Source organism: Lampris incognitus, chromosome 2 (assembly GCF_029633865.1).
Source record: "Lampris incognitus isolate fLamInc1 chromosome 2, fLamInc1.hap2, whole genome shotgun sequence".
NCBI lineage: Eukaryota > Metazoa > Chordata > Actinopteri > Lampriformes > Lampridae > Lampris > Lampris incognitus.
This window is the reverse complement of record NC_079212.1, coordinates 23,856,635-23,988,902: the sequence shown is the minus strand read 5'-3', so window position 1 is coordinate 23,988,902 and position 132,268 is coordinate 23,856,635. Positions and strand designations below refer to the sequence as shown.

Here is a 132,268-nt window from a genome sequence, read left to right as displayed (position 1 = left end):
TAATGTAATGAAATAGGAATTGCTGATTAATTTCGTGAATTCATTTGGTGATTCATTTTGATCATCATATTTCCATTGCCCAATTTGGTCCACTTGCATATTAAAAATGTGTGAGTATGACAATCCTTATATTGAATGAGAACTTTCAGTAAAGAATTCATATTACAATGCACTTGATGGTAAATATACTGTAATATAGTTAGTGAAACAACAGATCCTGACCAATCTTAACTGAGATAACATTGAAAAAAGAGAAAGAACATGATGCATATAGACTACACAGACTGCTTCTATCATATATATATATATATATATATATATATATTTATTTTTTTTAGTTTTTTTAACAAAAGTGTTACCCTACATGTCTGCAGTCTAATCTAAACAATGAATAATTTTGCTAAACAAAATGAGGAAAAAGAATAGCCCGTCTAAAAACCTTATAAAATCTGAGACCCCTACCTTCATCAGCGGCTCCTTCAGGACCAAAAAAAAGAAAAAAGAAAAAAGAAAAAAGAGTGAGAGCCAGAAAAGGAGTTGAGATCTGAGGAGATCCACACTTAAACACCAGCCTTTGCAAACAAGCCCGTTTGACATATGTGGCAGGAAATTTTAACTGGGGCAAGGCACTCTGAAGGTATCTGACACACAAACCCTCCTGTATTCTTCTCTCTACCACATGGATGTCTACTTAGGGCTCCGAAAATGCCCAGACACCACCCGAACTCTGCAAGTACAAGCATTTAGTGAACTCAGTCTCTTTCTCCACTGTACTTCATGACAGAAACAAGAGTGAACTAATGTTTCATCAGCCTTCCTTTTCCTTCTAAGTTCAACATCATATTTTAGCAAGTGTGGTAGGATTAGCAGCAATCTAACATTGACTTGTTTTATTAAAACAAAACCAAAAACGAAGAAACGCAGCCTGACAGATACCTCATTTTAAATCAATCGAAGACAATATCGAAAAACATGATCTCTCCTATTAGATTTCAAACACCTCAGTAGCACTGGAGTTTGATTTGAACGCTCGAGGCTGTCTTACAAGAAGCCCTTAGTTATGGGACACATATTTTTGCTGCCCCCCTAACCTCCCTGGGGTTGTTTTAATATAGTACAATAAAATGTTTAAATAAGCATGCCTTGGGGAAGAATTGAGCAGTGAGGTTGAAGAATGCCTATTAAAAAAGGGGAAGAGGTCTGGTTTTGAAGTGTTTTGCCGGGTCAGCGTTCATCTCCAGCTGTTGTTGGTTCCAGGAAGGACCCCAGATCCTTTGCCATTTTTAGTATACTATACCAAGAGACTCATGGCGCTGCCAAGGTATACCTCACCAACCGGCTTGACGGCCGCCAGGGTCAGTGGGATCACTGAGATGACGACACCACAGAGGAGCCCAGAAGCACCACGGCTATTTGAAAATCTCGGCTTGAATACAAGACTCTTGTTCAAGAAAATGCAGCTGGTTCTGAACCAACATTTCAAACGCTTGTATGGAAGACATTCATACATCAGTCTTCTTGCAGACAGCCGACTGCTTCCAGTCTTTCCTAAAACTGCTGAGGAGTATCAGGTTTCTATGGAAAAATCATTTTTCATGCGTAAGTATCCATTAGGTGATCTCCACTAATTGGAAATGGTTTTAATACCTTGTCAATACCACCGACCCTAAATTATAGGTTTATAACCATTCAACGGCCACCCAAGGTTTTGCATGAGTATGAGAGAACAAGAAATATCATGTAACATGCACTGTAACCCAATCAATCCCATGAGAAAAATCTTTGTAAAAGCTTTGTCGACTTTTGTCTCTGTAAGGAATGATGTGCACTCTTAAATAGGGTAATTCCAGCAGTTCTACATTTCCAGTTCATGGGACAAGAAACGGGAACTTGGTGAATATTTGTTTAGCCTAGTTTTGATTTTTGATTTTTTTTTGAGATACTATATTTCTCATGACCTGTTCCAGATCCTAGGTTGTGTTTTATGTTTTTCATATTTCCCAGTGTTTCCTGTTTTACTTTGGTATTAATATTTGTCTCTCGTTTCAGACGTCTCTTCCCGCCAAGTTTCCCTCCTGTGTGATTACCGGTCCCGCCCTAATGTGTTCCACCTGTGTGTCATTGTCTCCCCCATGTGTTGTATTTAAGCCATGTGCATTCCAACATTATTTTCTTGTCTTCCTAGTGACTTTTTTGACTATTGCCTGTTTTTTTGTGACTCTGCCTTTTGCCTGCCATTTTTTATACCTCTGCCTGATCTGACTGATTCCTGTGTACTGACCTTTTTGCCTGATTAAACCTTTTTTTGAACTTTTACTACCCATGTCAGTCTGCTTTGTGGGTCCTTCATCATTGTGAGCCTGATAGTACGAACTGGCCACAATATGGACTCGCAGACCCGGTTCGTACTGCTCTGCAAGCTCAAGGACAGCAGATTCATCACCAAGAGGAGCAGATAAGTATGCTACGACATGAAATGACAAGACCCACAGGAGTTTATTGTCTGCATTTGGTGCCCAGATGAACTTTCTAGTAGACCAGATGAAAAAGATGCACACACTTCCTGCTTCCAGTGATATAGCTGTTGGCTCAAGGGTTTGAGTGAGTCCAGATCCTGCGCTTCCTGTGCTGCCACCTGTTGCTGCACCACCCATGGCCCGTCCCATCCACTTGTCCAAACCGGAAGGATTCTCCGGAGACTCTGAGACTGCAGAGCCTTTTTGGCACAATGTGAGTTACATTTTGAATTCAAAGCCCCTCCATTCCACTCTGAAAGAGACAAAATTGCTTCCATCATCTCTCAGCTCACGGGCAGAGCAGGGGCCTGGGCCACAGCGGAGTGGAGGCGGGGTTCCGCAGTTTGTAACTCTCTAGCTCTGTTTAACATTTTTACCCAGATATTGCAGGCTACATCGCCAGGTCGGGAGGCTGCCAGGTCCCTCGTCGCCTTAAGGCAGGATAAGTGACTTGTTACAGACTATACCATAGAGTTTCGTGGCTGGAATCAATCTGCTTTCTCTGATGCTTTCCTTAATGGTCTTTCTGAAGTCTTGAAGGATCATCTGGCTTCCCTGGACCTGCCTGCTGAGCTCGTTGCCTTTGCTACTAAGATCGACAAAAGACTGTCTGAGCACGACAAGGTGAGGTATTGGGTCAACACCACTGTATCTCCTCCTCAGAGGCTTTCCCAGAGTCATTCACCATCCTCCTGGCGGCGTTCCTACGAGACTCAGGTTTCTCAGCCTCCCTCTTCGGTTAAGAGGAGCCGATGCAGATCGGGAGAACCAGACTGTCGGCTGGATGGCGGATGGATGAGGGAAGTTGCATAATATTGTGTTCAACTGGGACATTTTATAGTCAGCTGCCCAGTAAGGAGAGGAGGCACACAAGAGACAGAGCAACATGGTGAATCGAACCTCCCTATCTTCCAAGTTTCTTCGCTCATTCCCATCAGTGTCTCTGTCTCACTCTGTCAGCCAGTCCTGGTGGATTCTGGGGCTGACGCCAACGTTATCGACATCGAACTCGCCCAAAGATTGAATCTGTCTCTTCAGCCTCTATTTGATGCTACTGACGGCAGATTATTGTGCAGGATCACCCATGTAACACCTCCCACTCCCCATTCGTCTCACTTTTGATGATGCCCACACTGAACTGCTTAGTTTTCACCTCAATCAAGCTCCCCAACATCCCACGATTTTGGGGCACCCCTGGCTGGTCTTTCACAACCCTCGCATTAATCGGTCTACTGGTAAAAAAATATTGAATGAGAAGGTGATTTGTTCTCATCGCTGCTTCCTGAAGGAAGAGACTGCTCCTGTGGAAAATTCCTGAGAAAGACTTTGTTCTCCCCAACCACTTTTCAGCTTCACCTCCTGTTGGGAGTAAAGATCGAGATACTGGTTTCCCTGATCTTTCCGGCATTCTCTCATGCTACTACGATTTAAAGGAGGTCTTTAACAAGTCTAAGGCCAAGTCTCTACCGCCACATGGACCTAATGACTGCACCATGGAGCTTCTGCCTGGCACTGCCTGTAATGAATGAAAGGTCACGTGTTTAACTTGACCCACTCACGGATGTACGTGCAGTGCGTGTGACGTATACAGGAAGTTAGAAGCGCATGTTATGAAGGTTGTATGTCGGATGAACGCTAGTAAAAGCTACACAGTTAAGAACCTACGAAGTCGGCTCGTTCTTGAATTATTCTTATGTCAGTAAGACAAGGCGTCTACGGACATTACATGGTGTCAGAATAGTCTGTGTATCGGAACACGAGCGGTCATGCCGAAGTTTAATCCGCCGAGTGAATTCAAGTTTGACTGCCCCGTTGAATGGCCGGAGTGGAACCAACGGTTTTCGCGCTTCAGGCTCGCGACAAAGCTGGATAAAGACGACGGGGAGATTCAAGTGAGTTCGCTGATTTATGCAATGGGAAGCGAGGCTGAAAAAATATTCAGCTCGTTTGACTTCGCGGCGGAGGGTGATAAAGTGGACTATGATATCGTACTGAAAAAGTTCGACGGCTACTTTATTCCCCGCCGTAACATCATACATGCGAGGGCGTGCTTCTATCAACGTAGCCAGCAGCCAGGAGAGACAGCGGAGATGTACATCCGGACATTGTATGAGTTGTCTGAACACTGCGAGTTTGGGGACAAGAGGGATGAACATATCAGAGATCGTCTGGTAGTGGGCATAAAAGATAAGGTGCTCTCCCGTCAGTTCCAGCTCACAGCGGACCTTACTCTGGTGAAAGTCATTGAACAAGTGCGCCAGGCGGAGGCAATAACAAAGCAGCTCAGCCTCCAAGCTAACCAACCAGAGGCCCAGCTGGCTAACGTCAATGTTGTCCGATGGCGGGACGAACGCCAAAACAAAAAGGGCGGACAGCGTCATGGTGGCAGCAGACCTGCAACCAACAAAGTAGATAAATGCGGGAGGTGCGGCAAGACGCAGCACACCGATGAGCGGAAGTGTCCTGCAACGAACCGTAAGTGCAACAAGTGTCATAAAAAGGGACATTGGGAGCGTGTATGTCACTCTAAAGCGGTGAGAGAAGTCACTGAAGAGGTTAAACAGTTGTACTTTCTGGGAGAAGTTGGCAAAGAGAGCAGTCAGGAAGATTGGACTGTTAGTTTAACAATAAGTGATGTACCAATAACCTTTAAAATTGACACGGGGGCTGACGCTACTGTTATCAACCAAGGGACATTTAAAAAGCTGAAGCCAAACATAAAACTGGGACCTCCTGACACATGCTTCATAAGCCCAGGTGGAAACATCAGCTGCATAGGACAGTTTCAAGCCACAACCAACTACAAGGAGAAACAATACTCCTTTCCAGTGTATGTGATCAAGGGGAGAGGCAGCTGTCTGCTGAGTCGTCCAGAGGCAGTGGAGATGGGTCTAGTGAAGCGGATGAATGAGGTCAGTGGAGTTTTCGGTTCAAGTGGACTGCTGAAAACAGACCCAGTGAAAATAGCTCTGGTGGAGGGTGCCCAGCCATACGCGGTGCATACAGCCAGACGGATACCGCTGCCACTTGTACCACTGGTTAAGAAAGAACTGCAGCGCATGGAAAATGAGGGCATTATTGAAAAAGTGACTCAGCCCACAGAATGGTGCGCCGCTATGGTGCCGGTGCTGAAACCGAACAAGAAAGAGGTTCGCTGCTGCGCTGACCTCAGGAGGCTGAATCGAGCGGTGAAACGTGAGAAATATGTGCTGCCCACTATGGAGGAAATAATGCCAAGGCTCGCAGGGTCAAAGTTCTTCACAACGTTGGATGCAGCAAGTGGGTTTTACCAGATCCCCTTGCATGAAGACAGCAGGGGGCTCACCACTTTCATCACCCCATTTGGGAGGTATGCTTTCTGCCGCCTTCCATTTGGTATAACGAGTGCTCCAGAGATTTTCCAGAGAAAGATGGCGGAAACTCTGACCGGGCTAGAGGGCACAGAGGTGTACATGGATGACATCCTTATACATGGAGAGACTGAGGAAATCCATGACCGGCGCCTAGCAGAGGCGCTGGGGGTCATTGAAACAGCAGGTCTCAAACTGAACCAAGCGAAATGCAAGTTCAAACAGAAACAAGTCCGCTTCCTTGGTCATATCATCAACGAGGCAGGCATCAGACCTGACCCGGAGAAAGTGGCCGGAATAGAGAACTTTCCTCAGCCCCAGAACGTGACGGAACTCAAGAGGTTCCTCGGGATGGTGAACTATTTGGCAAAATACGTCCCAGAGCTGTCCACTGTAGGTCAGCCGCTTTATGGACTGCTTAAAGCAACGACAGAGTGGCTGTGGGGACCTGCACAGAACACAGCATTCCAAGACCTTAAAGCAGCACTCGCCACCGCCCCGGTACTCACCTTTTATGACGTCACTAAGGCTACGGTGGTGTCAGCAGATGCCAGCAGCTACGGGCTGGGAGGCGTTCTGCTCCAGCAGCACGGGGAACACTGGAAGCCCGTGGCCTACTGCTCCCGACGGCTGAGTGACGCAGAGACAAGGTACGCACAGATCGAGAAAGAGTGCTTAGCCAGCGTCTGGGCATGTGAAAGGTTCGAGAAGTACTTGTTTGGGCTTGACAATTTCAGACTTGTCACCGATCATAAACCACTAGTGCCTCTCATGAACAGCAAAGACTTGGATAATGTGCCCATTAGGTGCCAGAGACTGTTAATGAGGCTGATGCGTTTCAATGCAGTGGCTGAATACGCACCAGGCAAAACTTTAGCTGTGGCTGATGCACTCTCCAGAGGCCCAGAGCAGTGCTACGGAGATGGTGCTTCTCATGATGATGTTGCAGCGCACATTGATGCCATCGTGTGCCAGGTGCCTGCCACACCTCAAAGGATGCAGGAGATAAAACAGAGCACGGATGGGGATCTGCAGCTCCAGACAGTGTTGGGCTTCATCAGACACGGCTGGCCTGAGTATGTCGATAAAGTGCCGGAGACGGTCAGAGACTTTTATCAGGTGAGAGGGGAGTTATCTGAGGTAGATGGTTTAGTCATCAGAGGCAGTCGTATCGTCATTCCCACAGAGATGAGGGAGGTGATCTTAGACAGAATACACGACGGGCACCAGGGGATAGTTAAGTGCAGAGAGAGAGCTAGCCAGTCAGTGTGGTGGCCCAAAATGACAGAGCACATTACAACAAAGATACAGCAATGTCAATTCTGCAGAGAACACAAGAACACACAGAGAAAAGAGCCTTTAATGTCAAGTGAGCTCCCATCCAGACCATGGCAGAAAGTTGGCATAGACCTGTGTGAGTACAAAAAGCAAAACTACTTGATAGTGTCTGACTATTATTCCAGGTTTTTGGAGATCCTAAATCTACCAACAACTACTAGCAGTCAGGTTGTAGCTAGGCTGAAGGCTACATTTGCACGTTTTGGTATCCCTGAAATTGTAGTTAGTGATAATGGGCCACAGCTAGTTTCAGAAGAGATGAGGAGGTTCAGTGAGGATTATGATTTCATCCATGTGACTTCAAGCCCACACTACCCCCAGAGTAATGGACAGGCAGAGAGGGCTGTTCAGATAGCCAAAAGCATATTAAGGCAGGAAGACCCTCTCCTCGCCCTGTTGACATACAGAGCTACACCCTCTTCTTCCACTGGAGCCAGTCCAGCGGAATTGCTCATGGGTAGGAGACTCAGAACCACCTTACCCACATTGCAGCATAACCTGAAACCGGCCTGGCCTAAAGAGGAACTGATCAAAACCGCTGACGCCACAGCCAAATCGAGGCAGGCGTTCTACTACGACCGCAGGAACGGCGTGCGGACACTGCGCCCACTGAACTCGGGTGACGCAGTACTCACCAAACCTGATGGACAGAAAACATGGACAATGCCAGCAGTTGTTCACAGTCAGAGCTCCACTCCCAGATCCTACATAGTGGAGACAGCTCAAGGTGAACATTACAGAAGGAACAGGCGCCACCTGTTGGCCACACCCAAAACACTCACCTTTGTCAGCAGGGATCCTGACCATGTCACTCCAGGGGAGAGTGGAAACACGGATGAGTCCCGAGCAGCAGAAATGCCAACTTCCACACCATATGTTACTCGCTCTGGCAGGGTGAGCAAGCCTGCAATCTGGCTGGATTTGTGAGGCGTATGGACTTGTGTACTGTGGGGGATTTTTAATTTTTTTTGTGAAAAGGGGGGTGGTATACAGGTTAGAAAATCATCTTAGAGGGGGAGATGTAATGAATGAAAGGTCACGTGTTTAACTTGACCCACTCACGGATGTACGTGCAGTGCGTGTGACGTATACAGGAAGTTAGAAGCGCATGTTATGAAGGTTGTATGTCGGATGAACGCTAGTAAAAGCTACACAGTTAAGAACCTACGAAGTCGGCTCGTTCTTGAATTATTCTTATGTCAGTAAGACAAGGCGTCTACGGACATTACACTGCCCCTCCCAAGGGATGACTGTACACACACTCTCTCTCTCTGGTCCAGACACAGGCCATGAGAGAGTATACTGATTCGGCGCTGGGATTATCTGGCCGCCCTCCTCGCCAAAGGGGCTGGTTTTATTCTTCGCGGGAAAGAAAGACAAGACCCTGCATTAACTATACCGGGGTCTCAGCGACATCACCATGAAGAACAGGTACCCCCTCCCTCTCATTTCCTCTGGTTTTGAGCTCCTTAAAGGAGCTAAAGTACATATTTACAGAACTAGACTGGCATAATGCTTATCACTTGGCTAGAATCAGGGAGGGGGGGGACGAATGGAAGACTGCATTTAACACTCCTAGTGGTCACTGTGTATCTTGTAATGCCTTTTTGGTTTGACTAATGCTCTTGTTAAAGACGTTCTTAGAGACGTGTTAAACTTTTTTTTGTGTATCTGGACGATATCCTCATCTTCTCCCCTGATGAAGCCACCCATGTGCGACAGGTGCTCCAGCGCCTGCTGGACAATCAGCTTTACGTTAAAGCTGAGAAGTGTGAATTTCATGTTTATACTGTCTTTTGGGGGGGGCGGTAACTGTCTGAGGGGGAGGTGAAAATTGACTCAGAAAAGGTTCATGCGGTTCAGGAGTGGCCCACTCAAGAAAGGAGGTACAGAGGTTTTTGGATTTTACAGAAACTTCAGTACTGTTGCTATTCCATTGCATCCCCTAACTTCTGCCAAGTCTCCATTTGCCTGGAATCCACAGCCTGAGATGACGTTCACCACCGCCCCTGTTCTCGCCCTTCCTGATCGGGGTCTCTAGTTCGCGGTTGAGATTGTCGCCTCAGATCTGGGAGTCGGAGCCATCTCTTGAGGTCTGTTAAAGACAAAAGACTACATCTTTGTGCCTTTCTGTCTAAACTTTCCCCAGCAGGAAGAAATTATGATGTGGGAGACGGGGAGCTACTAGCCATCAAGATGGCATTGGAAGAGTGGAGACACTGGCTAGAGGGGGCGAAGCAACCGTTTCTTGTCAGGATTGATCTCAAGAACCTCGAGTACCTGAAGTCTGCCATGAGACTCAACGCCCCACAAGCTACGGTGGACTCTAGTCTTTAATGGGTTTAATTTCTCCCTGTCATATTGCCCTGGGTCTAAAAATATTAAGCCAGATGCTCTTTCCAGACTATTTTCTCCTGGGTCTGAACCCAAGGCCAATTCTCCTATCCTTCCTGCTACCTGCTTCTTGGGAGATAGAAATCAGGGTTAAAGAGGCCTTAAAAGACTGCACTGTGCCTGGGGGGTTCCCCCAAATCAGTTGTTTGTGCCTTCTGTGCTCCGTTCGCAGGTCATTCACTGGGCTCTTATCACTCTCCTCTGCTGTCATCCTGGGGTTAAACGCACCCTCTTCGTCATGTCAACGCTTCAGGTGGCAGGCACAAGGAGGTAGAGGAGTATGTGGCTGCCTGTTGCAGGAACAAGTCCTCCAAGCGTCCCTCTACCTGTGCCACACCACCCCTGGTCAGACATAAAAGGTGTTGGGGCAGGACCAGTAACCACACAGAAGGGAAACTTGACAGGAAGAGACAAACGATACCAAAATAAAAACGGGAAACATGGAAAAACAAAACATGACCTAGGATCTGGAGCGGGTCATGAAGCGTTTCCTTGGCGGGCGGAAGCTTAGGCAGGCGAATAAAGTGAACTAATTTGGAGAAGCGATCAACCAGTGAGGATGGTGGCACTACCTTCTGAGAGGCAGTCCAGTAACAAAAGTCCACCGACTTGTTTTAATGCGCATTTAGTACGTATCGCATTAAAAAAAAGTATATGGAAACTCCAAAATTCGACTTAACTTGGAGCGAATTGCTCTAATTCGCATCAAAGTTGGTACGCTCGCTCGAGGTGGTTTTAGCCTGATTCGAAACGGAGTTAACGCGCAAAATTGTAAATGGAAACGCCTTTGCCGAATTCTGACGTAGCCACTACTTACCTCAAGTGACCAGCTGCCCCCCCACCCCCGTTGGAACCGGAGGTCGCCGAGGGCTTGGCAAGGCCTCAACGAATGGACCGATCATATTGCACAACAGTTCAAAAGTGGGCTTTGACATTCTGAAATGTTGGAGCCAAGCTAGCTGTGAAATGTGTGCCCACGATGACCTCCCAGAATTGTTGTGTGCGCTGTGCCTCCCATGTGTATGGCGCCCGTCGTTGTCCTGTCGCCCTTGCTGCGTGCATTAAAATCAGCGCATTTCTTTGTCTTCGTCTCTGGATGGCATGATGCATGGCCAATACTAGCTGACACGAAAGAAGAATAACAACTTTCCCTATCGAAACTAACTCCTGAAGACCTCTATTTTTCCCACGACTAAGGTTTCCTCTGATAGAGCCATGCGTAACGTATACCGCCATCTTCTGACGAAACTACGCTGTGCGTACCCTAGTTAATAGCTTGTGTGTGTGTGTGTGTGTGTGTGTGTGTGTGTGTGTCTGTGTGTGTGTACACACAGGGTGTTGTTGTGATGCGTCTAGTGCAGCAGTGTGTAGTTGGAGGGAAGGTATGTGTTCTTCCAACCCGCTTGTGTCCTTCCTGCCCTTAGCTTGCTGCCGCTGGCTAGCCTTTGTGGCGAATAGGGAAGCATCCTAGCGTGTAAGCCTTCCCTTGCCAGGACATAGCCTCTCCTTCACCAAGACTCCTGCCAGGCCTCCCCGTGACCACACGTGGTAACTGGGGTCTTGCGGCCCCAGGCTAACTTGGCAGGAGATCTCGGAGCAGCAGTGGGCCCCAGAGATATGGTGTGCAGGCCCACCCTGGTGGACACGCCCTGGCACCTATCAACCACTGCCCCGCTGCCTTGTGGGTGAGTCTGGGAAGACCTAAGGCTAAGGGAGCTTACCACAACAGAAAAGCAAGCTGTGGCGGTACGCTTCGAGGCGGTTTCCGGCAGCCCCCTGCAGTTGTGTGGAGGTGCCGGTCGTCTAGGGATCCCCCTTGCCATCGGAACCATCTCCTCTACAATCAAGTCATGTGGCGTTGGGAGAAGCGCACCCCCCATGCCACTTTAAAAACCATCTCTGCGCAGGTATCTTCTGCTATCTGAGTCCTCAAAGGACCCACAAATAGAAGAAGATGGTCATCATCGGGCACTATGGACAACCAGCAAGCAAGCAAGCTTGTTTGCATATACGTCACTGCTGCGACGCGCCGTAATTCAGATGGAGGGCAGGAAGCCGAGGCTCTAAACGAGCTGAAGCTATGGCGGACGAAAGCGATTATTGCAAAGGTTTGAATGGACCTGCACGCATTAGATATCAGGGAAAAAATCAAAACACATGTTGGATATGATCCATATCGGCTAAAGAAAACCGACTTTTCCAACGATCTGACCGATTTACCCGGTGTGGAGGCGATCGATATAACGAATTACCACGTTCTCCAGACCTCCTATTACACAGCTAGTCGGATGAAGGCATATAAGAGTCTGGAGGCCTACAATTACTCGTTGTGCAGCTGGGTCCACGACCTCGGAACCAAAGTGGCACTGAATGACTGCTGTCTTGTTTTTGCCCGGGTGAACAATTACCCTTGAGAATTACTTTACTTTTTATACCTCTTTCAACTCCAATATGTAAACGCACCACTGGCGTCAGGCTACTAGCTAGCTAGCTAACTGTAGCTAACGTTACTATTTTTCTACTTACGAACGTTAGGTCAGCCATTCCCAGAGGTCGGGTGAAACGCCGTTAAAGACGTGGGTTGTGGCCAACAAAAACGGAGAAGTTGTCACGGCACATTGCAACTGTATGACTGGGTAAGTCATAAAACCAAAATTCTTCTCCCTTATAATGCATTTGATGAAATTAATACCAACTCAAGGCAGCTTTGTTTAACACAATGCTTTAGTTCAGTTGCTGGCTGGCTGTGCTTGTCAACATTGTCAGATTAACTAAGGTGAAAAAAAACAATATCTCTGTAAATGTATTTAATTTGTCCCCCCTTTTCAAGTAATACAGATTGTCAGAGTCCTGCTCCCATGTTGGAGCAGTTCTGTTTGCCACAGAAGCTGGTGTCAAACTCGGAGAGACTGCATCCTGCACTACAGAAAAGTGCAAGTGGGTAATCCCACTGCGTGTCAAAAAGGTATCCAAATGCATATGTAATTTACTTTTGTTTCAGTATGAGCTGTGTATAGGCCTACATTTAAAGCTCTGCTGTTCTTTGTCTCTTGCACTTTCAAATTCCTGCCGCTCCAATTACAATGATAGACTTTTCATCTTCAAAGTCTAAAAAGCAAATACTGGATGATGCCATTGCAGGGAGGACAGGTGAGAAACATGCACTTCAGCGTCCCACAGTCCAATGTCCAAGATTGAAGCGAGGCTCAGAGATGTATACACAGTTTTTCGAGGCTTTATACACAAACTCCCCAAGAAGTGCTGCACTGATGTCCAGGGTGCCATACTACAAAGAATGTGTCCCAAAGTCTGTGTGTAAGCTACCTAAACCACTACATGCGTATAGGACACCAGAAACACTGGAGCTACCTCCAACAGAGTTGCAGAAAGCATGCAAGGATTTCAGACAGGAAGAGCTAACACAGTCTCAGGTCCAGGCAGTAGAGGAGGAGATCAGAAACCAGAGATCAGAAACCAGAGCTCATCAAAGTTAGCAAAATGACTTTAGCCTTAATTTACCGTTCCCAAAGTGAATCACTGCATACGCGAACATTGTCGGACTCCACTCCACCTGACTTCAATCTTAAGTTTTGATCCATGCCTGCTGCCTTTTTCTGTGAGCTTTTGATGATTCGAAAGTAGCCCTTGTTTTTCTCGCGATTGGCTCAGTTGGAACAGCGCAAACCATCGACATTTTTTGTGGTGTTGTTGGTGGTCGTTGCTAAACTTGCCTCAAAACACTCCTTGCTCTCCGTCTGGAAAGTGCATCCATTCATGACATCATCCGCAAACAAGCTATTCGCTACAAACCAGTTAATGGGAATGCGCCTAATTCGCATTTTCTTTTTGTGAATTTTCAACAGTTCGCTTGACATTTTATGGAAACCCCCATGTGTTGTATTTAAGCCATGCTGCCAGTTTGTCTTTACACCTGTGTGAGTGTTTCAGCGTTTTCTTGGAACTTTTACTACCTGTGTCAGTCTGCTTTGTGGGTCCTTCGTCATTGTGAGCCTGGTAATATTAATCCCCGTAAGAAAATTCCACTCTGCATTTAACCCATCGTAGCTGTGTCGCTAGGAGCAGTGGGCAGCACCTGCGGACCAACTCCAGTTCTTCTGGCCATGCCTCAGTCAGGGGCACAGACAGGAGTATTAACCCTAACATGCATGTTTTTTTTGATGAGAGGAAACCAGACCACCCAGAGAAAACCCGCTGCAGACACGGGGAGAACATGCAAACGCCACTCGAGGACGACCTAGGATGACCCACCTCCCCCTAAGGTTGGACAACCTCGAGCTTCAAAACCAGGACCTTATTGCTGTGAGGCAACAGTGCTAACCACTGGACCACTGTGATGCCTAATGCTGAACAATTGTGTGTGTGTGGTGTAAAATCTGTACAAGATGTAGTGAGAAAATGTGTCTAATATGTGAGAAAATGGGGTGCTTTGTTTAACAGAAGCAAACTGTCACATGCAGCAAGGGAGTGTACAGAAACTGCTTATTTTACCCCACATAAAAAAACTGCCTTAATTCTGATACACCAAGGAGTGAACAACTATTGCCAAATGGACATCAATAGATTTCAGAGGAATTGGCCAAATTCATTCTCTGATCTTCTCACCTCAACTTCTTGCCATTGCTGCTGTGCTTCAGTATGTAAAATGAATCTCACATGAAAAACCTTTTAAGGGCTGGACCGAATACCAATCAACTGGTGATATTCTCCACTCTCATCTGGTGCTTTTCATTTTGACATGTTGCTGGTAGGGCAAACATTTCACAGACTCGTCCCAGAGTGTTTCTAAAGCAGATCATAAAGGTTTTACACAGATAAAAAAAGGACTTATCATATGAAGATAGCTTCATGAACTGCTGCAAGGTGTACGTATGCAACAAACCACTGCTCTACTGTTGCTTTGTTTTTTTCCTGCTGTATAATATGAAAGGCCCTAGGTGATCAGGATGCACACAACATACTATGGAAGCATTTATGCATTTAGCCTGATTGACTGTTGGCTATAATTTTATAACTACTTCAAAGGCCTGCACCATAAAAGGGTTTGGTTCAGGGTGTTGTCAAACTTGGTGACTAGGTGTGGAGAATGCAAACGGGGTGCCATCAAAGGGGACGTGTAGACCTATGGAATATAGAGGGTCAGCGGTGCTAAAGCTTCACTTCAAACCCTTGGTCCCATCTTGTCGTTGGCCCCTCTCCTTGACCGATTTGCTTTTCCACTAGTGTACAGAGGCCTTTCAATGTCCACAACTAACACTGAGCAACCTCTGATATTTAGCGCCCAAAATAGTCTTGCTCAGATGGCCAACCTCTTTGGATGAAGGTTGTGAAGTGAAACGTAGGAACTTTATTTGCATATGACTTACAAATATACCTACGAGTTGTCAAGAGACTTTGGTTCTTCTTTGGCGGTAGTATTTAGATATAGCTGCACACAAAAAAATCATGTAGTAGACTTCAAGATGCACTGGTCTGATATAATCAAACTGTTATCTTTGGAGTTGCATCAGTGGAATTTTTCAGTGTTATTTTGATGGATGAGTACGAGCAAAGCCATCCCCACTCACAACGAAGCCTTGTAAGCCACAGCATTCAAATTTAGCAATGGCCACGTCCATGTGAGTTCTGTCACATAGTTAATAATTCTATGGTAGCACGTCACAAGAGAGAAATGTCGGGCAGCAATATAAGATAGATCTGTCAGATCTAAAGGTGTGCACGTAGAGGTATGATGCGCTTGAAACCTATAATTAATGAATAATGTGTAGCCCCTCACAATACACACTTTGTTAAAACTGAAACACCCTTACCTTACAGCAAATTGGTGGGCAGCTCCTGTTTTCATTAAGGTCTAAACGACAGGAAAGGCTGGAGAGGTGCAAGATCTGGTCATCCTTCCCAATCGAGAAATTAATGGATTATCTACTAAATCTTGCTGTCACACAATGTCATTTTACATAAATCAAAGGGTCCAAGAATTCGGTATAGGACAGCTTCTCGTGAAAGCATAGCCCAAGCTTGGTGTTGGTGGCCCGGAAGCAAATTTATTCAGTGATGTCCCTTTCCAGTAATATAATTAACTGGTGGCAATGGGGCCATTCTGTGCAAAGTTGACAGCCTAAAGAATGAAAAGTGCTCTCTGGAAAATAATCATCGCTAGACAAAAATATTTCAGCCAAATCCAGGTTCACTATGATGAGTATATCTGTGGACCAATCTACAATTGTCACTACAGCATGCATATATCATGACAAGGCTCTTACTTAGACATTTGATTTAATTATACAAGAGCTGATGACTTGTCTTCATGCTGACATTTTTTAGATTCTTCTTCCCAAACACACACAATCAAAAAAAGCCTCAAAACAGACATCGTTTCAAGGCCTTTCTTACATATCACAGAAAGGTGAATCAGTTCATCTGGATGCAACATTTATTGACAGCTACGTGAGGAAACGTATCTGTCAATAAATGTTGTGTCCAGATGAACTGATTCAACCTTCTTTGCTTTTCTTAACTGGGTTATTCAGAGTGCATAAATACATATTGAGAGAGATGTTTCGTCACTCAACTAAGTGACCTCTTCATTCTCAACTGACTGCAGGTATCCCCACCCTTATAAACAATACAGTTGCATAATGACTGAAACAAACGATGGGTTTCGTATGCAAATTGCCATGACCAAGTTACAACGGCCATGTGTATTAGTCACGGAGGATTGGGGAATGTTTGCAATCACAGCATTGTAAGATGGAGACAGATGTACTCTTAGGCCCCCCCTCGGTTCAGGGATAGTCATTCCCTCTTCACATGGATGGCCTTTTTGATTCCCTATTCAAACCGGCGTTCCTCCCTATCAAGGATGATGGGTTTAGACAGCGGAGTCCTGGCCTAACGCATTAGCTCGTCTGTGTTGTCCCATCCTCCTGGCCAACGTCTGTTTGGTTTCCCCAATGTACAAATCATGGCAATCCTCCTGGCACTTAACAGCATACACTATATTGCTCTTTACATAAACAGGATGTGCCAATACAGCCTACTGTTTGTATGATTAACTCAGTGACCTATAACATCTCTAAGTTTCTGGCATCTATTCTTAACCTGTTGGTAGGCAGTAATGAACATCACATTCAGAACACTATGGATTTTGTGGATAAGGTGAGGGACATCATTGTGGAGGAGGATGAAACAATGGTCTCTGATGATGTTAAGTCTCTCTTATGATGTTAAGTCTCGCTTAACATGTGTTCCTGTTGATGAAGCAGTGGAGGTGGTCTGTCTGAAATAACAGGACGACCCCACTCTTAGCAAGAGGACCACCCTTACAACTGACCAAGTCTGTCGACTCCTAAATTGTTTCTGGATGATTTCCTTACCTGAATTATTGAGCATGCATCAAGACCTATCTTACATAGTTATTAGAAACATTTCAATTCATGGCCAGAATTGACTGGCAGATGCAAAATCCACTTAAAAAAAATCTTAATATTTTCTTACGTTAAAGAGCCAAGTGATCCTAATCATAAAGAATAACTCAAGGCAATAACAGTGATGATTTTGAAGTGGTGTCTCTGTTGGAGCATGGCTTAACCATCCAGTATGTCTGAATGGGAAAGATATCCTCTTGAGAACTCTGAAATGGGTCAGACCAGGGAGAAGTTGAACCACAGACCAGTCCTGAAAATCTCAGAGACCATCCCCATACACTCCTGCAGCATGACATCATCAGTCTGGTTTGAGACATTGGGCTGCCGTGTCCTTGCATGTAAAAGCACCGTGTGACCTTGTGGTGTCTGAAAGATGAGTGCTGAACACACACAAGCCTCTGAATACTCAATGGCCTCCCTTATTTACAGTCCCTGAGAGGATAAATTAAGTAAGCCTTGTACAAATCTTATTTGAGCTCCCTTGGCCATGGTTTTCAATTGTCTGCCATCACTTTCAGCTTTGGCTGATTAAATACAGTACACAACAGCCAGTGTCTTTTTGACAGAGATATTATGGGCTGCTGTAACACAAACTAATGCAAAACTCCCTTCCTTTTACAGCATGGAGTATGAAGTAGACCAACTATCATTGAATTTTAGCATAATATATCAAAATTGAAGGACTTTAAAAGTGCCTGGTGTTTAACAATCCAGCACAAATGGGTCAGTGGATTTGGCTGAAAAACCTGACAATTGTCCAACTCTAACAGGGGAGATGAGTGTAGATGAAATGTCACTTTTGCTCAGCCTTTCCCATAAAATCTGTAAGGGAATTTCCCCTTCATCCCCATCAAACCGTCGCCTGGAGAGGAACGAATAACTTTTATTATTACTGGGATTATAAAATGAGTATTGACTGATATTGCAGCCAACGTGTCTGTAGCAAAGCATTGAATATTTCATCTCCTCCCACAATATTTGTCTGAGCTTTTCGGATTGTTTTAACTTGCAGACAGTGCCATCTGATGGATTAGTTTGCTTTTGGAATGTACATAATACGTTTAGCATTCTTAACGCATGGCTTTCATTGATTTTTTTTCTTTTTGTGGCTTTATAGTTAAGTACACAGGATTTTAAGCTTTTGCAACATTTGTGTGTGCAATACAAGTTAACAGCTGGAAGCCCAAACAAAACTCATAATCAACTGCTTTTGAATTTTCTGTACTGCAATTTATGACCATACATTTCAGTACCTGTATTTCACCTCCCCCCAGACTGTATGCCTTGCATGGGACCTTGAGTGGTTGAGTTCAGAACCAGTCAGCCAAAAGCCAGACATATCTGGAAAATTTGATTTCTAGAAGAGCCTTTGCTTGCCAAGTCCAAGTGCATCAAGGGCAAACCCTCAGGACTGCATGGCTGTGCTTGAATTCAGATTATGATTTACTGTCACAGATGACTCATGAAAATTTAACTGTCTAAAAGTGGGATAAAACAGTAATCATAGTAACACAGAGCAACAGCAAAACGACATCACCGTGCCTATTGTCCTCGTTCCGGGCCTACGCTATATGCATCTTATACTGTATGTATGTGTATTTTATTTGCAAGCTAGCAATTTGGGCTGAAACCCGACACCTCGACTCCCTGACTTGCATCCAAATGCCGCATCGCAAAGCTGTGTCTGAGCAAACATGACCCAGAGCAAGAAAGGAATGGGCACACCTCGGGTCATAAAAAAGGGAGGCAAACCCAACACTATGTATTTGTGTGTTTCTGTCTGCCTGTCTGTCTGCCTGCCTGCCTGCCTTTCTGTCTGCCTGTTTGTATGTCATTTTGTCTACCATCCTCCCCATCTTTCCCTTTCCTCACATCTAGAGACAGCTATTTCTGCAAACAAAGGTTAAAGAGCAGTGGCATGGCATGGGGAAGCCAAGTGAGACAAGACCTCTAATCTATGTCCTTTTTTTTGGAGGGGGGCGGGGTAATTGGCATGAGTAAATCGCGGCTTTAACAGCCAACGTAATGAAACCCGATGAACTATTAAAGCTCCCGGTATCATTTTACACGAAATTGCATCATACAGATGCAAGATTTGCACGCGCGAGTTATCTTCCTTCTTGCTGTACAAAGTATAGGTTATACAATATTGCTCAGTTGCACAGTACAGATCCGATAATGAATACTGAATCATTTCAGTGACGTTGATAACGTGCTATGATTTGTCAAAGGAGGTTAAATCAGTTCATCTGGACAGAACACTATTGGCAGATACGCGTCATCACTCATCCGAGTGACCTCTTCAGATTCAGCCTTCTGTGATTTTCTTACCTGGATTTTTGAGCATGCGTAAAGACGTGCTATGATTTGATTGGTATGAGGCCAGAGGGCGTCTGATTTACCTTGGCATAGTCCTAACTAGTCGCAGTGTGGCGGCGGTATCACGGTAGCCTCATCTGATTGGTTAATTCTTTTTTTTAATTTTTTTTCATCAAGGGAAACCAACTCCGGCCTGGCTTCCCCGCGGATTTGACGTGACTACGTCTACAGTAGGAGTGCAATACACACTTTCACCACACACATTGACTGACGTTCAACGCATGTTAACATTTAGGGGGGGCGCTGTTTCACCCATTGTAAAATACTCTGAGAAATGGCGAAGAGACGGCAACAACAGCGCAGAAGGATTACCGAAACACTTAAACGAAGTGTGTCTGTGAATGTTCTCATTCATCCAGGTCATATATAGATATGGTATATCTATATATGTATATATATATAGTACTCCAGCTCTCTTTTAACTTATTTTTAGCTTTTGGTCTTCATGTGTGTGTATCTTATATTGTGTTTGCTGTGTTTGTCTGTGTCTGTCTTGCACTGTTTGGTGAAGCCACAGCCCTAATTTCATTTTTAACATGTGCCTGCACATTGTTTTTAATGACAATAAATTGAATTGAATTGAAGCGTTTTTATTAAAATGACAACTTCAGTCTGAAAAAAACTGGGGAAGCCTGTCTTCCCTTGACCTCCGGGAGAAAACCCCACTGTTAAAGAGTAATCTTTTAAAGCCACTTGTTATGTTGGTGAGTAACTCACTGGAGACGAACGAACTGTTACTTAATTTATTTAGCAACACCTAACTTTCATCCGATTTTCTGTCCTCGCCCCTGGTTGTTCTTCTTCTGCCCCCTTACAGCAGTCCTTCTCCGCCATCCAGCGTTTTACAGTGCCGCCCAGTGGCCATAGAATGTAGTGTCCACAAACGCAACACCACTGTAACTTAAGTTACCATTAAACAGCAAATTTGATTGAACAACTTCTGTGATGGATTGGCGGCCTGTCCAGGGTGTCTCCCCGCCTGCCCCCCAATGACTGCTGGGATGGGCTCCAGCATCCCGCGACCCCGGTTGAGATAAGCGGCTTGGATAATGGATGGATGGATGTATATTACCAATTTTAAATCACAGATCATCACCCTCCTCATTACTAATTTCTTCTAAAGTTTTTGATTGGCTGACATTTTATTAGTTTACAATCATCCTTAGTTCCATCAAATAAGCAAGCCGTAGTCTGTATATTTAATTTATTTTCATTTTTACACCTTCACAGACTTTCACTGAATTTATCTCAAACTTTCTGAGAGACGAAGTCACTTAGATGAGTGATGAAAAGTTTCTCCCACTAAACCTTGTGTCCAGATGAACTGATTCAATTTGTCTGGGTTATGTCAAGATTCATGTTCACAAAACAAACAACAACAACAAAAAATTAGACAATCTATATTTGACGTTGTATATCTTTTTGACAACAATGCCCTTCCTCGTTCTTCTAAAACTACAAAATAATCATTACACAATAAACAATACACAATAAAACATTCTTCTATACTGGTTATACAGAAGGTGTACTCCATCCATCCATCCATTATCCAAACCGCTTATCCTGCTGTCAGGGTCGCGAAGGTGCTGGAGCCTATGCCAGCAGTCATTGGGCGGCAGGAGGGGAGACACCCTGGACAGGCCGCCAGGCCATCACAGGGCCGACAGTAGCGTCCGGGTAGCGTAGCGGTCTATTCCGTTGCCTACCAATACGGGATCGCCGGGTCGAATCCCCGTGTTACCTCCGGCTTGGTTGGGCGTCCCTACAGACACAATTGACCGTGTCTGCGCGTGGGAAGTCGGATGTGGGTATTAGTGCTGGTCGTTGCACTAGCGCCTCCTCTGGTCGGTCGGGGCGCCACCCGGATCGACAGACGGGGTGGAGCAGCGACCGGGACGGCTCAAACGGGCAGGGTAATTGGCCAGATACAATTGGGGAGAAAAAGGGGGAAGTTGTTTTTTTTTTAAACCCACAGGGCCGACACACACACATACACACTGTGCTGTTAGTGTAAATTTGGTCCTCTTCACGCTTGAACCAGCCTGCTCCCTAGGGGTAGGATTGATTTTCTGTAGATAATGCCTGAAAGATGTGTTTTCTCGCAAACTTGTCTGCAGTTTAAATAAGATGACTAGCATAAACCAATACTTCAAGTAAAAACTGAAGGGAGACCACTTTTACAGACGAGCGTAAAATCAAATATTGCCAACTTCAGAGGCACATTAAAGATACGTTTGAAAGTTTAACAAGGGGGCCTTTAAATTATCTTATCTTAAAGTAGAAATCTGGAATAAAAACATCTTAAATCGTTGATGTACTCAAAATGGCCACGTAAATTGTGACTAACTAATCCACAGTCTGTTTTCGGGTTTCTATGACATTTTGCATTCCTCCATGACATGAACCAGTTTATGTGAGTAGCAAATTAACTTTTGCTAGTAACAAATTAATCAATTACGGCAAATTAATTGCATTCAAGTTAAGTCAAATTTATTTGTATGGCCCTGGCATATGACACCCCTTTCTTTAGACCTACAATTCGGATGAAGAAAAACTCGACAGAAGTTTTTTTCTATTCTATTCTATTCTGTTCTGTTGTTTTGACTGTGTTAGCAACAGCAAGGCATGGTTCAGCAGAGAGGTTAAAATGTTATGTAGGAAGAAAAACTGCATTCAAGAGGGGCAATAGAGAACTTTATAAATCCACAAAATATGAATTGAGCAGACAGTGAGGAAGGCAAAGGCCAATTACAAACGCAAGCTGGAGAACAAGCTCCAGGACACAGCATAGGTGTGTGGTAGGGACTGCGGCAGATTACCAACCACAAGGCCAAACCCTCTGCCTGTAATGAGGACCCCAAGCTCCATGATGAACTTAATGAATTCAACTGTTGTTTTAATAAAACATCAACCCACCAACAGAATCTGTTTACAGTGGAAGCCCCCCTGAGCCCACTTTTTGTGACTGGGGAGCACGAGGTCAGGTGTCTGCTGCAATCAGAACAGCAGGAAAGCTGCGGGCCCTGATCTTGTGTCCTCAGTCACTTTAAAACGGTGTGCTGCTGAACTTGTTTCTGTTCGGACTTGTATTCTTAATTGGTCTATCAACCAGTGTGTAAAGTACCAGCATGCTTTAAATCTGCAGTAATAATTCCTATGCTTAAGAAGCCCATTGTCAGCTGTTTAAATCAATGTTTCCCAACCCAGTCCTCAAGGAACAACTATCCTGCAGATTTTCCTTGCAACCCTGAATAGGTACCTGTTTGTAGTTATTCAACAAATCAGCAATGAATTATGTCAGCTGTTGCACACCTTGCATAATTAGGTGCTGTGAGATGATTGGTTGAGTAAGTACAAGCAGGGCTACCTATGCAGGGTTACAATGAAAATCTGCAGGATAGGTGTTCCTTGAGGACTGGGTTGGGAAATGCTGGTTTAAATGACTACAGGCCTGTTGCCTTAACATCTGTTGTAATGAAAGTGTTTGAGCATATAGTATGTAAACCTCTGTCCAGTGCTGTGCTAGATCCCAATCACTTTGCATACAGGGCCAATAGGTCAGTGGATGACGCTATATCGCTCTGTCTCCACTCCATCTTGCAGCATCTAGAGGTGCCTGCCACATATGTTCGGGTACCGCTCATTGACTATAGCTCAGCTTTTAATACAATAATACCCACAAGGTTATATAACAAACCTTTGCAGTTAGGTTTCTGCCAGTCTCTATGTCTCTGGGTCTTGGACTTCTTACTGGGCAGAACACAGGTTGTCAAATTCAACAATAGATTTTCAAACTCATTGATCATTAGCACATGTGCCCTTCAGGGCGTGTCCTCTCACCTCTGCTCTACTCATTATACACCAATGACTGTATTTCACACTCTGACACTGTAAAATGACTAAGTTTGTTGATGATACAACACTGGTGGGACTGATTTCCTGTAATGATGAGACATCTTATAGAAAGGGTGTAATGGAATGGTTTCCTTTATTTTTAGAGCCTCCCTGGCACTAGGGGCATAGTTCCATTATCTTGAGTCTTTTGCCTTCTAGTGGCATAGATAAGTACTGCAGTTTCAGCTACTTCCTTTTCCTGTGACAACAGCAATATTCATGCTCCATCATTTGCCGTCACCTAGTTTCTACCCCTTTGAGTGGCAATATCTGTAAGTAAAGCTATTATCCATCATTGCTACAATCTTTATTTTGAAGTATTTTTTACATATTTGCTATAGTTTGTATAATTTTGGTAACATGTGTGACAGCACATTTTAATGATGGCATTCAGGCTATACTTGTGATGCTAGCGTAAATACAGTGTTCAGTGCTATACCTGATTAGTTACAACTTACATTTTATTCCTGCAAAGAAAATGTTCGTTTTATACTTACCTTTGTTTCCTGAAAAATAGAGGATTAGTTATCCTAACTGTAACTCTAGATTGAGTAAGCTATTTTGTATTGTATACTGATGTATGCTTTTCTGTATGTTTATTTTCAGTTTCACACTTCCTTGTTATGAAATCCCGTCCATATACAACACTGGTCTGTTCCTTGGAGGATATGATGCAAGGGAGAGTTTAGCTGGCTGTAAAACCTAATATAGGACAAGAGTCACATTGGGCGTAGCAGTACAAAGGGGGTCTCCTGTCTTGTTGATTGGTGTAGCAATACCAATGTGGAACTGAACATCATCAAAACTAAAGAACTTGTGGTTGACTTCCGTAAAAATCAGGGAGAGTGACTACTGCTGGCCATTGATAACTAGGTGGTAGAGAGAGTGAATCTTCAGGGAACAAAGGAGTTGCTGAGAGGCTGAGATCAGGCCTGTCACTTGTTTGACATGCTTAACAAAAAATTCACTGAGAGCCGAAAAAAATACGTTTAACTTTTTATCAACGAAAAAGATGATCAACTCATGATAACGTGCACAAGCTCATAATCAAAGCAATCACAGTGATCAAATAAAATAGCGGTCAACAAAAAATACAGCAACCCAGCTCACCCTCTCTATCTCACTGACAACAGAAGGTGAACAGGTGTCTATATTAACTTAACATCCCCGCCCATATCCATTTGACCCACTATCTCCCTACTCAATATGACCACACAATAAATGATAGCATAAACAAAAACAAACAACACCAAAATATAAACCACCACACACCTTCACCTTAATATTACTACAAAATTAGACCTCTGTCAATTTATTCATGGCTCCTACAGGACCATTTCAAATTCCTTGGGACTACAATCTCCTCCTCCCTGAAATGGGAAGGCAACTTCCCCACCATCCAGAAGAAAATTCACCAAAAAGACAATTCTTTCTAATGCAGCTTAAGAAATGTGGAGTGTCTAGGGTTGCAATGTTACAATTCAGAGCTGTAATAGAAAGTGTGCTCGTTCTCTCAATAACTGTATGTTATGGCAATTCTACAGCCCACAAGAAAAAACTGTTGGACAGAGTCATGCACACTGCTCCAAAAATAATTGGCATTGAACTGCTCAATATTTCTGAATTATACCATATCCGCATTCACCGGAAAGGTTTTAAAGTTTTAAAGGACTCCTCACACCCGGCCAACCTCCTATTCAATCATCTCCCTTTCCTCCGCAGTATTAAGACCAGAATATCTAGTTTCCACAATAATACTTACCCTGAACCAATCCGCATCCTAAATGCTTCACTGGTTGTACAAGTATAGACTCCTTAAGCACATGCACTTTAAGGGCATGAGCCATATGGTTGCATTAACTGAATTATTGTAATATAATTGTAACAGTATGTTATGTGGACAATCCTTGTATGTGTTGTGATATCGTATGCTTACTGTTGTTATGTTGTGTTGCTGTTGAGCCCACTGAGGCAAATTTATAATTTGTGATATTGGGCTATACAAATAAAGTTGATTTGATTTGATTTGATTTGATCTTTGAGCACACCGAAACAAATTCCAAATCAACTGTAAAGTTGATATGGCAATATTGAATCTTGAATCTACCCCAGCAACCTGAAAATTATGGAAACCCAAAGAAGTCCCGCCTACAAACTGCGGTGAAAACGCTGTGATTGGTTAAAATGTGATTTCGTCAGCGCTGCTCGCACACGTCTCCGAATGTCCGCATTGTCAACATGGCAGGTGTGGATGTCATTGTCAACAAGTTTATAGCACTTTGGAGGAGATCGGCAGTCCGCAAAAACCTTCCCCTGCTCTTTTTGGTCGTTTCAGTGGTCGGATCCTTCCTCAAAGCTTTTGAGCTCGTTCCGGAGACGTATTTCAGTAACAGGAGAAATGTCCTAAATGTGTAAGTTGGAGTATGCTAACATGTTAGCCAAGGTTGGGCTGCTAACGCTGGTCTAATCTAAGTTAATGCTAACCTATCGCTAACTTGAAATGAATGACTAGTTATGATCATAAGATATGTTCAGGCATGATCATGACTACACCGGCTGGATGTAATGTGTGGGGTTTTTTAAATGTTAGTTAAAGTTAAGAGTCTTGGGTTTGTTGCCTAGATAAGATTAGTTAACTAACGATAGTTAAGTCAGTGTCAGCCAGTCGCAATCAAATTTGTCTCAGTAGACGAATGCGTGTTCCTAAATATGGACTTCAACCTACAGTTCATACCGGCTGATCGCTTTTGTGCAAACTCTAATCTTCTTTTAGGTACTTTGTGAAGGTGTCCTGGGGGTGGACCTTGTTGCTGTTGACCCCTTTTCTCCTCCTCTCCAACTCATCCATCAACAGGAATGTGTCCTTTCTCTTCCGGAGGTTGCTGTCGTTGGTGGTGGCCACAGCCATCTGGTATGTTTGCACTGAGACTTTCTTCTACATAGAGGACATCACCGGGTCATGTTTTGACTCTGACTCTATGGATGTTATCCATGAAGAGTTCACCTCAAAAGCCAGCTGCAGGAAAGCTGGTTTCTACTGGCAAGGCTATGACATTTCAGGACACTCCTTTATCCTGGCGTACTCGTCCCTCTTCATCGTGGAAGAAATGGGCCCAATGGCCTACCTTAAGTCAACCCGTCTTTCTACACTACCAAGATTTGTTCTTAATCTGTTATATGTTTCCCTGAATTTGATAGTAATCATCTGGATATGGATGTTCATGTGTACCTCTGTTTACTTCCATGACCTGTCTCATAAGTTGCTTGGAACCTTATTTGGAATACTTGGGTGGTATCTGACATATCGGGTGTGGTATTTAAAGCCATTATCACCAGGACTCCCTCCCCAATGCCACTGCAAAGAACAAAAACAACATGCCTAAGTTACAGACATACTCCTTCACACAACATTGTTGTAAATGTTATGGCCATCCTGAAACCAACAACACAGTAAAGATGGTTGTTTCGCTGTCTCTTTCTGGGTCCAATTAACCATGCTATTTAAAGTTTTTCCCTTCCAACAGAAAGGTCATTTTGCATAAGGGATTTGGTCCCTGCATGGTGGTTGGCAGCTGCTGTTCCCAAAATGACTCTGGGTAATCTGAGATAAAAGCAAGGCAATGCTCTTGACATCTAACTTTTACCTCACACCTTTGGCCTCCCTGATGCTCATCATTTGTTTCATTGTTTGCTGCCTAAAAATGTTTGATTTGTTAAAGTGTAAATGACTGAGTTTAGGTAATCTCTCCCCAGAAGTGGGGATGTTTGTGCATGTTTACAGTTATTAGAATAGCATAGCCCTGATTAACTTGTTTTGGCAGAGTGTTAGGTACTTTAATACATTTAAAAATTAAAGTTACCAAATGTAAGTTTAGATCAAATTAGCTTTACCGTAACCACAGTAGAGCTGCATTTTAATAAACTTTACAGTCTTACTATGTCATCAGCACTGTTAATGTATGTTCACAGGCTGATAAGCTTTGTAAAGTTTTAAGTAATATAACAAAGGCTGTTTTAATGAGTCATTCAGATGCCATACATTTGTACTTTAGAAGTAGGCAAGCACTTCATCTTTGCATTACAGTATGCATGTATTTACTTTTGGTGCAAAGGAAACATTCTTTTAGAATTATTTTAATGGGAAATGTTTGGGTTTTTTTTTTGGCTTTGTAATAATTCTTACACCAAAGGAATAAAATGCAGGGAAAAAAATTGTTATTAATAATGTCAAAAACATCTCAACAGAACTTCACTAAAGCTATCATGTAAACCCAGCACATTGTGGTTTCATGATTTCTTTAAAAGTACAAAGCCTTCATAAGAAAACCCCAAGCTCTGTATAATCCATTTTCATCTTTTATTTTTCATTGATGGCAACTAAATAAATTAAGGCTTATGAACAAACATCATAAAAAGCACCATAAATAAATGTATATTTAGAAATATAAAAAATAAAAAGTAAAAAATAAAAAAATACTATTGTGAAATATAATGGCCACAAATAACAACTAGGATTTCTCAACTTGAATTCTTTGTGTGATTAAGAATTAGAGCTCAAATCCTCAGGTTTGATTTTTGAGTCAGAAGAAGCAGTGGGGTCCATTGCAACGAGGGTGCTTTGCTATAATCGAAAAATATACAAGTGTTCACAATGATAGGCTGGTTATGGCGTGAAATTTTCATCCTTTTGTTTCTCGACATCTGGTCTCTGTGTCATCTGCTGTTTTACTAGTGTCGGAACTAAATGAGATCTTGCCTGCTTTAAGATCAACAGAAAGAAGGGGACCGAGTGGAACGTAGACACACACTGTGGTTGATGCTATGGCTAAATCATTATACAAAGCACTTTTCACATTAAATTGTGTCAGCTTGCTTGCTTTCAATGTCAGGGAATTCAGATCATTTTAAAACTTCTAATTTGTGCCGTTTACACCACTCAGTCATGCAAGACCAGTTTGGAATCAAATTGTACCTTCTTTACAGACTTACTATCTTAAGTATTGATCCCAAACAGTTAAACTTGCAAGGCTACACTGTGCTACCACAACCGCGTTACACAAACTTGATCTACTGCAGCTTACACATTTTTCAGACAAATTATCATTATTTTTCCAAATACGATTTGATGGGGTTGAATTATTAGATATTCTGCTGCTAACAGACACAGGAGCACTGACCATCATCTTTGGTAAAACATTGTCTGCCAAACCAGCAGCAGCAATTAGCCATGCAGCATGCTACTGACCACCTGCGAAGTTTCCTCTGTGGCGATAGAAAACATGGAGCATCTTGCCTCATGTTGATACACTCATTCTGTTGAAGTCTGCATAAACTAGTCATCTAATTCATCCACCAATACCTTGCTGCATTTGTACAAAAGCCTCCTCGAATCACACAGTGCACTGTAAATCCTGTTTGAATTCACTATGGAGGAATGTTACCCATCGGTATTAGTTTGGTGTAGCATGGACAGAAAGAAATGCCGTACCATGTGTCCTTCAAGCTGAACGACTCGAGTCAGAGTTCCCATAAGACGTTTAGCTCTCATACAGTAAACCGTTTGAATGTCTGTACAACCGGGTGTAAACGGAGACAAAAAGAAGCTTAGGCCTCCGAAGAACACTTCACATTATGAAATTCAAACATATTGAGTACAAGGCAGCTAGAACTAAAATATAATATATATCATATAGTTAAACACAGGAGGTATGTCCAAGAATAGGAGAACGGCTTCCAGATGACAAACAGACAATGTGGAGCAAGAAGAGTGTATTGAAACGGCTAGCAAGAAGAGCGAGCCCCTGAACCGGCAACTTCATGTGTGGGCAATGCTTCATCCTCCATTCAGCCTTCAGATGAATCAGTTCTTCTTCACTACCACTGACTGAACTTTTAATACATGAATAAGTCAGCATGACAAAATGAATTAAACAATGTGTTAAACATCTGTAAAACAATCTCGTACCTGTCAGGAGGGAGGGACACAGCATTTGAGATTGATTTTTTTTTTTTCCAGTATTGCTGAGGGATGAACCCCTGACCATATCCAATGTGCAGTGCAAGTGCCCTGTGGGTCACATTTACAAACTTAAAATTTAGAAGCCTGGGGTTTAATGTCTGGTAGTGAATCCATTATAAATTCTGCTTCTGAGTGACACAAAATCCGTCCATCCATGAACAAATTCAGACAAAATGGAAGACCCGATGCAATGAAACACAACGTGGAAAATGCTCATGTTGAGCGTTGATCGATTGCAACATCTGTGTGCCACAGATGCAGAATTTAGAATCATACTACCATCCGATATCCTGGTTCGCCACACATAAAGTCAATATCACATTGTAACAATGAATCCATACAGTGCTGCACGTATGCTGTGAATCTTACGGTGCTTTAAAATGAACTCTGAGCGCACGTGTGCATGTGCGCGTGTGTGTGTGTGCGCACACAATACGTGTCAGTGTGTGTGTAGGATGTACAATCGTTGAGTGTTTATTTCCACCCTTCATCTTATCTGGCAGGCTTTGGCAGCACATTATCGGCAAGTATTAGACATTTGAGTCTCCTGAGGTTTACCAAGGTAAACCCCCAGGCAAATGAAGGAGTGAAGAGCAAAAAGGTGAATGCCAACAGCCAACAGTATGAAGAGGGACCATGACTGAACTGTATAATGACATGCTGAGGTCAATTCACCCCTGTTGGTGTTTCGATGTGCATGGTAGGGACATTTCGTCTAGGTTCTCTACATCGATTGCAAAGACCGTCGGGTTGTAATTTTCGGTATAACTGGACATACAGTGTAACGGATGCCTCCACCAAAAGCAAAATGAGGATTCACAGGCCTTAGATGTGAAACCTGTATGTTGCCAGAAATGAAATTAGATGAAGGCATTTATTACCAGTAAAATGTGCTGTCAAGAATTCCTTGTTATGGAATGTTCTTAATATTCTTTGTTCACCCAGGTAAGTAATAGTGTTCTCTATATAGATTCATATGTTTCCTGCAGTCATAAAACATTACAGAAAAGTTGAAACATCACACAAGTACACAGACATTGAACGTAACAACAGGGCATTCACTACATGTATTTCTTTTTTAAAAACCAATAGGCAAAGTACCCCATCCCTCCGAGGGAGCCCATGAGAAAAGAGGCCCCGAAGAAGGAGGGTGGCTTCTTTTTTACCATCCGGAATGCATTGGGTAGAACCGCGGACAGCAGCGTAGTGTGGATGTCGCCCAACACCTTGCGGAAAGCGTAGCGTTTTTGCACACGCACGAAAAACGACTGGAGGTTGGGTCGACTGCCGTCCTCCCAATATTTCTTAGAAAGTCCCAAGAACTTGAGCCTGTGCAACAGGGCTCCGAGGCAGATATCAGCTAGCGTAAATTCAGGTCCACATAGCCACAACTCACACTTTTGGCCTGCAAGAGAAAACGAAAAAACGCCATACTGTCGTCATTCAATATGTCTCCATAGTAGCACGTTAGTAATAGGCTGCTAATGAAAAACAACACCAAGTGACACATTGAAAGAAAAGGAGCTGAAACATGCAATGAATATATATATATATATATATATATATATATATATATATATATATATATATATATATATATATATATATATACACTACCTTTCAAAAGTTTGGGATCACATTGAAATGTCCATATTTTTGAAGGAAAAGCACTGTACTTTTCAATGAAGATAACTTTAAACTAGTCTTAACTTTAAAGAAATACACTCTATACATTGCTAATGTGGTAAATGACTATTCTAGCTGCAAATGTCTGGTTTTTGGTGCAATATCTACATAGGTGTATAGAGGCCAATTTCAAGCAACTATCACTCCAGTGTTCTAATGGTACAATGTGTTTGCTCATTGGCTCAGAAGGCTAATTGATGATTAGAAAACCCTTGTGCAATCATGTTCACACATCTGAAAACAGTTTAGCTCGTTACAGAAGCTACAAAACTGACCTTCCTTTGAGCAGATTGAGTTTCTGGAGCATCACATTTGTGGGGTCAATTCAACGCTCAAAATGGCCAGAAAAAGAGAACTTTCATCTGAAACTCGACAGTCTATTCTTGTTCTTAGAAATGAAGGCTATTCCATGCGAGAAATTGCTAAGAAATTGAAGATTTCCTACACCGGTGTGTACTACTCCCTTCAGAGGACAGCACAAACAGGCTCTAACCAGAGTAGAAAAAGAAGTGGGAGGCCGCGTTGCACAACTGAGCAAGAAGATAAGTACATTAGAGTCTCTAGTTTGAGAAACAGACGCCTCACAGGTCCCCAACTGGCATCTTCATTAAATAGTACCCGCAAAACACCAGTGTCAACATCTACAGTGAAGAGGCGGCTGCGGGATTCTGGGCTTCAGGGCAGAGTGGCAAAGAAAAAGCCATATCTGAGACTGACCAATAAAAGAAAAAGATTAAGATGGGCAAAAGAACACAGACATTGGACAGAGGAAGACTGGAAAAAAGTGTTGTGGACGGATGAATCCAAGTTTGAGGTGTTTGGATCACAAAGAAGAACGTTTGTGAGACGCAGAACAAATGAAAAGATGCTGGAAGAATGCCTGACGCCATCTGTTAAGCATGGTGGAGGTAATGTGATGGTCTGGGGTTGCTTTGGTGCTGGTAAGGTGGGAGATTTGTACAGGGTAAAAGGGATTCTGAATAAGGAAGGCTATCACTCCATTTTGCAACGCCATGCCATACCCAGTGGACAGCGCTTGATTGGAGCCAATTTCATCCTACAACAGGACAATGACCCTAAACACACCTCCAAATTGTGCAAGAACTATTTAGAGCAGAAGCAGGCAGCTGGTATTCTATCGGTAATGGAGTGGCCAGCGCAGTCACCAGATCTGAACCCCATTGAGCTGTTGTGGGAGCAGCTTGACCGTATGGTACGCAAGAAGTGCCCATCCAACCAATCCAACTTGTGGGAGCTGCTTCTGGAAGCGTGGGGTGCAATTTCCCCAGATTACCTCAACAAATTAACAGCTAGAATGCCAAAGGTCTGCAATGCTGTAATTGCTGCAAATGGAGGATTCTTTGACGAAAGCAAAGTTTGATGTAAAAAAAATCTTATTTCAAATACAAATCATTATTTCTAACCTTGTCAATGTCTTGACTCTATTTTCTATTCATTTCACAACATATGGTGGTGAATAAGTGTGACTTTTCATGGAAAACACAAAATTGTTTGGGTGATCCCAAACTTTTGAACGGTAGTGTATATACATGCACACACACACACACACACACACACACATATATATATATATATATATATATATATATAACTTTGTTAACCCAGCCACTGAGGACGCACAAGCCTGTGCATTCTTAGTGCTGGTCCCAAGTCCGGACAAATGGGGAGGGTTGCATCAGGAAGGGTATCCGGTGTAAAATCTTTGCCAAATCAAATGTGCGGATCATAAATAAGATTTCCATACCGGATCGGTTGAGGCACGGGTTACCAACGACCGCCACCGGTACTGTTAACCAGCAGGGTGCCGGTGGAAACTATGCTACTGTTGGGCGAAGGAGAAGGAGAGGGGGAAGGCATGTCCAGAGGCAGCTAGATAGGAGGAAAGGTGGGAGTGTGGAGGTGAGAGTTGGAACTTCGAATGTTGGCACTATGGCTGGTAAGGGAGAGATCTGACTGATATGATGGAAAGAAGAAAGGTAGGCATACTGTGTGTGCAAGAGACCAGGTGGAAGGGGAGTAAGGCCAGGTGTATCGGAGGTGGGTTCAAACTCTTCTACCATGGTGCGAATGGGAGGAGAAATGGGGTAGGGGTAATTCTGAAGGAAGAGTATGTCACGAGTGTGCTGGAGGTGAAGAGAGTGTCAGACAGAGTGATGAGTATGAAGCTGGAAATCGAAGGTGTATTGCTGAATGTTATCAGTGCATATGCCCCACAAGTTGGGTGTGAGATGGATGAGAAAGAAGAAATCTGGAGTGAGTTGGATGAAGTGGTGGAGAGTGTACCCAAGGAGGAGAGAGTGGTGATTGGAGCGGACTTCAATGGACATGTTGGTGAAGGGAACAGAGGGGATGAGGAGGTGATGGGTAGGTATGGTGTCAAGGAGAGAAATGTGGAAGGACAGATGGTGGTGGATTTTGTGAAAAGGATGGAAATGGCTGTGGTGAATACATATTTCAAGAAGAGGGAGGAACACAGGGTGACGTACAAGAGTGGAGGAAAGTAGACACAGGTGGACTATATCTTATGTAGAAGACATGATCTAAAAGGGATTGGAGACTGCAAGGTGGTAACAGGGGAGAACATAGCTAAGCAGCATTGGATGGTGGTCTGTAGGATGACTTTGGAGACCAAGAAGAGGAAGCGAGTGAAGATACAGCCGAAGATCAAATGGTGGAAGTTGAAGGAGGACTGTTGTGTGGAGTTCAGGGAGGAGTTAAGACAGGCACTGGGTGGTAGTGAAGAGTTGCCAGATGGCTGGGCAACCACTGCAGAAATAGTGAGGGAGACAGCTAGGAAGGTACTTGGTGTGTCATCAGGACAGAGGAAGGAAGACAAGGAGACTTGGTGGTGAAATGAGGAAGTACAGCAAATTATACAGAGGAAGAGGTTGGCAACCAAGAAGTGTGATAGTCAGAGAGAGGAAGAAAGTAGACAGGAGTACAAGGAGACAAAGCAAAGAGAGAGGTGGCAAAGGCAAAGGAAATGGCGTATGGTGAGGTGTATGACAGGTTAGACACTAAGGAAGGAGAAAAGGACTTGTACCGATTGGCTAGACAGAGGGACCAAGCTGGGAAGGATGTGCAGCAGGTAAGGGCAATCAAGGATAGAAATTGAAATGTATGACAAGTGAGGAGACTGTGCTGAGAAGGTGGAAGGAGTACTTTGAGGGGCTGATGAATGAAGAAAATGAGATAAAGAGAAGGTTTGATGATGTAGGGATAGTGAATCAGGAAGTTCAGTGGATTAGCAAGGAGGAAGTGAGGGCAGCTATGAAGAGGATGAAGAGTGGAAAGGCAGTTGGTCATGATGACATACCTGTGGACGCATGGAGATGTTTAGGAGAAATGGCAGTGGGGTTTTTAACTAGATTGTTTAATGCAATCTTAGAGGTATAAAGTTGATCAGCCACAGCATGAGGATTTGGGAAAGAGTAATAAAAGCTAGGTTAAGAGGAGAGGTGATGATTAGCGAGCAGCAGTATGGTTTCATGCCACGAAAGAGCACCACAGATGTGATGTTTGCTCCGAGAATGTTGATTGAGAAGTATAGAGAAGGCCTGAAGGAGTTGCATTGTGTCTTTGTAGATTTAGAGAAAGCATATGACAGGATGCCGAGAGAGGAGGTGTGGTATTGTATGAGGAAGTCGGGAGTTGCAGAGAAGTATGTAGGAGTGGTGCAGGTTATGTATGGGGGAAGTGTGACAATGGTGAGGTGTGCGGTTGGAATGACAGATGGGTTCAAGATGGAGGTGGGATTACATCAAGGATCGGCTCTGAGCCCTTTCTTGTTTGCAATGGTGATGGACAGGTTGACGGACAAGATCAGGCAGGAGTCTCCATGGACGATGATGTTCGCGGATGACATTGTGATCTGTAGCGAGAGTAGGGTGCAGGTTGAGGAGAGCCTGGAGAGGTGGAGGTATGCACTGGCGAGAAGAGGAATGAAAATCAGTAGGAGCAAGACGGAATACCTATGCATGAATGAGAGGGAGGACAGTGGAATGGTGAGGATGCAAGGAGTGGAGGTGACGAAGGCATATGAGTCAACTGTCCAAAGTAACAGGGAGTGCAAGAGAGAGGTGAAGAAGAGAGTGTAGGCAGGGTGGAGTGGGTGGAGAAGAGTGTCAGGAGTGATTTGCGACAGAAGGGTACCAGCAAGAGTTAAAGGGAAGGTTTACAAGATGGTTGTGAGACCAGCTATGTTATATGGTTTGGAGACAGTGGCACTGACGAAAAGACAAGAGGTGGAGCTGGAGGTGGCAGAGTTGAAGATGCTAAGATTTTCACTGGGAGTAACGAAGAAGGACAGGATTAGGAACGATTATATTAGAGGGACTGCTCAAGTTGGACGGTTTAGAGACAAAGCAAGAGAGGCAAGGTTGAGATGCGGACATGTGTGGAGCAGAGATGCTGGGTATATTGGGAGAAGGATACTGCATATGGAGCTGCCAGGAAAGAGGAAGTCCAAAGAGGAGGTTTATGGATGTGGCGAGGGAAGACATGCAGATGGCTGATGTGACAGAGGAAGACGCAGAGGATAGGAAGAAATGGAAACGGATGATCCGCTGTGGTGACTCCTAACGTGAGCAGCTGAAAGTAGTAGTAGTAGTAGTAGTAATATATATAACTTTGTTAAAAGAAACACTCAATGGTAGGGAAAGTGCTCAACAAATAAGGGGCAAAATAATCCAGTGATTCAAGTAAATTCTTTATGAGACAGTACAAGCCTGTTTCATGCCGTAAGCTGATGACTGCTTATGGCATGAAACAAGCTTGTACTGTCTTATAAAGAATTTACTTGACTCACTGGATTATATATATATTTTTCCCCCGCTTTTTTTCCCCCCAGTTGTACTTGGCCAATTACCCCACTCTTCTGAGCCATGCCGGTCATTGCTCCACCCCCTCTGCCGATCCGGGGAGGGCTGCAGACTACCACAGGCCTCCTCCAATACATGTGGAGTCGCCAGCCGCTTCTTTTCACCTGGCAGTGAGGAGTTTCGCCAGGAGGACGTAGCGCATGGGAGGATCACGCTATTTCCCAGTTCCCCCTCCCCCGCCCCCCTGAACAGGCACCCCAACCGACCAGAGGAGGCGCTAGTGCAGTTACAAGGACACACACCCACATCCAGCTTCCCACTCACAAACATGGCCAATTGTGTCTGTAGGGACGTCCGGCCAAGCCGGAGGTAACATGGTAACATGGGGATTCGAACTGGCGATCCCTGTGTTGGTAGGCAATGAAATAGACCGCCACACCACCCAGACACCCTTACAATTAATATTTGTACTTGCCTTGATACTCGAGTTTTCTCTTCTCAAGTTCAGCCTCCACCTGATCTAGAACCATGGCTAACTCTCCTAGGATTTTCTTCAGGTAGTTCACATTATCATGGTCCAAGATTTTTGCCTGTCAGCACAAAAATCAAACAAAATAAGCACTTCAAGTGTAAAACCAACAGGCATGTGTAATTTCGGATGTTGTTTCATATACAGTGCATCCGGAAAGTATTCACACCCCTTCACTTTCCCCACATTTTGTTATGTTACAGCCTTATTCCAAAGTGGATTAAATTCCTTTTTTTCTCATCAATCTACACACAATACCCCATAATGACAAAGCGAAAAAGGTTTTGTAGAAATTTTTGCAAATTTATTAAAAATAAAAGATTGAAATATTGCATGTACATAAGTATTCACACCCTTTGCTATGACACTCAAAATTGAGCTCAGGTTCATCCTGTTTCCACTGATCATCCTTGAGATGTTTCTACATCTTGATTGGAGTCCACCCATAGTAAATTCAATTGATTGGACATGATTTGGAAAGGCACACACCTGTCTATATAAGGTCCCACTGTTGACAGTACATGTCAGAGCAGAAACCAAGCCATGACGTCAAAGGAATTGTCTGTGGACCTCTGAGACAGGTTGTATCGAGGCACAGATCTGGGGAGGGGTACAAAAAATGTCTACAGCTTTGAAGGTCCCGAAGAGCACAGTGGTCTCCATCATTCGTAAATGGAAGAAGTTTGGATCCACCAGGACTCTTCCTAGATCTGGCCGCCCAGCCAAACTGAGCAATCGGGGGAGAAGGGCCTTGCTCAGGGAGGTGACCAAGAACCCGATGGTCACTCTGACAGAGCTCCAGCATGCCTCTGTGGAGATGGGAGAACCTTCCAGAAGGACAACCACCTCTGCAGCACTCCACCAATCAGGCCTTTATGGTAGAGTGGCCAGACGGAAGCCTCTGCTCAGTAAAAGGCACATGACAACCTGCTTGGAGTTTGCCAGAAAGCACCTAAAGGACTCTCAGACCATGAGAAACAAAATTCTCTGGTCTGATGGAACCAAGATTGAACTCTTTGGCCTGAATGCCAAACGTCACGTCTGGAGGAAGCCAGGCACCTCTCATCACCTTGCTAATACCATCCCTACAGTGAAGCATGGTGGTGACAGCATCATGCTGTGGGGATGTTTTTCAGCGGCAGGAACTGGGAGACCAGTCAGGATCGAGGGAAAGATGAATGGAGCAAAGTACAGAGAGATCCTTGATGAAAACCTGCTCCACAGCGCTCAGGACCTCAGACTGGGGCGAAGGTTTACCTTTCAACACAACAACGACCCTAAGCACACAGCCAAGACAACGAAGGAGTGGCTTCGGGACAAGTCTGTGAATGTCCTTGAGTGGCCCACCCAGAGCCCAGACTTGAACCCCATTGAACATCTCTGGAAAGACCTGAAAATAGCTGTGCAGCGACGCTCCCCATCTAACCTTACAGAGCTCGAGAGGATCTGCAGAGAAGAATGGGAGAAATACCCCAAATATAGGTGTGCCAAGCTTGTAGCTTCATACCCAAGAAGACTTGAGGCTGTAATCACTGCCAAGGGTGCCTCAACCAAGTACTGAGTAAAGGGTGTGAATACTTATGTACATGCAATATTTCAGTTTTTTATTTTTAATAAATTTGAGAAAAATTTCTACAAAACCTTTTTCGCTTTGTCATTAAGGGGTATTGTATGTAGATTGATGAGAAAAAAAGGAATTTAATCCATTTTGGAATAAGGCTGTAACATAACAAAAGGTGGGGAAAGTGAAGGGGTGTGAATACTTTCCGGATGCACTGTAATTTGGCACCATAAAGCTAGTATGAAATGTGAATGCGTTCACTTCATAGAAAAAGACAGAAAAAGTTTCCCTAATCCACACTACATTGGAATAAAACAGTCTAAAAAAGGCATGGCTGACTTGCAAGCTAAGCTCATCTAACACAATAACAGCGTGCATATACAGAGTAGGCTCTTTTTCCTTCTCAACAAATGTGAGCTGCATTCATGTCAAATGCACAAAACAAGCAGTCAGCCATAGACACGGCATTGTTCATGATCTTTCTGAACTTGTTAGCAGTGATTTTACAGTCGCTTGACCTTTAAAAATGTCCGTCATTCCGAGAGCAAGGATCAGATTGCCTGTTGCAGTATTAAGTGTGACAATTTAGAATATAAAAACAACATCGGACTCCAACAACAGGTTTTACTTGAAGTAGTCCATCATAGTAGAAGTAGCATAAGTCCAGGAAAGTGGTCTCAGGAGCATAGATTGAGCCTTCAGTGTGAGTGGTCTTTCATTACACATCTCTGTTCCTAATACTAAATGTTGGGGGTTTTTTTTACCCTCTCTGACCTGCAGTCAACTCTGTCCTCACCATGAGTTTTTTCTGCTTGGAGAGGTATGGTTCTGTCAGCTGGGGCTCCTCATGGTCCAGCTTCATTAGCTCTGATGCAGCATTAGCCAAGTGTCCTGGAAACACACGCATACACGTATGTGAATATGCAGACACACGTGCACACAAATGTATGCACACAGTCACATGTGTGCACGCACACACACACACACACACACACACACACACACACACACACACACACACAAATGTCCATGTATACGTACACAAGCACACACCATGCATGCACACACAAATGTACACAGATACATGCACAAATACAAACACACTTATTTTAGTTGCTACTGCAGTCCTTCTGTCTTTTTCTATTTATCACTTAGGACACACAGGCAGTTTGACATCATGGATGCCTTGGAGATGAATATACTTGTAGTGCATGTCTGCAAAGACAGCAGCAACATTAGTTATAGGTGCAACATATTGTCACACATGCCATGCATTTTGAACACTTGATGGTAGCCTTTCCAGTAAAGTATCCCCCCTGACAAAAAGAAAAAGAGAGACCAATGTACACAAAACTCAAGAGGAGGGACTGACATCCAGCTCTTTAGAGTGGTTATTCTTATCTATGCCCCTTTCACACCCCCTTGAGGGCAAACGGAGAGTCAACCGAGGTAGGTGTTGGTTACCGTTTCCATCCCATATCTTTACTCTCCGGCAGTATTGCGATCGTTAAACCCAAAAGTTTATACTTTGATCAGAAGTGAGGCCAGGGTCTTCCAGTGCTCTAAGAATACTACTTTGTAAATTATTCAACAATTGAAATGTTAGTGGCTCTAATTACAAATAAACATCACTGGTGCACCGTTGCATCCAGTAACTTAACCTTCCAGTATCAACTGAGCTGCACCCCTATCTCGTCTTCGAAAAGTGCTCAGAAATAGGACATTTTGCAGAGGGCGGGGGTCTGTTCTATGCTATTAGTAGACAAGAAAGAATGAGGACTCTCTTTGTGTGTTGTGCTTTCTGTTGACAAAATATTGGCAATCGGGATTGCATGTCTACAGAGGCGTTCAGGTGGTAGAAGCGTAATGGTGGCAGATGTACGACAGGAAATGCAGATTTATCATATTTGTAAATTGACATCGTTCAAAGAAATTAAGTTGTACGTTTCAGCTCTCAGACAAAAAACTTATTAAAGTTTGCAGTTACTCTTTAAAAGAGAACGGCACATTGATTGAAAAGACATGACGTGGCCTGATCTGGGTAGCGCCAGATAATTTATTCTGCTGCAGAATTTTGGCTTGTCCACCCCTTATGTGACAATGCAGTTCAGACTGAAAGGCTTAATATCTACCACTGGGCCATGAAATTTACAAAATAGCATCACTGTTAGATACGCTGTGTTCCAGGATTTAGGTGACGAATAGGATCAGCTTACACAATATGGTGTATATAAAGAGAGGGCATCTGTTTGGTGTGGATGTGGGAAACGTTGTGAGAAATATGAACAGTTATGCAACCATGTTTTCATTTTTGCAGCAGGAGTCTAGCTGTTACCACAGGGAATCTGTTTTATTCAACCCCCTTAGGAATCTGGGTTGCACAGAGAAAATATTTAGGGTCAAACATGAACTTAAACACCACACTAAACAATGAAGACACACAGGGAGCTCGACTTTTTATATCTAGCTGTCTCCACTGTCGACATGAAATAAAGAAAAAGAGTTGACTGTAACCATCATGATGAGACCACTAAGAGTGCATGAGAGCAAAAATGCATGTGGTATATGGTACATGCATCTACATGTTTCTTGCAAATTAAATCACTTGGTTATTATCAGTGGCAGCCGCTGACCAAAAAGGAAGCAGCCACTTCTCCACTGCTCCCACCAACCCCATACACACAAGCTCTTGGGGGGATGTATATCTGTGCATGGAATATATCGCCCACGGTGTCTTCATATGTGCATCCACAACCAATATCCGCTAACATTTAGCATTTAAAACCAGCATGTGCTTTTCATTCAAAGGACGTGTGACTGACACGACATCTCTCTCTTTTGTCATAGGCATTTGTATTTGACACAATGGCAAAATCCGACATATCCAACTATACTGCTCAAAAAAATAAAGGGAACATCTAAAAACACAATATAGACCTCGACGAATGAAATATTTCAGCTGAAAATCTATATTTATTAGACAGAGGAATGTGTTTAGAGCAAAATAACCTAAGAATGATCAATGGAAATCAAAATCATTAGCCCATTAAGGTCTGGATTCAGAATCATACTCAAAATCAAAGTGGAAAATGAGAACATAGGCTGATCCAACTTCTGTGGAAATTCTTCAAGACGATTCAAAATGAGGCTCAGTAGTGTGTGTGGCCTCCACGTGCCTGTATGCACTCCCTACAACATCTGGGCATGCTCCTGATGAGACGACGGATGGTCTCCTGAGGGATCTCCTCCCAGACCTGGATCAGGGCATCGGTCAACTCCTGGACAGTCTGTGGTGCGACATCGCGTTGGCGGATGGTACGAGACATGATGTCCCAGAGGTGCTCGATTGGATTCAGGTCTGGGGAACGTGCAGGCCAGTCCATAGCATCAATGCCCTCGACATACAGGAACTGCTGACACACTCTGGCCACATGAGGACGAGCATTGTCATGCATGAGCAGGAACCCAGGGCCCACTGCACCAGCATATGGTCTGACAATGGGTCTGAGGATCTCCTCCCGGTACCTAATGGCAGTCATGGTACCTCTGGCTAGCACGTAGAGGTATGTGCGGCCCTCCAAGGATATGCCTCCCCAAACCATCACTGACCCACCGCCAAACCGGTCATGCTGGAGGATGTTGCAGGCAGCAGGACGTTCTCCACAGCGTCTCCAGACTCTCTCACGTCTGTCACATGTGTTCAGTGTGAACCTGCTCTCATCTGTGAAGAGCACAGGGCGCCAATGGCGAATCTGCCAACCAAGATGTTCTCTGGCAAAGGTCAATCAGGCTGCACGGTGTTGGGCTGTGAGCACAGGTCCCAGTTGTGGATGTCGGGCCCTCATACCATCCTCATGCATTCTGTTTCTCACTGTTTGAGCAGAAACCTGCACATTAGTGGCCTGTTGAAGGTCGTTTTGTAGGGCTCCGGCAGTGCTCCTCCTGTTCCTCCTTGCACAAAGGACCAGATAGCGGTCCTGCTGCAGGGTTGTTGTCCTCCTGCGGCCCCCTCCACGTCTCCTGGTGTACTGGCCTGTCTCCTGGTACCTCCTCCATGCTCTGGACACTGTGCTGGGAGACACATCAAATCTTCTTGCCACAGCACGCATTGATGTGCCATCTTGGATGAGCTGCACTACCTGAGCAACTTCTGTAGGTTGCAGATACCGCCTCATGCCACCTCTAGTGGTGAGGGCACTAGCAAAATGAAAAACTAACCAAAGATCGGCCAGAAAAGATGAGGGCAGGCAAATGGTCTGTGGCCACCACCTGCAAATCCATTCCTTTTATAGGGGTTGTCTTGCAAATTGTCTAATTTCCACCTGGTGGAAATTAGACAATTTACCAACAGGTGAAATTGATTCACAAATCAGTGTTGCTTCCTAACTGGACAGGTTGATATCTCAAAAGTGTGATTGACTTGGAGCTACATTGCATTGCTTATGTGTTCCCTTTATTTTTTTGAGCAGTGTACAATGCTTTATTGAAATAAATTTCTCTCACTCTGTCTCTTTCTGATGCCCCTCTACAAACCAATAAGGGAAAAATTGGTGGGACGAATGACAATATCATGCTGAAAGGCTGAACGCATGCGCTGAAAGGTTCAACGTGTCAGTCATCTTCAGGTGGAGAGAGTATCATCGGATAGACTAGGTGGAGCTTTGCTTCACAGGCAGTGTTAAAAATGCATCGTCGTTTTCGCATGTTGTTGGGTTTTGTTTTTTTTTAAACCACACCACTTTGGCTTAACAGTGGAAATAGTCATTGCAGTGATACTTTGACATTTAAAAAATGTTCTGTGATATGCATGTTAATTTTTATTTATCTATTCACCATTAGGGGAGCACTTCTTCTCTGGTCATTATTCTCCATCAATAATCCACCACAGTGAACCTAAGCATTTTTGCTGACCGGCAGCATCCTTTCATGGCCACTGTTTACCTTTTTTTTTTTTTTTTAATGGATACTTCCAACAGGATGATGCCCTTTGTCAAAGAGGACAAATCATCTCAACATAGTTCTGGGAACATGACTGGGACTTAAGTTTACTCCAGTGACCTGCAGAGCCGCCAGGTATGAACTCAATAGTGCACTTTTCAGATGAAGTGTAACTGGAGGTTTTCAGCATGAATAGAGGCAAAAGGGGTGTACTTAATAAGGTGGCCATTGAGTGTATACTGTGTGTGTGTGTGTGTGTGTGTGTGTGTGTGTGTGTGTGTGTGTGTGTGTGTGTGTGTGTGTGTGTGTGTGTGTGTGTGTGTGTGTGTATTTATATATATATATATAAAACTTAGCACAAAAAGTAAGAAAATGTGTGTTTGGTAGATTATTTCTTCGTTGTAACAGTGCTTCTTGGCAATAAATCTTATATCAGGCACCTGGTTGTCGGCACCTGGGGTACCAGAAGCTCAATAGCAACAGCAAAATAAGCTGCTTGGCATTGGCAGAGAAGATTTGGCAAATTTTTCATGGGCGCATCCCACATACTCAGCTCTGCTGCTCATCCCACAAATGCTTGTTCCTTACAAATGTGGCACCATTTAAAAGGGAAATAACAGGCTTTCCAACGCTATAAGATTTATTGCCAAGACGCAGTGTTACAACAAAGAAATAATCTACCAAACACAAATGTCCTTACTTTTTGTGCTAAGTTTATATATATATATATATATATATATATATATATATATATATATATATATATATATATATATATATATATATATATATATATATATAAATTATATTCTTGTAAGTCACCTTTGTAAGTCAAGAGTTTTGTTGGTTTCTTGGCTGCCGTTTTTTTCCAGTGAGTGGCCAAACAATCAAGCTGGTAATCGTTCCATTTGATTCATCCTTTTAAAAACAACGGGCTGGTTAAACCTCATGGGGAACGAAGCAGGACACTGTTCGATGGCCAAGAGTCTTTGATTTGTTGGAAAAGATCCAGTTCCAGTTAAATTCGATTTGGGAAAAAAAAACAGCTTTGTGGCTCTGGCACCACTTAGTAGCACTCCCGCAATGGAAATCTCAGACTAGATAACAAGGCCTTCAAGATGAATGTCGAGCATAAATCAACACTATTCCTCATGCAAACAATGTCGCGTTATTAGCAATCATGACCTCGCAATTCAGCGGACTGGCTTGACTTACTACGTATTTCTGCGGTGGCGTACTTTGGGATCATGGAGTCAGTGGTGAGCTCTGGGTGGAGGATACAACCGTGTGTGTATGCGTCCATGGGGAGGCCATCCAGCAGCTCACGGTACTGCTGCACACGTGCATGGAGAGGCGACTCTACATCAGGGATAAGCTGAGCCACCGTTTCTGAGGGCAGAAGATATAATTGTGAACATAATATTGTGTCACACAAGATGCAGACACAGATTTAATTTTACATTGGTTGGACATAAAGATATGAGCTATGCATTGTAGTTGTGAAAGAATACCCGGCGTTGCACACTGGTGTTCCTGCGATACCTTCTTAGATACTTTATAATGGCATTAAACACCTGAAGTTTCCCTGCGATCTCATCAAGCTTCTTCTCTGTGCAAACCCGAAAATAACACAATGATGCTACTGCTGCCATGTACAGGGCACACTACAGTAACTCAGTGACAGTAACAACTCATGCTGCTTCTCTTTGTGGTACCCCGCTGGTCACACATCACAAAGCCTGGCATCTTAGCAACAACTCCGGGGATCTTAAAGGGAACTCCTCAACCAGAGCCTGCCTGGGAGAATTTGAACGAAGTGGTAAAATGTTGGGATAGGCCAGAATCAGAAAAGTCAAAGCTAAAATACAGGAATTTCCCCCACTATTTTTATCCATCTGGACCATGAAGTCAGGATTCCTAATAATTACTTGGGATCTTTAGCATGATTGGAGACACTCCCCATATACCACAGGTGGAATTTCTGCCTGGTTGAGATGAACACTAGTGCACCGGCAAAAACATTCCTACTCAAGGAGGAAAAAAGATTGAAAGGTGATGACGATGCGGCGATGCTTCTGACAAGTAATCTACCAATTCTACCAATTCTTTGTAATACATTAGTTTGTCTATGTTAGCTCTGGTCTGATGATTGCCTTTTTCTTTTTTTTTTTACAAGGATGGGAACTGTTTACAGCTGAGCTGACAACACACAAGCAACATTGGCTGCTACACCTTGTTTGTAGTTTCTGCTGTCAGAGGGATGGACAGCTGGGAAATCCCAGATTTCAGTTTTTATCCTTGGTATGTCAGCTGGCAATGATAAAAGCATGGCTTAGACCCACTGAGAGAGAAAAACGCTGTTTGGCATAATGACCTGGTCCTGGGAATTAGTATTCAGCAAAGCGAGTGGAGCACAACAACAACAAAAAAGAGCTTTTATTGTTGTACAAGAACCAGTAGGGCAGGTCACAACCGGCCAATTACAGGGACAGTACTGCTGAAAAGAGGGAGACAGTCAGTCGACTGGCTGGTAATATCCCAATTGGGGCCATTGTTTAGGTTTGCAGTCAGTGGAGCCACACCTGGCAAGACACCAGGAGGCTGAATAATCTGTCCCACAGCCAGCAGGCCAACCTAGGAAGTGGTCCTCTAGGAGGTCTGATGCAGCACTTGACTATAAATATGATATCAATACATCAGCACCACTAGACGCGTCCACCAGCACCGCTAGACGTGTCCCAAACAGTACTGTCCCTCCAGACAAAAGAGCATTTCCCCAGCCTCACTGTTTTGGGAGCAGCAGTGCATCGTCAGGGTGGATGTCACACTAGCACAATATATGGACTACAGAGCCGTTTATTGTTTGGCTATTCTTGGACAACTTTGATGTAAAGCCACCCACAGTTCCAGGAATTTGATGCTGTTATAAAAAAAAGGACCAAACAAATCAAACAAGGTTGAAATTCTCAGCAGCCCACTCTGCAAATATCCATTAAAACTGAGGATGTTACTAAGCCCTCAAATGCATCTTAACAGTAGGGGGAAAAGAAGCTGGAGATGGTACCAATATCCTCCGCTTTGGTTTGAGATGATCTATACTAAGGGTTCTGCACTTTTCAAGGTGACTGCAGCACACAATGTCAGGATACATTAATGATTGAAACACAGAGAAAAAGCATATCTCTATAGCTTATCCCTTACATAAACAGCACAACATCCATCCAGTGGTGTATGGTAGATTCACATAACATCTGAATGAAAACATGAAAAGTGAAACCTTAATGACAACTAAATTAATTGTGAGGATACTTGATAGCTGATTGATTATATCATTATGTACGTTGTCCAGATTTGAGTGATCCATGCTAATTCAGTTTCAAACAAATGATGCAATTACTTAGCATATAATACCACTAAAATGAATGGTTTGGGGTGAGAAATAGATATCAAACACCTGTTTTCTGTCTCATATGCATTGGCATCATTGAGTAAGCAGTGGTGTAGATCTTTCACTGATAGCGTCAGTGGTTAGCCAATGCGTCGAGCATGACCGCTGAGGATGAGTGAGCACAAGCTAAACTAAGAAGAGTAAGTTCTTCATATACTGGCAAGTCTCTATGTTCACCCCGGGCCTTTCTTGGATCCAGGCTCCCCATGCACTGCCTAACAGCAGACCCGCTGACACAGCAACTGATTGTATGGGACACACTGCCCACATATAGAGGACTATACATACACATACATATTCGGGAGCGCGGGATTGGAATCCAATTACGAGGCATGAGCACAGTATCTTGTAGTATAGGCGTCTCAAATGGCTTGCTTATAGCTGGTACTACAAAAGCATTGTGTTTCTGGTTGCCGAATTAAAATTAGAATCAATGTAGGTTTTTCTGAGACACATTTCTGTGTACATGGTCTTCCATCTGTATACCCAATGATGTCAACATGCAGTTAGCAGCTTGCACCTGTGCATCATTTCCATCCTGTGTGCAGGCAAAAATACACTGCATCTTTATTCCTACTTGATGCATAACTACTATCACGTTTAAATAGTGTTTTCCACAACCCTCTCGCACCCCCCCCCCCCATTCTTTTCTAGGTCCTTGTGTATGCTGCTGCAGTGACCCAATTTCCCCTCTGGGATCCATCATTAACGTTTCATCTCAGCTAATCTATTCCAATCTAATTATCAAATTTGACCAACTTTTCAAGAATCGAACTGCCTGGAAAAAAATTAAATTGTTGCAGCACCTCCCACAAAGTTCTTCTCCAGATATTCGATGATCTGGTTGTAGTCACTGACGATGGTGTCTCCGTGGATAAAAACGGGCACCTCCTCGCCCAGGTTTAGCCTCATGAACCAGGGCTCCTTGTGCTCCTGGAGTGGCAAGCTGACATCCCTCTCCTCGCAGATCAGACCCTTCTCGTTAATGACTAGACGCACCTGGAATAATATTGTAAATATAGACATAATTAGCCTCGTTTCTGTTGACAGTACTCTCTGGATTACAGATTTTCTACCAAACCAACAAAAGACTTGTAAACGGTGAACAGGGTTCGATGTGACAGATGCCTTTGTTGCAGGGAATCGAGGCCTCGAAGTCAAATTCAGACATGGGGAGAAAATAAGTTTGTGTATGTACTTTTAACAGCCACTTTTTCTGTATGGTTTTTTCTTATCGTTGTATAAATTTGGGATAGTAGTAGTGGTAAAACCCTTATACACACTCACAATAAGAGATTACAGTGCACTAAAAGAGTGAAGGGATAGGTGTCTGGGTATGGATGAAGTTTTATAGCGTGCTAAAGTTTGAGCAAAAACTGCGTGGGACAGTCAGGATCTATTGCAAGCAGTTAAAACGACAAGCCGGGCTCCATGGAGCGCTATTAGTGCGAATAAGATTAATGAATGGAGATGACACTTGGGGGTGAAAAGTACTGTGTGGTCACTGAGGAGAGAAGGGGGGAAAAATTGAGATTTTACATGGCTAGACGTGGTGTTATGAAATTAGGCAAATGGGAGAACGCGGCATGACTTAGCTGTAAGCATTAGAGCACCACCACAGCACACAGCGGCCTGTTAAGGTGAACCAAAGCACTCAATGTCAAGGTCAACAGCGAGTGAGCTTCGTAATTAAGCATTACATAATGGCTAGAATAAACTAAATCAGTATCTTGTTTAAAAGAAGAGTTGGGGTGTCCGGGTAGTGCAGCGGTCTATTCTGTTGCCTACCAACACGGGGATCACCGGTTCAAATCCTCGTGTTACCTCCGGCTTGGTCGGGCGTCCCTACAGACACAATTGGCCGTGTCTGCTGGTGGGAAGCCAGATGTGGGTATGTGTCCTAGTCGCTGCACTAGCGCCTCCTCTGGTCGGTCAGAGTGCCTGTTCAGGGGGCGAGGGGGAAGTGGGGGGGGAATAGCGTGGTCCTCCACGTGCCACATCCCCCTGGTGACACTCCTCACTATCAAGTGAAAAGAAGCGGCTGGCGACTCAACATGTATCGGAGGAGGCATGTGGTAGTCTGCAGCCCTCCCCGGATCGGCAGAGGGGGTGGAGCAGAGATCGGGAGAGCTCGGAAGAGTGGGGTAATTGGCCGGATACAATTGGGGAGAAAAAAGGGGGTAGATTTGAAAAAGAAAAAAAAGTATAATCTGCATCACGTGGTTAAGAATGTCCGATATATTACAAGTGAGCGCTATGCTAGTTTAGCCGAGATAACGACATTCCTCTTCAACAGTGGCGAGTTTCAGGTTGCTCATTTTCTCATCTTAGTACGAAAACGTATCTTGTGCGTTGCCAAATCCAATACGTCCGCGTAAACGAGAGACGGAGCAGTCCAACTTTACTGATCAGGTTATCACTGGCATACTGACATACTGTACTTTACAAGTGACAAGCTATGTGAAGGAGTGTTGAAGGGGCAAATCTCTCACCAGCAGCTCTTGAGAAAGGAAAACCAACACTGTATTGATCTGCCAAGCCGCCCTCCAATCACACTGTTGTTGAAGGGTGCAAAGCGCCATCTGTCTCTATCTATATCATCTATATTGTACTCACGATGCATCATTCATGTCATGCTGGACGCATGGAAGATGGATGCATGCTCCCCTCAGGGGATGGGAGCACAGATTGCAATTAGGAGTGAAGTATTGCGAAAACAGTATGTTATTTATAAAGAAAAAAAATGGGTGGGGAGGTTTTGCAGGGTAAATTCAATGGCAGGGGTTATTATGTTCAGACACTCGCTGATGGGCCATATGCTGTACAGACTCGTATGGGCATCTGATAAAAGTGGACACTTGAAAATACATAAAGGTTGTTGTTCACTTGAGAAACCCATACCTCTCAATACGTTTCTTGGACGACTCAAAATAAAAAGTGTTTCCTTTAGTATTTACTCATGAGAAGGAATTGCTTTGTAAAACACAAAAGATTCAGTCCTTAGGTAACACGTAAACACGTTTTTGCTGTTGTGTCAGCTATTGGGATTATTTTTACGCTTCACAACTGAAGGTATTGTATTTTATCAAGGTACGCACATTTGGCTCGTTGTTGGTGGAGCAGACGTTCAAAGCAATCTCTGCAATAGCAATTAAACCATGCAACTAGCTATAACACATTCTCCGCTTCTACCACTCCAGGTCCAGTACTGAGGTGATCAGGACAAAGATCTTTGCATTAAACCCTGCTGCTGAGTGACAACAGGCCGAAAGAGCATTTCAGTTTGAGTGAGTGGCTCTGTGCCAATAGCCTTGTGGTTGACAGACAGCACTTCACCACATGGGGAGTACAGATTGAGCATTAACATGAGCTTGTTGATCTACAGTGAAAATGAATATCAGCCTTTTAATCATATATTAAGGACCCACATTCAGTGCAAAATGCTATAGCCAACCTCTGGAGTGTGTGTATACATATATACATATACATACATATATATATATATATATATATATATATACACACATATATATACATACATACATACATACATACATACATACATACATACACACACACACACACATATATATATATGTGTGTGTGTGTGTGTGTGTGTGTGTGTGTGTGTGTGTGTGTGGTGTCTGTCTGTCTGTCTATCTGTCTGTACCAAGGCTTGTTTTTTGCCTATTGCAGACCAAGCAGGGGTATGTACAGACCTCTGGTCTATTTCAAAGGCTTCAAATGTCTTGCTAGCCTATCACAAGACAACATTTTGTAAGGTCTGTTCTCTGTCAAGAGAAAGAGAGACATACTAGATGGAAAATCTATTAAGAGTTAAAAAAATAAATAAACAATACTGTCCAGCAACAGACAGCAGAAATATACCCCTCGGATTTGTTTTTCTGAGCTATACCTCAAGTCAATTAATTATTTAGGTTGTCATGTGTCAGACCACATAAGGTGTAACCTCGTTTACCAGCTCAAAGGGGGACAAACAAAAGGGTCCAGCATGTCAATAGAAGGTGATATGGGAGGTAATTCATCAACTGGTACGTAAAAGATACTAACAACCAAACACTGATCACCAATCTGGCAGTATGTCGAGGGAATGTGACCTATGCTGCAGCGGGTTATTAAACGTATCGAATGGGAGATCTGCCCGGCTGCAAGACCAAATTCAAATTTGCAGAGGCCTGTGCCATCCATAATAACCGTGCACAAAACGCGCTTTGACCACAACAAACACGGACAGCTGCTCCATGCTGTAGCGTGACATGTAGGAGACGTGCAACACCTCCATTTTCATGCTGTTTTTTTTTCTTTCTTTCTTTTTTTTCTTTTTTTTTTTTCTTTACCTTTTGCGAGCTGAAAGACTGCGTCCAGTGGTACAAAACGAGCCTGTCCTTTGAGAAGGGTTTGGGCTCTGCTGTCGGGTCTTCGCTTTCCTCCCCGTCTGTGATTTTGCCGTCTTCCTCCATGGCTGAGATGGGCCACCAGCTACAGTTGGTGGGGGTAACATTGTTGGAAGACGCCATGACAGAGCGTTTTGTGCGTGTGAGAGCACCAGGGAGGGAGAGAGAGGGAGAGCGAGCGAGCGAGCGAGAGAGAGAGGGGGTGCAGAAGGAGGGACAGATAGGCGGGGGGATGAGAGAGAGAAGAGAGAGAAGAGAGAGAGAGAGCGAGCGAGCGAGCGAGCGAAGGATGTCAGGACCACGAACTCGGCATCATCGATTCAGCGCAGAAGCGGCATCCGTTTTGGACAGCTCCGGTGCTGAAACCGGTTTCGATTCGAACAAGCCTGCGTTGGCAAAAAAATAAATAAAAATAAAAAATGAAAATAAAGAATTAAGAAAAAAACGCCCAACGTGATACATATACAAAAAGCATTCTGGGACACTCAGTCAAAGCAACGTGTAGCCTATTACATCACAACCACACGCCGTGCAAACGCGAATTGGATGGAAGGCGTATTTCAGCGGGAGGTCGACGTGTCCCGAGGCCTTGTTTCAGAATCAGAACCAGAGTCAGGTTCAATATATTTATTGTTGAAATGTGTTTTCCGAAAGCATCGCAATTACAAGGCTACAGAAGGCCTACATAGTATGTTGCACTAACGAGGAAAGTTTAATGGCAAGAAGCGCCGAGAGCTTTTCTTTCTGAATTGCTCTAATAGTTCGTGTATAGTTTCGGGTCTGAGGGAAGTTTGTGACATTTTGTAACCGGTAAAACCCATCGGACCGGTTTTAATGTGCCAACTATTAGACACGTCATGCTAATATTAATTATATCAATAATGTAATGGTCTAATTTTAAAAGAATTGCATAGTGTATAATAATAGGGAAGATTGTATAGCAAATTGTTGTTTTTACAAATCAATGCCTCTATTTACCCGGGGATGTGTTGCAATTATCAACGCTTCCCACTAGAGGGCGCAAAACGAGTCTTATTACTCATGATCCGGTTTACGCGTTATATTTTAGTTTAACAGTTAGACGATAACTCAAGCGTAAATGGTAAATAAAAACAGCGAGACGAGAGGACGAATAAACCGCGAAAACGTGAAACAACCACTGTTCAATTCTAACTTGGTTCACCTGGACAGTTTGGAGACGTGACCTTTTGGCGGTTGTTGTGCCCATCGAATTAACTCGATGATGATGAGGAGGAGGACGACGAAGAAAAAAAATCAACTAACTAAACGCTGTAGGGAAGTTAGCTGCCCGGTCCTAAATGGCGAGCACGCCCAGCCCCGATGTGGCAAGACTCCGGCATTGCTCCTTGCAGACAGCGGGGTAAGGATTGGGTTGTATTTTTGGAAGGGTGTGTGTGTGTGGATTGGTCGCCTTGTTAGGTCTGCTAAAATATTTTCCAACAGCACCAACTGTCAGGAGATAGCTCGCTGCGCCTGTGACTGAGGGGTGGCAGGGACAGGGGAAAGGGGCTTCTCTCTCTCTGGCCACCTTGAAAGCCATGTAAGATCCCAGGCTTATCAAGACAAACTATATAGAATCAACTATTCAATTTAATTACGGGGAATTGGTTTCTTTTCTTTTTCTTTTTTTTAAAGTTCACCTTATTCACTAAGAGAATTCCTGACTGTCGAGTCCATGGGGAGTAACTGAAATAGAAGAGCGAGAGAGAAGAGTTGACACACCGGAGCTTTCAAGTTTTCTGCAAAGTGATTTGTGCACCCTGACCTGCATGGAAATGCGGAGAAGTTCCCAAACCGACCCGAGAAGAAGAAATTATCCCAAGCGCATCACCGAGGATATCCCAAGGCGGTTTTGATGTCAGGTGAAAGTGAACTCGGGCTGACAGAGATTTCTTGCGCGATAAATAACCTGTTTTACTCTCTTAATTGTGCGATATTGGCTGCAGCAGTAGGGGGTTTGGAGGCATGAGCGGGGGTCGCTTTGAATTTGACGACGGGGGAGCTTATTGTGGTGGTTGGGAGGGGGGCAAAGCCCACGGACATGGGATCTGCACCGGTCCTAAGGGGCAGGGGGAATTCTCCGGCTCCTGGAATTACGGCTTCGAGGTGGTGGGAGTCTACACCTGGCCGAGTGGAAACACTTACGAGGGATACTGGTCTCAGGGAAAACGTCACGGACTGGGAGTTGAAACCAAGGGACACTGGATTTACAAGGGGGAATGGACTCATGGCTTTAAAGGGAGATATGGGATGCGTCTCAGTGTTGGAAGTGGAGCCAAGTATGAGGGAACATGGAATAACGGGCTGCAAGATGGATATGGCACCGAAACCTATGCTGATGGAGGTGAGATGGTTCTCTTTGGTATCACATGCATACAACTAGCAGCTGAAAATAAAGGACCTCCTGTATGAATCCACTGAACCCAAGTGTTGCCATATGCTGCATTTTACTATAAGCCAATTGCAGAGGACCACATGACAAAATATGGCAAGAGACAAACCTGTGATTTTAATGTCCTCGTATATTATACCTTCTAGAGCATGTTGTCTATGATGTCAGTGGTGCCAAAACAAAAAATACCAGCATACGGCTCTCGGTGAAAAAGAGCTCACAACTAATGTAAAATCTATAAAAAGCAAGAGACGGCAAGAAAATCATTTTCCTTTAACTGTATCTATGCTATAATTAAGAATTTACTCCTAATAAACCAGATAGTTTGGACGAAAGTTATAAAAACCAAACAATTAAAAAAAAATCTTCCATGTCATATACAAAGTTTTATTAAAATGACAAATATTTTAAAATTATTATGACATTGGACATCATTCTCACTTCTCTGGAAGCCCATCTAGGGACCTGTATATTTCCTTCATGTGTACCCATACATTTAAACATAAAAAGATGTTTTAAGAAATGAGCCAAAGTTGATGGTGATGATTCTTGTTTGCGTCAGCGGTTCCCCTTGTTATAGGCAGTTAACAGCTAACTTTAGTCCCAGTTAGTTGAAAGTTGCATTGAGGCAGTGGGTGGTGGTGATATGATAGCACCAGATGTCAGGATGTAATAATAGCCCACCGGCACCCGTGCCCTCCTGGCCTCACGGTCTTAGCTCTGTCACTGGAATTTAGACACGTGTCTATTATAGCATGAGACCAGACACTTTGATGAGGTTGCGGCTGAGACTTAAATATATGGATCTGAAAAGCAATATCTTTAAATAATGAGCACGTTAACAGGTTTGTCTGTGGTGGAGAGAGGACAGAACGAAAAAGAAAAGAAAAAAACACGTTTTTTTAACCTAATGTGCTCTCCTTGTACCTCATGCTCACTTTAATATCCTCCAGGCACTTTCCAGGGCCAGTTTACTGGTGGGATGCGACATGGCTATGGTGTCCGTCAGAGTGTGCCTTATGGCATGGCAGCAGTGGTCCGCTCACCTCTTCGTACCTCCCTGACCTCCCTCCGCAGCGAGCACAGCAATGGCACCATCCTGCAGCAGGATATCCCCATTATCACCACCACTAATGCCTTGGGAGAGGAGACCCCCATCGCTACCCCCACCCAATTGGGACCATCACGTGGTGGCTTTGCCCTTACCCTCCAGGTGGACCCAGATGCCATCAAACCCAAGAAGAAGGGCCTGTTTCGCAGGGGCTCTCTGCTGGGCAAGCTGAAGAAGTCAGACTCCCGCACTTCACTGTCCAGCCAGAAGAGCAAGATCAGCTTCCTGAGGACCGAGTCAGCTCTCAGCTCAAACGCCAGTGATGCTAACTCCACCATAAGCATCGGAGATGACAGCCTGGCCGGAGCCGAGGACTTTCCAGCAGTGGAGGCCGACATTGACGCCACCACCACAGAAGTCTACTTGGGCGAGTGGAAGAATGACAAGCGGTCAGGATATGGAATAAGTGAACGCTCCAGTGGTCTTAAGTATGAGGGCGAGTGGTTGGATAATCAGCGACATGGGTATGGCTGCACAACATTTGCAGAGGGAGGGAAGGAGGAGGGCAAATACATGAACAACATGTTGGTGAAGGCCATGAAGAAAAGGGTGATTCAGCTGAAGGGAACCAAGATCAAGCAGAAGGTGGAGCGTGCCGTGGAGGGAGCCCAGAGGGCTGCAGCCATCGCCAAGCAAAAAGCTGAGATCGCCGCCTCCAGGTAAGAACGGGATGAATGAGAGTCAACGTTTGTTGTTAGTTTTGATAGGTCTGTTATGTCCATTTCATCACTGGGCATGTAAACGTTGGTTGATGATCCACACTGTTACCTGTGTGAGGCTTTCGTAGTAATTGACACAATTGTGATGAATAATGTATGAGAAGTTGTGTACAAGGGTAGCTGCTTTTACAGTATTCATTATGAGGATGGCTCTCATATGATTACATATGTTCATGTGATGTGTTTTCAAGGGTTGACCCCACTCATAGCTGAAACATGTACAAAAGAAAAAATACTCCATCAGAATCAAGATGGGCCACTTCAGGTTTCGCCGTCCTCAGCGACTATTTTAGGTTCTGGTCACAACATCTCAGACAACAGAACATAATGCTGTTTCAGAGTTAAATAGTAACATCATCCCCAGTATCAGCTTTGCTCTGGCTCTCCCTCACCTTTGAAAATTGCTCAGAAATAGAACTTTATTCATGGAAGGGGGGGGGTTGATTGTTTGGGATCAGACTGTCTCTCTGATCAATGTGGACAGTAATATTCATACTTTTTTGTGCATGTCTAATATGTCTGTGGACAAAAATACTTGGGACACTTAAAGTTGCACCGAAATTGAAACACTGATAATTTCTAGCACCAATAATCACTTTAATCGGCATGCATTTTGTACTGTCTCTTTCTAGTGAAAGAAAAGTAAGTAAGGTTGGACTTGAGTTTTTCTCTTTTTTCAAAGAGCTTCCCCTAGTCCAGCTTCTCTCAGTCAGTCTTTTTCCTGAGACTCATGATGTCGTCAGAAATTTTCATTTACATACAGCCAGTCAGATCAAATCATTATAACATGAAACCCCGCCACATCCTTACTGCCCACCCCATGCATGTACTTGTTACTCATGATCATGAATATCAATGAGGACTACATCGCTTCCTCACAGTTCTTGAGACAATTGTGAACAGTTATGCATACAGGTATAAAAAAAACAACAATAATAACAGTTATTTACAAAATGAAAAATTATTGCTGAATGTTTTATTATGCCGTGTTCAAGGTTTTTGGACATGAAATTTAAATCTGATTACTGATTTCAGGCCAACTTAAACCATTTGGACCGCATGCCTAGGGCAGAACTCAACCAGCAGAAGCCCACTTTTGGTAGATTTGATACAGGAAATGTGGATATTGTCATATTTGCATAGAAATGGGAAAATTTCATCCAGGATGGATGTCTTTCATTGAAATTAAACTACATGTTTCCCTTTTTCACTCAAAAAATGTATTCAAGTGTGGAGTCACACTTTAAATGACTGCTTGAATAGATGTGTTCAGTTACTCTTTGATAAATATAGACAGCTTAATGGCAGACCATTCAGAGATAAAAACTATAATATTTCGGCCATGCTATGCGTCATAAGACCTGCAGTATTATGAAAAATATGCTTCATGGCAAAGTTGAAAGCAAAAGGCGATGAAGCAGACCAGCAATCTCGTACATGGATGACATCCCAAACTGGAAGAAAATGGGTAAAACGGAAGTCATCCGAGCATGTGAGGAGAGAGAGAGCAATGGCGGACCATCCTTGAGCATTTTTTTCGGCAGCCAAAATCATAGCTGATGATGCCGACCGACCAACCGACCGAATGGCAGAAATTGCTGTCCCTCATCACAATGCCATAATTGCAGTTCATCACACCCTTATGTCTAAATTCTGTGTAGTTCTCCACCACCTGTGGGACTGAATCCTTCATTCATTCCCTGTATTTCATTCCCTGTATATACCCTGGTTAATCCAGTTCAGGTTTTCAGAGGGCTCAACAGGTTCTGGGCAAAGATGCGGGGCAAACCACAGGTCAGCAGTCCTTAGCAAGAGAGACACACATTATTCATACCTACAGTATAGACAATTTAGGGTCTCCACTTGACATGCATGTCTTCTGGCTGAAGTAGGAAGCCCATACAAACATGGGAGGAATATGCAAACCCCACCCACTGTGAGACAACAGTGCGAATCACTGAACTACTGTGCAGCCCCTGGATGCAATTCAGTTCACTACTTGAGCACTAAATTCTTGTGTTGTAATTCAACATGAATTCAATTTTCATCTGTCAATTGTCATCTAGTCAACTTTCACCCGAGGAATTATGTGGTTATGGAGCAAGATTTGAATGTTAATGACTCATGACTGTACTTTCTAGCTTGATTGTAACTTTGCAATGAAGATACCATGTTTAATAGACCACCAAGAAAATAACATAGCCTTAATGGAGTTATTTAACTTCTTCACTCATTCTTTCCCCAAACTTTTGAGCATGAATCCAAATTTTATGTCCGTTCCTCTATGTCTCTTTCTGTCTCCTGGTGAGGATTTGCATCAACATGATGTCTTTCTCTCTATATCAGTTTCCACTGATTCCAAGAAAATGCACCCTTTACTTCTGTTTCCCTCCTAGCGGATTTATCCTTTTACTCTTGAACTGTTGAAAATCTTGCATTTCTTAACTTCATCAGCTGTTGTGTTCATCACGTTCTGAGAGCCCATTTCAAACCATTCATAGATCGGTCTGTTTGAATGGTGGGCAGTGTTCCCAGGCAGAACAGGACTACTTGATAGTTCATCATTTTCATTGCGTCTTGATGCGTTAAGATCTTCCTAATTTGGCCACAACTTCCGAAGGAATGAATTCGGACTCTGGACACTTGAGCACCACCTTGGGCTTGAGTTTTAAGTCCCTCACCCACACCAACAAAAGTTAATTGAGTTGGATTCAGCTTGCAGGGCTTTATAAAGACTGAAACTTGGTGTGTTCACAAACGTGTGAACTTCTCATGACAGGTGGAGGCATCCACATCACACAGCAATTACAGTCAAGTTCAATGGAGCGAGAAATGTGTCAGTATCAGTTTACAGTTTTCCTTGGCCAGACATCGACCCTCAAAAAGAAAGATGCTGTGTTAGCTTTCCTGCTATCTTCAAGTACACCATTGTATGTCATCCTTAGAAAACCCTTCACTACCTGGACATTGTTTAGAATCGCTAACCTTCTTTATGAGTGGCTGTAATGTCAGAATCCTCTCCAACCTGCTCAAGTTGTGAGCACGAACTTAAAATGGTCCAGATGCATTCAGGCGTTTTGATATTTTCGGTGGGTTGTTTGTTTCTCCCCAATTGTACCCAGCTAATTACCCCACTCTTCCAAACTGTCCCAGTTGCTGCTCCACCCTCTCTGCCGATCCGGGGAGGGCTGCAGACTTGCAGACTACCAAATGCCTCCTCCAATACATGTGGAGTCACCAGCCGCTTCTTTTCACCTGACAGTGAGGAGTTTCGCCAGGGGAACGTAGCGCATGGGAGGATCGCGCTATTCCCCCCCAGCCGCCGCCGCCGCCGCCGCCGAACAGGTGCCCCGGTCAACCAGAAGAAGCGCTAGCGCAGCAACCAGGACACATATACCCACATCCGGCTTCCCACCCGCAGACACGGCCAATTGTGTCTGTAGGGATGCCCAAGCAAGCCGGACCGCTACGCTACCCAGAAGCCCCATTTTCACTGTTTTAACATTTTAGCGTTGGCGATGTGACGTTCTGGAGAAGAACAGATAATTCAAAGAACCTGTATCAGTTTTTGATGTCTCGAGCCGTCGATGATGATGAATGAGTAGCATGAATTATCTGATAAAGGGGCAATTGTTTGTTCCTGAGGGTGTCTCGTGGGGCATTCCCGCTTACTGTATTTCTATGAAATGATACCAAGCAAATAATAGGCATGCATGTTTTTTTCCCTCAAGTTTGTAGTGTTGTTTGTATTTTGTTTCTCTTTGCCTAAGAAGATAATACACAGGCACACTGTACTGTATACAAACTATCAGCATGCCTCCCTCAGGACCACCCCCCCCCCCCAGGTTGTTCTGTAGCCTTACAAGGCGGGTGATGTTTTTTGCTATTATAATCCTTGGCACCTGAAATGAGCACAGTGTTTACAGCAGCAAGCTTTACAGTGATGGAGTGCAGGTCCTGTCCCAGAGCAGATGGAAATCTAAATATTTTACCATACGGATAAGCAGTTTCATAAGTTATGGACCAATGTTTTGCTTCTGGTTGTATTGAGCTCACAGACATCATCCCCACAGACAGGCCTCTGGCTCTCCATGAGGAGGCATTGAGTAAATCCAGACATCTTGAACAAAGCTGAGAATGGAAGCAAACTCTGCATATACACAAGACTGCTCTCAACAGCACCTCTGAAGCCCTCACCTTGTCTAAACCTAGTTGCCACTGTCCATTTTACAGGCAACACACACCCACCCACACACACGTATATATATATATATATATATATATATATATATATATATATATATATATATATATATATATATATATATATGCATACACACACACACACACACACACACGCACACACACACAGCTGACGTTACTGAACTTTTTTAGTTTTCATGTTATTGAGATCATTTGTTATTTAGGTCATTTTTCATGTGACAGTGAGGCTGATGGCCATTTCCTTGCTGAATTTCAAGAGATATGAATGACATGTTCCCATTGGTGGCTTCTCTAACTTTGTTACAAACCACTGTCCTTCGAAGACTAGGTCAAGGGTTAAAAATACACATACAACCCATCCAATGGGAGGCCGAGCCCCGCCTCCCCAATTCAGGTTAGCTAACTGTTCCCTGGCATTCAATCAATATGTCGCTCTGTTGCGTCGGCCATCAGAAAGACATCTGGAGGGCCTGTGCAGCCGGCCGGCCGGGTGTAAATGACATGCAGACAGGGACTCTGTGGTCATGGAGGAGCCCTGACTTAATATGGACAAGCACACACTTGCTGCATCACAATCGCAGGGGAATGCAACAGCTGATTAACCACCAGTCCGTCACCACCACCCCCCTCCCCAACCCCCCGCTCCGCCTTTCAACCCCATCTTTCCTGCCTCGTCACCCAGACAGTTTTCATATGCTGAGTTTCAGTGCCTCTTATCAGCTATTACTCACTCCTCTACTGTTGACTTAATTCTTTTTGTAAACACAGGAGTCTTTTTGCTATCCCTAATAACTGGTCATATTTGGCTGAATTTGTTTTAAGTTTTTTGTTTTGTTTTTGGAAAGTCAGATAGTCACTATTCACTGATCAGTCATTTTCTGGCTTTAGCACCATTGCTTAGCAACAAGTTACAGATCATAGACACCAGGCCATTTTGCGTCAGCAGAGGTATCAAATGGTTGCATGGATATAAATATGACACACCTCATAAGCAAGTACTTGGGTATAAGAGGTTAGCATATATATGCACTGTACCTAGCTTTAGTTGTGTGGCTAGACTTACGTGCTATTCTGCTGATACAGGTATTTTGTACTGGTGAGCAATCGCAGCCAATTACAACATTTGATTTGACTTGATTTGATATACTTTAATGATCCCCATAGGGAAATTATACTCCGCATTTATCCCATCCTAGTTGTGTAGCTAGGAGCAGTGGGCAGCTGCTATGCAGCGCCCGGGGAATTACAACATTTGTAAAGAGTCTGTTTTCACCTCAGTGTGAGGATGTATTTAATTGTATTCTACAACTGGTTGGAAATAATGCTATAAAGCTACCTAAAAACTAAGTCAGAAGGATATTTTGACTCGCATTTCTCTTTAGCTATTTCTCAGTTTTTCACAGTGTTGCAGTTGCAAGGTTGTAGTTACCTTGAAATGCAAAATGTATTTTGGGAAAGTGATTTATTTATTGCAGAAAAACAGTGAGCCAACTTTTTCTTTGTCTCTTTCTGTCCTGTCCTCCCTCTCTCTTGCTCTCTCTCTCTCTCTCTCTCTCTCTCTCTCTCTCTCTCTCTCTCTCTCTCTCTCTCTCTCTCTCTCTCTCTCTCTCTCTCTCTCTCTCTCTCTCTCTCTCTCTCTCTCTCTCTCTCTCTCTCTCTCTCTCTCTCTCTCTCTAAAAGATACTTATACACAAATAGGGACTTCTGCAAAGATGCCTTTGGTTCGTGCCAGAAACGGTTGCAGCACAATTGCAACACAAAAAAACAAAAAAAACCTTACCATTGCAATGGGCAGTTGAGATGGTCAGAGATGAAGGGTCTTTTAAAAGGACGTTTTATTTACACTATACAATAACTAACAAGACGTTTTGTCTTCATTTTGCCATGACTGCTTTCTTGTGAACGTTCATGACTAGAGGTGTTGATGACAGTATCTCAACAACTGAGTCTCTGGCCTGAGAAGACATCTCAGCACCCCTCAGAATACAACAAGGAGAGTCTCCTCAGGGAACCCCTAAAAGCACACGGTATTTAGGTCACAGTTTCAAATATCAGACTTTGTGGTAGTGATCTGCAGTGAGAGGCTGGAAGAAGAAGTCAGACTCCAGCAGTTGTGCAAGTCTACCTATGAATAATTACACACATGGGAACAGAGGAGATACATCTTATCTGTTCATTCATTCAGATACCTGTACATTTTTCAAATGGCAGCCCATCTCACAGATATGTGACTGACACTAATGATGTATTGGTAGCCTACATTTAGTGCATTGAGATAACTTACCTGGTTCATTAATAGTTAAATATCTGGCAAACTACTTGCAGTGTTAAAGTCCCAGTCAGTCCTAAAAAGTATGCATAATGCAATTGTGTATCATTGCTTTAAAGACCAGGAGTTCTGATGCATTTGCTTCCATTTTCTGTTATTACACAATTTATTATTCATTCTGGCCTATGCTGCTGATACCATACCTAACTATAAGGCTCTTGTCTTGTGTTTCTGCACTGACTCAAATACTGAAAGGGTTCTATGCAGCAGTGCAGCCAGCCAGTTTGCAGGAACAAGCCATCTGTCAGAAACCTCTCTGTCCCACTATACTGAGATTGGGGGTTTCAGTTTTGCTGTGGTCATCTGTACCAAACTGCCTTCAGATGGTGGTATTGTATTTTATCAGTGAGAAAGCCATGTTGAGTTATGGGGCAGCAGATATTGTCAGTTTGTAGGAAGAAGCCATCTGTCGCTATCCTTTATCCTCCACCCACTAACTGGCAACCTACCCAGTAGAGCTGCCTGGCTGCTCGAATGGTTACCATCTTGTCAGCTGCTAAACACCAAGCTCATCACTATTATGTGGCTCCGTCAGGAGGAAGATTGTAATTTCTGGAATTTACATCAAATTACTATGTTTTGGGGTATCTGTTTACTGTAATGGATGTGATGAATGTGGCTGAAAAGAGATAAATGCAATTTTGTCAAAGCTATAAACCTGTGATTATGGCATTACCTGTGTTTGTGTGTATAAACCAAATATTCAGGTAAAGTATTATGAGCATGGGAGACTAGCAGATGTTCCATTTAAATATTTACCAAAACGTGTTACTTGATAATTATAACAATTATATGTGATTATAATGTAAATTGAAGCTCTAGCTAAAATGATATATTTCCATGATATTTTTAATGATGGCACATCTCTACATCGTCAGAATAAGATAGTATTGACTACAGGTTTTTATACGGGAGAGTGATTACTCATTGCCCAAATGTGATGTAAAGTGAGAGCCATTCTGCAGAGCATTTCCTCACAGCCTCTCTCTACACAAATCTCCAGGTGTTGCAGTTATGTTAATGGCAAAAAAAGCACCAATCCAGAGTGCCTTAGCAGTTGGAGCAGCTGCTGACTGGCACAGACTCACTGTTATTCCAGTGTACACCTTATCAACTACTTCAATCTAGTTATCAAGAAGAACTGGGGTAAAAGCCCCCGGAAGACTGGGTATCGACTGCGTGCAGACATGTGTAGCTCTGCTGTATCAAGCAGGGAACTTCAAGCGCCACTAATTGTTCCAGTGGGAAGCGTCTACCCCACAGAGTCTTCCAGTGGAATAGCGGGTTATTTTCAGCCCAGTGTAACATTACAGTATGCTAAATATTCACAGAGTAATCACAATCAGTAATACTCACAGTTAATCTGGAACAGATATCAGTAGCAAGCATTAAACTTTCAGCACGCAACTGGGTTTTTTTTTTGTGACCAACCAAGATGCATTTGGAGAAAATGTTAGTTAGTATTGGGGTGTTTATGAGCTTGTGGTCAAATCTTTCAGTCTGAAACTATAGCCTGCCCGTTTCTGAAGGTAGCGGGAAAACTGAAACTTCTTTGTATTGAACACTGACCTTAAAATGCATGCCACGCTGTTGTGCTGTCTTAGTGTGTTGGTCTTATTTCTGACCTGCAAGCATCCACACACACGCACGCACACGCACACGCACACACACACACACACACACACACACACACACACACACACACAAGTACTTGAAAAAGAAGTCCTCTCAGACACCAATAACTCATTGTCTGGATCGGGGTGTTAAAATAGTAATTTATTTCTGTTCCAGGCCAATAGCAGAAAAGGACACTCTCGCCATAGCTAATAATACTAATGAAGCATATGACGAACAATGCACAACTGGCCTTCAATTTGGACATGATTGGATACTGTAAACAAGTTCCCTGCTGTAGTATTTTAGTCTGTCTGGTAATTAATTGATTTTGTTGCTTCTTTAAAGCAGCTCACTTTTAAGTCACTTTTTGTTCACAGCAAAGTTCACGTTCCTTATGGGTTGTGAGGTCAATGGCTCTGGGCTCTTCCATTCTGCAATCATCTCCACTGGAACTTCTGAGCACAGCTCATGACCTTTAGTGAAAATAATTGGTCCTGTACCCTTTGTGACTGGTGTATTTATTGTTGTTTTTGATGACGTTTGCTGCCGAATTAACACAGAAGCCATTTTAATAGGTCTACAAACTTAGCCTTTGCACCTCAAGATGATGCAGATAGGATATTTTTCCAAGATTAGCGTTAATTGGCAGAGAGTCCGTGTGAGTTTATTCGCTCTATGTTTCTGTCCTACTTGGCCTTTCATGTGAAGAGAACAAAATGCGTATTGACCAAGTCTGGATGATTGAAGTAATCTGAATGTGTTTAAAATGTGTTCTTTCTGTCCCCTGCAGGACAGCCCATTCAAAAGCCAAAGGAGATGCAGCAGATCAGGCCTCTCATGCCTCCAATAGCGAGTCCAGCATCGCCAGATTGGTGGCCAGAGAACTCTCCCCGTCCTTCTACCAGCCAGGTCAGCGGACTTCAATGTCTCATCTGTTGTATACAGCATGGTGGTTGATAGGATTGGAAGACAAAAGTGTTGCTAAAATTGTACGCATTCATGATGCTGATCTACAATCATGGTGTGAGCTCTGAGAGAGCTTTACAGGCCATGAAAGCACACTTGACATAGTTGCAATTGTTATATCAGGCTTTATAATTGTAAGAATAAAAAAAGCACCCACTGTAATTATAATACTGATCCTGCCATCAGTGTGGTATCCTCGTAGAGCAAAACATTTGTGCCATAAAAAGCAACGGCAAAGACAGCCTTTCACCAAATATATATTGAGTGTGTTCTTTTAGCCTTTAGATAATCAGCGAAGGTTTCATTACAAGGGCAGTCACCTCTGAGTGGCTAAAAAAGGAGCATCTTATTGAGTCAAAGGGATCATATCAGTTTCCTTGCAAGAGTTGCAATTTAGCATGGACCTGCAAAGACGCACATGCATGCACACAAGCATGCACACAAAAATACACGCATACTGTTGGTGCATTCACAAATCCAGACACATACATTTCTGTCAGTACTTCAGTACTAACATCCTGTTGAAATATTTTGAAACCTAGGCAGTTGGATAAGAAAGATATGCAGTTACCACAGGCGAAAATAGTACATTAAAGACAACAGAATGTAGTAACGTGTAGGTACAATCAGTTGTCATTCACTGGTTGTTGGGCACAACTTGTGAACACACACTCACGCAGGCGTGCACACCCACAGAAAAAGCCCCAGACCCTTGTGTGAGCCCCTAGCATTTTTTCTTACTTTTTCCCCTCAGCAGAGAGCTTGGGAGATTTGACCAGACGCTGATAAAGAGTAGCCAGGCCTGAGAGGCTGCCTGAGATGTCTGAGTCTAATGCTACAAATGGACAAGGCCACAGGGTGAATGAGCCCTGCATTGCATTCCTCCACAAAAGATAGACAAGGATGCACAATGCCAAAGTAACTTCTCCGGTTCATTCTCATGAGGAAAAACACGAGATCTCGGGTTAACGATTTACTACAGCGTTCCTACTGGAAAAAAGAAAAAGAAAACCCTTTTTCTAAGGTGGCATTAAAGTAAGCATTTCATCTTCATTCCTCTTGTCACTGTTTATCTCGAACTCAGTCTGCATGCCGTCGATAATTAGAGTCAGAGTTGGCCCGATTTAGTGGCCAGATAAGTTGGTGTGTACAATTTGATTAAATGGATTACTCGCACATTAATCTCAGCACATTAATTTAAACGCAACAGCAAATAATCGAAGTAGTATTGACAAAAATTTAGTGTTAAGTGAGATTTGCACCGATATGAAGCTGGGGATGTCAGCAATAGGAAAAAGCCTAACAGAAATCGTCATTTCAAACCAATCAATGCTTCATATTGGAAACAAGAAAAAAGTCTTTCTGCACAAGGGCTTCCAGGGAGGAGACATTCCTGGAGTATCAAGAGGACAGATGGCATTACAGACTGAGTGACTCCTGTAAACAAGCATAGACCGCCTCAAATCCACCACTGTGTCATTTTTCCTAATTACCTCTAAAATATCTTCAATAATGGTTTCCTATTACTGAAGTTACAAGAAATGAGTCTCTTCGGTGGAGGGGAAAGGAGTAGTTATAAACTCTATCACTAAAATGGCCCCCCTCTAATAATTTCCCCATGCTGAAGTCATAGAAAGTAAATGTAGTGTAGAGAGAGAGGGGGGGGGATAGTCCATAAAAAAGAAAAAGAAAATGGTACACTGATCTTGTCCTAGTAATGTGAACCTAGTAGTTCCAATTTTGTTATGAAATTAAAAAAAATGCATTTGTGGTGGACACGTATTGGGGACAGAATTCAACCCAGGAACTAAGGGTTAAGTCATGGTTGCCCTGGCAGGTTAACGCAGGGTTAAGTTATGGTTGTCCAGCCAGTTTTCTGGTTATTCTTGCCACCTCCGCTCAGTCGAGCTGTGGGTTTTGTTTGTCTCGCTGATTTACCGTGGATTAAAGAAAGTTGCCTACACGGCTAAAGTGTGAACCTACGGTCTTCTCCGTTACTTCGGCTCTACACTGGTGACCCCGACGTCGGTTTTCGGATAAGTTTTCTGAAACAACACACATTATGGCTACGAACGCCGTTGCAATTAAACTGCCGGAGTTTTGGGAGTCTTCCGCGGCTACATGGTTCGCGCAGGCTGAGGCACAGTTCGCGCTCAGAGACATAACAGCAGACGAGACCAGGTACTACTACGTAGTGGCAGCGCTGGGGTGCGCTACGGCTTCCAGGATAAGCGGTTTCATAACCAACCCACCGGCCGATGGTAAATACGCCGCACTTAAACATCTCCTCCTTGAAACTTTTGAACTGTCAGCAACGGAGAGAGCACGTCGCCTCTTCGCAATTCAGGGCTTGGGAGATGGCAAACCATCGGAGCTAATGAGCAGGATGTTAAACCTACTGGGTCAAGAAAAGCCATGTTTCCTGTTTATGGAGCTGTTTCTGCGCAACATGCCGCCCCACGTCCAGACTGCGCTCGCTAACTCCACCATCACTGATCCCCGTGAGCTGGCAAAGGAGGCTGACCGATTCTTCGTCGCTACACAACGGTCCTCCCATGCCGCGGTGCTGGCTCCTACCTTCGCTGGCCCCCCGCCGACATCGCGGGCGTGGCCCGACGATGGCGCCACAGCATCAGACCGCTACAAGCCCTCTGGACTCTGTATGTACCACGCTCGATTTGGTGCGAAAGCTAAACGGTGCCGTTCCCCCTGCAACTACAGGCCGACGGGAAACGAGAGGGCCAACACTCAGTAGTGGCCATGAGTGTTGGCGATACGAGCAGGCTACTCTTCATCCTCGACACCATCTCCGGTCGGCGATTTCTTTGTGACACGGGCGCACAGAGAAGCGTGCTCCCTGCTACTGACGTCGACATCATGGGCGGGGAGCGGGGCCCCCAGTTGGCTACGGCTGACGGCAGCCCTATCCACACCTACGGCGTGCGGTCTGTAGAACTGTGTTTTGGTGGACAACGTTTCACGTGGGAGTTCGTCATGGCCAATGTAACGCTTCCCCTCCTCGGAGCTGATTTTTTGTGCGCTTACGGTTTGCTAGTGGACATTCAGAACAGCCGTCTGGTCGATGCCTTAACCTTCTCCTCCTTCGCATGTACGCGGAGGGAAGCGGCCTATGCAGGTCTAGCCAACTCTCTCTCAGAGGCAGACAAGTTCACCCGCCTCCTCGCTGAGTTCCCTGACCTCACCCAGCCTACCTTCTCTGCACCCACCGCTAAGCATGGGGTGGAGCATCACATTGCTACGAAGGGGCCCCCGGTCTACGCCAGAGCCAGGCGTCTCGACCCCGCCAAACTCGCCATTGCCAAGTCTGAGTTCGAGCACCTGGAACGCATGGGGATCATCCGCCGCTCTGACAGCCCGTGGGCGTCCCCACTCCACATCGTCGCTAAGCCTGATGGAGGTTGGCGCCCATGCGGGGACTACCGCCGACTAAATGACGCCACCACGCCTGACCGCTATCCTGTCCCGCATATCCAGGACTTTTCTGCAAACCTGTCTGGCAAATGCGTCTTCTCAAAAGTCGACCTGGTCCGTGGTTATCATCAAGTTCCCGTGCACCCCTCAGACATCCCCAAGACAGCGGTGACAACCCCATTCGGCCTATTTGAATTCCTACGAATGCCATTTGGACTCAAAAACGCGGCCCAGTCCTTTCAGCGGCTGATGGATTCAGTGCTCCGTGGCCTTGATTTCATCTTCGTCTATTTGGACGACATACTCATCGCCAGCGCCTCCGAGGAAGAACACCTGTCCCATCTTCATGCCCTCTTCACACGCCTCAGCCAGCATGGGCTGATCGTCAACCCGGCGAAGTGCCGGTTCGGGCTGACAGCCATTGATTTCCTCGGGCACCGCATCACTGGGGACGGGGCAGTCCCCCTGCCCTCAAAGGTGGAAGCGGTGGCGGCCTTTCCGCGCCCCCAAACAGCTCGTGCGCTCAGGGAGTTCATCGGGATGGTGACATTCTACCACCGCTTCATTCCTCGAGCCGCCTTTATCATCCGGCCACTGTACGAGGCGCTGAAAGGCATGTCCCCCAACCAGGCGGTCGACTGGACAGCAGAGCGGGACCGTGCGTTCACCGAGACTAAAGCTGCGCTCTCCCAGGCTACCCTGCTAGCGCATCCTTCACCTACAGCGCCTATTTCCATAACCACGGATGCATCGGACTATGCTGTTGGTGCGGTTCACGAACAGTGGGTGGGGGGGGCTTGGCAGCCTTTGGCCTTTTTCAGTCGCCAGCTTACACCCCGAGAGCGCAAGTATAGTACTTTTGACAGGGAACTCCTCGGTCTCTGGCTCGCCGTCCGGCATTTCCGTTTCCTGCTAGAGGGCCGCGAGTTTACTGCATACGTGGACCACAAGCCCCTCACGTTTGCCATGTCCAAGACGGCCGAGCCATGGTCCGCTCGCCAGCAGCGACAACTCTCCTACATTTCGGAATTCACTACCGACATCCAGCACGTCGCTGGTAAGTCTAACCAGGTAGCTGACTGCCTGTCTAGGGCAGTGATTGGAGCGGTCCACCTAGGCCTTGACTATGCACAGATGGCTGCGGACCAGGCCACGGACCCGAGCATCCTCCGTCTCCGGGCCTCCGACACGGGGCTCCGCCTGCAGGACGTTCCTTTCAGCGACACAGGTGTCACCCTCCTGTGTGACGTCTCCACAGGACAGCCCAGGCCCATCGTCCCGCACAGCTGGAGACGCCCCGTATTTGAAGCTGTGCACGGCCTCTCTCATCCAGGCGGTAAGCCATCCGTGCGCCTGACCTCTGCTAAGTTTGTGTGGGAGGGACTTAAGAGAGACGTGAAAGCGTGGGCCGACTCGTGTGTTGCCTGTCAGCGGGCTAAGATACACCGCCACATTAAGGCGCCCCTGGAACGCTTCGCAGTGCCGGAGAGACGATTTGACCATGTCCACGTCGACCTGGTTGGTCCCCTACCCCCCTCCCATGGGTTCACCTACCTCTTCACTGTGGTGGACAGGACTACGCGCTGGCCTGAAGCTGTTCCCCTGGCATCCACGACGTCTGCTGATGTGGCCCGGGCTTTTATTGGGTCGTGGGTCTCACGTTTCGGTACGCCTTCCGACCTTTCATCTGACCGTGGGCCACAGTTTACCTCAGAGCTATGGAATGCTGTGGGTGAGGCTCTGGGCGTCAAGCTTCATCGCACTACCGCCTACCACCCTCAGGCGAACGGCCTATGTGAGCGCTTCCACCGGTCCATGAAGGCTGTGCTTCGGGCTACTCTCAAGGACTGCAACTGGGTTGACAAGCTCCCATGGGTCATGCTGGGCCTGCGGACCGCCCCGAAGGAAGACCTACAAGCCTCCTCTGCGGAGCTGGTGTACGGCACGCCGCTGCGAGTCCCAGGCGATTTCATGCCCAATGCAACGCGTCCCTGGTCAGCTGTGGACCAACGAGCCTCCTTGCTGGACGGGGTCAGAGCTTTCACACCCGTCCCTACCGCCCAACACGGCGCTCCGGTGTCCCAGGTGCCCCCAGGTCTGCAGTCAGCGGACTACGTGTTCATCCGTCACGACGCACACCGCCCCCCTCTGCAACCCCCTTATGACGGCCCCTTCCGCGTCCTGGAACGGGGAACTAAGCACCTGGTGGTGGATTTTGGGGGCACGGCCGAGCATGTTTCAGTGGACCGAGTTAAACCCGCACACCTGGACTTGACGCAGCCATTGGAGTTAGCCCAACCTCCTCGTCGCGGTCGTCCCCCGGCTCCGCCTCCTCCCCCCGTGGAGGCCCGAGCTGCCTCTTCTGCTCCTCAGGCCGACCTCCACAGGCCCGCGTCAATGCCTCCCACAGACACTCCGGCCCCTGTTATCCGGAGCCGCCGCGGACGGCCTGTCGTCCACCCTCGCCTGCCTGACTTCGATTACTAGGGCGAATTCTGGGGGGGCTCATGTGGTGGACACGTATTGGGGACAGAATTCAACCCAGGAACTAAGGGTTAAGTCATGGTTGCCCTGGCAGGTTAACGCAGGGTTAAGTTATGGTTGTCCAGCCAGTTTTCTGGTTATTCTTGCCACCTCCGCTCAGTCGAGCTGTGGGTTTTGTTTGTCTCGCTGATTTACCGTGGATTAAAGAAAGTTGCCTACACGGCTAAAGTGTGAACCTACGGTCTTCTCCGTTACTTCGGCTCTACACATTAATCCAAAAAATGCATCCTCGAGTGACCGGCTGAGGTAAGATGTGACCCCGGGCCTGTAAACATATTGTTACTCCAGGTCAATTATTTGATCCTACCAAAAAAAATTTACTTTGTCAGTCAGCATTTCCTCTATAATACACAGACCATTGTTTATTTTTTCTACCTTAATTTTGTGTTTTTACTTGACGACATATCCTATTGGGTCATGAATGACGGTTCGGTGACGTTATCAACCAGCATGGCGGCCTAAAATAACAGCTCCCTCGGAAGAAAAAAATACTTATTCTGCCCCTTGAAAGGGTCAAATACAAAATCTTTTGATAATACTTTAACCGGTAAGGGGGGCAAGAATGGGAAAAGGGGGTGGAAACGTAAAAAAAAGGACCGTTACAGAGAGTGTAAGCGAAAAAAATACGGAAAACAACTCTCCTACGCGACGGCGAAGCTAACGCTAACCCAAACGAAGCGGCAATTTTACCGGAAGTTATGGAGGAGATACGGGACTTCCGCAAAAACACAAAACCAGATTTAAACGATATTAAATCAGAGTTCGCCAATTTTAATAAAAGATAACAAAGGCAGAGACGCGAATTGAAATGGCGGAAGATCGCGTTCAAAACGTGGAACATGTGCTAAGCAAGATTATAAAAGTGATGACGCAACAAGAAAATAAACTCGACCGAGAAGGGAGGTCTCGATGGAAGAATATGAGAATATATAATGTTCCAGAAGGAGCGGAGGGGCAATTTATGGTGGAGTTTGTAGAAAATTTACTACGGGACACGCTGGATTCACCCGACTACGGAGCTTGACATCGAGAGAGCACACCGATCGTTCGCCCCGAGAACCTCCGAGGTTAGGGAAAAAAAGCCACGTTCAGTAATAATCAAATTCCTCCGCTACAACACCAAAGCAGAGATTCATCGCAAGGCATGGGGGAAGGAGGTGTTTTTTAACGTGAGACTAATATACTTCGATCAAGATTACCCCCCTCCCCCAGCGGCCCTGCAGAAGCGCAAGGGGTACTCTGGGGCAAAACGAGTGTTAAAGCAGAGAAAGATCAGCTTCCAGACTCCATACCCTGCTAAACTACGAGGGTTCTACGAGGACGGGACGCGGCTGTACCAGACAGTGGAAGAGGCGACTACAGACGATGTACAGAGGACTGCCCGTCAGCGTGATCACACCGAGAGAAAGCCCGGCTGAGCAGCTATCCCGCTCCGCCTGGGAAATCATGGGAGGATCGAGACAAGGGATGGGAGAAGAGAGAGTAAAGAATATCAGGGAGAGACTGCGAGTTTTCAGAAGACAGCCCTCACCTCCTCCAGAAGAGCTATACGTTTTGACTAATCTCAGAAAGGTTGGTAAGCTAAACAGAACCCAAAATAGACGGTGATATAATTGTTTTCATGAAATACATATTGTAATGTGGATTTTCTGTTACTCTATTTTAATTTTTTCTTTACAGCCACTCCTTTTCCCCCATCTAAATGAGAATGTATACATGGGATGAACATACAGGGAAGTCTTTTCTGTGTAATAGACGTACGACTTTTCCATTTACTTTTTTGAATGCTGCAGTGGGGGCCCTCAGCCTACAGGTAGGAGAGGCTTTCCCCCACAGCTAGACGTTTCCTGTAGTTCAGCCCAGGGTCAATTATTAGAGACCCCAGCCTTAGAATCACACCTTCTTTACTTTTTTTTTTCTTGCTTGTTCAGGGAGTAGATCAGTTCAGTTCTATTTTGCTAACCGCTGAACTGGGCTTTAAAAGAAAAAGAAGGCGCAAACGCCACCCAGCTGGAAAGAGGCAATGATCTCAGCTATACCAAAAGAAGGCAAGGATAAAATGGAATGTGGGTCATTTAGACCAATATCTGTTCTTAACGTAGATTATAGATTAGTTACCTCCATCATGGCCAAATGATTAGAAGAGTTCCTACCCTTACTGATAATGATCAGACAGGTTTTATACAGCAACACCAAACACAAGACAATATACGAAGGACACTACACATTGTGGATCAATACAAAAAAAATAAAATTAAAGCAATAGTGATAAGCGTGGACGCTGAAAAGGCATTTCATTCGGTTCACTGGAATTTTCTTTACAGAGTTCTACACAGATTTGGTTTACATGACACAATTATTAAAACTATACAGGCGCTATATGACAATCCCACTGCTAGGATTAAAATTAATGGATATTTATCAAATAATTTTACCCTAGAAAGGGGCTCGAGACAGGGTTGCGTATGGTCACCGCTACTCTTCGTATTATATTTGGAACCACTAGCTCAGTACATCAGACAAAATTAAGCTATCAGGGGAATTACTATTAAAGGGACAGAGCATAAATTGGCCTGTTATGCAGATGACATTTTGATCTATCTAGGGCAACCAACATACTCTTAAATACCTAAATTGATGCAGTCCTTTGAACAATATGGTCAATTATCAGGATACAAGATCAACATAGTAGATAAAACCCAATTACTTTCATATAACTTTAGCCCACCAGGAGAAATGGAAAGTAAATACCCCTTGACATGGCAAACAGTCTTTCAAATATTTGGCCATCAACATGCCAAAAGATTTGGCAAAACTATCAGAATGTAATAATTTGCCTATAATTAAAAAAATTAAGGAAGACATAAGATGGAACCTAATTCCCATCCTTAGTCTCAGCTCAAGGATTGAATCCATCAAAATTAATATATATTGCCCAGATTATTATATCTCTTTCAGACCCTACCAATAGAAATTAACCAAAATCAGTTCAATGAATGGGACAAAATGTTATCAAGGTATATATAGCAAGGTAAAAGACCAAGGGTTTGTCTCAAAACTTTGCAGTTAGCCAAAGAAAAGGGGGGATGGGGCCTACCTTCTATTTGAGATTATTATTTTGCAGCACAGATGAGCTATGATATGCTGGTGCAACCCATCATGTGATGCTCAATGGAAAAAACATTAAAGAGAGGATACCTTCCATCCCCATACGGGCAATCTTGGCTGATAACAATGTACAAAGTTACATAAATACTATGGATAAAGTTGCATAAATACCATGGACAAAGTTCCATAAATACCATGGATGAAATGCACTCTTAAAATGTGGAAAACTATTGTAAATATATATATATATAAACCAGAGGGAGATATTGTAATTCTTAAATGGTGCACATATGACTCAGGTTTTACATCGAATAAACTAGATATCAGATTTAAGGACTGGACCACTAAAAGAATAACAGTTCTATGCAATATAATGAAAGAAGGAGCACTGTTCAGTTTTGAAATGCTTAAAGACAAACACTTATTAGAAAAACAAGACTTCTGTCGGTATCTTCCGATGCAACATTATGTTAATACGAAGATGAAAAATGTAACCGAGGCAAGTACATGTCTGATAGAACTGTTTAGAAATGCATAAAGCTCAGATACTGATTATAGAATCATTTCATGCATGTATAAGGGTCTGTTAAATCTTAAACACATTTGACTTTATACATTAAAACAAAATTGGAGAAGTAAGGAGGGACAATTATATCTGAGGAAGAATGGACAATATGGAGGTATCAATGGAAGTGTACTAGTTCACAGAAATGGAGAGAGTTTGGTTGGAAAAACCTGATAAGATATTTTATCGTACCCTCTCAGAAATCCCATTATGATAGTAACCTCCCTGTTTGCTGGAGAAACTGTGGCAATCAAAATGCAAACCACTACCATATTTCAGGGATTGCCCCGTTATCAAAGACTATTGGAGAGTGATACACAATGCCCTACAACACATCTTTAAATGTGAAATTTCCCTAGAAAGTAAGACCATATATTTTGGGTATATACCTCAAGAATGGTTGAAAAAAGGTAAATATTTAATGAATATACTACTGGTGGCTGGTAAAAAAGACTCTTACCAGAAAATGGTTCTCACAGGGGAGCCCAACTTTAAACGCATGGATGGAAATTACAGTGGACATTTAGAAAATGGAGACAGCGACAGCATCTGTCAATCATAAACTGAAACAATTTGCTCTACACTGTGAAAAAAATCATTTAACTACGTAGCACCCCACAGGGCTGATTTTATTTTCATAAATCAATGATTATGGTGTAAAGAAAAGATCACTCCCTACCTGCACATAATTTTTTTCCCATTGTTTTTTTCTTCTTTTTTTTTCTATAAGTGTATAAAAAAGGGATGGGAAAAAAACATCATTATATAGAGCAAAGACATTCCTAAAAATGCTTTCCTAAATGAACCAGGAAAATAATATTCACATTTATCTAATTTGTCAGAACAGCTTGATTAAGGTGTGTTGTGGATCCTGTGTGGATGCAATGTTGTCCCAAAGCGAAACACCAAAATATGAAAGTAATCCTGGATGTGTAGCTGGTTGTACCATGATTATTCATTTATGTATGAAGACTATAAAGTTAAAAAAAATGCATCTTTGACAGGTCGCGTTTACCCAAGATCTCCAAATGAGCATTTGCTCTAGCCCTACCCTAGCTCTTAGTTTTGCTTTGTTTATGCCACAGGAACTTTTTTCGGTTTCCAAGTTTAAGTTGTAGAATGCGTCACTTGGTGATGATGGACTTTTGAAGTATTAATGTCACAAATGCTGCAGAGATGATGCTGTGCTTTTGTTAAGTTAGTGCTGTTTTAGTTCTTGTTTATATATATATATATATATATATATATATATACACATATATATATATACGTATATATATATAAAAAATTTATTGTCTTTTGTACTTGTTCATTTGTATAAATTTTCCTTAAAGAAACTCAATAAAAACTTCTTTTTTTTAAAAAAAACAATAAACACCACCAACATCACTTGATAAAAAGAGGAAACATGAATCCGACAAGACAAATTTTCAAATATTTGGTCAACATGGACTGAATTCATGATATCCAAACAGCAAGGTTTTTCCCAATTGCTCCCGGTAGTCCGATCGTATGATGTGGCTAACCAGGGACACGTCGTTATTTCACCATGTCTGAGACCTTTGCTGGATGCTGATACACGTATACATAGAAATATTTCTTTTTATTGTCGTAATTGTTTACAGCATTACCATTGTTATTGCTTTTGTGAGCACTTAATTCAATTTAACTTAGAATTATTTAGTTGTATGCTGTCTTGTGGTCGAATTTCTAGCTTTATATATCTTTTTAAAAAAACTCAGTGAGAGGACAGACTGGAATGTGTACATTACCTCTATAGTTGTATGATTATAATCCAATTCTTCAAACTATATAAATCTTGTCGTTACCAGTCAGAACGGGGGGGGGGGGGCAGAAGAAACATGTCTTTTGCATCAAGATATCAAGTTTTTCATGCTCACAGGAGGTGGAGGGGGCTTAAGAGTGTGACTTATGGGGGCATCAGGGTAGCGTAGCGGTCTATTCCGTTGCCTACCAACACGGGGATCGCTGGCTCGAATCCCCGTGTTACCTCCAGCTTGGTTAGGCATCCCTACAGACACAATTGGCCGTGTCTGCGGGTGGAGAGCCGGATGTGGGTATGTGTCCTGGTCGCTGCATTAGCGCCTCCTCAGGTCAGTTGGGGCGCCTGTTCGGGAAGAGGGGGAACTTGGGGAAATGGTGTGATCCTCTCACGTGCTACGTCCCGCTAGTGAAACTCCTCACTCTCAGGTGAAAAGAAGGGGCTGGCGACTCCACATGTATTGGAGGAGGCATGTGGTAGTCTGCAGCCCTCCCTGGATCAGCAGAGGGGGTGGAGCAGCGACCAGGACAGCTCGGAAAATAGGGTAATTTGCCAAGTACAACTGGGGAGAAAGGGGGGGGGTGATTTTTGGCATATCGTATCAGAAAGTCACAGCAGTTTTCAGCTCGTGATATTTCAGTTAAAATTTTGGTGTAAAGCATGACTGCCTTCATTTTGGGAATCTCTGTTTACATTGATGGCTTTGAACAATTGCATTCCAAATAAAATGAGCCCCTCTCATGCAGGCCCAGAATATCTGAAGAAGAGAGCCTTGCAGGAGGTGGTGGAGGGCAGCGAGAACACAGACACTGTCATGCATGAGCCACTGCTGGCCGAGGAGGAGCCCCTGCCCACACCGCCAGAAAGCCCCCTGATGAACGAGCTGGACAGCCTCATGCCCGGCTTTACTCCAGTCCGCACCCCCTCACCAAGCTCAGGCATCACCAACAAGGAGGATTCCCACCTCCTCAGCCCAGGAAGCTGGAACGGAGACAAAACCAGCAAAGGTGGAGGCAGTAGGGGTGGTAGTAGACCCAACAGTAGACCTGGCAGCCGACCAACTACCCCCTTGTCCTCCACTTCTGCCCCTACTTTGGCTGTTCCTGAGAGCAGCACAGCCCCCAGCAGCCGTGGCCCCTCTCGCACCCCGAGTCGTCAGAGCAACAAAGCCGAGCAGGGCTCTGATCTGGAGATCAAGCCCCTGCAGAAGTTGGACTCTGAGGGAAAAGCTCCAGACGCCACTCCTGCAGCTTTCGTCTCTGTAAGGAATAGCCTCATCTCCCAAGATGAAGAAGAACCGGTGAAAAACCCCGCCTCCAAAGTGTCCTCCAAAGCCATCATGCCTGAGCCTAAAACAGCTGAAGTCAGAAATGAGCAAGCTCCATCCCTTCGAGAACGAGCTCCATCCAGCTCTGAGTTCAAAGTCGAATCCAGAGAGGCAAGCAGACCTGCCAGCAAAGTGGAGATGAAACCAACTCCAAGACGAGACCCCAGTCCAGCGCCATCTCCCAAACCAGCGCCTAAATTTGAACCAAAGTTGGTAGCCAAGCCAGTGGAGCATAAAGCTACGGTTGCCAAACCAACTGCCAAACTGGGCCCGAAGGTGGACCCCAAAGCTGAAACCAGAGTGAAGACTGTGGTGAAGACCCCAAGTAATGAGGTAACAGCAGAGTCTGTGGAGTCGGAGGTAAGACAATCAATGATCACATTGGCTTGAATTTGTCTTGTTTGTTTGGACACAAGGTCATCCATATTGGCTGTCACTATAATGGGTGTATTGTGAAAGTCAAGATATTACCTATAGTCCCACATAGTATCTGAGTCACTATATCCATTATAGGCCACTCGGGTGTAGATTGAAGAAACTATTAAATTTTCCATATGCTATATTCTTAAGAAGATATGTTATTAGAATAGTTTGGATAATTTTCTCACTTCACATATTCAAGAGGTTTTAGGGGATTGAGTAGATTTAAGGAAATATTGCCATACATAACAAGTTGGGAGGTTGTGTAAGGCTAAACAGGTGCCCGTGGAAGCACAGCATGTTAGAAAAAGTGTATTTCTCTTTACATGACATCACATCTTGTCTGTGAATCTCACATTTCATCTTTACCTATCACCTGGTGAAACAGTGTTATCCATAGAATGGTCTTTCCATCAGGGATATGAAAGAGTAATTAAGCGCCTCTGTCAACCCAGCAGCTAATTTTCTTTGGAGTCTAACATCACATTTTGTTAGCATTAGAGCAGATCGAGTCTTGATTTTTTTACCACTTTTATTACAGGGTGAGCCTAGAGTAGATAGACATTACTAAGGATCTGTTAGAGATGTTACACCTCTCACATATCTCCGGTTACCGCACACTTTCAAACGGTGTCAAGCCATGATGTTTTCATTGCTTACCTACGCTATATGTTCTAGTTTATTCTAGTTTCATGCTCTTAATTCTTTTGATTCACAAGCCTGACATTACTGATGTTCCTCTTTTCAAGGGGCCAAACACCATAATGATCTGCATGGTCATCCTGCTGAACATTGGCTTGGCTATTCTCTTTGTACACATTTTGTCTTGAGATACCCGAGGGCCAACACAGGTAAAATATAACACTACACTATGCAAACTGATGCATCGAAAATATAGCAGTATGCATACAGTAAATATACTTATTATTCTCCACATATGCTTTTGTCTCTCATAGTGTAAATATTTTGATGCTATTATTAAGTCCTCTGCCTTTAAGTGACATTGCATGTTGCCACTATACTGTGTGAAAGGACTAGATTCAACGTTCCTATCTGTCCATCTATCTAGTTTTATCCATCTGTTGATTTTTTCCCCACAAGTCACGAGCAGGGTTGAAAGAGAGATGACCTTCCTTTTCAGCGAAGCCCAGAGATCAGAGAGACTGCTGGGAGAAACAAAAGCCTTATATGGATGCTCACAGCTCTTCTGAAGGCTGCGTTGATGTGACTGTGTAAGGCTCTGTGAGGCATACTTCACGCCTAAGAGGCCAGAGAGAAAATCTGGAGCCCAAATGAAGAACTTTGAACGGCCGAAATGATCCAGAGCGTACGAATTTTGAAGACGAAGGAGGACTGCGACCACTCTGTGTGTGTGAGTGTGTGTGTGTATGTATGTTATCAGGATAAGCTGCACTGTGCGTTTCAGTGCTTGCACTGGAAATGGCAGCATAGCGCACCATACACTATGCAAGTCTTGGCTAACATAGATGATTCATTTGAGTCACATTGTGTCACAGAATGTGTCATCAGTTCGCAGAGGGCTTTACACTAAACAACCCACTGACAGATTGATCTCTTAAGAAAGAACCGGGTAGATCAGAGATTAGAGTCACAAGATGATTGTGACTACATGTATGAGCTACATCTACTACTACTACTTTTGGCTGCTCCCGTTAGGGGTCGCCACAGCAGATCATCCATTTCCATTTCATGTATGAGCTACATGTATGAACTTATAGCTGCAATTAGTCAATTGTTATGCAAGTACTGACTGTAGGAATGTAGAGAAGATATACAGACTGAGTATTCTCTCCAATTTTCTTTCGGCCTAATATTGAAGACCCAATGACAATGCAACAAAAATGTTTGAATGATTTATGGGTAGTAATCACTCCTGTTACTATCTGAAATGTGCAATGAGTAATACAGTCTGAAAATGATTCAGTATGCAATAATCTCAATTATAAACAGTAAACCAAGAAAATACTTTTATGTTTCGGCCATAACATGAAAATCTTGAGAAAATATTACTGAATATTGACTGATACTGCAAATCGTAGCAAGCTGATTGCCACAGCAAAACCAAGAAAATGATTTGGTCTTCTCATGGTCTTCACCTGGAAAGACTCCAATACACGAGTCGAACTTCTGCTGCAGTACCTCCACAAGATGTATTTTGGATAGCAGTAAAGCACACCGTGCAATTTTAAATCTTTATCTGGATTTTTGATCAGTAAGTACATTACTGCATATGCATTTATTTAACATGGAAAACAAGCCATGTCATGATGTTTCATTTGTTTTGGGTCTGATGAATGAATTAGACAAAATAGAATTGTAACAAGCATGACTGCTGTTGAGTCCCTGTTGTACTTCTATATATGTAAAAAAAAATGTTTCTTTTGTGTTTGTCATAAACAGTCGCTTGTCACCCCTGTGGTTAAGATTTAACAAAAATTCGTGTATGTTTTGCAATGAGAGGAGCATGCAGAAAATGGAAATCCAATATAGTAATGATAGCAATGGTCTGAGAATGTGTAAGCAAGGAGAATAACTTTTAAAAAAAACACGCTGTTGTAGAGGGGACACCAAGTGTATGGACTAATTTGGTAACTTTACAAAATGGCAGGTTTGTAGGTAATGTTTTTGCTTGTAGGCTGCAAGGTTTGATGTACTGTATGTTTCAGATGAGAAAACACATTTAACACTGTTGCGTAGCATTATATTCAGGGAACTGCTGTGCTTCCGAGCAAAAAAAAAAGTCGGTATACTCTACTTTTGTACACAAGGGCACTTTGTGTGCGAGTGTTTATGCGCGTGAATATTTTTGTACCTTTGTGAAATGCATCATCTTTTCAACAAACAAAATTTTAAAGTTTGTCGGATTGTTGGGAAACAAACATGCAATCCCAAAGAGAATTTATTTCCCTGTGGAGTCAATGATTACCTCAAGTTGGGACAAATGAATAAAAAGTTAACTCCATGTCTTACACAAAGTTATGAGGATGTGCTTTGATCATCCTTTGACCTTTAATTTTATTTTTCCTTCGTTGCGTGTCCCCCAAATAAATGGCACTGGCAAAAGTGCAGTAAACGCAACAAAACCCCATTTTAGATTGAATAGTTTTGTTGTAAGATTATATTGTATTTAAACTTCAGTCCTATGGTTGTGCATTGCTTCATGCAAACAAGTGAAAAATAAAAACCTCTTGTTTAATGTAAAGGCCAATGTTTCACTTGCCAGTCCCAGAAACACCCGTGCAATGAAATGCATGTGTGCTAAGTAGTTTCTTTCTCGGTCTTCTGTTGAAAAAATACCAATTAAAGTGAGAGGTAAACATTTGCAGATGAATTTGATGCGAAGTGCAATATAACCATACCCGTCTGTACTGTAGGTCACTTTGTTTTGTCAGTTTAGTGGATTCAAAGAACATTTCTGAATTTCAAAATATGCATTGTTTCACCAAGCGTCTCAGTCAAAATTGTAAAATGGAATAAAAAAATAATGCTGGTGATTGTGTCATTTTGTGATTTAGATATTGAAAGTTTCCATCCAGCAAACCATTATCTTAACTGCTTATCCTGCTCTCAGGGTCGCAGGGATGCTAGAGCCTATTCCAGCAGTCATTGGGCGGCAGGCGGGGAGACACCCTGGACAGACCGCCAGGCCATCACAGAGCCGACACACACACACACACATACCTAGGGACAATTTAGTACAGCCAATTCACCTGACTTACATGTCTTTGGGAGGAAACCGGAGCTCCCAGAGGAAACCCACACAGACACGGGGAGAACATGCAAACTCCACACACACCTGTGATGACCCACCAAGGTTGGACTACCCCGGAGCTCGAACCCAGGACCTTCTTGCTGGGAGGCGACCGCGCTAACCACCGCTTCGCCTGAATCAGTTTAATATCTATCAAATCATTAAATTCATTTAAGATGCAACCCTTAAGATTGTCTCTCCGGAAATTTAAAACCTCTGGACACTGATCACTGGTGCCATGTTTGACCACCCCAAATCCGAGAGCCATTCAAACTGGAAGTGTCACCGTCCCTACCACCCACCTAAAAAACAGCGTAACCCAGGTTTTAACTCAGTTTTGGATTATCTGGTAAAAAGTCTACCAACTTGATCAGCTGTATCTGTTCATGGTTTGTTAGACACAACTCCCCTTTTTCTATACTTCTGCTACCAGACTTCTTTGCATTCGGCTGCCAGTAACAAAACATCAAAAGCTATGAGCCTTATCATTTGTCTTAGTAAAGTCCTTCCTGACACTAACCATTAGAATGAGAAACTGCAAAAGTGTGATTTTGATATTTGCAGATTTGGTAGTCTTCAGTGTGCTAATGATGGAGCGAAACATCTTAGCAAATGCTAAGCATTGTAGCTTAATTATATCCTTGCATGTAGATTTGTCTTTAATGACTAGAAAACCTTGGTTGAGTTACCCAGAAAACTCTTATCCAGTGTAAATTCAGTGGAATAAGAACAAAGATTGTATTTTTAAATGCCACCTGTTTGCCAGAGGGATAGATAACTCCTATCCCTCCCTCCCTCCATGGCCCACAGTGAATGCCAGGCCTTATTTTAGACTGGGGCTGTGGTCTTGGTACTTCTCAGGCCACTCATTCATGCGAGTACTAATTAACGCCTCAAATTTAATAAATCATGCTTTGTGGTAGCACTTTATATCAAGTTCCTCGTAATATGTGTTAATTAATAGGCACTAACGCCCTTATAAAACGCGTATTAACGTGTTACTAAGACTAAGTTTCAATAATAGCAGCATAAACGTTTTCAGCCACTAGTGGCGCTTTTTCACAAATTGCAAAACTAAAATTTCCCCCCCTCGTCTTAGGTTGCAAATTCCATCTGCATAAAATTTTGCATGTAGCATCTAAGGAGCCTCGTAAGTTAAAAAAAAACCGATAGGCCACAAAATGCAAAAGTTATTACTTATAAGGGCCTTATTACCTATTAACTAACACTTATTACATGCACAATATAAAGTGTTACCTGCTTTAGTTATGAATCAACACACCTCATACAGTAAAATCTAATTTTGCAGTTGTGTTGAATGTTCATCTAAATCAGTAAGACATGGATGAAAAAGAAAGTACGAGCAGAACATGACAACTATAATGTACCGCCATTTTCCCCAAAGGCTGTGCAACACTTCCCTCTGTTGACAATATAAGGAGTGAACAGGCAAGCCCCTTTTTGTACCGATGTGTTTAAAGACCAGATCACAGAAAGGGGGGTGAAATTCACTGCTATAGAAAAGGTGCGATTACTTATTCAAGATCAAATCTTTCTGTGGGACAACTTGTTTTGAAAAGCATAGTCCTACCTCTGAAACAAAACAGATTTTCATAGAAACGCACCTACACCGAGCCATCTGGAAAAAAAAAACCCACTTTGACCAGTAGATGGCCATATTGATCTGAAAACAAGAGGCCTTTTGAATGTCATGAGGTGGAGACGCCAAATATTTCGCTTACTAAAAAGAGAAAAAGTGAAGCCAATGGTAGGTGTAATCGATTAATTTATTTTAACAGTTATTTCAAGGCAGCCAAAGAAACAAATTTCTAATTGGGCTCAGAAAAGCCATAACTAAAACTCCTCTCCTTCCTCATCTCCTTCCGTGCTGTCAGCTCCCACCTCCTCATAATCTTTCTCCAAGGCGGCCATGTCTTCTCTGGCCTCAGAGAACTCTCCCTCCTCCATACCCTCACCCACATACCAGTGCACAAAGGCACGCTTGGCATACATCAGATCAAACTTGTGGTCAAGCCGAGCCCAGGCTTCTGCTACAGCAGTGGTGTTGCTCAACATGCACACAGCCCTCTGGACCTTGGCCAGGTCTCCACCAGGGACTACAGTGGGGGGCTGGTAGTTGATGCCAACCTTGAAACCAGTTGGGCACCAGTCAACAAACTGGATGGTGCGCTTGGTCTTGATGGTGGCAATGGCAGCATTGACATCTTTGGGCACCACATCACCACGGTACAGAAGGCAGCAAGCCATGTATTTACCGTGGCGAGGGTCACATTTCACCATCTGATTTGCTGGCTCAAAGCATGCATTTGTGATCTCAGCAACAGTTAACTGCTCATGGTAAGCTTTTTCAGCTGAAATGACAGGGGCATAGGTGGCCAGTGGGAAGTGGATACGAGGATATGGCACCAAGTTGGTCTGAAACTCAGTCAGATCAACATTAAGAGCACCATCGAAACGAAGAGAAGCTGTGATGGAGGACACAATCTGGCTAATAAGCCTGTTGAGATTGGTGTAGGTAGGACGCTCAATATCGAGGTTCCTACGACAGATATCGTAGATGGCCTCATTATCCACCATGAAAGCACAATCGGAGTGCTCTAGGGTGGTATGGGTGGTCAGGATGGAGTTGTAGGGCTCCACCACAGCGGTGGACACCTGGGGAGCGGGGTAGATGGAGAACTCAAGCTTGGACTTCTTGCCGTAGTCAACAGACAAGCGCTCCATCAGCAGGGAGGTGAAACCAGAGCCAGTGCCTCCTCCAAAGCTATGGAAAACCAGGAAGCCCTGAAGGCCAGTACACTGGTCAGCCTGAGGAGGAAGAAAGGGCAGTTAATGACATCAATTTACATTAATAATCCATCTACATAAATTTAAGAAGGGGTGGTTCTACGTTCCTCAAAAAGTGGACCTTTTGATTCCGAGGACCTTATGCAAGCCCAGCCTTTGACTTACTATAACTATAGTAACACATGTATAGTATACTAATACTAGTAACTAAGTGGAAGGGTCAACCTGTAATGGATATTTCAGGTTAAAACAAACATTGTAGTGAGCATGAGCCAACTGCTACTTGGTTTCATATTTTTTGGACCTCATTTTTTTTGATAGGATGAATGACCCACCCCCCCCCCTCTAGCTATATTAATCTTTGACAAGTAACCATACTGACATGTTATAAATATCAAGGATCCATAATGAAGCACCCACCAGCTTGCGCATCCTGTCCAGCACCAGGTCAATAATCTCTTTGCCAATGGTGTAGTGTCCACGGGCATAGTTGTTGGCAGCATCCTCCTTGCCAGTGATCAGCTGTTCAGGGTGGAACAGCTGGCGGTAGGTCCCAGTGCGCACCTCATCTGAAAGATGAAAGGATTATTGTAGGGCTAAAAAAGATTAGGTCAGCTGGAAAGTATATTACCTATATCCATTTGATCTTACCAATGACAGTGGGCTCCAGGTCCACAAAAACAGCCCTGGGAACATGCTTTCCAGCTCCAGTCTCACTGAAGAAGGTATTGAAAGAGTCATCTCCTCCTCCTGCAGACTTGTAAGTTGGCATCTGTCCATCAGGCTGGATCCCATGTTCAAGACAGTAGAGCTCCCAGCAGGCATTGCCAATCTGGACACCAGCCTGGCCAACGTGGACTGAGATACACTCACGCTAGAAGGGAGATAAATCTTTTTATAATTTTTCCCCAAGGATTTTTTCCCCACCCCAAACGCTGCCACTATTCAGACCCAACTAAGTAGTTGGACCAGTTCAACTTGATCATGAAGATTGATAATTGTCAAATGAACCATCTCATTTTGAAAACATCCCATAGGCATATGGATGATGAAAACCGCAAGAGCTTACACAATAGATAGAGCAGTCTCATGATTCCTGGGAGGGGAAGGGGGGAGGTTAGGGTGGGGGGAAAAGTACCTTATTGTAAAACACCAGAAACCAGAACATCATGACTACATCACCTGACACCAGCTAGAGGCCAAGTTAACCGTTTAGACACAAGAACAGTCAAAGCCAGGCATATCATATGGTGGCGGAACAAAAACGCAACACCCAAATCTAGCCATGCTAACAGATGTGCGAAGTAATCAAATCCCGAGATCAAGAAGCTAACGCATCCTAAAAAAAAAAAATACAATACAGCTGTGCAATGAAAGGTTTTGTAACAAACAAACAAAAAACACGTTGGGGATAAGCAAAAAAAGCGTAAACAAAAAATAAAGCTCAAATCTACGATCGATAAACTCAGAGCGGTCCGTGGTTTCATGAGGCCTAGTTCAAACACGCGGTAAAAAAAAAAAAGAAAAAAAGCAACGCAGTGTCAAAGTATCGTGACCTAAACACGTAGACGACTGAGTCATTGTGGCAGCGGGGGAAAAAAAACGGAAGAACTTAACGGAAGAAATGTTCAGACTACATTTTACAGGTTAAAATGACGGACACAAACGTTCGAATGGTACGTCAGACACGTCGCAATAAATCGAGTTTCAGATTTTTGCGATCTGATAAGCATTTTAAAAAGATCTCGCTGCGGCTAAAAGTGACATTGTGGTCGGATCGGGCCAATTCAGTGAAGTCAGCAAGCCGAGTTTGCAGAAAAACGCTTCATCATTCAAACTAGTTTAATTATTCTAAACCTGGTGAGATCCATACGCATAGCTGGAAAAAAACTACAAAAACCCAATCCTTCATTTGGCGCTCACCATTTTTTCTGACGCTGCGAAGTCTGGAGATGAAGGAAGGTGAGAAGATAAAAAGCGATGATTTAACTCTTACGGCTAGACTTTTAGGAATCCAATGTAAGAAGTTATTACGCTGGCTTTCGCTGGGTGGGGTAATTTATACTCCTCTGCCCGGCCAAGGGGGGTTTGATAAATATGATTGGCTGAAAATCACGTGTTTCTTTTCTGATTGGTTAAACGAATTTTTTTTCCAGGCCCAATCTGCCCAATGACTCGCCACGACCAAGGAGTGTCTGTGAAAGTGGGACAGATACAAGAGGGTGTCAAGGGCTGACCATAGTTTGAATACCTGCCGAGGGATTTATATTCTTCGCTGTTAGATAGTCTTTTCGAATTAGCTTATTAACCGCGACTAGAGATGCATAATTTGCTTATTTTCTTGCCGAGGCCCTGAATTCCCTCGAGGCCTCGCTGCCAATTGAAACCGGGTTTTGTTCATCCATGTTGATCGCGCGCGCACCAACTGGTCTCACATATGGCAACCGGAAGCTCTCACAAATCACGTTCCAACCTACTGCCAAGCTTTGCTGACAGTTGCAGTTACGGCTAATTATTCGAAAGCAAGCGTCACGCCGTCAATTGGTTCAAAATATTGCCGCAACGCCTTAAAATGCCTCAAATGGGTGCAAGGAAACAGGAGTACAACGCCTTTTTTTCCAATCCCCCTTTTTTTCTCCCCCCAATTGTACCCGTCCAATTACCCCACTCTTCCGAGCCGTCCTGGTCGCTGCTCCGCCTTCTCTGCCGATCCGGGTAGGGCTGCAGACTACCACATTTAAGGCAGGCCATACTCAGGTGCCAACATGAATCTGAAAGAAATCCTAACATGTGGGTGTCTAATTTTTTTTCTTAATGGGGAATTCATTAATATGTTTGTTTGTTTTTTTGATAGGATAACTCTAACCTACATCATTTTGTATTTCCAAATTTTACCCTTTTGAATCCCTTTATAAGATACTGTAGCGAATTCGCGGGGGCAGCCATGCGGAGGCGGGGCGACCCGGGATCTGCCGCAGACCGGGACGCGAACGCGGGTCTCCCGCACGACGGGCGGCTGCGCTAACCGGTCTACTAAAGGGCCCAACCCGTTAGCCAAGGGCTAGCGAGTCTACTTATACGTTGTCGTTACAATATCAAAAGATATAAGGGAAATCATTTATACTGACAAAGCCAAATCAAATTTACATATTTATTAAAAGGTGAACTGCATGTATATCACTGGATACAATTACAAAGCTCAATCTCTTGACCCACCCCACTTTTTTTTTCTCCCCAGTTGTACTTGGCCATTTACCCTATTTTCGGAGCCGTCCCGGTCGCCGCTAAACCTCCGATACATGTGGAGTCGCCAGCCACTTCTTTTCACCTGACAGTGAGCAGTTTCGCCAGGGGAATGTAACGCATGGGAGGATCACACTATTCCCCCAGTTCCCCCTCCCCCCGCCCCCCGAACAGGCGCAACGACCGACCAGAGGAGGCGCTAGTGCAGCGACCAGGATACACACCCACATCCAGCTTCTCACCCGCAGACACGGCCAATAAACTCTTTGCACAATCATTTCCGAATTCTACCTAATACTGCTTGTGTGTTTATCGATGGCGCTGTTTTACACCCGTTCTTTGCAGGAGCTCCCAAAGCTCAAAGTAACAGATGTCCACAGAATTTGCCAGCAAACACCAACACCAACCAGCAAATTGGACAAGGGCTTTAGGTTGTATGCTACATCCTACATTCACAATTACAAAGGTAAGAAAACAACTATTAATGAGTGAGCAAATCTATTCACAAAAGACATACATCAGGCCATTAATTAACACTCAATAAAACCATGTACAGTCACCGAAATCATGTTAATTGTAACAAATAGCCTGTCATTTCGTATGTTACCCAAATCAACATTCGGATAAGGCGTTTGTATGTATAGACTATTTTAACCACCAATGCATCATCGTTAAATATATAGAAATATTGTCAGTGGTCACACAGTATAACTCATGGATGGAGCACAAGGTTCCCAATGACAAAAGTAAACAAACATTAGGCTACACTGATGACAGGATTTTTGTGATTTAATTTATATCCAGTGTTAATGGTTGATGTCAAACAGTTAGCTAACGTTAGACTAACAGTTACATATACAACTTGGACCTAAAGTTACCTGGTATAGAATCGGATGTCGGCGTCTGAGCCTGCAAACTGCTGTAACCCAAACTCTTGCTGGACACGCAACTCCTGCAATTCCTTTCTCGGGGTTTCAATTTCTTTGTCTTTGTCTTCTACAGATGACAAGGACATGCCCAGTGCAGACAGTACAGGGACAGAGCAGTAGTTGTTGTCCCTTGTGCTATCATGTTGCTCCTCAGGAGGGACTGGATCAATGGGCCGTTTTGCTCTCTCCCACACACTGCGCCGTGGTGTCTAAACAGTATAGCCATTCCATTCAAAGAGCGTCGGTACAGCGCCTTTAACAAGCCTTTTTCGACCATCAAGGGTTGTTGGCTCTATGAGCTGATCAGTGGAGAAGTGTCTGCTACAGACCTTAGTGTGAGGGGTGATGGTGAAATGATCCCGGCGTATGTTTACCAGCCACTGTCTTCTCAGGTCAGGATGGATTGGAAAGCCATGGAAACTTAGTATGCTGTTAAACTTGGAGCTAGCCAAAAAAAGTGGGACACAGCAATGCTCAGTGTATCTATTTTGTTGTTTTTGAAAATGTTCGGTCTTGAACATTTTTCTGGGTAGACTCATGAGCAAACTGTTATGCTAGCTAGCTAGCTCAGCGCGATGTACACAAAGGGAGCGGAAATGTACAAGCAGTACTATTTCAAAGTGGAACTACATAACATAGCCTAGTGCATGTAGCGCATTGTGTCTGTAGGGACACCCGACCAAGCCGGAGGTAACACAGGCATTCAAACCTGCAATCCCCATGTTGGTAGGCAACGGAATAGACCGCTACGCCACCTGGACGCCCAATCTCCTGACGTCTTGAACTTTGCCAGGTTGCACAAGTCCTGCTTTGGATCATTCTTGGACATCAGCCTCCTGCAGGTCTCCTTAGCCCTGATCCCTCCATCCCTCTTTTTCTGTGAGAAGTACTTAGCAGAAGCCTCAGTCACCATTTTAACAACCCTCTCAATGCTTTGTGTGCGGCAAGGCCAGTTGAGCACCTCCATGGGGGTGTTGATGAAGTTGTCTGTGAATGTTCTCATTCATCCAGGTCATGGTTATCCAAAGGAGTTGAATCAAGTGCAACAGACTTGGTATATATCCGTGAGGATGTTTCGACTCTCATCCAAGAGGCTTCCTCAGTTCGTGCTTTTCTGACTAGACCAAGCTAGTCTGACTGGCTGGTGACTAGCTTGGTCTAGTCAGAAAGGCACGAACTGAGGAAGCCTCTTGGATGAGAGGCGAAACGTCTTCATGGATATATACCAAGTCCAGTAGCACTTGATTCAACTCCTTTGGATGTTGATGAAGTTCTTCACTTCCGAGGTGCTTAGGGAGCAGGTGAGAGGTGGCTCTGACACACCTTCTAACCAACTGATCAAGTCACCAATGCTGGAAGCATCACAAGTGATGTCCGGTGTCCTTCTGGTCCTGACAGAGGAGTCCCCCAGCTGAGTGTCTGGGTCCCCCTCTCCCTTGATAGCCAGGATTCTCTCCACCCCCTCAATCCTCTCCTTCTGATCCTCAGAGCATAGCAATGTTTGGAGGATGGCTTCACTTTGGGCATACCAAGCAGATCTTCTCACAGTCAGCATCACAAGGTCCAGCACCTCCTTCCTCTGGGACTTGAAGCAGTCCAGGATGTGCCTAGCCCCTTCAATCCAGGAGTGCTTGACCTTCACGTTGAACCAACATGGATAATACACTCCAATGATGACAATAATAATATAATTTTATTTATAGAGCACTTTTCTAAAACAAGGTTACAGAGTGCTTCACAAAAAAAAGATAAAACCAGAAAAGGCAAAAATAAGAGTAAAATCAAATAAGAGTAAAAATAAAAACAGTATAAATAAAAACAAATATCAAACATTTGTAAAAACTTACATAAAAAGAAGTTTTAAGACAAGATTTAAAAGAAGCTAGAGACTTGGTATGCCTTAGCTCAACAGGAAAGAGAGTTCCATGGTGTGGGTGCTCTAACAGCATTTTGGACATCCAGGATTTAATGTTAGAGAGGCAAGTTGTGAGATTTACTAGGGCGCTAGGATCTGTGGGTTTTAGTGGCATGTATAACTGATTGTCATCAGCATAAAAATGGTAGAGCACATCATGATTTTGAATGACCTAGCCAAGGGGCAGCATGTATATAGAAAAGAGAAGGGGGCCAAGAACTGAGCCTTGAGGGACACCACAACTCAACTGAGCCACCAAGGAGGTAGAGTTATTCAAAACAACAGAAAAAAGTTCTGTTGGTGAGGTAAGAGCGTAATAAGTTAAGAGCCAAGCCCTTGATGCCAACCCAAGTCTCTAAGTGATGTAAGAGGATGTTGTGATTGACCATATCAAAGGCAGCACTTAAGGCTAAAAGAACTAAAATCGAGCAGTCACCTCTGTCTGCAGTAGATCATTGGTGACCTTAACTAGAGCTGTCTCAGTACTATGAAGTGCCCTAAAACCAGACTGGAAACTATTAAAAACAGTATTAGTGTTCATAAAAGAAATCAACTGAGAGGAAATTACTCTCTCCAGAAACTTAGCTAAAAAAGACAATTTGGAGATTGGCCTGTAGTTACTTAGGGACAGGTGGTCTAAATTAGGTTTCTTCAGCCATGGGTGGATGATGGCATACTTAAAACTGTCTGGAAAAGAACCAGAGGCCAGAGAATGATTAAGAATTTGCAGAATAATGGGGCTGATAATAGAAAATACCTCCTTGAGCAGCTTAGTGGGAATGATGTCTAGGATGCAGGGGGAGGAGCTCATATTGGAGACCGCAGTCTCCATCATTGAAATTGTAATTGGTTGAAACTGGGTGAAAGAGGCAGAATTAACATGGGGAATGGAACGAAAAGAGCCAGGCTGGATTTTGGACCTAATATTCTCCATCTTGTTTACAAAATGAGAGAGACATTTTTCGGACAACTCAACATCAGGTTCAAAAAGAGAAGTGCAGGGACTACTAATAACAGAATCAATTGCCCTGAAGAGAACTTTAGGATTGTGGTTATTTCTCAATATTAGTTCAGAGAAGTACGCTGATCTCGCATCCTTAACTGCCTTCTGGTAAATTAACATTTGGTTTTTAAGGGTGTTATGTGCTAATTCGGACTTGTTGAACTTCCGTTGTCTTTCTGTTTTTCTACAGTCTTTTAAGGGCACAAGTGTGATCATGCAGCCAAGGGAGTTTATTTGATTTTTGTTTCCTAGTTTTAAATGGTGCAATTTGGTCAAGGATGGATAAGCACTGATCATAGATGCTAAGATTTTCACTGGGAGTGACGAAGAAGGACAGGATTAGGAATGATTATATTAGAGGGGCCGCTCAAGTTGGATAGTTTGGAGACAAAGCAAGAGAGGCAAGATTGAGATGGCTTGGACATGTGTGGAGGAGAGATGCTGGGTATATTGGGAGAAGGATGCTGAATATGGAGCTGCCAGGAAAGATGAAAAGAGGAAGGCCAAAGAGGAGGTTTATGGATGTGGTGAGGGAGGACATGCATGTGGCTGGTGTGACAGAGGAAGACGCAGAAGACAGGAAGAAATGAAAACGGATGATCTGCTGTGGCGACCCCTAACGGGAGCAGCCAAAAGTAGTAGTAGTAGGATAAGCACTGATCATTGAATGAATTTAATAGTGCATTTGGATTGAGGGAGGATAAATAGGGATTAAAGGATGATGAATTGAAAGCATTACAGAATTTAACTGCACAGCCAGCATTGAAAATGTGAGAGCGTGTTTTAGGATAATGACTAGGAGTAGCGAGCTATAGTGGGACTTTGAAAACAACTTTGAAAATGATGAATTCCACAATGAATTGCAGATTCTTCAGGTTCTTTCCTTTAAATCCGTGCTTTGACACCCAGAGCCTGAGAAGTCTGTTCGCTGTGGTGAGTCAGCGGCTGTGGTTTACTGGTCCAATCTCCAATAGAGCCAGCATTGCAGGAAGCACTCCATCCCTGACTGCACAGACAATTTTATAGCCATAGTGTTGATCAGTTGAGAGCTCTTGAATGACCTTGTCAGTGCAGCTTGATTAGTGGAGGGCCAACACAGATCTGGGTGAAGTTTGGATTGATATCCAAGTCTGTAGCAGAATCAAGGATCTTTCCTATTGGCCCGGATAATTTGTTGTCTGACAGAGTAGGGCCATCAAGGTCAACATTGAGACAGTGCAGGGGAAGTTCACCAGTGTACAGGTTGCACACCAACCAGACCAGCTTTCTCCCCAGGTGCAGCTCCAGCTTACGCATTACTCCAGCTTCCACATCAGTGTTGACATTTGTTGAGTCTCCTCCAATGGCCCATAAGGTCTTATCAAAACCGTTCTCTTTCAGCCAGGCAAACATGATCTAAGCAATCTGCTCCGCATGTGACTCCTCTTTAGTTGCTTTCTCTGGGGTAAAGTGGAACATACAGTAGCTGCCAGACTAACTAGCAACACTAGTGTTCTTCCTTGATCTTTGCAGGAAAATATTGGTCACTGCCCTCAGCTCCCATCATCACATTGGTCAGGTCAATCCACCCATCAAAGAGGATGCAGGAGATCCCCCCCCCCCCGCACTTCTCCTCAAACTCTTTCCCCAGCTCTCTCGTCAACTTCTCCTGTGCTCTCTTGACCTTGTTCTTATCAATCAATTTACTTGTGTTGTCTTCTGTGATGATTCCTGCATCAATCTGAGCTGCAGTTGCTATTGCTGAACTTGGCCTCAGCCCTATGCCATATCTTACACTAGCAAGGGCAATGTTTGGAATCTCATCATAGTTTTTCTGTGCCTTTGCCGAAGCTGCAGGCTGAGGGTCAGTTTCAGGGAAGAGCTCAGCTTCGGGGACAAACTCATCTTCACCACCACTTCTCTCCAATTCCAGATCCTCATCACCATCTGCCAAAAATCTCAACAACCTTCCTGGCTGCCTTCTCTGCTGCTGCTGTTGCTGCAGCATTTTCCTCGCTCCTTATCATTTCTTCTGCCTTCTTTTCCATCCCCTGCCTTTCCAATATTCTTACCTGTCTCTTTTGCTCTGGCAGATCAGCCCCCCCCCCAATTTGGTGGGGTCCTTTACTTCCAACCTTCTCTCTCTCTCTCTGTCTCTTGATGTAGGCAAGATCTTTCACAGGAATCCTTTTCTCTCTGCTGCAGGAACAGTTAATGTGGGCTTGGATCACACAGCCCTCACACTCCCAGCCTCCCACCCCACAACTGGTAATCTGACACTTGCAAGTCAAAAATCATATAACTTGTCTAACTTGACAATGAACCACTCTTTGGCATCGAGTTTGCCCTTCCCAAAAGAAAACTTCACAGCCTGATTCCAGACCTCCTTGAGCTTGGACATGATGGTTAACTTTTTATTGATAACAGGTGGCTTGAAAAAAAGCATTAGCTTTGCTTGACTGACCAATCAGACCAGGGTAGATCTCACCCACCAGCTAGTCCACTGAGTAGTTCCTCCTGTCATCTTCACTTTGCTCCCTCAAGTAGATGTCATACCTCAGGATATCCCTCACAGTTGGCAGTTCAGACACCAACAGCTCCCAACCAGTGCCAACAAGATTACTCAGATACGAACTTCATTTCATCCTTGTTCTGACTTGAGCCTATTTTTTTTTACGTAGTTCACACTGAAACAATAATACACAGATAAGTATTCACAACAGACCGGTATTAAAGTATTACATAGGTGGGTATTACAAAAAACCGTTAAAATATTCCCTTCACGTGTCCCTATTTTCCTTCACATGTAACTCAGGCTAGCAATAGGTAAGTGCACAAATCAATTAACAAATATAATATAAAATAAGGTAATTTATGTCTAACATTATCTACTTGTTCCTCAGCTTCCTAATCAAAAACATACTAACTGACAATGCCACAATAAGAGAACAGAAGACTGATCAATAAGGATTGCCAACCTCCCCAACATGTGGCTTTCAGCAATAAGATGACTACAACTCCTGTCCCAACAGGACGTTACCAAAATAAAAGCCCTCACTTCAAAATAAAAGCCCCCAAACTTAGTCTCTTTCTTCCAGAAGAATAACAAAAATAATCAAATGTAAATTGATGTAGGTTAGGGCTATCAGAATTAAAGATTTTCTTCAGATTTGTGTTCTACACACAAAAATGTGTTATTTGAATACCCCTCTCGATTGATTTACAAAAAATACATAGTACGGCCCGCCCTACTACCACACGCCTGCTCCGATACATGTGGAGTCACCAGCCGCGTCTTTTCACCTGACAGTGAGGAGTTTCGCCCGGGGGACGTAGCGCATGGGAGGATCACGCTATTCCCCCCAGTTCCCCCTCACCCCCGACCGACCAGAGGAGGCACTAGTGCAGCGACCAGGACACAAAGCCATACCTGGCCAATTGTGTCTGTAGGGACGCCCGACCTAGCCAGAGGTAACATGAAGATTCCAACTGGGATCCCCGTGTTGGAAGGCAATAGACCGCTATACTACCTGGACGCCCCACAACCCCTGTTTTGACCTTGTTGCATTTGCTGTCTGTAAAATTTAGAATTGATTTTAAACTCAGCCTATGAACATCATGTATGTGTGGCCTAAGAATATATTTCAGACCTGATAACCCCTAACGAGCCTGAATGTAATGTGATGTTCTTGTCTTTATTCAACGTTAGAGGTAATGGGAACCTTTTCTTTTGCTGGCTGATGCTCTAAATGCCCCATCCAGAGGAGCTCAGCCTGGCAGATTGTTATCTTTTAAAGTACTTCTATAAAAATCGCATATATATATATACTGGCATTTTTGTAAGCCTGTCTTGTTATATGGCCTGCTCTATCTGTCAACTGGTTCTCATTCAATTTTATTTGCTCTTCCATCATTTCATCCTTGTCCATATATTTTGCAACTTGCTTTGACAGATAACATAAAAGTGCACTGTAAATAAAATCATTTTTATTATTGCAGGTATGTTTGGGGGAGATTAAGCCTCCAATGCAAAGGTTATGACCACAACAAATCTTCCCTTTCTGTTTTCCCTCCACCATGTTTCTGCTGATATATTGAAGACTGTTTAGTCCAGGATAGGGAAACCCGGACTAAGTGTGGCAAGTTGGCCAGGCCAGACCTCTGTGTCTCCTTGGTTTCTCTATTTTCCAACACCCACATTCTGTGTCATCGATAGATCCTAAATCCACTTAAGTGCTGCTCTGACTTTTGACCATGCAAATAATATGTTCGCAAAACTTTTAAACAGGGTCAAATTCATATGATTAAAGGTCAAACCTACAAATTTTGATGAGAACACTGTATGATGTATGAGAATGTGTTGACTTTAGCGATGATTTGATTATCTCAGATTGGCAGACCAAGTTTCAGTGTGATAATAAAAAACAGTTTAACCAAGCTTGTGTTGAAGAACATGTTATTAATGATGTCTGGTCATGCATATTCTTTCATATGACCTGTCTATTTGGCCATCAGTTATTTGAATCTCTGTTTGCTGAACACCAGGGTAACTGAATAAGCCAGGAGTATAATCAAAAAGTCGCATGGATAATAGCAGGCTAAACAATAAATGAGAGGGACAGAAACCAAAGGAGCTTACAGTACAGCTAAGCAAAAAAGAGTTCAAATGGGGAAGTGAACTTAAACAGACGCTTAAACGGGTGTAAAATGACAGTTCTTTCAAACTTCATTTGGTGCAGGGATGAAAAAAAGTTTAATAACAAGCAATGAACATTTTATTCATAGACCAAAGACAACAAGGTTAATTTAAGTTGGTCATGCTATGCAACAAAAAAAGGAACTGTCACAGAAGTTTTCATTATTGTGGTTTTGTAGGTACATGAGAGCAAATAACTTTCAAACCAGTCATTCAGTACTCCTCTCCTTCCTCTTCTCCCTCACCCTCAATGGAGTCAACTCCCACCTCCTCATAATCTTTCTCCAGGGCAGCCATGTCTTCTCTGGCCTCAGAGAACTCTCCCTCCTCCATACCCTCACCCACATACCAGTGCACAAAGGCACGCTTGGCATACATCAGATCAAACTTGTGGTCAAGACGAGCCCAGGCCTCTGCAATAGCAGTAGTGTTGCTCAACATGCACACAGCCCTCTGGACCTTGGCCAGGTCCCCACCAGGGACTACAGTGGGGGGCTGGTAGTTGATGCCAACCTTGAAACCAGTTGGGCACCAGTCAACAAACTGGATGGTGCGCTTGGTCTTGATGGTGGCAATGGCAGCATTGACATCTTTGGGCACCACGTCACCACGGTACAGAAGACAACAAGCCATGTACTTGCCGTGGCGAGGGTCGCATTTCACCATCTGGTTGGCTGGCTCAAAACATGCATTTGTGATCTCAGCCACTGAGAGCTGCTCATGGTAAGCCTTCTCAGCTGAGATGACAGGGGCATAGGTGGCCAGTGGGAAGTGGATACGGGGATATGGCACTAAGTTGGTCTGGAACTCAGTCAGATCAACATTAAGAGCACCATCGAAACGAAGAGAAGCTGTGATGGAGGACACAATCTGGCTAATAAGCCTGTTGAGATTGGTGTAGGTAGGACGCTCAATATCGAGGTTCCTACGACAAATATCATAGATGGCCTCATTATCAACCATGAAAGCACAATCAGAGTGCTCTAGGGTGGTGTGGGTGGTCAGGATGGAGTTGTAGGGCTCCACCACAGCGGTGGACACCTGGGGAGCGGGGTAGATGGAGAACTCGAGCTTAGACTTCTTGCCATAGTCAACAGACAGGCGCTCCATCAGCAGGGAGGTGAAACCAGAGCCAGTGCCTCCTCCAAAACTGTGGAAAACCAAGAAGCCTTGAAGGCCAGTACACTGGTCAGCCTGAGGGGAAAGAGAAAGAAAAGGACACAGTTAATGCCATTACACTGACATTTGCATTTTAATTATTAATAATCCATGAAGAGTTACCCACCAGTTTGCGGATCCTGTCCAGCACCAGGTCAATAATCTCTTTGCCAATGGTGTAGTGTCCACGGGCATAGTTGTTGGCAGCATCCTCCTTGCCAGTGATCAGCTGTTCAGGGTGGAACAGCTGGCGGTAGGTCCCAGTGCGCACTTCATCTAAAGAAAATTAAAAGTCATTATTGAAAGGCTACACAACATGAGGTTACTTGGAAAGTATTTTACCCATATCTATTTAATCTTACCAATGACAGTGGGCTCCAGGTCCACAAAAACAGCCCTGGGAACATGCTTTCCAGCTCCAGTCTCACTGAAGAAGGTGTTGAAAGAGTCGTCTCCCCCTCCAAGTATCTTGTCGCTTGGCATCTGTCCGTCAGGCTGGATCCCATGTTCAAGACAGTACAGCTCCCAGCAGGCATTGCCAATCTGGACACCAGCCTGGCCAACGTGGATGGAGATACACTCACGCTGGAAAGAAGAGAATGGATGGAGAGGTTAGCATTCCAGTAAATTCTAGCTCTTGTTCCGTTGGCTGAAATGAGGTCTGTTCATCGGTAAAAAAAAAAAAAGTACTTTCACAATAGCCTATATTGCTTAAAATACTCTATGTGCTACGTGCAATTAATTGAAAACATTTTTTGTCAGATAAAGATTTGAGGATCCATAGAATCGCTTACCTATTTTATATTTATGATACATTTTTGTGATATGAAAAGTCTCAGATACATGGTGATGTCAACACAATAAAACTGCCTTTTTTCCAATTTCCAACCTGTTTTTCTGCAGCAAAACGTTCATATTGTCCATAAGCCTACTGTAGGGAGAGAGGATTAACTAGGTCAGACATGGCGTAAACTGCTGTCGCTTTATAACAGAGGCTACATTCTCCATATTAAAAAGGGACTGCAATGGGGTTAAATGCCTTTGACATTTTTCCACTTGTTTTAATAGTATACCTCTTTCTTAATGGTCAAGCATAAGACACTTATATGTAGTAGAGGTAGCAAACTACAACAAACAGGAGTATTATCATTCAAACTAGTTTAAAGGTATTCTTTCGAAAACAGTGATAAAGATGGATAAAAGACAAATTTAGATAAAAAAAATCTATACAACAAGGCCTACAATTGTTTAAGAAACGAGTCGAGAAAACCAGTATCACATTTAATGACAGTCTAAGGAACGAACAACGTCTAATCTGATTTAACGAGCTACACAGCGGATTAAGCTTGGCAGTGGAGGCAAATGACATCAATTTAAAAGGCGTAAAATGTAGAAAACAACTGTTCACCTGATAATATAAAGGTTACACGCGTGAACTTGAAATGGTGCTGAGCCAATGATCGATTCATTTTCGTAAAGGCAGCAAGATATGACGGATGGAGGGAAGAGACATTTTGCAGAACAATCCCTTTCTTACACTCGTTACATGTAAAATATGCGTTTAAAGCCGTCAATCCGTGGGGATAAATGCCAAATCTTGCTTACCATGATTGCTTGTCGAAAATTATGCAATGTAATGAGACAAGTCTGAAGTGCGTGCGTTCCCGAGGTATGCGGTGTTTCAATGACGTGACGCGCGCTACCGCCCCATGTGGAAGCAAGGTGGAAGCGCGCACACCATTCTTCCGTATCACCGCATCAGCAGCCACCTGACTATTTTTTTTTATTTATTTCAAATGAAAAGTAAATAGGCGAATGTCCAGCGAATTGACAGTCGAGTAGTCTATGAAAAACTGTGCGAGCAAAGCATTCCTTGTGACACGTTTGATATAATAATAAAGTGTCTTATTTGATCAACTGCTAATCGAGATAGTCCCACTTTATTCTAGCATTTAGGTTGATTCCATTTTTTTAGGGCGGAAAAATGAGCGATGAAAAAAAAAGGAGAGTATCGACTCATTTTGTAGCCTATACCTATTATGTATTACAGACGACTGAGGACACAGTTCACTTTTTTTTTCAGCCAAAGGACTGAAATTAAACTGCTCTTTTGAGCTGGCCAGTGATAGGCAGGCTATATGGCTTATAGAATGTACTTTGTGCAGTCTATGTGCCTTTGGGGATAACCTCTCATTTGAAATTATAATCAGAGATGTTGAGGCATTTAGTTAAATTGGGAGCACTTATTTTCATGTCACATATTAAATGATCTCCATCGTTGCCCACGTGCCACGTTGTCCGAGTCTGAGGCCATGGTTCTCGATCGGAAAATAGTGGATTACTCCCTCCGGGTTGGGGATGAGTTGTTGCCTCAAGTGAATGAGTTCAAGTATCTCGGGGTCTTGTTCACGAGTGAGGGTAAGATGGAGCGGGAGATTGACAGGTGGATTGGTGCAGCATCAGCAGTAATGCGGACGTTGTACCGGACCGTTGTGGTGAAGAAGGAGCTGAGCCGGAAGGCAAAGCTCATAATTTACCAGTCAATCTTCGTTCCAACCCTCACCTATGGTCATGAGCTTTGGGTAGTGACCGAAAGGGTGAGATCGCGGATACAAGCGGCTGAAATTAGTTTCCTCCGTAGGGTGTCTGGGCTCAGTCTTAGAGATAGGCTGAGGAGCTCGGACATCCGGAGGGAGCTTGGAGTAGAGCCGCTGCTCCTTCGCGTCGAAAGGAGCCAGTTGAGGTGGTTCGAGCATCTGATTAGGATGCCTCCTGGGCGCCTTCCTTTGGAGGTTTTCCGGGCACGGTCCACTGGGAGGAGACCCCGGGGTAGACCCAGAACTCCCTGGAGGGACTACATGTCCAATCTGGCCTGGGAACGCCTTGGGATCCCCAGGAGAACCTGGAGGGCGTTGTTTGGGGGGAGGGGACGTCTCTGGAGTGCCCTACTTAGCTTGCTGCCACCGCGACCCGACCCCGGAGAAGCGGCTGAAGATAAATGAATGAATTAATATCAAATGATAAATCCAAGGTTTCCAAAAACCCGAGGTAATCCATAAATCTGATTACACATCATACACTTGATTCCAATTTTTGGAATGTATTAACAAACAGCAGTAAAATTGGTTCATATTTTCTCCTTGCTCTAGGACCGCAATATTCCTTTATAATAGCCTATAAGGCAGTCTGTTACTGTTCCTTAAAGTGTTGTGGGGCCAACTTTGTCTTCTACTACTACTACTACTACTACTACTACTACTTTCGGCTGTTCCCATTCGGGGTCGCCACAACGGATCATCCGTTTCCATCTCTTCCTGTCTCTGCATCTTCCTCTGTCACGCCAGCCACCTGCATGTCCTCCCTCGCCACATCCATAAACCTCCTCTTTGGTGTTCCTCTTTTCCTCTTCCCTGGCACCTCCATTTTCAACATCCTTCTCCCAATATACGCTGCATCTCTCCTCTGCACATGTCCAAACCATCTCAATCTTGCCTCTCTTGCTTTGTCTCCAAACCGTACAACCTGGGATGTCCCCTACTCGTTCACAATCCTGTCCTTCTTCGTCACTCCCAACGAAAACCTTAGCATCTTCAACTCTGCCACCTCCAGCTCCACCTCCTGTCTTTTCATTAGTTCCACCGTCTCCAGACCATATAACATAGCTGGTCTCACTATGATCTTGTACAACTTCCCTTTAATTCTTGCTGATACCCTTCTGTCACAAATCACTCCTGACACGCTTCTCCACCCTCTCCACCCTACCTGCACTTTCTTCTTCACCTCTCTTCCGCACTCCCCGTTACTTTGAACAGTTGAACCCAAGTATTTAAACTCATCCACCTTCGTCACCTCTACTCCTTGCATCCTCACCATTCCGCTGTCCTCCCTCTCATTCATGCATATGTATATTGGAGCCAACTCTTTGTGCATTATAAAATCTACAGCCTTCTGGAGCCTTCCTGTGTCATGAAAGAGAAAATACTTGGTCCAAGCAAAAAAGAAATGATGCTGAACAGGGCTGACTTATTGTGCTTATTTTAGAGATTTGTGACTTGATGGTTGCTGCTGACATTTGCGTACATCCAGTCACTTTGAGTCAGTTGTGATGTGAGGCAGATCGAGTGTCTTATTTAGACAATTTGACCAAATGGCACTTCTTCAATGGCGTTAACTTTTAGGATCTTAAATCTAGCATTTGGGTCTAAGAGTTGTCTCTTTATACCATAGCACATCCTAGCGCCATCTTTTTTGGATGAAAGGTCGAATCAGTTCATCTGGATACAACGTTTATTGACAGAAACGTTCCATCGCTCATCTAAATGACCTCTTCAGTCTAAACTGACTGCAGGTATCCCCAGATACTGGCCGACAGTTAAGATGAGTGATGAAACGTTTCTGTCAATAAACGTTGCATCCAGCTGAACCGATTCAACTTTCTTTGATTTTCTTACCTGGCTTATTGAGCATGCATAAAGACATCTCTTTTGGATCTCACTGAAGAGAAGCTATACCCATCACTTTTAAGACTTTTTCCCAATTCAGATTTTAGCTGTATACACACACACACACACGACTTTTTAATTTAAATTTCACATCAATGGTATTATACTTGATTTAAAGCCATTTCTATAGGAGGTGCCAGAAAATAAGTCCCTCTGCAACTGTTATTTTTAAAGATACAATAACAATCTAGACATTGATGGCAATGCTTCATTTTCAAAATTTACTTTGTAACTTTTCATTTATCACTTGAGAGCTTATTTTATTATTGCAAGACAAAAAAAACACAACTTCACATGTTCATCACATAGGAACTTTATTCAGGACATTGCCAGACATTAAAATTGACTGACATAGTCTTGTTGGAATGCTTAAAGTCACATTGGAAACGGTTTCCTGCCTAACGACCACCTTTAATTCTTTTAGTACTCCTCTCCTTCCTCCTCTCCCTCACCCTCAATGGAGTCAACTCCCACCTCCTCATAATCTTTCTCCAGGGCAGCCATGTCTTCTCTGGCCTCAGAGAACTCTCCCTCCTCCATACCCTCACCCACATACCAGTGCACAAAGGCACGCTTGGCATACATCAGATCAAACTTGTGGTCAAGACGAGCCCAGGCCTCTGCAATAGCAGTAGTGTTGCTCAACATGCACACAGCCCTCTGGACCTTGGCCAGGTCCCCACCAGGGACTACAGTGGGGGGCTGGTAGTTGATGCCAACCTTGAAACCAGTTGGGCACCAGTCAACAAACTGGATGGTGCGCTTGGTCTTGATGGTGGCAATGGCAGCATTGACATCTTTGGGCACCACGTCACCACGGTACAGAAGACAACAAGCCATGTACTTGCCGTGGCGAGGGTCGCATTTCACCATCTGATTTGCTGGCTCAAAGCATGCATTTGTGATCTCAGCCACTGAGAGCTGCTCATGGTAAGCCTTCTCAGCTGAGATGACAGGGGCATAGGTGGCCAGTGGGAAGTGGATACGGGGATATGGCACCAAGTTGGTCTGGAACTCAGTCAGATCAACATTAAGAGCACCATCGAAACGAAGAGAAGCGGTGATGGAGGACACAATCTGACCAATTAGCCTGTTGAGATTGGTGTAGGTAGGACGCTCAATATCGAGGTTCCTACGACAAATATCGTAGATGGCCTCATTATCCACCATGAAAGCACAATCAGAGTGCTCCAGGGTGGTGTGGGTGGTCAGGATGGAGTTGTAGGGCTCCACCACAGCAGTGGACACCTGGGGAGCGGGGTAGATTGAGAACTCGAGCTTAGACTTCTTGCCATAGTCAACAGACAGGCGCTCCATCAGCAGGGAGGTGAAACCAGAGCCAGTGCCTCCTCCAAAGCTGTGGAAAACCAGGAAGCCCTGTAGGCCTGTACACTGGTCAGCCTGAGGGGAAAGAAAATGATAGGTAATGCCATTACATTGACATTTGCATTATAATCATTAATAATCCATGAAGAGTTACCCACCAGTTTGCGGATCCTGTCCAGCACCAGGTCAATAATCTCTTTGCCAATGGTGTAGTGTCCACGGGCATAGTTGTTGGCAGCATCCTCCTTGCCAGTGATCAACTGCTCAGGGTGGAACAGCTGGCGGTAGGTCCCAGTGCGCACCTCATCTAAAGAAAATTAAAAGTCATTATTGAAAGGCTACACAACACGTGGTTACCTGGAAAGTATTTTACCCATATCTATTTAATCTTACCAATGACAGTGGGCTCCAGGTCCACAAAAACAGCCCTGGGAACATGCTTTCCAGCTCCAGTCTCACTGAAGAACGTGTTGAAAGAGTCGTCTCCTCCTCCGATTGTTTTGTCGCTTGGCATCTGTCCGTCAGGCTGGATTCCATGTTCCAGACAGTAGAGCTCCCAGCAGGCATTGCCAATCTGGACACCAGCCTGGCCAACATGGATGGAGATACACTCACGCTGGAAGGGAGAAAATTATTATTCATTAGTGATATTGACCTACACAGAGCCACGTGGTTTTATACGATTAAGTCCTTATTCCATACATTATGCAGATTTTTCATGAATACCTTTGTTTTAAGTCATCATACAATGCCTTCTACACTTAATTTGGCATATGAGGTGCAAAATACGAAGCATCGCATTGTGAAGGATTATATAAAAACCAACATGGTTGTGTTTCCTTTTTTTGTCTGTAATCCTGTCCGTTTGAGAGCAGCGCAAGATGGGGTGGGGGTGGGGGTGAGGGGGTTAATTCAGCAGTGTCCATTACAGACATACATTTTTAATGTCTAGCAGCCATGCTGATGGTGCATTTCATCCATGTTGCCCACGGATAGCGTTTCTTTGGGCGTGGGCCACTTGATGAAGACTGCTGGCTCTGTGCATCCTCCGGTGTCACTGAATTATTCCCCCACCCCCCTCCGCTGTCGCGACAAGTGACGACCAGGATTAGTAATAGAAATTAAAATAAATACCGGAGCCCCCATTATTCATTCTTCCCACATTGCAATCCGTTCAAAACCCTCTATTGTTCGGTGTATGCGCGCCACGTACCCATCTAAAGCGCGCCGCAGCCTCTCCCCACGCTAAAGCGTTTATAACAACCCAGCCTGCTGTCTTTTTCTTTCCTACTAACATGAAATAAGGGTGGAGGAAACCCCGACGACTTAAGATAACTGATTCTGATCCCAAAATTCCCGGCTAACCCCCCGTATCTCCCTTCTCATTTGACATTTTGTGCCAAGAATTTTTCTCAATGGGAAATAAAAACCTGAAATATCAGCGTGTAAAATATTGTTGTATGAACTTACCATTTTTCTCGATTTATGTTGCGGTAGAGCGTTGCAGAAGCTCCTCGAAGGGGCGCCTTACAATTCGACAGTTAGGGGGTCGATGTAAGAGATAATGCAGCACATGCGGATGGACCGCTGTATTTATGCAAGCGTAGCCCTGGCGACAGGGTCTACTTTGCTGTTATTGGGTGGTGACCAGTCAATCTACCGCTTCCAAACGCTTTGAAGCCTCCTATTGGCTAAATGGAGCGGGTGCGTTCAAGAACGCCTCTCAGACCCCACCCGACATCTTCCTGGTCATTGTGCTGCAAGCATGGCGCTTTTTGTGTGAAAATGGTGCATAATTTGGCGCATACTGGTTCCAGACACGCCTAGTCTGCTACTGAGCAACTAGCAATTTCTTGGCCAAATATTTGGTTACCAAGCGTGAAATGAAACATGACTTAAAGAAAAAAATCGAATAGAATAGAATAGAATTTGAATGTAACAGAAGGGCTTACTCACTGCCAGTAAGCATAATCACATGGCTCGTTTTGGTTGAGTTTAGTGGACCTATATTTGTGATGCCTGAACACCTGTCAATAAAATTTCACCAACAGAAGAAAGAAACCTTTAATTACAACTTAGTTCAAATGAAAATGATTAGCAAAGAGGACTAAATCTGTTTTATTGCCCAGTACATAATTGGGACTAATGATCAGATTCGTGGGGAAATATTTCAGACATGGGAAATATCGTACGACGATACAGTAGCTGCTGTCTGCATCTGAATTTAGAGATTATTAGGTTTTGTAGATCAGTCAGAGTCTTATGGTATAAAACGACAGGTACCATTTTATTCTGGTAGGAACCAAGTTAGATTTGGAAATCCTGTTTTTTCTTCACACTTGACAAAAGTTATTACCTATACTGTACATTTACTGAAAACCGAACTGTGGGTAAAAAGAAAAAAAATCGCTAATCTTAAATTTTTCCTTCGTTTTTGTAACAGAAGTTCTTGTCTTTCTGTAGGTAATGGAGGTCAAACTGCTCAGTCATAGATGAGGGAGATATAGTAGGCCACCCCCATCCCCAACAAGCCCTCCTCCTAAGATCCAACCGTTGCTAGGAAATGAACAACCGAGTTGCCTGGATACAGCCCAGTATCCACATCAACGGCCTTTATCTGGTTTTCACGTGACCCAGCTTAAATAGCAGCACTTAACGGGCGGAACTGCAGCTGCCCCAGTGGGGGGAATGTTTGGTTCCCCTGCCCGTTTATTTCATCCTGTCCAAGCAGGCCACAGTGTCCACAAGTGCAAGTAACCTTTTCTTTTCTAACTGTCGAAAGAAAAAAAAAATAACATGTGCAGTAAGACAACAAGATGGATTCAGCACTTCATATGCTCTCAGTTAATCCCCTGCTCTTATGATTTATTCAGACAGAGCTGTTTAAAAACAAACAAACAAGTTTACTGGTAATGGGGTGTCAATTACTGTTTATGTGTCCGTTATTCCAACAAACCATATAAAATGGAAATGCCTTGGTTGCTATCAACTAAGAAACCTCTATGACAACAGGAACTCAATTACTTACAATAGTCTCGGGGGCAGAAATAACAACCCCTTTGTACCTGCTCAGCATGACAGCAGCGCTGAGTAGGAAAGAAAAATTGGAATAATGACAATAATAATAATAATAATAACCCTACTTGTTAAACCACATTTTAAGACACAAGTTCAACAAGAGGTCATCTCGAACGTTGATGATTGCTATACTCATACTCATGTCTATCCATTGTATACTCGCGCATACAGTACACAGTCACATCTACATTAAGGCTATCTTACATTTATCTATATCTATCTATCTATATCTATATCTATATCTATCTATCTATCTATCTATCTATTTATATATATTTGTATATATGTGTGTGTGTATATATACTATATATATATATATATATATATATATATATACACACACAGGAAAGGCCCAGTGCTCCTAGCTACAGTGGGTATATGGTATATATATATATATATATATGCCAAGACTTTTTACAGGAGAATCCAATTTCTGTGAGTAGCTGTGTCACACTTATGGCCAGTTTTGAGGGTATTCAAATTTAGAATAATCAGAATTATTATCAGAATGATCATTATTCCTATTATCAGAATTATTATTATCATCAGAATCATAAATCCGAATCATGTTTATTGGCCATGTAGGCTTGCACATACATGGAATTTGACTCGGGTTTCGTGGCTCTCTCAGTGTACTTAAACAACACAACAAGGCAACAATCTTCAGATATATACACAAGGATTGACTATATACAAGCGAAATAATGAGTGAATAAGATTTGAAAATTTTTTTTTATCCTGGGACATGCTCAGAATGTGCCTTGTCACTTTGTTGGGTATCATATTCCCAGTGCTGGATGGAGTGCGGTCTTTCATTCCATGGAGGACCACTCCCATCTCGAGTTTTACCATCCTCCTTTTTCCCTCTTAGTGTGCAGCTGCTCAGCACCTCCCTGCCTCACAGCTGCTGGGGAGGGGAGGGGGAGAGGGGGAATGTTCTCTCAGGAACGCTGGGCACGGAGCCATTGGTGCTTCCTATCCTACTCTTTCATCCTCTGCACTTCATATTGAGCACTCACGAATGGACTGTTGTAAATCATAGATCTCCATTCATCTGTTGGATATATTTTGAGAATACACGCAGAGCAGACTGCATCAAAGAACAAATTGTGCAGTAGCGAATTTTATTCAGGCCCACTTCAGGCTTATAGCCACATCGGTTAGGCCGCCATCATGTTTAACGCCGAGTAAGAAACCCTCTTAAAGGGTCTTTTCAAATGCCTCCCAGTCCTTCCAGTATGCAGGGCAGCTTGGGAAAGGACACATCCCAGCATCTCATCCTGTAATCCCGAAGACCAATCCGTGAAGGAGGACCTCAGCCAGCACTCTGTCAAGGCCTCTTCTCTCTGTACTACGGTTCTGTCACACCAACTGCAAACCCTTCTTTTGCCACAGTGGGATGACAAAAACATCAAATCAGACATCGTCAGATCCTCGAAAATTTAGCCAAGATACAAATGAACACAAACCCCGAACCTGTTTAAATAAAACAGTAAGGAAGGCGTACAGAAGGAAACAGGGAGACAGACAGCCCACGTGATCAGGCCACTGAATGACATCACTGCAGAGAATCTAGGACAAAGAGGGTGGAGATTTGGAGAGCTGGCATGCTGGGCGGATATCATGGCAGGCCTCAGCAACATGGACGGCTGACTGATATCAGCTACAGTGAGATGGAAGCGTCTTGTGCAGTGGAAGGAAGCATTCAGCCATTTTGCATCATTTCTATCATGCATCAGGCATCGCATTTACACACACCAACCAGCGACCTAAATGCATTATTTGACCCCATTGCTCATATTACCATATTTCAATCTTCATAATTAATGGCATTGTCCTACAGTTTCGAATAATAGATGTCTTTCACCTTTGTTGGCTGGTGCCTTTGCGTGCATAACACACTGGCTTTGTGTGAACCATCACATCACAAAGGGCAAGGCACAATGCATATGACCTCACATTTTCGTACACGGTGTTTATTTAATAGAAAAAAAGGCACAATCAGTCACACAAGTATATATATTTCTCAATTTATAATCATCTCGGTTTTTTTTCTTTTTTTCAGTCAAATACAAAAATCCAAATCTTTCTATAACCTGGAACAGGTGTACAGGCAGGTACAAATGTATGGCATAAATAGCATCTCTGGTGATCACATTGTTAAGTGATGAGTTAAAAATAAATATCCTGTCAAAAAAAGCATTATGTTATCATGGTAGTAAAACCTTTTTCTTTTTTTTCTCTCTTCTTTTTTTTCCTGCACAGGAGCCATATAGCCAACCCCGCATGTATAAATCTGGTAGCACCGCCCTCCCATTCAGCAGTTGTTGCATCGACCCCGTTGGGTAGAACACGCGACGCAATACAGACACAAAATAAAAAAAAAAAAGGATCTTTCTTCGCATTTTCTTGTCCTTCCATTGTTATTTGAACCTCTCCAGAAAACATGGTAAGTCGAGTAGTTTTTTCAGCCATGTGTGTCTGAAATAATTACGGTAATGTTTTCTGAGAAGGATTTGAATGAGTCACCCAAACCAGCACCCGGCGTCTCCGCGGTCGTCGCGCGCAACCTTTTATTTTTTTAACATCTCATCGTTTCCCATCTGGACTTCAATCTCTAAATTTGACTAATCGTCATAATACCTGTAATATCTGTTGAAACGATACTTAAACGTGAACTCTAGACATCAGAAACTGATTGGTGTGCAGTGGCACGGTGTGATTTGCATTGTGTGGAAATGGGGACAATGCCTTTTTAATGATTTGCATGCTGGTTGCGCTTAGTAACAGCGAACGGGGGGGAGGGGGGCAGCTTTTCACCGAGTAGCCGGTAAATCTTTTAACCGATCTGTTCATTTTGGCGACCTCCTTATGTAAAAGGGAAAGACAATCGCACATCTTCCACATGTCTTATCCTCTGTTCTCACGCAAAGGGGGGCAGATTAGGTGGGGATAGATGGCGACGACAGATTGCTCATGTCAATTATTTTAATTTCACACTGCAGCGTTTTATTTAATCGCAGTTTAACAGCTGCGGGTCGCAAATGGACGCAAGACGACATCGTGTCATGTTGTTCAGGGGTCGTTGAGATTTCACTGGGGGGGGCGTCCTTTCAATCTCTAACAATAAAAGGTTATGTGATTTTCCTCCACACTGCTAATTTAATTAGAGCTGTCTGTAGCCCTTTGTGCTGTCTTGTATAGCAGCTAGGATAAAAGTATGAGTAGATGGTGGCATTTACATTTTTTTTCTCCTCCTTCTTAAACATCATCTGTGATTTTACATCAAATGGCACCCTGAAGGCATCCGAATCTTCTAGAACAAGTGTGTGGACGTTTGTGTGCATGTTCAAATACATGTGATTCGTTGGCAATATAGAAGGCAGATGAAGATAAGAAACTGACAAAAGGACAAAGGCAAGTGTAAAACAGAAAGCCTTTTATTTTGCGGGGGGCTGCTGTCATACAATTCTGTCCGCTGCAGATTGCAGTGCAGGGTGGTGCCTACTCTGCGTGCAGTAAAGGAAACGCTCGCTAGGGGGAGCATGTAGCTTATCAATTTTCATCTATAGTGGAAATTTAGAATGTGATACCGATGGTATTTTCCAGATGAGAACTACCAGCAATAAGCCTTGATTAGTTTATGGACTGAAGGCTGACTATATTCTTTTCTCCCTTCCAGCGTGAGTGTATCTCCATCCACGTTGGCCAGGCTGGTGTCCAGATTGGCAATGCCTGCTGGGAGCTCTACTGTCTGGAACATGGGATCCAGCCTGACGGACAGATGCCAAGCGACAAGACACTTGGAGGAGGAGACGACTCTTTCAACACGTTCTTCAGTGAGACTGGAGCTGGAAAGCATGTTCCCAGGGCTGTTTTTGTGGACTTGGAGCCCACTGTCATTGGTAAGATTAAATAGATATGGGTAATTTACTTTCCACGTAACCGCGTGTTGTGTAGCCTTTCAATAATGTCTTTTAATTTTCTTTAGATGAAGTGCGCACTGGGACCTACCGCCAGCTGTTCCACCCTGAGCAGTTGATCACTGGCAAGGAGGATGCTGCCAACAACTATGCCCGTGGACACTACACCATTGGCAAAGAGATTATTGACCTGGTGCTGGACAGGATCCGCAAACTGGTGGGTAACTCGTCATGTATATCCAAAGGAATTGAATCAAGTGCAACTGCGATGAAGCCTCTTGGATGAGAGGCGCAACGTCTTCACGGATATATAACCAAGTCCAGTTGCACTTGATTCAATTCCTTTGGATAACTATGACCTGGATGAATGAGAACATTCACAGACGTAACTCTTGATGGATTATTAATGATTATAATGCAAATGTCAATGTAATGGCATTAACGATCATTTTCTTTCCCCTCAGGCTGACCAGTGTACTGGCCTACAGGGCTTCCTGGTTTTCCACAGTTTTGGAGGAGGCACTGGCTCTGGTTTCACCTCCCTGCTGATGGAGCGCCTGTCTGTAGACTACGGCAAGAAGTCCAAGCTTGAGTTCTCTATCTACCCCGCTCCCCAGGTGTCCACTGCTGTAGTGGAGCCCTACAACTCCATCCTGACCACCCACACCACCCTAGAGCACTCCGATTGTGCTTTCATGGTGGATAATGAAGCCATCTACGATATTTGTCGTAGGAACCTCGATATTGAGCGTCCTACCTACACCAATCTCAACAGGCTTATTAGCCAGATTGTGTCCTCCATCACAGCTTCTCTTCGTTTCGATGGTGCTCTTAATGTTGATCTGACTGAGTTCCAGACCAACTTAGTGCCATATCCCCGTATCCACTTCCCACTGGCCACCTATGCCCCTGTCATTTCTGCTGAGAAGGCTTACCATGAGCAGCTCTCAGTGGCTGAGATTACAAATGCATGTTTTGAGCCAGCAAATCAGATGGTGAAATGTGACCCTCGCCACGGCAAGTACATGGCTTGTTGTCTTCTGTTCCGTGGTGACGTGGTGCCCAAAGATGTCAACGCTGCCATTGCCACCATCAAGACCAAGCGCACCATCCAGTTTGTTGACTGGTGTCCAACTGGTTTCAAGGTTGGCATCAACTACCAGCCCCCCACTGTAGTCCCTGGTGGGGACCTGGCCAAGGTCCAGAGGGCTGTGTGTATGTTGAGCAACACCACTGCTATTGCAGAAGCCTGGGCTCGTCTTGACCACAAGTTTGATCTGATGTATGCCAAGCGTGCATTTGTGCACTGGTATGTGGGTGAGGGTATGGAGGAGGGAGAGTTCTCTGAGGCCAGAGAAGACATGGCTGCCCTGGAGAAAGATTATGAGGAGGTGGGAGTTGACTCCATTGAGGGTGAGGGAGAGGAGGAAGGAGAGGAGTACTAAAATGTAATGACAAACAGACATCAAAATAGTGCTGCATGCTCCTCTGACTGATACCTAATAAAGATTGATCTCAATTGGCATTTTGTGTGTTTGTGTATTTTTTTAATTACTTCGCAAAATGATTTGGGTAGAAGTTAAGCTTGGGAAATGAGGGGAATGTTTTTTTTAATTTTCAGATGGTTATCCACCACCTGGTCACAGATCAAGTGTTTCAATATAGTCAACATATTTGTTTGACGGAAGGAGTGCTCATCTCATATTCAAGTAATCTTTTGAGCAGCTCATTAACATCATCAGTGATGCTTTTGGTAATTTGCTGAGATACAGAACCCTGAAACATTTAAATAAACTGACCTGCAAGACAACGCCACAGAACAGCAGTTTCGAGTAAGGTTTATTGGCAAAATTAACATTAAAATTCTGTTTTGCCCAAATTAGACATAGACATCCACTCCATGTTTTGAGTAGATAAAAAAATGGCACAATTTATGGCAAATCTTGTATAATCAGTAATTCAGAAAAATTATTACTTGAAGGGAGTTATCGATTTAGGAAAGAGCCCAATCCTACACATCAATGTTTAAAAAAAAAGAAGAAGGTACAAAAATGTATAAAAAGACATTCTAGTAGACCACAATGTGCAAATCCAATTTTGCTTGGTTGTGTACAAAGCTGACATCACTGAGCAGGGCTATTGGCTATTCACACCAGCCTGTCCTGCAGTAGCGGGCAGTTATCGACAGCCCCCCGCCGATTCAGAAGTTTCCAGAACATCGTTGTTCCGGAACAGTTGCGGGTCTGACCGGCCGCAGGCCCCGTCGACACAACATCCTCTTTAAGTGGATGGTAAGACTTGAAGCGCCTGTTGAAAGAAAGAAAACATCATTGTTTGTTTGTGTTTTGATCATGCTCATGCTCAGTCAAGCTCAACCCATAAGTTACGAATAATTAATTCAAATTCAAAATACTGTAACGTGGATGAATAAGTAGACACGTTGGTGCTAGACTAACGAGTCGTACCCTTTAGTTGAGCGGTTAGCGATGTCTCTCGCAGTGCGGGAATACGGGTTCGCGTCCCGGCTGCGGCGGTACCTGTGGTAGCCCCCCAAATTCGCTACAACACAGCTAGCGGCAATGGGCGAGGTCCAAGCGCAGTGCGCTTTAAGATTGGTGAAAAACACGTGTCTCCAATTTCAGGTTGATGTCTCAACGCGTTCATCAGATTTTGGAAAATTAGCTATTTTGATTTTTTTTTAAAAACTGATTGGCTTGTATTGTCGATAACGTGTATGGAATATCAAAAATCCGAAATGTAACTTTTTCCAGCTTGATCCAGAAATGCTCTGTAACAAATTTGGTGACAATTGCTCAAAAATTGTTGGAGGAGTAGCGAAAAAACAAGATTTGGACAACTTTCAAAATGGCGGAAAACCTGAACTATATCAAATGGACTTAATATGGTCTTTAGAAGAATTTGAAAACATGCCACATGCATAAATAGCCACGAGGTTTGCATAACTAAGACACCTTGAGATTTGAATCAGCGACCTTCGTCTGCATGCCCAGAGAGTAACTGATTTACTGACTGCACCACTAGGAAGACGTGGTGGTCTCACACCTTCGTACTTGAGGCAATGGCATCACAGTTGTCCGACTGGCATATTTTTACCTATTGAAGCTTAAAAAACTCACAATGGTTAAAATGTTGGTGCTATAAATTCCCGAAAAAAATCACACATCATTCGGCTGTTTTCGGATGTTAGGTCAAATATTTTTGGTGAAGTTTGATCAAACATTTTGCGATATAAAAATGCTGTGCATACAGCACTGAATGTCACTACAGATTCGTCCTTTGACATATCTAAACACCATTTGAAACGTGATATCGAGCATCTGCACAATCTGTATCAATTGTGGTAACATTTGAATGAAGACTTGTTGAGAAATAGATGTTAATTGATTTTCAATATTTTGGAAAATTATAGAGTGACGGACTTCTGAATTGACCATTGGTTGCAGTGAGGCAAATTTGTCACACCTCAGTGGATGTGCTGAAGAAAAATCAGCTCTGTAGGACTTCAGGGTGATTTTTTTTTTGTTCTTTCATTTTTTTGAAGTCTGGGATGTGACATGTCTAGAAATCTAGATTTGTTGCAATAAGCCAAACCCACTTTAATCAATCTTTACTAAAATCTATAATCTATGCATCAACTGAGTTATGACCCAAGATCGTGCAAACCGAATTTCGTACAAATCCATGCAGCCGTCATAGGAAGGGGGAGGGGGGGAATCGCGTTTGTCGCGCCCCCTAGAGGTTAAATGCAATGCTGTAGGATGACTTTGGAGACCGAGAAGAGGAAGCGAGTGAAGATACAGCCAAAGATCAAATGGTGGAAGTTGAAGAAGGAAGACTGTTGTGTGGAGTTCAGGGAGGAGTTAAGACGGGCACTAGGTGGTAGTGAAGAGTTGCCGGATGGGTGGGCAAGCACTGCAGAAATAGTGAGGGAGACAGCTAGGAAGGTACTTGGTGTGTCATCAGGACAGAGGAAGACATTGAGACTTGGTGGTGGAATAAGGAAGTACAGCAAATTATACAGAGGAAGAGGTTGGCAAAGAAGAAGTGGGATAGTCAGAGAGATGAAGAAAGTAGACAGGAGTACAAGAAGATGCAGCGTAAGGCGAAGAGAGAGGTGACAAAGGCAAAGGAAAAGGCATTTGGTGAGTTGTATGAGAGGTTAGACACTGAGGAAGGAAAAAAGGACTTGTACCGATTGGCTAGACAGAGGGGCCGAGCTGGGAAGGATGTGCAGCAGGTAAGGGCGATCAAGGATGGAGATGGAAATGTGCTGACAAGTGAGGAGACTGTGCTGAGAAGGTGGAAGGAGAACTTTGAGGGGCTGATGAATGAAGAAAATGAGAGAGAGAGAAGGTTGGATGATGTGGGGATAGTGAATCAGGAAGTGCAGTGGATTAGCAAGGAGGACGTGAGGGCAGCTATGAAGAGGATGAAGAGTGGAAAGGCAGTTGGTCCTGATGACATACGTGTGGACACATGGAGATGTTTAGGAGAGATGGCAGTGCATTTTTAACTATATTGTTTAACACAATCTTGGAAAGGGAGAGGATGCCTGAGGAGTGGAGAAGAAGCATACTGGTACCGATTTTCAAGAATAAGGGCAATGTGCAGAACTGTAGCCACTACAGAGGTATAATGTTGATCAGACACAGCATGAAGATATGGAAAGAGTAATAGAAGCTAGGTTAAGAGGAGAGGTGACGATTAGCGAGCAGCAGTATGGTTTCATGCCACAAAAGAGCACCACAGATGCGATGTTTGCTTTGAGAATGTTGATTGAGAAGTATAGAGAAGACCAGAAGGAGTGACATTGTGTCTTTGTGGATTTAGAAAAAGCATATGACAGGGTACCGAAAGAGAAGGTGTGGTATTGTATGAGGAAGTCGGGAGTTACAGAGAAGTATGTAGGAGTGGTGCAGGATATGTATGAGGGAAGTGTGACAATGGTGAGGTGTGCATTTGGAATGACAGATGGGTTCAAGGTGGAGGTGGGATTACATCAAGGATTGGCTCTGAGCCCTTTCTTGTTTGCAATGGTGATGGACAGGTTGACAGATGAAATCAGGCAAGAGTCTCCATGGACTATGATGTTCGCGGATGACATTGTGATCTGTAGCGAGAATAGGGTGTGGGTTGAGGAGAGCCTGGAGAGGTGGAGGTATGCACTGGAGAGAAGAGGAATGAAAGTCAGTAGGAGCAAGACGGAATACCTATGCGTGAATGAGAGGGAGGACAGTGGAATGGTGAGGATACAAGGAATAGAGGTGATGAAGGTGGATGAGTTTAAATACTTGGGGTCAACTGCCCAAAGTAACGGGGAGTGCAGAAGAGAGGTGAAGAAGAGAGTGCAGGCAGGGTAGAGTGGGTGGAGAAGTGTGTCAGGAGTGATTTGCGACAGAAGGGTACCAGCAAGAGTTAAAGGGAAGGTTTACAAGATGGTTGTGAGACCAGCTATGTTATATGGTTTGGAGACAGTGGCACTGACGAAAAGACAGGAGGCGGAGCTGGAGGTGACAGAGTTGAAGATGATAAGATTTTCATTGGGAGTGACGAAGAAGGACAGGATTCGGAATGATTATATTAGAGGGACTGCTCAAGTTGGACGGTTTGGAGACAAAGCAAGAGAGGCAAGATTGAGATGGCTTGGGCATGTGTGGAGGAGAGATGCTAGGTATATTGGGAGAAGGATGCTGAATATGGAGCTGCCAGGGAAGAGGAAAAGAGGAAGGGCAAAGAGGAGGTTTATGGATGTGGTGAGAGAGGACATGCAGGTGGCTGGTGTGACAGAGGAAGATGCAGAAGACAGGAAGAAATGGAAACGGATGATCCGCGGTGGTGACCCCGAATGGGAGCAGTCGAAAGTAGCAGTAGTTGTAGTAGTAGTAGTAGTTGTAGTATTATTATTAGTAGTAGTAGAAGTAGTAGAGAAAACTTCTGAACATGTGTCTCTAATTTCAGGTTGATATCTCAATGCGTTCATGGGTTATTGCCTTTTTTTAAAAATTAGCTATTTTGGTAAAATGTTTTGGCTTGTATAATGAAACCCTATGGAATAGCAAAAAATATGAAAATTTAACTTTTTCTGGTTTGGTCCAGAGATGCTCTTTGACGATTGCTCAAAAATTTGTTGGAGGATTAGCAGGAAAAAAACTGATTTAGACAATATTCAAAATGGCAGAAAATATTTCAAAACTCAAATGGGTGTTGTTTCGTCTGGACCCACAGAATCCAGGGAAAAAAATGAATTTTGTTTCTGAGACTTACAGTTCAAAAGTTATAGGCCAAAACGTAAAGTTGTTTTTATAGCGCCGCCATCTGGCCAATCAGTTTTTCTTTTTGTTTTTTTTTTGTCTTGAGTATTGGATGAGATTTTTAACCTATCTTCCGAGTTTGGGAACTATCGCTGTTATGGTTTCTGAGACCCAGATACTTTTAGGGTATAGAAGAAGGATAAAAAAAATCCTAACATATACAATAGGATTCCAGCAGCTTCGCTGCTTGGACCCCTAATAAGCAGGAATCGACTAGGCACAAACATGTCTCAAGACAGGTCGCTCCTTACTTGTATGAGTATGCCACCATTCCTACTGTGAAAGCAATCACCATGACCCCCAATACCATGGCTACAACACTAGACGAGGACAGATCAGAGCCTGAAAGAAAAAAAAAACTTTTTCAAAATTGTTGCTAAAATGAACCCCTCCTGTCACTGACTCAGTTCAGCGGTTATACGATTGAAAAGAATGTCAGCGTTGTCTTGTCAATGTGATGTTGTTCAGTGATGTATTGTGTTGCATGACAGGCTTTGTTGCATACCCATGCTGACGCTGACTTTGGCACTTGTGACAGCCAAGCTGACATCGTTGGCCATTGACACATTGATGCAATAGACACCAGAGTCATTGAAGAAGTGGCGCAGCACGAGCTGGCACTCTCGAGATGGCTCCACCATGTTGCACTCTGTATGGATGGGCCTTAGGCATTCTGCATCCAGAATCACACTGCACACTTCTTTAGGAAGGCTGGAGAGAGAATATGGATATGTAAATTTGCAACATCACATTCCTTCTGCATGTCAATTCAAACCAGTTTGTAATTGTTTTTGTAATCATAGTAAATTTGCACATATTGACTTGTTGCACAAGATTGTGATGTTTTTGGGAGGCTTTTTAAGGGTGTGGTTTACACCATCCGTCAGTCTTTCAAGTTACAGTCGAGGAACACTCACCTTCCCTGGCAGGTAACGGTCAGGTCCAGCACATTTTTGTCAGCTTCAGGTTTTGTCATTAGAGCATTGTCAATTTGCACTATTTGTACTTTCTCAATTCCCTCTGAAAACAAATGCAGGAAACACAGAATAAAGGATGTTCATTTGAATTTACTTCAGTGGTCAATGTTTTTATTTGGAAAATGTTCATATTATTATTGACTCACCAATCACCTCGATTCCAGTGCAGAAGGAGCCATACCGATAGATCACACAGTCATCATCTGCAGGTTTGTCATCAGCATCCCTTTTAGCAACCACTACCACTGTAGCCTGACCTGTCAGTGTAACTGTCCTCACTGCTCCTTGTACAGAGAAATTGGATTAATACCGAGTCCACCACTGTTTACCAGCTCATAAATAATTCAGAATTAAATGGCAGCAGGATATAAAGAACAAAACAGTTATTCATTCTGAAGTCCACATGCCCCACTTGCATGATACAATCACAGCCTCCTCAAATATTTGCATTATGTTTACATGTTTGGTCAGTAAGCTGACACTTAAGTTCAGAGTGACCTACGATGAGTGAGCAGCAACATGTTCAAGAGCCTCTTTTTAAAGGACACTGATAGACATGATGCTTGTTTGCCTGTACTGGAGCTGTAGACTCCCTGGCTATATGGGATACTCCAGCTAACCACTAGGCCGACATGCTGTCAAACACATTGAGCTGGCTGGGTACAAACGTCACATTTCCTTCTTTTCAAACTTACTTGCAACAAGGCCTGTCATTGCTTCACCATTCGCTTCCTTGGCGACAGCCTTGGGCATCACGGAGGTTGCTGTGGCTGAGTCAGCCACGGCAGCAGTTGGCTCATCATTGTTGACAGGCGGGGGAGTCCTGGCCACTGTGTCTGCTTCCTGGTTGGGTGGTGTTGTGGAGGCGGTGGATGCCTCCTCCTCTGTGTTGTCATCTTCGCTGTCAGACGGAGCCACATTCACGTTCATCCCAGTTGTCTTGGTGGACACCAGGAATGGGACAGCGGACGCCAGTGCAGAAGCTTTCACTGCAGACAGGCAGGGTTGGACGAATCCAGTTAGCAGTCTATATGAAACTCAAACCAGTTCAAACACGCACACACACAGTTTCTTTATTGGACATGTTAATGTTGTTAATATTATTGGTCTTTTTGTCATTGTTGTTATTCTTGTTGCTGTTATTGTTATCATTATTATTTTCTTTTCTCAATTATTATTACTATGACTATTATTATTGTTACTATCGTGTCCTCTTTCTCAGTGTGGATTATTTGTTTATTTTCCATTTATTGTTTTGTCGTGTTTGGTTATGTCCTATATCTTCTCCTGAATTGCCACCTTGTCATGGTGGAGAAGCTTGCATGTACCAACAATCCCAAGAGCTATGCCATTCAGAGCTTGGCTCCTTGTAGGGTCACCCAAGGCGGATAGGTCAAGGTGGAGGTTCCAGACGAAGCATGATCCAACAAAGACCTCAATGGCGGAACTGGCAGAAGATGTCTCCAGGTCACAATGGCAGTGAAGGCAGATGAAGGCTACAACAGAAGATGGTCCCCATTCGTCTTGGTTTTCCATGCCATTAGACTCTGGCCACCCCCTGCCAAGGACCGTGTGGTGGCTGCAGGCACATCAGCCACTCCACATAAAAAGCTGTCACGTGCAGGCATCTTCCCGCAAGGATCTACACCCACCTGAAGACCCACAAGGACCTAGAAAGAGGACAGTCATACTCGACCCTGAGTGACCGCCGAAGAAGGAATGTCCTGTATAACCATTTTAGCTCCATGTCGTTGTTCCCATGGATGTTTCCATCCTTTTTGTCTTCTTCTTCTTCTTCTTTTCTTCTTGTTTTTGTTGTCTCCATTTTTGGTGTTCACAGATTAGATAGATAGATAGATAGATAGATAGATAGATAGATAGATAGATAGATAGATAGATAGATAGATAGATAGATAGATAGATAGATAGATAGATAGATAGATAGATAGATAGATAGATAGATAGATAGATAGATAGATAGATAGATAGATAGATAGATAGATAGATAGATAGATAGATAGATAGATAGTGTCATTAAAAACTGTAACTGTAATAAATGTAATAATAAACAATTCAAGGTTTAATGGGTGTTAAACCTTCATCGGTGCACATCAGCGTCTGAATTGTTAGTTAGTTAGTTAAAATTAAATAAGGAAATAAAAGTAAAAAAAAATATATATATAGTATATATAAATAAATAACCAGAACACTGAGCATACCAAAAATGCTACATCAGCAAGCTGCACTTATAAAGTGTAAGTAGTTTATAAGTCAATGAACATGTCAGCCTACCTAAATGGTAAAGTTTTTATACATAAGGCCATTTATTGCACTAATGGGGTCCACACCTTTGTACTGAACCTCATAGATAGAGGTTCAGAGTGTAAGTTGTTCTGAGTCATTGACATCTAGCTGTCTATTACCTGTGGTGCCCAGATCAGTGGGTGAGCCAGGGGTCTGCGTGGGAGCCCCAACTGGGGGGTTGCAGTTCTTATCGGGGATGACAGCCTGGATGACCACCTGGGGCCTGAAGGAGCCAGAGCTAATGTAGGTGTGGGTGACAGTCAGCTCCCTGGAAATGAGGGCTCCACTCTCATCTCCAAAGTCCCAGTTGAAGGTGATGTCTGCGTCACTGAGGTACTCGCTTGGGTCATGGAGAGTTATGGTGAAGGCAATTGCCCGGTTCTGGATGAAGCGCATGTCCCCGGCCACAATGTCGTTCACTTGGTCCAGAGAGACAGCAAAGGGGATTTGATCTGAGGACACAGGAAGAAAGCCACCTTTAAGACAGGAAAAACAAAATATCTACTGAAGACCTCTGGTTACGTCAGAGGCAAGAGCTGTTACAGGTTAAAAATGTTGAATGGTTGAATTAATCATTTTGTCCTTATCTCTAGTTTTACCTGTGTACCCTTGTGTGAGTGCATGGGTATATATACACATGTCTTTATTTAAATATGTAAATGTGTAAGGAACAATTTTTCTTAGTAATAACAAATAATAATCTATCTATCTATCTATCTATCTATCTATCTATCTATCTATCTATCTATCTATCTATCTATCTATCTATCTATCTATCTATCTATCTATCTATCTATCTATCTATCTATCTATCTATCTATCTCAGAGTAATGGCGATAAATCAAGCAAGTTAATAGTATAAATGTGAGCTCCAACCAGTGATGGAGAACTGAGTAGAGGCGTATCCCAGAGGAATGAACTTCTCCTTGCTCCGGTAGTGGTAGATGACAATGTCCATGGTGTAGGAGCCCAGGGGGACATCATCTGTACTGATGGTCAGGGAGGAGGAGGGTCCATCTGACACTTGCCAATACTGACCTGTGAAATGAAGACCCAAACAACGTCTTGACCCAGTTATGGATAATTTGTGAATAAATGCGGTTGTTTTTATGATTATGACAAGGTTGGGTTTTTCCAGACCTGAACGTGGGTGATATTTGTGGTTCTCACACATTTTAACCCCAGGGTCTAACTTAGCTGCAGATTTGGGTACTGCATGTGTACATGTTACAGTTAGAAGCTGATGATCATTTAAACAAGTAAAATCCAATTATTCAGTGTATATCTAATCATTCTAATATCCTTTTATTTGTTTATTTTTGTTATCATTTCATTTTTTAAAGTTTATTTGTATGCTGCCCTCTTAGCTAATGCTTACATAAAAATGAAATTAAACACACACACACAAAAAAAACTTGAATGGTGTAAAACCTCCAAATGTAGCTCCTTTTTTTCTCTAATTCCCCAAGGCTTCATGCCCAAACACTGACCATACACCTGGACCCCAGCTTTAAAACAATATCTCATAGTATACAGATTGAATGCATGCGTTTACTTTGAAAGTTATCTTTTTACGTCCAAAAGAGGGCAAATCAAGTGTGGTGAGAAGGTGTGATCATAAGACCCCTGCATAAGGCTCTTATAATTAATCCATCCAGAACATATTTCAGTTCATGTCATGTGACTGATCTCCCCAACCCCAGTTATTGACATGATTTAAAGGCTGTAAAGATAATACCGTGAGGGAAACAATAAGCGGTACGTACCCCATGTCTTCCAGACAAACACATAGCTGGGCTTCTTGTCCTTCTTGAAGGATGTCCCATCAGGGAAAACACCATCCCACTCCATGTTCTGATCTACATACACTGGCTCTGATTCATGGTACTTTGTTCCTGTTCCAGACACAAGAATACTGTGATTGGTACAGATTCTGTCACGCAGTAATTAAGTAGATAAAAGGTCACAATGAGTGCACTGCTTTGAAGCAAAAGCTGCACAAAGAATAATTCAAATGCGCTGAGCTATCTTTTCTCATTTGATGTAGCAAGACTGGAACATGCATTGTTGGGCATGGCTTACCATTGACTGTGCAGTCCTTGGCCCAAACAACCTCTCCATTGGGTTGCGCCTTTTGGTTATGTGGAAACTGCAGGTCAATGGTGAAAGTAACCTTGGCTCCGGTGAGAGTTGGTGCATCATTCCCCACATTGAAAGTCACCTTTCCACCTATATGGCAGAATATAAGAAATAATGAATCCACAGTTGTGTGATATGGGAAAAAAAGTTACTGTATGTAGAATATATGATATTATGCTGCATGTTCTTCATGTATGCAATATATTTGATAGCTCCAAGAGTAAACCAAACATATTGAGAATGATTAGCAAATTATCACAACTGTATAGACCTCAGTGACGAAGAGAGATGACTCATTTTAGGATACGTGCTTTTTTTCAGGACACTGACAAAACATGCATTTATTTATAAATCACTCTCCGTCATCATACAGAGGACAATCTGACACTCATACCCTTCCATGAGTCTTTGTACCGAGGGTCTCCATCTCTCCAGATTGGATACATTTTAGTGTTCCATGATGGATATCGGGTGAAGCGATTTTTGGGTTCTGAAATATTGGAATAAACATCTTTAGAGAATAGCAACTGAGTACCACTCCATGTAAATTATTTCAAATGTTAATCTCATAAATACATTTAGGTCAGCATGACTAAGGGTGACCACTAGGGAGCAAAAGAGGACTCTGGGTGCTGTAGGTGCCATTTGATCATCAGCATAATATACAAGTCCCTCCAATCCCTCTCATGTGATGATCAGCTGAACGCATGAGTGTGTGTGTGCACACGTGTGTGGGATTTTACCACAGATTAAGAATGTCACAGGGTTCGAGCTGGATGAAACACACAGACTTAATATTAAAAGCTTCCTATCTAATCTGGAAAAAAAATGTGGCATAACACAAATTTATAACCAAATCAGACAGACAAATGGGTCTTGGCTGAACTTGATCTCAACCGCTGAATGTCTTAAACCAACGAGTTATGAAACCTTAGAATAGATACAATTTGTGTATTTTCTTAAAAAGGGTACTAACATAATTTTAAATAATTTTCCGTAAAGGAGGAGCATGCAGATTTTTTCCTCCCAGATTTTACATGATGTGAAATTAGAAATCAGACGTTCAAGCTCAGAATTCTTGCCATTTCTTTTATATAAATGCTTGGTTGAGAAGAGATGTCATGGAAATGGCTTCAGACTCCAACAATAGAAAGGTATGAAGAACAGCCCCTTTTTATTATACTGTATTTACTTTTGTATAATAGGAAAATAATCATAGCCAGTAAAACCAACATGAATGCACTAATTTAAGCCATTGTTTTCCCAGCGCATTTTCACCTTTGCTCAATCTATAATCCAAATGTATTCCAAACATAAAAAAAAATGAAATGTTGCACACATTTAGGTGTATTTTTGCTTAAGTTTGCTGTCATGTGTTTCTGTATATCATTGCAAAATAGAAGATTATCTAAGCTAAATTGAGTCCATGTGCTGGGATTGTGCAAATTATGGGCATATATTGAAAATACTTTCTGACTGAACATTAAAATTCACAGGGCCTACCTATTCAGGGAGTGCAGCTAAAATATCAGAGCGCTGCACATAGGCTGCTTTCACTTTCTGTAGGAGAGTGTTTTATGTTTCCTGTCATGGATTTTGTGTATTCATCTCTTAAAGGGCGGGGGTTGAGTGAGCTAAAGTGGTCATGGTAACTCATCCTAACCTGACCACTCTGACAGACATCTGATCTGTGCATCCTGAGTATAAAAGTAGTTCATTTTCATATAGTCATGGGTAAATATTCGAATGGGGTAAAGATGTTCAGACAACTGGGTAAATTAGTCTTCCTCAAAAGAGGCATTACTACCCAAAGAAAGGTGATTACATAGAATTTATATGTAAACCATAGTAAGAAAATTCTTGTATCTGCACCATAGCTATGTCTGAAATTGCATAAATAACATTGCCAAGCTAGAAGAAGCAGCCAGCTTGTAATTACTTGCTGCTGTTTCAATTATTTTGACAATATCTTGTAAATATTGCTCATAAAACCCTGTTTAAAGTTATCTGTACTTACTTGCCACAGCAAATGAAGCCACTGCCAACAGCACCAACAGTACAAGGGTCGTCTGCATTGTCAGTGTGCCCCCTGTTCATAAAGTATCCCTTTTCTGACTGGCAGGCTAGAGCACATTGGCTTTTTAAACTCTCTCCTCTCTGACCTCACACAGAATAGTGGGAGAACAAACCCCTCCTTCAATTGGATAGACTGTGCTTCCTCCTCCCACAGGATTAAGAGGCACCTGTATAGTGCAGTGATTGTTTGTGCTTACAGTAAAAATATGTGAAAGAGATTATATAGGTTTCATACAGTCAAACAAGCACCATGTGAGAAAAGCAAACCTCTGCATTTTGGATCACAAGGTTGCTGGAGATACTTTGACTTGCCAGTAAGCTTCACCTCAACCTTAAAAGATAGGTGCCAGCACATTTCTGCAAACCTCTTAAAGTGTTACTCATTAAATGCAGTACAGTGCATGAATTGCATATTTACAGATTCATCCGGGATTGTTGTGTTGTGTTTGGCACAGAACTAGAGTAGATATTTAGCATTGATAAATGATATGCCATTGATACTAGCCTTGTGTGATCAGTCTGTTCACATGTTCATGTGACCACATTGAACATCCTCCATTTCATCTAGAGTGTGTAGTCACCATTTTAACAGTTTAACATGCTTATTAATAGTTCGATATGAATATTGTTACGATTATTCACAATTTTCACATTGGTGGATCACTAAAAAGGCAGAAAATTTAGTGCAAAACAATATCCATCCATCCACTATCCAAACCACTTGTCCTACACAGGGTCATGGGGATGCTGGAGCCTATCCTAGCATTCATTGGGTGGCAGGTGGGGAGACACCCTGGACAGGCCGCCACACCATCACAGGGCTGGCACACACACACACACACACACACACACACACACACACGCACACACACACACACACACACACACACACACACACACACACACACACACACACACACACACACACACACACACACACACACACACACACACACACACACACACACACACATTCACACCTTAAGAAAGTTTAGTATAGCCAATTCACCTGACCTGCATGTCTTTGGACCGTGGAAGGAAACTGGAGCATCCGGAGGAAACCCACACAGACATGGGGAGAACATGCAAACTCCACACAGAGGGGACAACCCGGGATGACCCCCCAGGTTGGACTACCCTGGGGCTCGAACACAGGGGTGACCACACCAACCACTGCACCACTGTGCCACAGGGGAACCCTTAAGGTTCTAGGACTTCAGAGAAGGCCCAACATAATCAGCATTTTAAACGCTATATTTAAAATCTTTCATTTAATAATAATTATCTCTTCTAATTCTAAATTTAGCTCTAGTTTCTATCAAGTTTGCTTCAGTAATGAAAGGGTTACTGTCCTGAAACCATGAAAATTGAGTTATCCAATCAGATTTTGTTGTTGTTGTCTCTTGGCAGAGAAAGGGTTAGCTGGCTGGCTTCTCATTGGTTAGGACTGCTAGAAGTCCTGTGCTTGTATGTTTATTTGGAAAGTGACAGGTGAATCAGCCAATCATATTTCGCTGTTGTAGTGGGTGGGAGGAAGACACAGAAGGCAGGAAGAAATGGAAACGTATGATCCGCTGTGGCGACCCCTAAAGGGAGCAGCTTAAAATAGTAGTAGTAGTAGTAGTAGTAGTAGTAGTAGTAGTAGTAGTAGTAGTAGTGGGGGACACAAAATTATTATTTTTTTAAATGATCGCCCAAGGACTTCAAGAAGCCCGGACCTATCCAGACGCGGGCTCGCTAAAAGAATGATGTGCGGTTGCTGAAGAGTCATTACTTGTGACTGACCGACTCTTTCACATTGGTGATCCAAATCTACTGGTTCACTTAAACCAATCGAACCGCACATCACTAACGTTAGTCTGCGTATCAGACGAGTGCGACGAAGTTTACGAAGCATGGCTACAGGAGGAAACGAGAGCGACGTTGTAGCTAGCTTGCTAGCGTTACCCTTCTCAAGACGCGCTTTCGGGGAAGAGCAACAAGTGATTGCAGGGCTCGAATTGAGGGGGGGCTGGGGGGGTGTTCTGGACCTCCCATAATGAACAAGGGACTTCCCATAAGAAAGGAAAAATTAAGCTTGGGGGGTCCCCCATAGTATTATGGTTGTAATAAGAATAATGACAATACATTATCAATTATTTTTGGGGCATATTGTAGCGGTTCTTATTTAGCATGTAGCAGTAAATCTGTGAACTACGCCTGTCTTTATGTTGCACTGGTACCTCTGTTCTGCCTGCGTAATCACAGTCAGATCGGGCTCTCTGGACCGCAAATGCTGACCAATCAGAATCCTTCTAGGCAGCACAGTCACGTCACGAGCGAGTACAGATACAGCCCTCTGCTCTGTCTCCCGCAGCCCGCTCCGCAATTGCAGGTAACGACTAAAGTTAGCTAACAAAACATGGGAATTGTGAAAGAAGCTCCGGTAAATAGTTAAAGTAAATATTGAATCACATATTGTAAAAATAATTATTTCTCCCTGATATTGCTGCAATGTTAACTACGAATGAACAGAATTGTGATCTTAGTCAGTGGTTTTTTTGTTTTTTTGTTGTTGCTCTAAACTAGCTAGTTAACATTATCTAGCTAGCTGATGCTGTTTTGATGTTGGCTATACCGTTATGCTAACGTTACTTGTCAGAGAATGTTCAGAAACTTCCAGAACCGTGTTAGCATTCGATACGGGGTGTATTGCACCACAAGTCGACATCACTAACCGCTCGGCTAAAGGGTCAGACCCGTTAGCTAGGGGCTAATGTGTCTTATTAGTAGTTTACACTAGCGTTGTGTGTGCCTAATATTATCATAGACATTCTATTTACTAACGATACAAGAAATAATCGAAAAACTAATGCTCTATTGCAGCTAGCTAGCTGTGCATTTGTGTGATCAGAAACTAGAGCTAGAGGTCTCTATCGATAATGTTAGCTAGCTAGTTAACTAGCCAGGTAGCTACTAGCTAGACAGGATTATTGACCTCGGTCACATGCACACCATATTCCGATGAATGTCTGTTATTCTGGTTAAGGCCATATTCTGAATAAGCTGTTTACATGCTCCATGAAAGGATATTCCTGTAATTCGTACACGTTTACTATAATATTCCGACTATGCTTTAAAAAACGTCATGTTCCCGCTTTTTTCCCCCGTTCAATATAGATAGGTATAAAATGCAATGATAGTATTATCATGCATATTCTTTGACTTAATGCTATTACATTTTGATAAACATTCCGATTCAGCTGTTCTCTACAATGGCAGTGAATTATTTTCCGTGGTTCTTAATTTTATTTACCGCAATCTTCTAATTGTGAAAGAGACAGGTTGGAAAACCATGGTGCCGAGAGTTCTGACAATTTAGATGCAACAGCGAGGAGAGAGGCTTTCGTATGTCGCAGGTGACTCAAAAGTTATCTGATCAGATTCAGCTAACATCAGTGGCTTTTTATAAGATTGTAAACTCGAAAATATTTATGTAAACACTTTTAAAGATTAGTGTGTAATCGGGAAAAACAATCCAACAATAACCCCCTGTAAGTTTAACTTCGAAATATTATTTCGCAATTGAAGAAGGAATGTTTTGGATCATATGTTACAATCTGCACTTGAAACGATGGGCGCGTGGCACCAGCGACTCTAGCGAGGCAGAATCGAAAATAACAGAATTAAGTCTCGCTGGAGTCATGCACTCTACCAAGGCGCATTCATTCATACTGTCTTATATTGAAGAGTAAATACACTGATATTCACCTCTCCTCTCAGACTTGCAAAATGGTTAATAATAATGATAATAATGCATTTTATTTTTGGGCGCCTTTCGGAGCACTCAAGAACAACTTACGGAACACAGTAAAAATAAAAACAAAAAAAACAAAGCACTGTACCGGGCAGCGTAAAATCAAAACAAAGCAGGGTAGACAATAAAAAGTTAACACAACAGATAAGTATAAAATCAACATCTGCACAAAACTCAATGAAGCATGGATCAAACTGAATATGCAAGTTTGAAAACGTACGTTTTGAGATGGGATTTGAAGTTTGAAAGAGAGTCAATGTTGCGAATTTCTTGTGGGAGAAAGTTCCATAAGCGGGGGGCAGAATGACTGAAGGCTCTAGTCCCCATGGTAGTCAAGTGGGCCGATGGTGTAGCGAGTTGGAGAGCAGAAGAGGATCTGAGAGTGCAGGAGGGCATGCGGATATGAAGGAGTTCGGAAAGATATGAAGGAGCTAAGTTATTAAGGGCCTTAAAGGTGAGGAGGAGGATCTTGAAGTCAATATGGTATATATAACAGGAAGCCATTGGAGTTGCTGAAGAACAGGAGTGATATGATCTATGGAAGGAGTTCTGGTAATGATACGGGCAGCTGAATTCTGGACCAATTGAAGCTTATGAAGACACTTGAGGGGAAGACCAAAGAGGATAGAATTACAGTAGTCAATACGGGATGTAACCAGGGTGTGAGTGAGTATAGCTGTGCTTTTAGGTGTAAGTGACGGCCTAAGATGATTAATATTGAGTAGGTGGATGTGTGCAGACCGAGGAACATTGTTGATGTGGGCTTCAAAAGATAATGTGCTGTCCAAATACCTTTCAAAAGACAGCATAATTTTAGCGTTTTAACACACACACACCCAAACCGCAAATAGGAGACCCCCCATAACTGGTCACTCAATTCGAGCACTGAGTGATTGGAAATGGAAGGCCAACTCCTGCTCGTGTCTCGTCTATGCTTCATCGCCTCACCTGTCTGGTGTTGACCATCGCTGTATCCACCTCTTCAGTTGAGTGGTCGTTCTCGGCCCTGAAGCGCATTAAGACGAACATCAGAAACACAGTTGGACAGGACTGACTGGGAGCTTTGGCACTGATGTCCATAGAAAAAGGCCTTCTGATGGAACTTAAATCCAAGGACAAACTGCACGATGCTGCCATTGCCCACTTTACAAAGGAGGACCGACGGACGGACTTTATATTCAAGTAGCCTAATAAGGTAAGCTGCCTAATTTTATTTTACTCCAAATCAAAGCTGGCATATTACTTTTACATATTGTGATGACACTTTATAGCTGGTTAATACCACACTTTGGTCATGTAACATTAGGCCTACTATACTCAATATTATGGCATAAGGTTTGACATATTTTGCATATGATTGTATTGTGACTTTGCTGATGGCATATTCTGCACGTGAAGGTTGATTTTATCATTATTTCTATTCTTTGCTCATGAATTGCTTTGACTTGGTCTGGTCAGTTTTTAAAGAAGAGGTTTTATGATGCTGTATGCTAGCGCTGTCCATGGTGATGTTGTAGGCCAGAAGCAGAGGCCATGTCATGTGCATTTTCATTGTTTTCCAAGTATGGAGAGAGACAAAGGCCATTTGATATCCAATGGATTTAATTTTGGTGGATCTTGGCAGTGTGTGTGTGTGTGTGTGTGTGTGTGTGTGTGTGTGTGTGTGTGTGTGTGTGTGTGTGTGTGTGTGTGTGTGTGTGTGTGTGTGTGTGTGTGTGGCAAAACCTGACAGGACGTACCTTGTGTGGACATTTCAGAGGTCCTCACAAGGAAAAGGGTCTATTTTAGGGTTAGGACTTGGTTTTAGGGTTACGGTTAGAATTAGGGTTAAGGTTAGGGTAAGGGTTAGGGTTAGGCGTGTAGTTTGCGTGGTTAAGGTTAGGGTTAAGGGATAGCAAATGAATGTAGTCAATGAGGGGTCCACACAAGGATAGTGAAACACGACTGTGTGTGTGTTTGTGTGTGTGTTGGTGTGTAGGTGAGCTGTGTGTGTTTGAGGTTTTCACCTGTGGTGCTGCAATAGGGGTGCACTTTGTGTGTGTGTATGTGTGTGTGTGTGTGTGTGTGTGTGTGTGTGTGTGTGTGTGTGTGTTAGAGCTGTGTAGTGAAGCTGTTCACATATTAAAAAATACCCCCAAAATTTGGCTGATCACAATATCATTGCACCGTTTAAGGCCCACTGCCAGACCCCACAGTTCGCTACTGGGATCCATATCATGGGCTGACAGCCCAGTTATCATGTTGTGTGATTTTGTGATCCTTTCAGGTTTATTGCTAAATATTTGGTCAATCTGGGTACTGGTGCTGTTTGTTATTCTTGTTGGACCTTTAACCATTTGAGTCAAATGAAAACTATCAGTAGTTTGCTTGAGCTTTTTCCTTAAGGACTTGTCTTCCCAATTTAAGTTGAAGTCACCCAACATAACAGCATAACAATTAGATCATAAAGTTCACTAAATTATTCATTTTTTCAGATTTAAGATGAATTTACACCCTTTCAAATGCGGCATGTGAAAAAGCACGTGCCTCGTTCTAAATCTCTGCTAAACACTCGACCATTCTGAACTGCCCCTCTAATAAGTCCTAATTATTTGGGGATTTACACTGAAATTCACATTGCTAATTACAACTGATTATTAGCTATCATCAAATCAACATAAGGAAATTCCCAAACAAATACACTCTCTAATGTGAGCTCATGCATTCAGATTACATATCCTTGAAACATAAATGTATGTTGAGGTGCATTAGTTGGTCATTTCTGTGTCATTAGAACAATAGGTCACACAATACTAAGACACATTGTACTTACAGAAAAAATGGAAGGAATGCAATGCTAATGAGGATTATGGACGTGCTTGTGACTCCCTAAATTCATCCGGCTTTGTCCTACTGCCCACATAACTAAAAAAGTCACTGTTTAAAGTTTTTTTTCTTAATATTCTATGTCAAACTGTGACTCATTTTAAACTTCTTTTAGACAATGTAAGCATTCACAGCAAATCCTATTTCAATCCGTTTAATTTTTCATCATGAATGTTAATGATGAAGTCTGAAACTAACTAAAACACCTTGCTTAATCAATCTACATCTAACTCCAGTCTGTGAAGCTAAAACTACAAATGAGAATTCAGATTTTTTTTTTTGGCAGATAAAAAATATAGTTTATTTTCTTTTAAATTTAAGGCTTCATTGAAAATCTCTGAACCAATGACGGGACGTTGCCTCATGCATTGCAGCAGAAATTGTAATCCAACTTAAACCTGACTCTGTGCGAGCCGAGTGCATGGAAGCGACTCAGTCAGCAGATGCAAACTGACTTTTTGTTTGATCCTCAGCTGTGGGTTCCACCTGGTCAGATTGAATGGATTTAGTGAGGGGAATGGGGTGCTGATGTAGGGAGATTGTCGTAGACTTCAAGCCTTGATTCTGTGCCTAGCTGGCTCTCATTTGTACCAGACAGAGGCTCAACTCTCACAGATGCAGGTGCTTTTCCATCCAGTGTATTCTCCTCTTTGTCATCCAGGCCCGTGGCTGCATCATCGATCAGGCATGGGATAGCCACCTGGGTCTGTCCAAGGATTGTGAGGTTTTCATGAGAAGTGGTTGGCCTGGTTGGTTGCATAGTGTCATAAGACAATACATCAAAGTTACTACGAAACGTGTAAGATTTCCTATTATGGAAAGGTAGATCTTTCACGCTGCATTCTTCTTTTGTTGATGGATAATCGAGACTTCTAATACAAGTTCCACCTGATTCCTTAATAGCTTCAATTGAGGATGCAGTTGACGATAGGCTGTCACATTCACTGATAGGTGAGTTGCTCCCCTGTGAGATTATTTTTAGGAAACGATCTTCTAGCCCAGCTGGCACAAAATTTTCCCTGTTCAGGTCTTGTGAGGCAGCTATGCCAGGCCGCTCCAGTGTCAAAAAGCCCTCATCCTTCAGGATTTCAAAGACGGTCTCAATGAGATATGAGGTGATGTACTCAATCTTTAATGGTCGTATCAAGGTCCCAAAATGTCCATGTATATCTTCAGATGGTCCAACTTTTACAACCAAGTCAGAACAGGGCTGGATTTTAGATGCAGTGCCAGTCACCTGAGTGCTACTTTCCATCAGTGATGTTCCAATGCCTCCCATGATGTTGCAAACGGCATTTATGGCCATCTCACTGACCTTAGGAGAAACCACCTGCTTTGGAGACTCTTGTTTTATTTTGCCTATCATTTCAATTTTGACTTGTTCCAAAATGTTCACCATAAGTTTTTTGGAAATAGCCTTCATTTCGCCTAGTGAGACCGTGTCTGTACCCCCTGACACAACTTCGTCGGTTTTGACAGTTTGAAGTCTGGACCTCCATTCCTAGGGCTGAGAGGGCTGGTCATCACATTGGGCTGTGAGCTGGCAGAGCTTGGCCGACACACACATCAACATCTCCTCAGTCATGTCTTTCTCTAAATAGTCAGCATCTTGAGGGCTGTCAAAATCCAATTCAGGTAGGGAGAGAGTATGCTTAACATTGTTCCTGAAAGATTTACCCATCTGGTCTTTGAAGGGATCACTGCCAATGTGCCCCAAAACCCCATTCACAATAGTGGCAAAAAAATTCAAGAGTGCGGTGCTTTTAATGGCAGCATGGACTTTTGTACAACGTGATCCTCTCTGAGAGTTAAAAGTACAAGTCACCTTAACTACCCTTTCATCATCACAAGAACTTCTTCCAAAATCAGGCTGCGACCTTTGGGACACGTTTGGCTGTGAAATACTGTATAGCTCCAATTTTAAAGAGGGAACCTCGGGGAAGATGCTTAACCTTCTCGTGGATAAACACTGTGAATGAAAGGGTAATTGAATTCCCATAGATGCAGAGGGCTCACGTGAGATTGGTTGAATTGACTCAATACCTTTGTCATTTGATGGCAACTCAGTTGTTTCATAACACACATCACCAACTTGTTCCACTGATGAAGCAGACAATTCTTCTAATTGTGATGATT

The 132,268-nt window shown here is 43.5% G+C and overlaps 8 protein-coding genes across 13 annotated transcripts; 3 read left to right on the top strand and 5 right to left on the bottom strand.

Annotated features, from left to right (window-relative positions):
• Positions 1-23,532: 23,532 nt before the first annotated feature.
• Positions 23,533-28,098, top strand: fitm2 (fat storage inducing transmembrane protein 2). 2 transcript variants are annotated; one of them, XM_056274772.1, is made up of 2 exons: positions 23,533-23,588; positions 26,090-28,098. In XM_056274772.1, the coding sequence occupies exons 1-2, from the start codon at positions 23,536-23,538 to the stop codon at positions 26,697-26,699; spliced, it is 663 nt and encodes a 220-aa protein (XP_056130747.1). In that variant the 5' UTR covers positions 23,533-23,535; the 3' UTR covers positions 26,700-28,098. The 2 variants fall into 2 exon arrangements, with proteins under 2 accessions (XP_056130747.1, XP_056130746.1); XM_056274771.1 differs by lacking the exon at positions 23,533-23,588 and adding an exon at positions 25,546-25,727.
• A 2,298-nt stretch (positions 28,099-30,396) lies between these two features.
• On the bottom strand, positions 30,397-50,995 carry gdap1l1 (ganglioside induced differentiation associated protein 1-like 1). 4 transcript variants are annotated; one of them, XM_056272835.1, is made up of 7 exons: positions 50,697-50,995; positions 50,588-50,596; positions 47,145-47,337; positions 44,106-44,279; positions 38,749-38,843; positions 36,338-36,452; positions 30,397-30,740 (listed from the first exon to the last, which is right to left on the bottom strand). In XM_056272835.1, the coding sequence occupies exons 1-7, from the start codon at positions 50,874-50,876 to the stop codon at positions 30,397-30,399; spliced, it is 1,110 nt and encodes a 369-aa protein (XP_056128810.1). In that variant the 5' UTR covers positions 50,877-50,995. The 4 variants fall into 4 exon arrangements, with proteins under 4 accessions (XP_056128810.1, XP_056128809.1, XP_056128811.1 ...); XM_056272834.1 differs by lacking the exon at positions 50,588-50,596; XM_056272836.1 differs by lacking the exons at positions 44,106-44,279; positions 50,588-50,596.
• A 1,275-nt stretch (positions 50,996-52,270) lies between these two features.
• Positions 52,271-80,820, top strand: jph2 (junctophilin 2). 2 transcript variants are annotated; one of them, XM_056272833.1, is made up of 6 exons: positions 52,271-53,118; positions 54,120-54,936; positions 63,957-64,075; positions 76,311-77,224; positions 78,061-78,162; positions 78,413-80,820. In XM_056272833.1, the coding sequence occupies exons 1-5, from the start codon at positions 52,740-52,742 to the stop codon at positions 78,139-78,141; spliced, it is 2,310 nt and encodes a 769-aa protein (XP_056128808.1). In that variant the 5' UTR covers positions 52,271-52,739; the 3' UTR covers positions 78,142-78,162; positions 78,413-80,820. The 2 variants fall into 2 exon arrangements, with proteins under 2 accessions (XP_056128808.1, XP_056128807.1); XM_056272832.1 differs by having other exon boundaries at positions 76,311-77,251.
• Positions 80,821-82,851: 2,031 nt separating this feature from the next.
• On the bottom strand, positions 82,852-85,954 carry LOC130106810 (tubulin alpha-1C chain-like). The gene is made up of 4 exons (XM_056273066.1): positions 85,815-85,954; positions 84,543-84,765; positions 84,312-84,460; positions 82,852-83,912 (listed from the first exon to the last, which is right to left on the bottom strand). The coding sequence occupies exons 1-4, from the start codon at positions 85,815-85,817 to the stop codon at positions 82,938-82,940; spliced, it is 1,350 nt and encodes a 449-aa protein (XP_056129041.1). The 5' UTR covers positions 85,818-85,954; the 3' UTR covers positions 82,852-82,937.
• Positions 85,955-95,712: 9,758 nt separating this feature from the next.
• On the bottom strand, positions 95,713-98,477 carry LOC130106992 (tubulin alpha-1B chain-like). The gene is made up of 4 exons (XM_056273374.1): positions 98,420-98,477; positions 97,177-97,399; positions 96,942-97,090; positions 95,713-96,850 (listed from the first exon to the last, which is right to left on the bottom strand). The coding sequence occupies exons 1-4, from the start codon at positions 98,420-98,422 to the stop codon at positions 95,870-95,872; spliced, it is 1,356 nt and encodes a 451-aa protein (XP_056129349.1). The 5' UTR covers positions 98,423-98,477; the 3' UTR covers positions 95,713-95,869.
• Positions 98,478-101,618: 3,141 nt separating this feature from the next.
• On the bottom strand, positions 101,619-104,244 carry LOC130108377 (tubulin alpha-1A chain). Its single transcript, XM_056275284.1, has 4 exons — positions 104,113-104,244; positions 103,036-103,258; positions 102,801-102,949; positions 101,619-102,717 (listed from the first exon to the last, which is right to left on the bottom strand). Exons 1-4 carry the CDS (start codon positions 104,113-104,115, stop codon positions 101,737-101,739), a joined length of 1,356 nt encoding a protein of 451 aa, XP_056131259.1. The 5' UTR covers positions 104,116-104,244; the 3' UTR covers positions 101,619-101,736.
• Positions 104,245-108,052: 3,808 nt separating this feature from the next.
• Positions 108,053-111,161, top strand: LOC130108378 (tubulin alpha-1B chain-like). The gene is made up of 4 exons (XM_056275285.1): positions 108,053-108,169; positions 109,403-109,625; positions 109,712-109,860; positions 110,108-111,161. The coding sequence occupies exons 1-4, from the start codon at positions 108,167-108,169 to the stop codon at positions 111,086-111,088; spliced, it is 1,356 nt and encodes a 451-aa protein (XP_056131260.1). The 5' UTR covers positions 108,053-108,166; the 3' UTR covers positions 111,089-111,161.
• A 629-nt stretch (positions 111,162-111,790) lies between these two features.
• pmelb (premelanosome protein b) lies at positions 111,791-123,470 on the bottom strand. The gene is given in 12 exon segments (XM_056274848.1): positions 111,791-111,950; positions 116,227-116,317; positions 116,481-116,686; positions 116,893-116,995; positions 117,099-117,275; positions 117,756-117,941; positions 119,376-119,708; positions 120,133-120,294; positions 121,023-121,151; positions 121,339-121,485; positions 121,790-121,885; positions 123,413-123,470. Coding segments are annotated over 12 exon segments (1,848 nt in total).
• Between the last annotated feature and the right edge of the window lie 8,798 nt (positions 123,471-132,268).

Excerpts from the sequence above, each read along its gene's own strand:
- fitm2 (XM_056274771.1), top strand. The coding sequence starts at position 25,555 with ATGGCAGGTGTGGATGTCATTGTCAACAAGTTTATAGCACTTTGGAGG. Across the intron at positions 25,728-26,089 it reads AGGAGAAATGTCCTAAATGT|GTACTTTGTGAAGGTGTCCT; the intron begins GTAAGTTGGAGT and ends ATCTTCTTTTAG.
- gdap1l1 (XM_056272835.1), bottom strand. The coding sequence starts at position 50,876 with ATGGCGTCTTCCAACAATGTTACCCCCACCAACTGTAGCTGGTGGCCC. Across the intron at positions 36,453-38,748 it reads CCAAGCAGAAAAAACTCATG|GCAAAAATCTTGGACCATGA; the intron begins GTGAGGACAGAG and ends TTGTGCTGACAG. Across the intron at positions 30,741-36,337 it reads GAGAAAACTCGAGTATCAAG|GCCAAAAGTGTGAGTTGTGG; the intron begins GCAAGTACAAAT and ends TTTCTCTTGCAG.
- jph2 (XM_056272832.1), top strand. The coding sequence starts at position 52,740 with ATGAGCGGGGGTCGCTTTGAATTTGACGACGGGGGAGCTTATTGTGGT. Across the intron at positions 53,119-54,119 it reads CGAAACCTATGCTGATGGAG|GCACTTTCCAGGGCCAGTTT; the intron begins GTGAGATGGTTC and ends AATATCCTCCAG. Across the intron at positions 54,937-63,956 it reads GCTGAGATCGCCGCCTCCAG|GACAGCCCATTCAAAAGCCA; the intron begins GTAAGAACGGGA and ends TGTCCCCTGCAG.
- LOC130106810 (XM_056273066.1), bottom strand. Across the intron at positions 84,461-84,542 it reads CCTGGAGCCCACTGTCATTG|ATGAGGTGCGCACTGGGACC; the intron begins GTAAGATCAAAT and ends TTCATCTTTCAG. Across the intron at positions 83,913-84,311 it reads TGGACAGGATGCGCAAGCTG|GCTGACCAGTGTACTGGCCT; the intron begins GTGGGTGCTTCA and ends CTTCCTCCTCAG.
- LOC130106992 (XM_056273374.1), bottom strand. Across the intron at positions 97,091-97,176 it reads CCTGGAGCCCACTGTCATTG|ATGAAGTGCGCACTGGGACC; the intron begins GTAAGATTAAAT and ends AATTTTCTTTAG. Across the intron at positions 96,851-96,941 it reads TGGACAGGATCCGCAAACTG|GCTGACCAGTGTACTGGCCT; the intron begins GTGGGTAACTCT and ends CTTTCCCCTCAG.
- LOC130108377 (XM_056275284.1), bottom strand. Across the intron at positions 102,950-103,035 it reads CCTGGAGCCCACTGTCATTG|ATGAGGTGCGCACTGGGACC; the intron begins GTAAGATTAAAT and ends AATTTTCTTTAG. Across the intron at positions 102,718-102,800 it reads TGGACAGGATCCGCAAACTG|GCTGACCAGTGTACAGGCCT; the intron begins GTGGGTAACTCT and ends CTTTCCCCTCAG.
- LOC130108378 (XM_056275285.1), top strand. Across the intron at positions 109,626-109,711 it reads CTTGGAGCCCACTGTCATTG|ATGAAGTGCGCACTGGGACC; the intron begins GTAAGATTAAAT and ends AATTTTCTTTAG. Across the intron at positions 109,861-110,107 it reads TGGACAGGATCCGCAAACTG|GCTGACCAGTGTACTGGCCT; the intron begins GTGGGTAACTCG and ends CTTTCCCCTCAG.